Source organism: Rattus norvegicus, chromosome 11, assembly GCF_036323735.1.
Source record: "Rattus norvegicus strain BN/NHsdMcwi chromosome 11, GRCr8, whole genome shotgun sequence".
In the NCBI taxonomy this organism is placed as follows: domain Eukaryota; kingdom Metazoa; phylum Chordata; class Mammalia; order Rodentia; family Muridae; genus Rattus; species Rattus norvegicus.
In genome coordinates, this window is record NC_086029.1 from 77,706,518 (window position 1) to 77,850,696 (window position 144,179).

The 144,179-nt window shown below is 44.6% G+C and overlaps 1 protein-coding gene across 4 annotated transcripts; it reads left to right on the top strand.

The window, feature by feature from the left end:
• Positions 1-31,880: 31,880 nt before the first annotated feature.
• Positions 31,881-107,122, top strand: Casr (calcium-sensing receptor). 4 transcript variants are annotated; one of them, XM_063270272.1, is made up of 7 exons: positions 31,881-33,990; positions 77,972-78,397; positions 81,019-81,325; positions 85,431-86,315; positions 96,689-96,919; positions 99,161-99,284; positions 101,776-107,122. In XM_063270272.1, the coding sequence occupies exons 2-7, from the start codon at positions 78,213-78,215 to the stop codon at positions 103,281-103,283; spliced, it is 3,240 nt and encodes a 1,079-aa protein (XP_063126342.1). In that variant the 5' UTR covers positions 31,881-33,990; positions 77,972-78,212; the 3' UTR covers positions 103,284-107,122. The 4 variants fall into 4 exon arrangements, with proteins under 4 accessions (XP_063126342.1, NP_058692.1, NP_001296567.1 ...); NM_016996.2 differs by lacking the exon at positions 31,881-33,990 and adding an exon at positions 34,097-34,428 and having other exon boundaries at positions 101,776-103,650; NM_001309638.1 differs by lacking the exon at positions 31,881-33,990 and adding an exon at positions 56,522-56,852 and having other exon boundaries at positions 101,776-103,650.
• The last annotated feature ends 37,057 nt before the right edge of the window (positions 107,123-144,179 follow it).

Consider the following 144,179-nt stretch of genomic DNA (forward strand, 5'->3'; position numbering starts at 1 on the left):
GTAGCAATGAATATCCTAGTAAGAGCACCAGTGGAAGGAGAAGCCCTGGGTCCTGCTAAGACTGAACCCCCAGTGAACTAGACTGTTGGGGGGAGGGCGGCAATGGGGGGAGGGTTGGGAGGGGAATACCCATAAGGAAGGGGAGGGGGAAGGGGGGAGGGGGATTTTTGCCCGGAAACCGGGAAAGGGAATAACACTCGAAATGTATATAAGAAATACTCAAGTTAATAAAAAAAAAAGAAAAAAAAAAGAAATGAGGCTTGGGTTTGCATATATAAATATATTATTGATATACATATCAATAATGAGACGTCTCTAAGAGTTGGGTAAAATTTATTTTCTGAGTGCTAGTAGGAACCCTCAGAATAGAGAAGCAACACTTTTCGGATTGTTACCTTTCAAGTTGAGCAATTTTTAAATAATGTGCATATATGTATGAGTAGCAAAAGCTTAATGTAACATGATCACCTGAAAACACACATTCTTGATGAGTTAATAATATAAAAATATATGTCACGGGAAAATAATGTGAGAGAAGCCAACAATATTCTAGAACAGGGAACCTGTCTAGACTGTGGGGGACAGGGCTGTGCCTAAGTTCTCCAGAGAAACTCAGGTATTGAAGACAGTGCCTCAAAACACATTTGTTTGAAGATCGGATGAAGCATTAACATGCCCTTTAGTGAAAACATCTCTCCTTTGCATATTAAATTTTCTAGACTTCTTGTGCTCCAAGTCTGAGGGCTAAAGAAAGCAAAAGAGAGTTGCAGCAGGCCCTCAGGTAGCTCACTGGCTAACCCTGCCTGTTTGTCATGGGGTTGGCTCTTTGATGTTCCTGTTCCATCCAGTCCTCGCAATCACTGAGTCTACTCATTCCCACTGATCAGTCTGTCTCACTGTATTCTAACCAAAATGCCTAAAGAAATGGAGTTATCCCTTTCATTCCCTTTTCCCTAGACATGCCACTCTGGTGTCACAAACCTTTCCATAGACACACTCAGTTTTTATCCATCCATCCATCCAACCATCCATCCAACCATCCACCCATCCATCCATATCTATCTATCTATCTATCTATCTATCTATCTATCTATCTATCTATCTATCGACCTAGCTATGTATGCATGTATTTACGTATCATCTATCTATCTATCTATCTATCTATCTATCTATCTATCTATCTATCTATCTATCTATCTACCTATCTATCTACTTACATATCTATGTATCTATCTACTTACCTATGTATCTATGTATCTATGTATCTATCTATGTATCTATGTATCTATCTATGTATCTATGTATCTATGTATCTATGTACATACCTACCCATCTATGTATCTATATATCTATGTATCTATGTATCTATGTATCTATGTATCTATGTATCTATGTATCTATGTATCTATGTATCTATGTATCTATCTATGTATCTATCTATCTATCCATCCATCCATCCATCTATCTATCTATCTATCTATCTATCTATCTATCTATCTATCTATCTCTGTGTTTGTATGTGTCCATATACACGTGTAGCCTTTATTTAGGCAGATCACTCTTGCTAAGATGATTAAGAAAAGGACTGGTCTCACATGTGATCTGACAGCAGTTTTGGTGCAGTTACCTGCATAAAATTTCAGCAGTTTGAGGAGGCCCCACTGAGGCCCCACCCCTAGTTGAGGACCTATTGGCTGTTGGTGGTTGCTAGAGGAGGAAAAGTTGCTTTTCTTTGTGGAGGTTGGCCATTGGTAGGTTTCCCATGTCCCAGTGGATGATTTCATACCCATGTGTATATAAGGAGCATTAGACTCGGTGTGTTAAAAATAAATGCATAAGCAAATAAAATCAAAGGACAAACGACAACAAAAAATACCAAGATAATATAATTTCCTGTTTCAAACAGATCTGGGTTTGAATCTAAATCACCTCGGATAAATTGCTTAACTTACTCATCTAGAAAATGGAGTAATGGCGAAGCCCTGTACATCTTTATTGTATCCATGTTCAATTTTACCAGTGTGACGCTTAGCTTTAGCTAACTTAATGTGACCTAGAGTCACCTGGGAAGAGTCTGAATAAGAGATTGTCCTCGTTGTTGGGGTGGCCTATGAGTGTGTCTGTGGAAGACTGTCTTAAGTTAATTGATACGTGATGACACATCCCACTGTGGGCGGCACTGGTCCCTATGCAGAGGCTCCTGAACTATGTAAGAGTGGAGAACCTCGTTGAGGGAAAGCAAACAACCCAGCAGGTAAGCATGCCCTGCTCTTGACTGTGAGTAGGATCTGACTGTTTTAAGCCTCAACCTTGACTTCCCTACGGTGATGAACTGTAACCTAGAATTGTAAGCAAAAATAATCCCCTTCTTCCATGATTCTCTTTGTGTCAGAGTATTTTATCACAGCAACACAAATAGAAAAGTTAGAACTTAAAGTGAAGCTTCATGGGTTTTTCTCAACGTTGACCTATTCACCCCATTAAAAATATGGAGTCGCATGCTGTCCCTAGACATATTTCTAAGCCTTCAGTTGAATATCCAATGTCATCGACAATTTGATTTTAAATCTGATTTTTTTATCAACCTTATTTTTCCCTCTCATTCTATGAGGAAACCATGATGCTACTAGATGTAATTGGCTTATATTATCTGAGCTGTCAACCACTCCTGTTATCCTTTCATTTTGAAATACTTCTCACCATTTGTCTCTGTTCATCATAGTCTTAGTCATTTGTGGGGTGTGTGCGTGTGTGTGTATCTCTCTCTGTGTGTGTGTGTGTGTGTGTGTGTGTGTGTGTGTGTGTGTGTGTGAATTAAGATTCATTCATTTGGCTAAGCTGGATGTCCAGAGAGCCCCAAGAACCTCCTGTCTCCACCTTGTCCGTACTGAGATTGTACACATCTAGCTGCTGGGACTGACTGTCCTACCATTTTTGTACATAGGTTCTGGGGATCCAATCTCAGGCCCTCAGCCTACACAGCACACACTTCACTTTACCTACTGACCTATCTTTCCGGCCTTCCATTTTGTTCATTTTAAAACAAAGCTTACACACAACAAATATTATCAGACCACATACTACACTACCAGTAGGACTGCATATGGTTGATACTGTGTCTTTGGATCACAGACGGTGGTCCACCAAGAGTGTCCAGTTTCTGTCTTCAGACTTCTGAGGGAGCACAAGGACCCGGAACAAGTGAGCAAATTGTGTACGGCACAGAAGCTACCCTGAAGCTCTTGATCTGAGTAGCTTCATCTTCCACATTCCAACCTTTCTCCCATCATCTTGGCTTCTGACCTCTGCTTTCTGTATCACTGGAACCTGATCCCTGGCCCCTCCTTGATCTCTGTCCTCCTTTGCTTTCTGAGACTATGGTGAAACTCTGACCAAAAGAGTTTATTTGGCTTACAGGTTTGCCAACAAGAGAAGTGAAGGTAAGAACTCAACACAGGAACCTGGAGGTAAGAACTAAAGCAGAGAGCACAGAGAGATGCTGCTTACGTCCAGCCATCTTTCCTCCATAGCCCAGGGCCATCTAAATATGACCTGGATTTATAACCCTGGAAAAACTGCTCTGGTTAAACAGGACAGTCATCTCCGGGGCGGGGGGGGGGTGAGTATTCACACCAGTCCTATTCTTCCCAGCTAGTAGTACCATCAGGATAATAGAGTAGATAACCCTCTACTCAGGAGGAAAAACTGTACTGTGTATCTACCACTCCATTTTGGTAAAATATTAACTAAAAAAAAAAAGACTTCCATATCATGGTAGCATATAGTTTTTAGGAGTCAAAAGGAGAGTCCAATTGTGCTTTCTCCTCTCAGGAGATATAGGCTAGCTAATCCAGGGTCTGGGAAGCAGGGTCCAGAGAGAAAAGATACAAAAAACAAATAACCAGAGATAGGCATGCACAGGGTATGTATAGTCTGGCAAGGGTGGAACAGAAAAGAAAAACCACCCATTTATAGCAAGATTTCTGGACCTGACTGTACTGGTTTGCAGCTCCTTCAAAGGACAGTCATTTCTAAATGCTCCCTGTGAATTTTTCAGAAGGCATTTTCTTGTGACCAGTGCATTAAAGAGAAAAGGTGCGAATGATGAAGAAGACAGCAAAGAGAGCCAAATCAGTAGGTTTCGCATATTATGAATCAGCACTTACGAGTTCCCAGTTTTCAAAGGCCTTCCTATTCATCTACAGTTCAATCACAGTAATCGATAGACTCTTACTAGGTCACACCTTACACACCTTCTAGTAGTCTTAAGACTATACACAAACTGTCCAATTCAGAATGGTAAGTCTGAGGCAACCATAGACACTGGTGTCTTCTAATGATGTTTCCAGGACAAACAAAATTCCCCCAAATTCCCCATTCTAGAACCACCCCACCCCCATTTTCCCTACTTGTATATACACAAACACAATGGAGTAATTTATAAACCAGTGTTACATGATAAAAATTTTTGTTATTATTATGAAAACATTCCTTTGAAAACATAGACATGATCTTGGCTTAGAGCACAGCCCTCTACCTTAGCCATGCTGCTGGCTCGAATGTAGCCGTGGTTTCTCTCCTTGAGGTTTGATTGTGTGTATACCATTAATCCCACAATTACACACTGTGAGTTCATGGTGTTCCTAAATGCCAGAATTGAGAGCAAAAAGGGAAAAGCATTAAGTTGTTCCTACAGTCTATCACAAATGGAAGAAACGTGCAGAACATCTGGACAGCCATTTTAAGAAACAGCCATCCTATTTAAGAAACAAAGAATACTGTGATAACCAGATTGCAGAGAAGGACATGAGCTCCATTTTTATCTTTGTAGGGCACTCGACGCCCTACTATGTTTGTCCCTCCACTCTTCCTAATATCCAGGAGTGCAGAAAATGGACACCGCGGCATGTATACATCTAATCTAGCCAGGGCACGGCCTTTCAGTCAGACATGACAGTGTCCTGTGACCTGGCTGTGAACTTCACCTCTCTGACTCTGGTTCCTTGTTTGCAAAACAGAGTTAATCATGCCTGCTTACCTCATGAGATCAAAGGGAATCCTAAAGATGTAATGGTCAGGTCATTAGGTAGCAGAGTGGTTTCCCAGCATGTGCAAGGAAGGCCCTGGGTTCGATCTCCAGGACTGCTAAGGAACAACAATGTAAAAAATAAAAAGTGACGACTATAATTCAAACAGGGAGAAAAGAAAGCAAAAGGAGAACAGAGAAAATGAAACAGAAAGAGCTTTATCCAAGGAGCAGTTCATTTCCCCTCCCCCACAGGGTGGTACTTGGGCGTGGCGGATGAGCATCAGTACAGTGAAAGGAGGAGAGCCCAGCCCACACGGCAGATTCATTCATATTACTCGAAACCCAGAAGGTCTAAACACCCTTTCAAAAGCCAGAAACAGTTCCACAGTCCCTCCCACGTCAGTCTCAAGAGAGGTCTGTCTCTCAGCCCCTCAACCAGATATGATCACGCACTCCGAACAGAGCACTCCGGACTTCCCTATCCCCTCTGACTGAGGCCACCTTCCCGGAATCTTTTTATTTCCCTTTTGTCATTTCCCCCCTCACCTCCAAGACTACCTACTTCTCTGTCAAAGTAACAAGAGGCTCTGTCCATACCGAAGGGAACACATATTTATATTTAGTGACTAAGTGGCTGAAGCAAAAGGAGAAGGGTCCAAAATACAGAAGCTCCCAGTCAAGATTTTAGAAGACCATTGTCTAGAGCAGCGGTTCTCAACCTTCCTAATGCCGGGACCCTTTAACACAGTTCCTCCTGTTGTGGTAACACCTCCCCTCCCCCATCATAAAATTACTTCTGTTGCTGCATCATCTGTAATTGTTCTACTGCTGTGAATTTTTATGTAAATATCTGTGCTTTCCTATGGTTTTAGACGTCTCTTGAGAAAGGACCAACTCATGGGCTGAGAAACACTGGCTTCAGAATTCCTGCTAATGAACTAGACAAGCCACCTTAACCTTACACATGGATCTGGGTATTCATGTTTGCCAGGCCAGAGAAGGGACCAGATGGACTTCGAAACAGATGTAAACAGAGGGCAGTGGAAACTGGGGGCCACAAAGCTTTCTCTATGAAATCAGAGCAGAAAGGATGAAACCCTAAAACCTGACACTGGAAAGTCTGGGTAATCCAGGCGCAGTCGGCAAACTGGAGATAAAGTTAGAAACCATACTCTTTGGTTTAGTCACAAGGTGAAAAGACCTTTTGTCACTCACAGATCCAGCCCAGGTCTAGGGCAGGGGTTAACATCAAGGCATGGACCATCAAACACGCAGCACAGAGCAGGGCACAGAGCCCAACTTCTTCAGATCACTGCCAACCACGCACACACACCTGAAACTTATTATCAGAACATGCCAGGCTATGCCCCGGTGTTGACTATTATACAAACTAGTTCCATGCTGTTCCCACCAGTCCACCTGCCACTTTTTAACCACACACTTCAAATATTCACCCCGGGGCTTCAGACCTTCCAACCTCATCAAGAATACTCAAGCTGTGTCCATTTAATGGGAAAACATCAAGTCTGTCCTACTGGAAGAAAAGTGGGAAGAGGGACCTGAACAAACGAGCTCACACACTTCATAGTGGGCTACTTACTCAGTTTTTTCCCCCCCTGCAGTCTTCAATGTAGTTGTTGGACTCCAAGACCCTTACTGTAAGGGTTATATTTAAGATTCTTGCTGGTAATTACGAAGAAAAAGAGGAAAAGGAATGCCACCTTTAATGTTAAAAATAATCCCCGTCCAACCTGGCCATGCATATTAACAGACACGAATGTCCTCGAGGCTTAAGGAGTTCTGGTTGGCAAGAATCGTCGGGGAGGGAGCGTTGTAAGAATTATTAAACAGAGGGCAGATCCGTGAGTCTTGGGAATTTTCAATCTCCCCAAGGAAGCACTCATATGTAGAAAGTATTAACATGGTTTCTTTGCAGCAGGAAATATACCTAAGAGATACTGAAAATCTTGATCTTTGGGAGGAAGCATTGGAAATGGTTGTCACATCTTTCTAAATCTGGGTTGAGCAGAGAGTCATTGTCTCTGTCACCATCAATACCAGCAGCAGCGCTGATCTCAGAGTTGGGCACTGTGTGTGGAAACATCTTTATGGGAAGCTAAAGAAGTAGCGGTTTCTTAGCCTTAACCACACTTACAGCTTTTGCAGAGGACCTGGGTTTGTTTCATGTACCCACATAGCAGCTTATAACCACCTGTAACTCCAATTCCTAGGGATCCAATGTCCTCTTCTGGTCTCCATGGGCATTCACATGGTGCGCGTGGGCGCACACACACACACACACACACACACACACACATACAGATAAAATTACATACATGTTAAACAAATCGGTAGATATTATCTTGGTGAGTAAACAAGGAAGCCTGAGCAGGTCTTTTAGAATCTTCAAAGTTATTTAAGAAGAGTAGATGACTTGGCCAGAGTTCTGCTGCTGTGACCAAAAGCAATGGCGTGGAAAGGGTTTATTTCACTTCACGACTCTCTGGTCACAGTCCGTCACTGAAGGAAGTCAGAGCAGGAGCTGATGCAGAGGCCACAAAAGAATGCTGCTTATTGGCTTGCTCCTCAGAGCGTGCTAAGCCTGCTTTTACATGTCATCTGACCACTGCTGGTGGCACCACCCACAGTGAGTTAGATCCTCAGTCTTCAATTGAGAAAATGCACCCCAGACTTGCCTACAGGCTAATCTGAAGGGGGGCATTTTCTCAATTGAGATTTCATCTTCCCAAATGTGCACAAGCAAGGGAAGCAAAAGGAAACAAGGGACGTCAGATAGGAGAAAACTTAAGGAAAGCTGGGTGTGGTTCAATGATATCAATGATACCTCATTTGCCTGGCTTGTATGAACTCCTAAATCTGACGTTACCCTGAAAGGGCTTTCCTTTAAACTAAGAGCAGAAGAAAACTTCTGGGTGTGTTAGAACACAGGGGCAATTTGTTGTTTTTGCTGCCTGGGTGGGATGAGGAAGGCCAAATGGTTCTACATTAAGAGAGTTGTAAGTGATTATGATCGGAGAAGTTGTCCTGGTAAGTAAGTAAGTAACTTGGGGTAAAGAGGGTTTAGTTAGCTCACAGTTCCATATAACAGTTAATCATCAAAAGCAGTGAGAGCAGGGACCTGGAGGCAGGAGCTGATTCAGAGACCATGGAGGAATGCTGCTTACTGGCTTGCTTGGCCTGCTTTCTTATAGAACCCAGGACCAGCAGCCCAGGAGTGACCTCCCCCATCAATCACTACTTGGGAAAATTCCCTATAGTGGGATCTTATGGAGTTTTTCTTAGTCAAGGTTCCTTCCTTTTAGATGACTCTAGCTTGTGGAAAGTTGACATAAAACTAGCCAGCCTAGAGGTGGTGTCAGAAGAATGTAGAGTCAGGAGAGGCCTTGGAAAGAATTCATCCTAAAAGAAGGGAGAATTGTGTATAGTGTTTCACTTTATGAAATCAGGAGCTGTTGTCGAGGATTGGACTTTTAGGAAACTAACAGCTGTCATTCAGCTGGGAAAGATGATCCCAGAACCCTGGCATCTGTTTCTCTGAGCATTTGTGTGTGTGTGTGTGTGTGTGTGTGTGTGTGTGTGTGTGTGTGTGTATGTGTATGTGTATGTGTGTGTTTGCTCCAACACAGCTCTTCTTAAAAGAGAGCTGTTTGAGACTGGTTGGATTACAAGTTCTAGAAGCAGTCTCCAAATCCAGAGATTTTTACATTATTAAATGTAAAATCATCTGGAGTGTCATTCTTCCTAGCCCTCTTCAAAAAATCCTGGGGGAATGGGGCCAAACCAGACTTATATGGAATTGGGGGACAGTAGTAAAATGAATTATTGCTGGTTCTCACTCAGACTCAGTTCACTGGGCCAATGCAGCCTGATGCTGAGAGTGATAACCCACAACTCCCTCCTCTCTGAGAACTGGCCTTGGCCAGACAGGAAGCTTCTCCCTTCTCCCTTTCTTTAGTCCAGCTTTAAAATTTGATTTTACTCATCACAATTATTTTTGGATCTATTTGATTTATTCAAAATATTGCTTTAAAATAACATCATCTTCATTTCTGAGATTTGGAGAACTCACTCAAATTGTATGCTGTTCTCCTCAGCTTAGGCCCAGGCCTGGTTAAGGAGCTGTGCTCCCAGCTCCTATTACACCTCTAAGGGAAGACCACAGACAATGACTGACTAATGTAGTAATCAATGACAGTAATGTAGTAACTGATGACAAAACGTTACCCCCTCTGCCTCAAGGTAGGGCCAACTCTGGTAGAATTGCTGAGCCGTAGCTCCCCCCCCCCCCCAAATGAAGCTCTAACGCTGGTTTCTAGCTTGGGATCACATTCTTGATGAGTTTTATCCCTGCATTATGGCTGGCTCTATTACTCCCTCTTCCTTAGATCACTCTGCAGAAATCATTGGAATAACATCCCCATAGGATTTTCATCTAGGAGAGCCTACCTAAGGAAGTTGGTGCCAGGAGGATTTCTACAAAAGAGATGCTAAGGGTTGGAATCTATCATTGGCAAAAAAACCAGTTGTTGTTCCCTGGATGCTATGTGCCTTGAACATATGTGTTCTCTCAAAACACATATGTTGAAACCTACCATCTGTAGTAACTCTGAGGTGGGGATTTGGGAAACAGGATCACACCATGTTCTCCTATCAGGTACAGGGTTGGTGCTCTAGAAGGAGGTTGAAGGTGGTGCCACACTTCCTTTGTCTTTCTGCCTTCTCCCATGTGGGGACATAACCAGAAATCCCTGGATTAGGAAAAAGAGAGCAAGCTTTCACCAGACCTGCAATTTTCTTGCACCTTGAACTGTAAGCAATGAATCTTTATCAGTACTGTTCTAACATGTTTCATTATAGGAGCAAGAAGAGACTGAGACATTTACCTGAGCTGTTACGGGATGCAGTATAATGAGATGCAGTGTGATGGGATGCAGTGTAATGAGATGCAGTGTGATGAGATGCAATGTGGTGGGATGTTGTGTGATGGGATGCAGTGTAATGAGATGCACTGTGATGGATGCAGTGTATGAGATGCAGTGTGGTGGATGCACTGTGATGGATGCAGTGTATGAGATACAGTGTGATGGATGCAGTGTGATGGGATGCAGTGTGATGGATGCAGTGTGATGAGATGCAGTGTGATGGGATGTTGTGTGATGGGATGCAGTGTAATGAGATGCAGTGTGATGGATGCACTGTGATGGATGCAGTGTGATGGGATACAGTGTGATGGATGCAGTGTGATGGATGCAGTGTGATGGGATGCAGTGTGATGGGATGCAGTGTGATGGATGCAGTGTGATGGATGCACTGTGATGGATGCAGTGTGATGGATGCAGTGTGATGGGATGCAGTGTGATGGATGCAGTGTGATGGATGCAGTGTGATGGGATGTTGTGTAATGGGATGCAGTGTGATGGATGCAGTGTGATGGGATGCAGTGTGATGGATGCAGTGTGATGGGATGCAGTGTGATGGGATGTTGTGTAATGGGATGCAGTGTAATAGGATGCAGTGAAATGAGATGTAGTGTAATGGGATGCTGTAATTGGTGCAGGACCCTGGGTCTATGGCCCAAATGACTCCCATTAAAGTCAACTGAGAAACTGCTGTTAAAACTTCCTAAGCCCAGCCACATCTATGGACAGTTATGTCAACTTTCCTGGAGCAGGACTAGGCTCTGAGCATTGTAGGAGGTCCTGGGTGGCTACTCTGCACTGATAGGTTTAGGAGGTATGGTCTAGTCAATGTGTATTTGGGGAGTTGGAGGGAAAGTGTCTAAGGGAGAACTGTGGAATTGGGTAGCTGTCAGTAATTACCACTGACTCTTTGTAGACAGAAAAAGTAATCACAGAAGACAGATGTGAGAATCTGAACACCTTCACAGTGTTAAGGACACTGCTTTCCTGCAGTGGGAGAGCAGGCACCCTCAAACACGGGGCTGAGAAGCCGATGGTCATTTCTAGTTTCCTCAGCCTCTGAGTTTGCCGAAGAGACAAACTTCCTCTTATTGGAAATGGAATCTTTCCACTGTTTGAAGGCTCTGAGGAAGTGTTAAGTGATCCTCTGCTCTGCCAGTATATTAGCCAGATGGAATACAGAACACCCTGTTACATTTTAATTCTAGATAAATAATAAGCAACTAATAAATTTTAGTGCCCTAGTCTTTTATATACTGTATTTTTATTTGCTGGATGTGGCAACTTCATATGCTTACTCTCTTCAGGGACTTCCCTGATTAAGGGTGCTTTGTTGAGGTCACTGTCAGAAGAATCTGACAATGGGGAAATATGAGGCTTGGTAAGGAAATATGTCGAAGGAGTTATAGGCTCTGGCTCACACTCACAGGTAGGGACTAGAGAAGCATGTCTGGAAGGGAATCCTGAGGCTGCTGGATCAGAAGCAGGATGGGGAATGTCTGAATGAGGAATTTGCCCTGGCAAATCGACCTAAGGAACAAGTCCAGTGCACAACTGGCATAACTCCAGGAGGCCTAGAATAGAAGACTGGCCATAGTAAGTGAATTAAAGGAGCCAGAGTGGTACTGTGAACTCAGCAACATAGATGAGAGGGATTGGAATTCGGGGACACCACAATGACCCATTTTTCTCTAGAGGAAAGATACGTCACTAACCAAACTGGCAAGGGGAATGGAATAAGCACTGTTGAGACTCCGGGATTTCTCTTCTCTTTAGGCATGGATGATAGATGGCTCTTTCTGATGTCAATGGGAATAACAAGATCCTGGGATACCAGGGGCAGAAGCAGCGACTGAGCACCAGAAATGGCAGAGTCCTTGGATGGGCAGCAGCTTTGAACAGCAGTCAGGAAGCTTTAGTCCCACAGAGCATCGTGTTTCTGTGGGCAAGGAAATGGGCAGCTATCAGGGTCCTGCTTACAACATACAATCATGAGGGTTGGCAGCAAGAAGGGGGTAAGGAGAACCAAGGTGGCTTGTAGGAAGCCCTTCAGGTTACCTCATCTTGTTTTGTGATGCTCCTTGTTTTGTCTTAAAGCCTTATGCATCCACCCTGAACAGTAGCTTAAGCTGCCCAGTTCCCAGTTTTATATAAACAGAATCACGTCATACGTCCTCCTGTTTCCTCACGGACTGAAGATGATGATTGATGCTATGAGCTACATTCATTTCACGGCACCTTCAGAATGTCTCCATGCACACCATACCCTGTAAGACACACTTGCCAATGGCCCCATACTAAGAAAGGTCTGCTTCTGCTTTAACTATTTTTTTTAAATTTGTGTTTCATTTTCACTTTACGTTATTAGCATGTGGGTGAGAGAGGTCTGTGTATGCATGGCTGTGCTGTGTGTGTGTGTGTGCGCGCGTACACCTGTGCATGTGTATGTGTATGTATGTATGTGTGTGTGTATGTGTGTGTACGTGTGTGTGTATGTGTATGTGTGTGTATGTGTATGTACATGTGTGTGTATGTGTGTGTATGTGTGTGTATATGTGTGTATGTGTGTGTATGTGTGTGTATATGTGTGTGTGTATGTGTGTGTATATGTGTGTATGTGTGTATGTGTATATGTGTGTGTATGTGTGTGTGTATGTGTGTGTATATGTGTGTATGTGTGTATGTGTATATGTGTGTATGTGTGTCTGTATGTGTGTGTGTATATGTGTGTGTATGTGTGTGTGTGCGCGCCTGTGCATGTGTATGTGTATGTAGGTGTGTGTGTGCGTGTGTGTGTATATGTGTGTATGTGTGTATGTGTGTGTGCATGTGTATGTGTGTATGTGTGTGTGCATGTGTGTGTATATGTGTGTATATGTGTGTATGTGTGTGTATGTGTGTGTGTCCTCTGTGTGTATGTATGTGTATGTATGTGTGTGTGCATGTGTGTGTGTCCTCTGTGTGTGTGTATGTGTATGTATGTGTGTGTATATGTGTGTATGTGTGTGTATGTGTGTGTATATGTGTGTGTATGTGTGTATGTGTGTGTATGTGTGTGTATGTGTATATGTGTATGTATGTGTGTATGTGTGTGTGTACGTGTGTGTATGTACATGTCACTGAAGATAGTGATTGCTTTACTTCTTCTTTCCCAATCCTTGCTTACTGCATTTTCTAGGCTTTCCACTACAGTGCTGATCAGACCCAACTGGAATCATTAGTTTCTCTTTGTTTCTAAAGAAATGCCTACAACCTTCATCATCATGTATGGGGTAGCGGTCCTTAACATGTTATTTATCACATCCATATCATAGTATTCTAGTTTTTTGCATGGTTACTATAAATGGATGTTAAATGTGAACATAGGTCTTTTTGTATTTCTAAATATGATTTTTCTATATTATTCTGAAAACGTGATAAATTATACGGTGTTCCTGAAGCTCCTCAGTTTCATGAGACAGAGTCAACTTGGTCTTCATTCTTTTTCTATGTTTTTGGGCTTGGTCTCTGGTTTTTGCATCCATTTCAAGAAACATTACTTGGTATTTCCCCCTTTTCTGTACTGTTTTAGTCCAGTTTTTATATCAATGGTGCATGTGCTTCTGGTAGTGAGCTGTGGGCACTGACATCTCCTTGCACTTTCAGAAAAAGTTTGAGTCATTCTGGGTTCTGCGTTGAACAGTTGCTGTGCCTCTGATGAAGCTCCCTCCACTTGGGTTTTCTTGTGAAGTGAGTTTTTGAATATTAATTCAATTCCTTCTATAGCATCAGCTTGTTCAGATTTTTCCTCTCTTTGAATCATATTTTAGTTGTTGCGGCTTTCTAAGAATGCTTCTATTTTATCTGAATTTTCAATCATATTGACTTAAACTTTTTCCTACAGTCTTGCTATCATGTCAGTGTGTGCAGGACATGTTGCAATAGCTCCCTTTTTCATGCATGACAGTAGTTATATTTTACCCTCCTTTCCTCACTCCCTAATCTTTCTCTTATGTGTGTCCTTAATCCCAACAAAACTTTCTCAATTTATTGGTCTTTTCAAAATATGGACCTTCAGTTTTGTTGCTCTCTCTCTATCTCTCTTTCTCTCTCTCTATCACATATGTGTTTTTCACTTTATTGATATCTGCATGTGTGTTTATGATTTCTTTCTGTATTATTTACTTTCTCATCATTGTAGAAAAATTCCTCACAAGGCAACTCAAGGAAGGACAGGAAGAAAGAATGAATGAGGAAGGAAGGGAGGGAGGAAGAAAAGAGGGAAAGAAGAAAAGAAGGAAAGAAGAAAAGAAGGAAAGAAGAAAAGAAGGGAAGAAGAAAAGAAGGAAGGAAGAGAAGAAGGGAAGAAGAAAAGAAGGAAGGAAGAGAAGAAGGAAGGAAGAGAAGAAGGAAGGAAGAGAAGAAGGAAGGAAGGGTCTGCTCATAGCTTGAGGGCACCGTCCATAGCTATAGAAAAGTCATAGCAGCAGGAACATGGAGCAACTGGTTGCATTGTGTTTGTAGTCAAGAAGCAGAGAGTGATGGGCTCTGGCGCTCGCCTTCTCTTCCTTACTCAGTTAGGAACCATGGGATGGTGCCACCCATTTAGGATGGGTTGATTAATCCAATTTAGAAACTCTTTCATGGATGTGCGTAGAAATTCATCCCCTAAGTGACGCTAGACCTTGTCATGCTGACAATCAACACTAGGCATCACAGATGGCTCACCTACCTGATGCTCAAACAGATCACTTTTAAACCATGGCCGTCCACATCTTTTCCCCACAGGCTTAATATGGCCATCGCATAATCCAAAAATGTATTCAAGTCCAATTTCAAAAGTTCCAGTAACCCTCACCATATCCAACAATGTTTAACAGTCCAAAGTCCAAGTCTTGTCTGAGACTCGAGCCAACCCCTTAACTAGGATCTCCTATGAAATAAAAACCCAGCATGACAAACACCAAAGCTTCCGTGTTTGTCATCTGGGGCTTGTGACGGTCTGGAATCCAAAGGGTTTGGGGAACCCTACCTTTCTAGCTCTGACTCCTGAAACACACATGACCTCTCTCTTGGGCTAGCTCCACTCCCTGCTTACAGCAGATGTCCCATGGCCCTGGCATCTCCGACATCCTGGGGTCTCTATTTAAACTTAGACCCCATCTTCCCAACTTTATACAATATCCCTTCAGAGCCTCCTTATAGCGACTCTGAACCCAACAGACAAACATTGCCTGACCTCAGTGACCTTCAGAAACATTGGTATAAATTCCTTGACCCTTCATTCTTAACTCTTTTGGGCCTATGAAACTAGGACTATGTGTACAATATTTTCAGATTTTGCTGCCAGTTTGAGATGTAGTCTGACCTCTTTGGATTATATGGCCTTTGTGTGCTGGTCCCCCACAGAATATTTACCAAGTTTGTTGTTTCTCAGAGAGTTTTGGTGAAAGCCCCTCCAGGAGCACTGTTCCCTTACACTCTTCCTTTCAAATGCATTTGCAGCTTCACAAGATGGAAACTTCAATGGGTGGGATCTTGCCCTCAAGGCCCCTTTTCTATTGCTCCAGTTCGAAGTGAGACCTTTCTGTTCCCGGGGCCCATTTCTTGAGCAATTGCAACTTCTCTCTCAGTTCCTATATAATCTGGACCTTTAAACTCACGACCCCTCGGCCCACAAACTATTTTTCCTCTTTCTGCTCCATCCATTGCTCCTCTCAATATAAACTAAGAGCCGTAAGCAGAAACCATGACACAACCTTAGTGTCGTTCTGTCTAGATAGTTCCTCTTCCAAACAAATCAGCCCTCTCCTGTCCTTAGGAAACAGGCAGAATGCAAGCCAGAGTCTCTGCCATAGCATACCATGAATTTTCTCAATGGGCCCTTTGTTCTTCTCTGAAACCTCAGGAGCTGGGCTTCTCTTTTAAGCATTTTCTCTCCAAACTAGTCTTTTCTAACTGAAGTTCCAAGCCGTTCCATTTCCAAAGGCCTAAGATCCACAAGTCTACTACAGCAACAAGCAACAAGTGACCTCTTTAGTAACAATTCTATTACCTTCTGCTTCTCTTGCTTACATAGTTACTCTCTTTCTAAAAACTTTTATTTGTTTTGGTTTTTGAGACAGGGTTTCTCTGTGTAGCCCTGGAATTTACTTTGTAGTCAAGGCTAGCCTTAAACTCAGTGATCCACCTGCCTCTGCCTCCTGAGTTCTGGGATTAAAAGTGTGCACCACCACCATCTGTTTTCAGACATTCTTTACTGCTCTATGTAAGGTCATCATTTCCCCACCTAAAACCTGCCTTAACTGTATCTAAAAGGTATGCCTCACGGCACTTTCAGTATTATTTACTTCAGAATATTTTCTAAAGTTCCTTGTGATTTCTTGTATAAGCCATGGGATTTTTAGAATTATATTTTGTGTCAAGTCAACATTTAGAGATCTGAGACTGTGGTGTTTAGTTTTGCAAGGCGTAGCTTAACTGTGCTGTGATCAGAGACGCAATTTGCATGAGATCCAGCCTTTGGTTTTGTTCTGACTTCTTTGTGGTTCAACATATGATCAAAAGTTTTCATGTGTTCTTTATGGGCTTGAAAGGGAAATGCACACTACAGTCACTAAAAAGCGTGTTCTCTGTGTGTCCATATGGTAGTACTACATGTGCCATATCATAATCATGTCAGTCAAGTGTCTGTATTATTACTGGGTTTCCATATTGTTGTTCTTCACACACACACACACACACACACACACACACACACACACACACACACACATTTATTCCTGAATATATAAATATAATTTGTTCCAACCACATAATGTTACATATGTATGTACACACACACACACACACACACACACACACACACACACACACACGTATATATGTGATTTCAGGGCTGAGCATTTGGTATTAGTAACCAATCTGAGGGCTCTTCCCTGGGGAAGACTATTTTTCCCACTTTCAATATTCCCTAGCTTTGTGTAGTTCTTTTTCTATAAACAGGGCTCCATGAGATGTCTCCCTTCCGTGTTAACATGTTTACTGGTGTTGAGCCTCTTCAGGTCTTGCTTAGGCAGCCATATTGTTAAGGCACCACGGGGACTATTTCCCAGTCATTTCTAGGACATAGAATCTCACAGCAGACTTCCTGTTCCCGTGGTTGTTAGTCTCCACCCTCTTCCTCTCTGATTCCTGAGCCTTGGATACAGGAACCATTTCGCATACGTCAGTGGGGGCCCGCTCACCACAAGATCACCCGTTTGCTTCAATTTGATCCACTGTGGTTTTCTCTTCATGGTCTCTGTCTGTTACAAAGGGGCATTTCTTCTATCTGTAGGCATAAGAGTACATATTTAGGCGACTGAGGGATGGCTCAGCGGTTAAGAGCACTTGAGTGCTCTTTCCAGAGGCCCTGAGTTTAATTCACAGCAAGCACATGGTGGCCCCAAATCCTCTATAATGACACCTGATTCCTCCTCCTGATGTGTATGAAGACAAAGTACTCATATACATAAAATCCATGGATAAATAGATCTTTTAAAAAAAAGGGCAGTCTCTAACGCTCTGAAACTGTAACTTCAAAGAAAATATACATTTAGATTGTAGTTGGGAACCATGCTGTTTTAGTTAAGTAACGTGTGTATGTATTCCTCCAAGATCCATGAATTCACTAGCCAAAAATACTTGGCTAAGTTTTCTGGTAACAACCAGTAATTCTTGTGCCCTTAATCCTGCTTTGTGACATTAATTAATGCACATCTTTAATTGGATAGCGTTTGTATGCTGTACATAAAAATGCCAGTACCAAGCAGGGGAAGTGGACAAAAAATTCCACCATTTATCAAGAAGCTATTTGCAATAGATTCCTTCTGAGAAAAGGAAAATTAGTTTTCTTCAATGGAGTATCTCTGAGCATGTCTACCACACGCCGGGGCAGTCCCCTGCCCAGGGGCACTTGACCAACACAAAAGGACTCCATGTTTCATGAACTTTATTTGTTTGTTTGTTTATTTGTTTTATTGAGTTTTTGTTCTTTGTTTTGATTTTTAATTCTTTTTTTTTGGTGGTGGTGGTGGGTTTTTGGTTTGTGTTTCACTGTTTCCCAGCGGGGAGACAGTGAAAGAACATGAAGTTGGGTGGATCCTGAGGTAGAGAGGGTGATCAAAATAAATTAGGTGAAAAAATTTTAATTAGAAAGCATTTGGATTCTGTGTCCTTTTTATTTTTTAGATTTTTACTTTAACTTACCAGTGTCTTTATGTTTTAGATATGGCTAATATGTAGTCTTGGTTTTTATAAATCGAATGATCATTTTTACTATTACTCATTGTAAGTACTAGTGTATTTCTATTTGAATCTATCATTTTAATTAGAACTTATTTGTCCTACCTGTTATATGCATATTTTTCTCTTTCTTCTTCCCTTCTTTTGGATTGTTTTTCCGGGCTTCCAGATTTTTTTGGTCATTTATTATGTGTAATACAAAACATCCTGTCTCTATTAATGACAGCTGTGCACATTAAAGCATGCAAAGTTAAACTTTAAATATCTTCAGTTAATGACTATGTCTTTTTGTAAAGTACACAGCCCAAAGAACAGTTTAATATTACTTATACCCTACCTCGCATATTCTTTTGCCATCTATTTCGCTGTTTACCATGTGCGTGTTACTATTTCAGATGGCCTTTGGACTGAGCCGCCCTGTCTCTTTCTACAACATAAGCCTTTCTCCGGCATTGCTTCTGCTGAAACATATGAGGAGAATTCCATCTGATGAAGCCCAGCTCTGCTCTCTATTTTAACACATTTAACCTTGTCTGCAGATAATAAAAGTTCTTGTTGGCAATTATTTCCCCTGTATTAAAAATATTGCACTGTCCTCTAGCTTCCCATGATATCTGGAACTCATTCTGATATTATTGCTGTTTCTCTCTGGCTTCTTTTCAAATCTTTTCTTTGTCTTTAAAGTCCTAAACTACACACACACACACACACACATTTGTGTTGTGTAGATTTCTCTTGGTTTATGATATACAGAGTTCACTCACTTTCTTGAGTCACTATATTGGGGTATCTTTTCCATTGACAGTAAAGGATTTTCACTGTGTCTTAGATATTCCCTTCTACTAAAACAGTTTCAAATGATTTAGAACTTCCCATGTCATCTTCTTTTATACTTGTAAAGATTCATCTTCTGTGTATGTATGTATGCACACGTGTGCATGCTCCTTGTCCCTGTTGATGTTTCTTAGCCCATTAGATGTACTACTAAATAATGCCATTGTGGTGGTTTGAATAGGTTTGGCCCCCATAGACTCACGTGTTTGAATGCTTGGCCCATAGGAAGTAGTACTATTAGGAATTGTTGTAGTGGACTTGTTGGAGTAGGTTTGGCCTTGTTGGAGAAGGATATTTCTGTGGAGAGGGCTTTGAGGTCTCCTATGCTCAAGCTATGCCCACTGTGGCACACAGTCTCCTTCTGCTGCCTTCAGATCAAGACGTAGACCTCTCAGCTCCTTCTCCAGCACCATGTCTGTCATGCTCCCCACCAAGATGATCATGGACTAAACCTCTGAAACTCTAAGTCAGCCGTAATTCAATATTAGCCTTTATAAGAGTTGCCTTGGTCATGGCGTCTCTTCAGAGCCGTTGAAATCCTAACTAAGACAGATATAAACTACACGGCTTACAAACAACAGAAATATACCCTTCACATTTCTTGAAGCTAGGACACCCAAGAGCAAGGTTTCATTCAACATTTGTTGTCAGCTTCCTCCGTTTCATAGATGACCAACTTCTCTGTCCCCACATGGGGCAACAAGTGCTTTCTCTAAGCTTCCATTGGTAAGGGCGTAGAATCTTCCTCATGTGAGCTCTTTTTTCATAACAAAGTCACCGTCCAAAGTCCCCTTTAAATGTTGCTGCTCTAGCAATAAATTCTCAACTTATGAATGGGAGTGGCACAAAAGTCAAGGTGTAGAGACATAGCTGCTTTAAAGGCAGTGGCAGATGTCCAAAATCCAGGTAAATATGTCTGTGAATCTTGCTTCCTCTTTGCACATGCCTGTCTTTGTGTGGGCTCATAGCTCTTGACATACTTATAGTTTAGAATAGAAATTTCTTCTTCTGGAGTGGAGAGGGTCCACACACGGACTGAGATTATGGATAGAGGTACATGGCTGGAATGGAAAGCCCAGCTGTGGCTCCACTGGGCTTTGTTTCTGGGTCTTCTCTTCCCCATGGAGATAATACTCAACTTTTCACATATTTTCCCCTGTGCTATTGTTTGTCTTTCTGTTAAAATTTAAGTAAACTGAAGAAGTAACCAGGTATTTTCGTCCACCATCCTATCTGTCTCTTAAAAGGCAATGTCTCTGGGACAGTGTTTGACAAAGAACGTAGCATCTAGGAACATATAACTCAGTCCTGTGGCTCCTGAAAGTCTTAACTCACTATTGACCCATACAAGGATAATCTTGTCAGGGTTCCAGAGGAAAAAGATGAATCAGCCTCTACAAGGCCAATGCCTTTACTTAAAAATAAAGGCAAGTTTGTCCTTCATTAAATACAAATGCTGAGGCTTTTTTGGTGTCAACTATTGTATTGATTTCCACAATTAATGGTAGCTTAATACAACAGAAATTTATTTTCTGACATTTATTAAGGATAGAAGTCCCTTTAAATTTTTTAAAAGATGTATTTGGTGTGTGTGTGTGTGTGTGTGTGTGTGTGTGTGTGTGTGTGTGTGTTCGTGTGCCATAGCATTGAGTGTGGAGGTCAGGAGATAACTGTGGCAGCAGGCCTGTGCTCCTGGTGAGGCTCTCAAAGACAATTCCCCTTTGTCCTGTCAAGCTTCTTGGTGGCTCCAGACATTCACTGATTTGTGACTGCTTCAGTCAGCATCTTCAATCACCCCTTGTCCTTTTTGTTATTTCTGATTGCTGGGGGAAATGTGTGTGTGTGTATGTGTGTGTGTGTGTTTGTATATATATATATATATATATATATATATATATATATATGGTGTGTGTGTGTGTGTGTGTGTGTGTGTGTGTTCTTATACCTCCACTTCCCTTCCAACACTTATTTCACCCTAATCCCTTCCAACTGCCAACACTAGGTAGGAGAGAAAGAAGGTTAGAGGGGAAAGGGGCATAGACCTCTATAGGCTACTTCCTGCTGATTAGAAATGTGTTTCTCAAGGCAAGTCTGGTCTTCGTTGTCAGAATGCCTAGCAAACCAGCAAGAGCAACTACAGCAGCAAGATGGACCACCAGTAGGAGGGGGAGCAGCAGCCACCACAGGCCCTCCCGGAAGTCCCCAAAACTAAACTATCTGCAGCTGGCAAAAAGTCATGTCCCTGCTAGTGCATGAGGCAAATCACAGTCACCTTCTGTGAAGCAGCCTCTTATCCCACACCTGGGATTAAAACATATTCACTTAACATAACTGGGTTTTAAAAGAAACCAAAACCCTTACTACACCTGACTTCTTCCCTTCTGTCGCTTGCGAGGACTCTTGTTGTTGGTCTTATGTTGCCCACAATAATGCAGAACTATCTCTTCTCCTGAGGATTTCATCCATTAATTATGCTCACAAATGTTATTTTCTGGATCGGGCCAAGTCCACATGTTTTGGGGATTAGACTGTCCTACATAGTTTTAGAAGTCACTTCAACCTACCTTTTAAAGTTTGTTTTTGAGGAATTGAAACACACCTGTTGAAAACTGGCCGTTTCCATAGAGGTCAAGCGTGCCTTAGGCGTTGACAGTGTTCTTTGGTCTACAGAAGCATGCCTTTTTTCTAGTGTCTGGTCCAAACGATGAGATAAATTTGATTTTATTATTCATTTCATCTTTCCATGTAAGAAATACACAAGGAGTTGAGATAACTTAGTAGAACACACTGAACTGCTAACAGCTGCCCTGTGTACGCCTCTCTGGCACACAAACAAGTTTTTCTCTAGGCTGTTGACAAGGAGAATTACTAGATGAGACTCAACAGGGTTTTTAATGAGCACTGCCGAATTGCCTTCTATGTTAGTCGGCTGTATACACCTCTAACCAAATACCTGAACTAATCCACCTAAGGACAAGAAGTGTTTACTCCAGGATCACGTTTTCAGAGCTTCAGTGCACAGCTGCTTGTCCCTACGGCTCTGGGTCGGTGCTGACGCAGGCGAGCATGAGAAAATGTGGTGAGCCACACTGCTCACCTCATGGCCAGGAACCGAAAGAGAGGCGGAGGAGGGCATGGAGTCCCACTATCGCCTTAAGAGCATCCCTACCATGACCACAAGTCTCCAACTATGCCTCATCTCTCAAAGCCTCCAGCTCCCCACGTAGGCCTTTGGGGGTCCAAATAACACTTCTCTGAGTAGCATATGGCAGCCCCTCTCCTCTCAGGCCCCCAGCAGCTGGACATTAGCCATCGTTTACAATGCACGGGGTGGAAATGGATGTCGTCTGACCGAGACTGTTCCTGATAGCCGGTGAATTCCAGCTCCATTTTCATGTTGGGAAACCCAGATGTTTTGTCTACCTCCCATTTTCCCCAGTCAATTCTCTCTTACTGACTTGTGAGAATTATTCTTACTTTTAGATGCTGTAAGTCATCTGCCTGTTACACGTGCTTTACCATTGCTGCCTTTTAGCTCTGTATACGGAACTGTATAACATTCTCATTTTTTAAATTTTTAATGAAATGTAGAGATTTCGTCTACAATAGCATGATGTAGACCAAAGGACAGTGTCAACGCTGATGGCCTGGTCTCTGCCTCTGTTGGCCTAGTCTCGGTTGGCATGGTCTCTGCCTCTATGGAAACGGCTTGTATTCAACTGCTCTGTATTCCACTCCTAAAAACAAAACAAACAAACAAACTTAAAAAAAAAAAGAGCAACTACTGGAGAAGAAAGAAGGTATGTGGAGATTTTAAGTCTTCATTTTCAATGTTGTCGAATGTATCAATGTTTCTTTTACCTAGTGTGGTGGTTTGAAGGAAAATGGCTCATATGCTTGAACACTTACTTGGTCCCTAGTTAGTAGAACTGTTTAGGAAGGATTAAAGGGTATGGTATTAGGGGAACCCCTCAAAAGAGGGGGAGGAAAGATTGTAGGACCGAGAGGGTAGAGGACACCATGAGAACATGGGTCACAGGATCAACTAAGCAGGGCTCCTAGGGTCTCACAGAGACTGAATCAGCAAACACAGTGGCCCGTGTATGGGTCTGAGCTAGGTCCTCTGCATATGCATATGGTTTTGTAGCTTGGTGTTTTTGTGCGACTCCTGACAACGGGAGTGGGGGATGTTTCTGATTCTTTTGCCTGTGCTTGGGACCCTTTTTCTCCTACTGGGTTGCCGTGTTCAGCTGTGATATGAGGGTTTGTGCCTAGTGTTATTGTGTTTTGTTATGCTGTGTTTGGTGAGCTTTATTGTCTCTCCTTTTCCTCCTCCTTCTCCTCCTCCTCCTCTTCTTCCTCTTCTTCTTCCTCTTCCTCCTTCTCCTCCTCTTTCTCTCCCTCTCCCTCCCTCCCTCTCTCTTTCTCTCATTCTCTTTGTGTCTCTGTCTTTCTCTTTCTTTCTGCTTCACGGCTGTGTCTCAAGATGTGAATCTTCAGCTCCTGCTCCAGTGCCATACCCTTCTGGCCTGCTGCCATTGTGGTCATGGACTCTAACGCTCTGAAACCATTGCCCCAATAAACTCTTCCTTCTGTAAGTTGCCTTGCTCATTATATCTTATGACTGGAACAGAAAAGTAATCAAGATACTTTATTTCAGTATCTTATTGGAAAAGTATCATCTTATAAAAACATGAGTACGCTGTACGAAGTTCGTAAGTCACCCAAGGCCTTTGCCTATAATTCTCTTACTGAATCCCTCTCCCCTCCATATTGCTATCCACCCCACAGCAGACTGAGCACAACCTGTGAGATGCAATTCTTGGTTCCTTCTAGGAAGAAACAGTTGGCATTTGTTTATTTATACAATTAACGTTTCCTGCACACTTCTCTGTGAGACCCAGTACTGTGTGCATCTGTGGAGATGCAGTAGCCTGTGAAGGAAACCAGGCCATGTGTTCCTGGACTCATGGAGCCAATTGGAACGAGCGAATATCAAACATGCATAGTCCTGACACAGGCATGGTTACTCCTGACAGAGCAACAAGCATGCGGCCAGAGTACCGTCTGAGAGACTGATGCCTAGCTACCTCTGGGACAACCCTCTCAGTTCTACATTCTACTCCCTGACTGACCTCTCTTGCTTTGAAACGGCAGACACCAACACTGTCTTCAGAGCCATCTTACCTGACAGGATCAGCTCCAGGCTTGACTGCACCCCTCTTTCCCTGGGTGGTGCTGACTAAGCACAGTGCGAGTCACTTTCGCAGACAGAAACCAAGTTCTGAGAAATTAAGACAGAACGGATGACAGAGGCGGCAAACTCCTGGCGTAAGGGATTTGGAGCACGTAGGGGTGGAAACAGAAGCACTCTGGGCTTGTCAGCTGAACCTGATCCAGATAAAACACTGGGCGCCAGATGAACCAACGGATAACGAAGTAAATAAAAGTGCATTTTGAGTGCAGCAAGGAGCAGTGACAAGCAGATGCCTTCAGAGACCCCTTCCAGTAGTAATGGTGACCTTGCTACAAAACAAAACCTAAGTATCTGAGTTCTCAGTGAAACCAGACACAAAATCTCTGAACCCACACTTTCCCTTCTGTGTCATGAAGGGCAAGTGATTATCTTCTACAAGATGCATGGCCCTAGAAGAAAGTCTAAACTTCTAAACTGGCAAGTGCAGGGTCTCCCATATCTTCCTCATGCTCCCTTGAGAGGCTGTTTAACGTCACTTGCTCTGCCTGTTTCTCCACATGGGACAGAGAAATAGCAATGGTCTCCTTGACTCTTTTGACTGCTTAACACATTCTCTCTCTCTCTCTCTCTCTCTCTCTCTCTCTCTCTCTCTCTCTCTCCAAACTTTCAGCACTTGACTTATTTACACAGGACAAGTGTAAATGGCCAATAGGGGCTTGATTCTTTGATTAGCTATGCTTTCATTATTAGAGCCTTCCTCAAATACTAAGGGTCCAATTCCCCAGTGCATGTGTAGCTGGTCTCTGCAACTTCACCAAGGCTCCCAGAAACCTAGGTATGTTCTGTAGTCTGCAGTTCTGAGCTTGCAGGAACTTGAGTGGAAAGATCTCTGACTCAGCTGGCCCTATCAATCTTCTACTTTCTAAGTAATGAGCAAATATTGATTATTAAACGAAATACAAAGCAAGGGTAAGACTTGGACATATGCCTCCTCAATCAAGCTTAGGAAAAAGAGAAGAAAGCTCAATCCAGCCACAGATATTTCATCACCTGATCTTGACATGGCAGAGTGTCTGGTACAGGTTTTCCCCAACATGGTGCCAGGCCTCATACCCAAACCCAGGGCTCTGTTCTGCAACCTGGAGGGCTTGAGTCCACTCTAACATTTTGACTCTTCTATTTGTCAGTCTGCTTTCTCCTCCTTAGGTACAAAACACCTAGTTTGGAACTGTCTGATGATGTGTGGCACCACCTCTCTCTGAACCCTTCCTTGGGTACTCAGTGGTGACCTTACCTTCGCTGTTAAAGGGACATAGCACCCTGTTATGGAAGACTGGCACCCGCGGTAGAGAAGGACTCTGCCTGAACTATACCCAGCCCTCAACTAGCCAAGGCATGGAATACTAAGGGATTCTTAGACAAGTAAACCCTGCAAGTTTTCCTACCCGAAGGAATTCTGAAGTTCATTCTAGAAAAAAGTTTATGTTTTGGTGGCTCCAATTAACAGCTCATCTATAAGACCCAAGGAGGGTTGCTCCGACAGGAGTGTAAACTTGGAATGTTTCTTCTCCAAAGTACCTTGGCGGTTGTTTGGGAAGAGTGTTTGTTATTTCCAGTTACAGTTTTCTTAGCCACCATTCAGAAACAACTTTAAAAACCAAGGGCTGGGTCAAATGCCCACCCGGATATGAGCTTACTGCTCACAGTTAAGGTCAGACCTGTGACAGTAAGGTGGTTAATCCTGGGTTCACAGCTGTGGGACCAGATGGAAAAAACATAGTCTATAAAAATAGTCCTGGAAAATAAAAGCTACTTTCTCTCTCTGAACCAAGAATACATTTTTCTGATTAATAAGGAAGCTGTGCTTATTAACAGAGGCTTAATAAGATTGCACCCTCACATACCCTGGAGACACTGCCGCTCTCTTCCTCTGAAACCAGCGGTGGTGGGCAGCTTGGGGTCACTTCCTGCCTTCTCCTGAGTGCTGGCCACAGCCTGTGGATATGATTGACCAGGGCACAGAGCCACATGACTCATCTTTCTTCCACCATTTGGATGTGAGGGAACACTACATCTCATGAGGGCACAGTTCTATTTCATTTCTCCTAATGCGGCCCTGGACTACAAGAAGGTTGAGGCTGGGGGCTCTGATTTCCTGTCTTACACAGCCCCAAATCAGTCTCAGAATGTTATCTCTGATCTGACCGAGATGGTTCAACCTGAGACCCTCCTGGACATAGTCGACAACAGAAATCTATCCCCTAAAACCGGGCCAGACCTCAGAGAGCAAAGCTCTTGGCAGTACCACCCATGATGGCAGACAGAGACTTAAATGAATGTTCATTCCTCCAGTCTGAAGATGGATGTGTTTTTCTTCACTGAACGGGGAAGGCCACCTTACTTTCTTCACAGTTGGCACCAGCATCCCACTGCGGGAAGGCGGCAGCTAGTTTGATGAACAGTAGCATACCTTCATTTCAACGCTCTTTTCAATCCTCCACTCTCCTGTGCCCTGCCCCCTCCTAAATGTGCTGTAAGAATTTAGTAGAGTCATGTGATTAATGATGGTCGATAGACGGAGAACCATGTGGGCGGATGATTTTGTCGATGTATAAGTAAAGCAGAGTATATTGTGTTTACACAAACCTAGACAGTATAGCCTGCTACACCCCTAGGCTCATCACCTGTTGCTCCAGGCTGCAAATCTGTGTAGATGATTCTGTACTGGGCATTGTAGAGCAGTAATAACTGTCTGTGTATCTGAACATAAGAGGCACAGTAAAAACCACGGGCGACAGGAATTTTTCAGCTCTGTTATAAGTTTATGGGTTCACAGACACATAGGTGTATTCTTCAGTAAAATGTTGCTATGCCTCAAATAACTATGGGCACGACCATCTTGTGCTCCTTAAGTCTTAGAGAAGAGGCAAGAATGATGGTCCCTGTGAAGATGGAGAAGAAGGCAGAGCCATCTGCAGATGCTGAGAGAAACAGCAGAAGCCAGGGACGAGCTGAGAGGGAGTCTGCAGCACAGGCAGGCTGAGGGGAGCTGAGCAGTGAGCAGGGTGGCCCCCACACCCTACAGCAGGAGACAGAGAGTGGGGAAACAAGCAGCTCTGAGTAGGTGGTGCTGTATAGGTGGTCTCTGAATAGCCTTGGTGTCTTTATGGACAGGGGCTTTCCAAGTGGTGGCCTCTTTAGTTAAACAAGTATTTTCTCATTATATCTGTGACAATAACCCATGGATAATCCACTCGGTGACTTTTCAAAGTATGATCCCCAAAGAATGATGCATTATCCCCCTAAATATCAACCTCCATGTTACGGTGACAGTCTATTGGACAGATTTTCAATTGTTTAGTAGACATTTCCATTAGACTCTTTGAGAAATTTGTGTTTTGCTAATAAGAAGAATGACCTCAGAACGTTTCTAGATAAGAAGCTTCTAAAAAACAAATCATTATTAGGGTAATTTTATCACCATAAATTGGAAGTAAGGAATTTACCACGTCAAAAGGTATGGGAGTTTTGAATCTTTGATGTATATTAATAAATGAGTTTCTACTGCTATGGGCAGGAGTAGGAACCCCATTTTTCTGCCCAAGGAAAGTTCTCTATTAAAAAGACTCACAGAAATATGTTCCAATGGTTGAAGTATTTTAGACATTCTTAAAGGTCAAATTATTAAATCAAAAAATATGCAAATGTAGGCTTTGGGATGATTACGTCACCGTGGCAGTTACTCTTGATTGTCAACTTGATAAGATCAAGAGTTACCCGGGAGAAGAACCTCGAGCATGCCCGTGGGGGATGATCTTGGCCAAGGGAATCCAAGATGTTCCCAGAGAAGAGTAAACTAAGAAAAGTTGGTACACTAGATTTCTTTTTTTTTTTTTTTTCCAGAGCTGAGGACCGAACCCAGGGCCTTGTGCTTGCTAGGCAAGCACTCTACCACTGAGCTAAATCCCCAACTCCTTGGTACACTAGATTTCAAGATCCACTATAAAGCCATAAAAAAAGAGAAGAGTGTGATATTGTTGTTTAAAAAAAAACAAAACCAGGCAATAGACCAATGAAAAACAATAGAAAACCTGTGGATATGGGTGTTTCATAGCAGAGGTGACACAGAACAGCAAAAGGACAGCATCCTCTGTAACTGGCACTGAGTCCATTGGATGTTCATTTGAGGAAAACAAATGAAAGTTGCCCCTACAAAACTCAATTCCAGGTGTATCTTAAAGGCAAAGCAACAGGTTCCTGGTGTATAATAGAAGAGAAAATATTCCTGACATGTGAAGGCAAAGGTTTCTTTAAGCAGAAAAACAGAGAGAGTATCAAGGGAAAGACAGATAAATTGAGCTACAGTAAAAATGGTAACTTCTGCTCATGAGAGAATACCAAGAGTGTGCCCAGGTCTGAGGGTGTTGGGCCCAAGGCATGAAGACAATGTTTGAGTCTGAGGCTAACCTACTGAGGGGGGACCTTGTGGTCTAAGAGAGGCTACTGGTACCATTGCCTTTCGGGTAAAATGAGCAAAATGGCAAAGCTTTTTGTGGAAAAATTTAGGGTCTGATTACAGTAAGTTCCAACATTCTTGAGGCCTGAGCTCTCAAAGATGAACAAAGATGACATCTAATTTAACTATTCACTGGGTGATTCAGGAAATAAAGGAAGGGCCATTACTGCCTTAAAAAGATCTTGGGAAGCCAAATCCAGGAATGATTTTAATGACCAAGACTGAGGTATTGCAAGGTGACAGCAAGGAATTAAAAATCCCATTAATGAAGAATTTACTGATTCGGGACTACAGGCTCTCTGAGGCAAAATCTTGTTCGTGGTTAGGAAAGTCCTTTAACCTGATTGTAGCCAGACCAGCTAAGACTGGCCTACCTGGCAAGTCAGGTAATGGAGATTAGTAGGGATACATATGAGAATTGAACCACTTTGTCCTTTTTAAAAAATCATAGTCCAGCCATTTTGTTGTGTTTTGTTCTGTTACTACCAAGTCCTCTATGCTGTACTTTCCTGCTGGGTGTTAAAGACCATGTAGGTGGCCAAAATCTAACCTTATAGTCTTTACTGTTAAGGTCAGTTGAGACACACGTTAGGGAGACTTACAGACTTGGGAGGCCCAAGCCCATGGTGCCTTTGGGTTTTCCTTTACCAGTTGAGCCATCTGTGGGGATGGGTCAGTATCTTGCAAATTCGTGGCTTCCTTTGCAGAGCTGAGGGCATTTTCCTCTTTGAAGAATGCACACTGGTTAGATGGTGGCTTCTTAGGTTGCATAGCCTCTCTAATCAAGAGAATGGGGGGGCAGGTGGACTTCAGGATCCATTTAGAAGTCCCATCATCCTCTGGGACCTGGGTACACTGGGATAGAGGATAAAATATTGACTGTTTCTTACCTTTATACTCATTGGCACTGGCCTCCAAGTAGGCTTGTGGAGCAACCAGGAAGTCAGTTATGCCAGTCTTAAGGAAGAAATAACAAACCTGGTATATGAGGAGTGTGTGTGTGTGTGTGTGTGTGTGTGTGTGTGTGTGTGTGTGCGTGTTCATGTATGAGTGTGCCAAGGTCTGTGGGGAGTCAGAGACAACTTCTGGTGTTGGCCCACATCCTCCACCTTGGTTGAGATGGGGTCTCTTGCTTTTCCACCTCACACAACCAGGTTGACTGACCTACCGGCTTCTGGGAATTCTCCTGTCTCACATCCTATCTCGCAGTAGGAGCACTGGGGTTCCAGACGTGTGCAACTACGCTTAGTTTTACGTGGGTTCCAGAGATTTAAACTCAGATTGTCATGCTTGTTGTGCCAAGCAACTTTGCCCACTGAGTCACCTCCACAGTCTGACTCTGGAAAGATGTTTCTAACCCAGAGAGTTTCCTGACAGCTGGGCACACTTCCCCTGGATGCGGCTAAGCCTGCCAGGGGAAGGCAGCTGCAAGCCCTTCCATGGGGTTGTGAAAATGTTCTGTCCATTCGCCCGCCAAATAAGCTCTTTCGGGGCCAAATTTTGGCAGCTGGTAGCTGTGTTTAGCAAAAATAAAGTCTATTTCTCTTTTGCCCTCATACAATAATCCACAAAGAAAATTTCTCTGACCCCCAAAGGTGCCAAGATCTCTCTCCTCATTGAGCAAACATTCTTTGGCAGATTCTAGCTGGGTGTCCTCTAACTCGATGAGGTTCTGATACTGTTCTAGTTCGCTTTCTTTTGTGATAAAACCCTGACAAAAAAGCAGCTTGAGGAGGAAAGAGTTAATTTGGCTTAAAAGTTACCACTATCACTGAGGGAAATTGAGGCAGGAACTGAAGCAAGGTTATGGAGAAACACCATTTACTGGTTCTCTGCTTTCTCATCAAGGCCCTTAGAATCCGCTCATTTCATTTAACTTGCCAGAGCAGCTCATGAACTCAAAGAAGAATTAGGTTTACCAGTGTGTAACAAAGGCCTTACAGATTCCAGACAAAGAGATACATGGGTACGCTGTGGGAGGTGTGTGGGTGAACTGTGGGAGAAGGACCACTTTATTACCATGTCCTTTCTAGGTACACAGCCTCTTCCATTGAGGAACCTTTACCCAGAGGACCTCTGAAACCCTGACCTTTCAGCTTTCCACGGAGACCTCATTACATAGCAGGATTGCTAACGGACTGGGTGGGGACCAGCAAGTCCTGTCCAGATTCTTAAGACGTATTTTCAGATGCAAGAAGTTAGAAAGTTTCCTTGTAGTCAACTAAAGCTAGGAAAATATTAGAAATTTTTTATGACCTGCCTTGAGGAGGGAGTTACAAGCCAGAAATTGTGGTTGCAAAGTAAAATGTATCATGAGTAAGAGCCCAGGTGATGTTCGGGCTGCCCTAAGCATCAAAGCAAACAGAACCAGTGGGCAATTGCAGTGTACCTCCTGGGTTTTCAAACCAGTCAGCTGCACCAGAAATGTCTTATACCTGTTTAGAGTGTTGAGAATCCTGTGTACCTTTTTTATTTTATAAATCGCACAGAGGGATTCAAAGGATTAAAGGAACAGCAGAGGCAGCTGCCTTGGAGACAACAGAAGCCTCCTAAAGTGTAGCCTGAAGACCAGAGACATGGATATGTGGAAGGAAGGAGACTCCGGTCCTGGGTGTCCCATGAGGTGGCTGTAAATAGGGATGAACCAGAACAAGTATAATTGGGGGCTAAATGATTGGAATACAACCAAGCACCCTAAGCTTTCTAAATCCTATCAAGTGTTTCTTTCCAAACAGTTACCTCGGGAACCAACTGCAGGCACTCTGTTAACTATGCAGTGGTCATTGTGCTACCACAGCTGCTGGCACTAAGGTTTCTGGGAACTTTCGGTCCAGCTTTGTCCTCAGTGGGAGCTAACCTAAGGCACTCTAAAGTCTGTCTTTCTGTTGCCAAGACTCAGATCCTCCTGGCTGTCAGGAACTTAAATCCTCTACCTATCATGTAAATTCTCCCCACAGAGCATTATAGGCATCCGAACTCTCTGCTTCAGCTCTTCTGCAGTAAAGAGTATGTGGTACAGCCAGGCAGTGGTGGTGCGTCCCTTTGATCCCAGCATCTCAGGAGACAGAGGCAGATGGGTCTCTGTGAGTTCGAGGCCAGCCTGGTCTACAGAGTGAGTTAAATTCCAGGACAGCCAGGGAAACTCTGTCTCAGAAAAACAAAACAAAGAAACAAACAAACAAACAAACAAAAAACTGGAGAGAGAGAGAGAGAGAGAGAATCTGCAGAACACACATATGTGCACAGCAGCCCTTCAGCATCTACCCAGCAAGAAAATCCCATTCATCACAGCCACTCCAGTCATGGCTTCTGTATACCGGGCTTAGTGGAATGTAGGACAGTGTTTTCCAAATTTCAGGTATCGGTGGTCTTTCCATCGGTCATTTCAAGGACTCCCTTCTCCTGCTTACGTAAATTTAGCCCAACATTAACCACGTCATAGATAATGGGAGATTGAAGAAAGAGTGATGATATTAAATTCTACTTAGGAACTGTTGCCCAGCTCTGAGGGAGAGTCAGGCTCTGTTGTTAAAACAAAAGATTAGCAAAGGTTAGGGAGACGCAAAGATTAAATAGCACAAAAATCATCCTTCCTCCTTGACCTAGTCCACAGGAACAGGAGAATTAGAAAAGACGCAGCTTCTTCAACTGGTAAGCCACTGTTCTTAGCACCACTGTCCGTACTCAAAACCAAGCCCTGTGGAAGATGCTTATTTATGCGCACTGGCCACGCCCTGCCCACCTCAACTCTATAGCTTCCCAGCTGTTCCATCCCCGGTACAGACATCTCCACATGCTCCAGTCTCATCCGTAAATTGGGAATAGCAAATGCTCCTGGGAGTGACACTTGAAGTCCAAATCCTAATTCAAACATCATAAAGAGTATTAGTACAACCTGATTGAGAACCTGATTGAGGACTCTCTCTCTCTCTCTCTCTCTCTCTCTCTCTCTCTCTCTCTCTCTCGGCTGCTAGGTTGAATTGTGCTGTCTGGCCCAAGCAACCATATTATTGAGATTCGCTGGGTGATTTCTCCCTTTATGTCTGGTAAACACTATCTCATATCAAGCATCATGGGCCTCTGACTCTTACAATCTTCCTTCCCCATCCTTCATGATTTCCCATGAGCCTTCGGTGCAGTGCTTGTGTTGCTGATGCGTCAGTTGGCGGTAGGGTGTCCCACAGTCCCTTGTTTTTCTGTATCTTGTAACAAATTGTCTCTATCTGTTGAAAAAAAAAAGAAACCTGCCTTTTTAAAGAAGAACTACATTTATCTGTAGAAACATGGCAGCCATGAGTTCTCCTCTCAAGTCTATGACTTCTCTAAACACAAGTAGTTAGGCTTACAGTACCAGGCGTGGATTCATCCCTATTGAGGGAGTCTTAAGTTTACTTAGACAATTGGTGTTTATCCCCATGATAAATGTACCCTTATTGCACCACTGTGGATGCCTTGCTGAAACACTCATTGTTGCGGTTCATAGGAATAAACACAATCTGTTCTAAGAAAACTGGGAGGCACTGAAGTTTCCATGTCTGCGTTATAACGGCGTAGTATACCATTAAGCCACACTACCTTAACTTCTTTAACCTTTTTCCTATTGGTAGGTTTGGTGTTATTTGCTTCTTGCTTTTATCTTGGTGTGTGTGTGTGTGTGTGTGTGTGTGTGTGTGTGTGTGTGTGTGTGTGTGTGTTGGCTATCAAATTGCTTACACAAAGGAATTAGTAGGCTTTAAGGCTGAAAAGCAAATGTTGGGCTTCTACCAAATAAATTGATTTTCCACTTCACTCAAGTATCATGATGAGTGGCAGGTGCTGTGCCAGAGCCCGAGAACAACTATGAGCCAAGCTGGGCTCTCCTGCCTTCAAGAAACACACCCTGATGCTGGGGCATGGCTTACCAGATCTCTGGGACAGTGGAGGGAGGGAGCTGTTTGTGCACAGACCGCAGACACAACGCTGGAGTCCAGCAGAACGCCTGAGAGTGTTTATTATACTGTGAGTTCTGGATCTTCATTAGGAAAAAAGTGCCCCATCCTCTGGCACGGTTGCCTTGTGATCCCCTTTTCATCTCCAGGGAGGAGCGGGAAGTGTGAGTGTATGGGGAGGTATCCTCCCGACCAACAGCAGGAGCAGGAGCGGGAGCCTGGGAATGGCTAGAGCCTCATCGCAGGCAGGAGGACTCCAGCGCTGGACCTTTGTCTCCCAGGTACCAAACCCGACCCGGCAGGTGGCCTGGGGGAGGGACGTCGCGCCCGCAGCGCCCGGCTCCGAAGCGCACAGCTCAAAGGCTGACCTGAGAGATCTAGGGAGCCCGGGACTCTCCAGGCCGGCTCAGGCACCGGACTGTAGGTGTATTTGGAGGGATTTGGAGGCTGGAGACCCCAGGAAGCACGCAGGCGGGAGCAGGCAAGGGGCGGAGCCCCGGGCCCGGCCAAGGTGGCCGTCAGAGGGTCTGCGGGGAGGCAGTAGCTTGACCCAAGGCGACCAGGGAACTTCAGACGGTAGCACGCCACTCAAACAAATTAACTTGACATCGCAAGCTGGGCGGGCTGGTACGACATCCTGACTTCAGCATCCAGCTGTTCCTGGGCAGACAGAGGGCCAACAGGTGTTCCTGTGGAAGAAGCCAGGACAAGGACTCCAGGTAGGGCTTGGGGACACCAGAAGGGCGGGCACAATGAACCCTAGTAGAAGTAGCAAGAGGGGGCAGAGGTCTGGGGGCAGGGAGCAGTAGCAGCTCAGACCTGGGATTCCTGAATATTGGCTTCAGGGACAGCGGGGTCGGATGCTTACGAGGATGAATAGAGTTCACGCTAAAACAAGGCTGTGGGATGTGTCTTGTGCCTGTGACACAGTCAAAGAGAACATTTCCCAGTGTGAAGGAGAAAGGTAGATGATTTCTGGAGCGTGGTGTGTGTGTGTGTGTGTGTGTGTGTGTGTGTGTGTGTGTGTGTTACCAGCTGCCTGCCTACCCAAGGTGCTTGCCTCAGTGGCACCAAATTAGGGTGTGTGGTTACCAGCCTCCATATTCCTTGAAGGTTAAAAAAAAAGTACGTTGATGGAGTTATTGTTTCGACATTGTAGTTTTCAGTCGATGATATGCACTTTAAACTAGGAAACGACACCAATGCATGTCTGGAGACCAGCTTCATTTCTAACACGAGTTTACTCATTGTGCTAGCTCTCTTCTGTCCTGATTCTTTCACCTCCCACCTTCCTGCTCAAGGAACATACCAGAAAAGTATGATGTCCCCCTCACTCTCCTCATTACCCGCCTCGCTCCATCTCTAGTATTCTTCCTCAGAATACTGGGGCAAAGGGAGCCAGCTCAGGGGAAGACTGAAGGCCTTGCCTTCCAGAGACTGGCAAAGAGGCATGTTGGGGTAGCGCCCCTGACAAGTTCCCACCTGTTCTCGGGGATGTCTCAGCACAGTAAAGTGATGCAGTACACTGTTGAGGGAGGATGAGGAGGGCTGTCTCCCCAAACTCTCTGCCACCCCAGAATTCATTCCCTCTCCCATCTGAACTCCAGGTCCCCAAAGTGGCATGCTTGGGGTTTTCCCCCTAGAGGACCTGGAAAAGTGAGTTTTAAATTGGCCCTGTGATAGGCAGAGGGAAGAGAAGACACAAAGGAAGACATGGAGGAGATCGGAAAACAGTGAGGGAGCAGCAGACCAACATCTTTGAGAGGAGAGGAATCCTAGGCCAGGCCCTGTCATTCAGGAGCTGACCCTGAGTTCTTCTTAGGGAAGACACATGTGGTGTTCATGCCGACAACTCACGTCACTCACTCTTTTCCAGGATCAACAAATCAAACCATGTTTGTAGGTCAAGACCGAGCAATTGGTCGTGTTTTTCATTGAATGAGAGGTTCTTTAGAAGCTGTATGAACTGTTTAGAGTAACCTCAATCTACATATACCAGTGTCCCTTATTTTCTTCATTTTTCCTTCATATGCTGCCATTCTGAACTGGATCCTGCCAAGTTCAGGCACCAGCTGCTCCCTCTTCTGCAGATCTAAGGATGATATTGTAACTAGAGAATGAATCGGGATGGGTGCAAGTGCGGGTGGGTTGATGCGTATGACTTATAAACAGAGGAATGGTTGGATAAAATGTGAAAAACATCAGTATTCACTTAACGTGTTTGTAGAGCCTAGCTACACACGAGTTCCTGGGAACAAGATGGTAAATAAGACAAGGTTCCCCCTTCCCTGTGCTTACAGATGCTTGGGGGAGGGCAGCTGTCAGTAAAATGATTATCGACTATGTGATTGCAAGCTAAAATAAACCTTCTAAGGGAAAGACACTAAGTCCTCCACGGGTGTACATAGATGAGACTGTGAGACCGGGAAAGTCTTTCTCAAACAGTCCACTGCTAGGGTTCTAGGCTAATCAGGATGTTAAAGAAATCTGATTTTTGAGGTGAGGTCAGACTGTTTCAGTTAGGAATAGTATTTGGCTGCTGGTCACCTAACAGACCTGGTGCTACGGAGGGCCCCTTGACGTGTGCCCACGTGCAGTTGGTGTTACTGGCTTGAGGGGAAAGAGTGTCTTGTCATCATAGGCTGGGTGTGTTGTCCATTGGCCGTGGTTTTCCATTGCTATAATTCTTGCTTTTAAATTAAATGTCCAGATTAACTTAATTCCTATGATTTCATTTTATTGTGTACCATAAAATGTATACTGCGGTATAAATGTGAATCATCCACTTTCCCTCTGAGAAGGTAAATACGGAGATAAGGCTCACGCTGCCTATGTGGTGACAGTTCAGTGCTATCACTGAACAGCGTCCCAGGTAAAATAGCTGTGGCAGGTGGACTGCAAAGATTGCCCCTCTATCCCTGGCTGCTGCTCTCATTGGAAGGATGTGTCTCCTCTACACACACACACACACACACACACACACACACACACACACACAGGAAACTAATTCCTAGCCTTGTACACTCAAAGCTCCAACTCTGTCCTGAGCCACAAGCCCAGCTTGTATTGTTCAGAAGAGAGCGGTATTTAAAGATTTAGTGTTTTAGATACTATAAATTTTCATAATTGGCTTCTTAGTACGGACAGGTATATTATATCGACAATTGCAGTGATGCTGTAAAATGAATAAAAATCTCACAACATAAGGTCACAGCACAGAGCCTCTAGAAAACAATGTGCTTCACATTCATCCAGCACAAACTTTCATTCATTGAGCATTGCTTGCAGTAAACTTTCTATGTGCATGGAACTCTGCTAACCATTGTGGGTAAGATGGATTAGAAAGCCACAGTCCCAGCATTTAAGGAGCCCATCCCTCCTCTCAGGGATAGAACTTAGGTACACAGAGAGTATTTTGTTTGCCAGGTGGAGGTATCATGAGCAGACACAAGGGAAGAGAGTGGTCAGTTCTCCCGACCAAGGAAGAAGGTTCAGTTCATAAAGAGTCACCACTTGAGTTGAATCTTGAAGAATGAGGTACGCAACCAATTAAAGAAAGAGGAGAGAGTGTTAGAGGGGTGAGAGTTTTTCAGGAAAACAGCGTTGTTAACAAAACCTGAGGTCTGCAATATCGTGTTAAATTCTTGGATTTGTAAGTAGTTCTAAGTGAGGTACAAAGAATAAGGGGTACTTACATAGGGATTTAGATGATTTCATTTAAAGATATCAAAACCACTCTGATTATGATGACCGTGTCCCAAACTATGGGGGCCGTGGCAGTGTCACTGAAAAAGAAGTAGTCAAATCCTTCTTCCACACAGATTGAGACAAAGCACTCAGCGACTTGTTACGCAGGGGAGCTGAGGGAGAGGGAGTGGAGACAGGATGACCCCTACTCTGCTCTGCCATCCAAGTCATTGTACCTTAAACAATGGGAATGTAGACACCAGCCAGGACCAGGAAACAGGAATCTGGGCAGAGCTTATATGCAGAGAACTCCTTGACTGTGCCCTCCAAAACTGTCCTTCTAACTCAGAAGACCTGGCAACTCCTATGCCAATGGATAATACAGTATCAAGGGGCTAGAGAGATGGCTCGGTAGTTAAGAACGCTTGCTGCTCTTGCAGAGGACCAGAATTCCATTCCTGGCATTCAAATGGAGGCTCACAACTGCCTTCCAGGGCATCCAGTGCTCTCTCCTGTCCCCTGAGGACATGCACATGATACATATACAGACACTCATACATATACAGAAAGTGAAAGTGAATCTTAAATAATTCTAGCTCCTGAGGCACCAGACATGCACACACACACACACACACACACACACACACACACACACACACTGACAGTGAATCTTAAATAAAATAAGATCAAGAAGCCTACTGATCCCCAATAAATATAATCTCCTGCCCTCTCCCACCCCTGGCTTTAGCTCAGGTGAGTGAATATTGAGTTTTCCCACTGCTCATTGCCATGAAGCACAGATAGCCCTGTCATGCCTGGACTGTTCTCACACTTACACACCAATCTGATGGACTTTTCTTCTCCCCTTTGACTTTTCTTATTTTTTTTAACTAATTTTTTTATCTTAATGAGACAGGGTCTCTTTACATAACTCTAATTATCCTGGAACTCACTGTTCAGACCAGGCTGGCCCCAGACTCCCTGAGCTGAGCTGTAACTACTTCTGCCTCCTGAGTACTGGGATTAAAGGTGTGCTCCACGACACCCAGTCCCACCCCCCACTCTTTAAGTGACTCCACAATCTAACAAGCACTGACTGAGACACTGACAGGAACTCATGAAACCAGTGAGAAGCTGGGTGTGGCACTCACATCTGTAATCCCAGCACTTGGGAAGCTGCAACAAAAGGATTGTCACGTGTCAGAAGCCAGCTTGGGCTTCAGTGAAAGATGACAGACAGACAAACAGACAGACAGACAGACAGACAGATGATAAATAGGTAGATGATAGATAGATGGATGGATGGATAGATAGATGGATGGATGGATAGAGAGAGAGATAGAGAGATAGATAGATAGATAGATAGATAGATAGATAGATAGATAGATAGATTATAGACAGATGGACAGACAGACAGATGTGTTGTTGGATTGAGTTGCTCAAACAGCTGTATTACTGCTTGAGTCACAGAAATGAGTAAACATTGCAACCAGGCAGAGCAGACTGAGGGAAAAGGTCAAATGGAAATAAGAAAAAACAGCCAGGCCCTGCTATGGATGGTCCTAGGATAAAAGCAGACTTTCCAGGCTGGAGGTGGGGCTCAGTAGTAGAGCTCTCGCTTATCATGTATGGGGTGCTAGGTTCTACTCCCAGTGTAGCACCACTCCCCACAAAATCTTTCTTATTGGATGTAATGGATCACGAGTTCAAGGCCAGCCTGGTCTGTGTAGTGACATGCTTTTACTTGTTAAAATATTGACCTAACTGACCCTGTTAGTATTGGTGACAGATCCCTTTGGTATCTGAAATGCCAGGATAATGTCTTCAGGCTGGATACATGGTTCTATAAATTCTTAAAAATATGTATTTTGGTATGTGTGTGTATGTGTGTGTGCACGTGCCCGTGTACATGAGGGGGTGGATGGGAGAGAGGGAGGGAGGGAGGGATGGAACACGAGAGAGAGAGAGAGAGAGAGAGAGAGAGAGAGAGAGAGAGTGAGAGAGAGAGAGGTTGGTCATATGTGTGTCCCAGCACATGGGGTTCGATCTCAGCTTCTGCATAGCTATAGCAGGGTCTGTCTCAGATGCTGCTTTCTCTGCTTCAGGTCAGCTGTTCTGCTAACTTAAGGCAATTCCTTTGCTTCTGCTTCTGACTCCCATCTTACTATAGAAACGCTGGAGTAAAGGAAGTACCCCCACTACAACACCCAGTTTTGAAGTGCATTCTGGGATGGAAGTTGGGTCCTCAGGTTTATGCTGTAAGCGCTTTCACCATGAAGTGGTCTTCCTGGCCCTGGGCCTGTAGTAAGCTATATATACAGAAAGGGCTCAGAGCCACGCCGGTGACTAAGTGCTTTCGCCTCATTCATGACTTTCCTTTCATTAAAAAAAGCAGAAAAAGTGAAGGTTTCTTAAGTTAAATAACCTGAATTAATTTTCTCTTACGAGTCTCAAATCTACCATTGATTTCCCCCAGACCTCCCCATCCCCCGCCCACACACACACACCCTCCCTGAACCTGGGTAGAAACCTGTTTTCTTCCAGTGTTTATCAGGGATGATGGAAGCAAAGGTAATCCGATGCCTGCGGAGAGGAGACTAATTTTAGCTACTCTTCTGTCAACACGTCTTTCACTCGTTAAGCAAAATCGCCACCAAAGAGGAAAATAAAGTCATTTGACTTCTTGCTTCCATGTTGCCTGCTGGTAACTCTTGTCGCGACCCACGTTCCCAGTACTTTTTGTGTTCCTCACACAAAAAGAAAAAGCACTCAGGTGCAAGGGGACCTAGTGCTCCACCCCCGTGTCGCGGTGACCTTTTTGTCCTTAGGAGAGCATTCGGTTTTCCTCTTCTTACCGCATTCTGGTGGATGGAAGGATTTTGACTCATCACATGGTCTTCCCTATCTGTAGCATAAGCTCTTAGCTTAGTTCATCTTTTCTGTGTGTCAGACGCAGAGTTGGCGCTGGCTGCGCAGAGGCAGAGACTCACGACTCTGGAAAAGCAAGGGCAGGGGAAGGAAGCCCTGTTCTGTGGTCCAGAGACACAGCATTGGACTCCCCCAACCCGGAATCCACAAAACTGAGATTTCTTCCCAATCAGTATCTGGGATTGGGGCTGCTTATGCCCCAAACCACTGCCGGGGAAGCCCTTTGGTGCCGTTTGTGGATGAGAGAAAAAGTAAGGACAAGCAGACCAGGTGATTTTTTTCTATAATCCTAAAAGTCACTTGTATTCCAAAACTCTTCTGTTCCATGCAACCAGCCAGTTTTCACCGCCCTCTTTTAAAAGGCTGTGTCCTACAGCAGGTAAAAAACCTGGACTCTGGAACTAGACTGCCTGGGCTCCTAGCCAAGCGTCACAGTACTTGTTTATCTCTGTGCCCATTTTCCTTCCCTCTGAACAAAGTTTATTAGTTTTTACCCAGGACATTGGTTCTTAAGACTCTTCCTCAGCACCGAGGCTCTAATATCCCACGTGGTGTCCGGAACCTTGGAGGATTCAGTTAAAACCAGAGAGCAAGTGAATGTCTGACTTGCAAATACTTGGATCTCAATGTATAGACTTTTATGTTGAGATGTCAGGATGGGGACAGAGAGGACCCTGTCAACTCACTGAGCAGCAGAACATCAGTGTCCCATGACATTGACAAAAGCCAATACCATTATGTTCATTTTACACACTAGGACACCCGGGCTCTGGAAGGTAGGATAGCTTACCAAAACCTGGCTGATGCAGCTGACTCCATGCAGTCCGAAATGTCTACCCCTTCACCTGGCTGCCTCCTCATCTTAGACAAAGTTGGTGGAACAGAAAGAATATTCAAATTCAAAAAGGGTATTTCTATAGCGTTGAAGACCTGAGCTTCTTGCTATAAATATACTCAAGTTGCTGATCCAACTTAGAAATAGAATTTGAATGTTTGAAAAGTTACTACCTTATAGAGAGAAGAGCAACAGACACTGTATAAAGATAAAGAAGTTCCAAGAATGAAAGTTATGGAATTTTGAAGGCAAATATTGATATGTTTTATTAAATAAATACTTTATCTACTTACAAATAATAAATTGTATTTTTTAAAAAAAAAAGAAAAAGAAGGTTAAGCTTTTGGAATATGTGGGCTGAGGCTATAACTCAGCTGACAAAGGGCTTGCCTCCTTTACACAAAGCCCTGATAACACATGAACCAGACACGGTAAGGCACACACACAAGCCCATGAGTCTGAGACAGAGACAGGAGGATCAAGAGTTCGAGATGATTCTTGACTCTATCACAAGTTCAAGACCAGCCTGTGGTGTGAGACTGCTCAAAAATAATTAATGAGTAAGGAACATATAGAATTTAACCAAAAAAAAAAAAAAACCCATTTAAGAACATAATTTTTTAAAGGTAAACAAAGGACATAACAGTTTTCAGATGAAGGAACACTGAGTAGCAGAATATAAAACATATGTTAACTAAGAAGGGAAATAGGAAAAGGGAGAGAGTAATCAGAATAAAATATATAATATATGGGCTAATAGAATTACAAAAGTAATTCATTTTAAAAGTCCAGTAAGTAAAACTAATAAATATATTAAGACTATATCTAATCATTAAACATTCTTACTTAAACAAAATACAGTTTTGGAAGTTTTTTAGGTGTGTTAACTTTATTTGAATGAAAATAGTAACTGTTTTTAACATTTATTTTTATTTTATGTGTATGGGTGTGTTGCCTGCACCTTGTGCCTGCAGTGCCGTCTGAAACCAGAAGAGGGCACCCAATCCTCTGAAACTGGAGTTGCCATCAGTTGTATGCCACTGTGTGGGTGCTGGGAACCCAACCCAGGCTCCCCTGGAAGAGCATCAAGAACCCCTAACAGCTGAGCCATCCCCCCAGCCCCAGAAATAAGTGAACATTTTTAGGTGAAGATACCAATCAGCTTATCAAGGAAGCTGAGATGATAAAGATAATGCTATTCAAATTAATTAACCTCAGAATAGACTATAAAGGAAGCACCTGCGTCGGACATTCTCGTAGTTTCTGATCTCACCCCAAAGGCTTGGGGCTCTCTCAAGGAAGGAGGGACAGAGTTATAGAGTGAAGGCAGGTAGAAGGGGCCACGGTGGACTGCTGCCTTCTCAGTATAATATCGCTGTTAGTCACGCAGCAGCCGTGCTTGTCTGTATAAAATGTAGCTCAGCAAAGTCCTCACTAATGAAGGAGGCAGGGGATCATGGGATCCTAGCGCTCCCCGAGGATTTGAAAGAGGGACATGTTTGAGCGACGCTGTAGGCACTGGAAATTACCCATGCTCCTGTAAGCAGGCCTAATGAAACTCACTGAATAATGAGAAAGTAAAAAAAAAAAAAATAAATAAATAAAGGATACAAAAGGAGGAGGAGGAGAGGTGTGAAGAGTTGTTTGCTCGATGGCTGCTCTTACAGAGGGCCCGGATTTGGTTCCCAGCACCCACTTGGTAATTCACCACTGTCTACAATTCCACTTCTAGAGATCTGATGCCTTCGTCTGACCTGCATGGCACGGATGCACATGGTGCTCAGGCATACATGCAGGTAAACCCCCGCTCATACGCATACGATAAAAATAAATAACTTTTAAAAAAATTAGCAGAAAGGAGCTATTTGGAAAGGGATCAGTAACAGTGGGAGGGTAGCAAAAAAAGAGGAGTAAGGGGTGGTTATAATCAAAATACACGATGCACGTGTATGGAAATATAATGAAATCCATCATATATACAAGATAAAGTAACAAAAATACCTCAAAACTATTCATCACTTTTGACCAAGGCTTCTATTTCTGAGCCACTATCATAGAGAAATCATCAGAATTTTCCTTAGACTTATGACCAGAGAGGTCCTCTCCACAGGGTGTTATCTGAAAGGGGAACACGGCCTGTGCTCCCAGAGTTGATGTGATGGCTATTATAGTGGGTGCAAAAGAGCATTAGCTAGCAGCTAAAGTCATGGATTCTAGTGTCAGCCTCTGACTCTCATTAGCCTGTAACTATAGCGATCTCTCTATGCGGACTCTACTCTCCTTATAAGCTTGGGCTTGCCAAGCATCTTCATTGTGTGGGATTGATATGTAAGTTTAATGGATCAACGTAAGTGTCCAACTTCAAGTTCTCAAAGTGTAAAGAATGTAAAGAATGTTTTGCAACTTAACCCCCAGATAGGACTCGCACAAATGTACTCCACTCCCTGTGGCTAGACTCAGGGTCTGGAATCAACGGTGATTCTTTCTCGTGCCATTGCATGGAGAACATCCAAAGCTTCTTTTGTAAACCGATGAGTCTTCTCGTACAGGTGCAGTTACTGATCAGTGGAGAGTATCTGTTTAGGATTAATCTCTTTTCCAAGAAACTTTCTAAATCCCCCCTCCCCCATCCCCCGTGCTTTCTAATTTTAAGGTGGCATGGGCGGAGTTATTATAACAAGTAGATTGCTGGTCTCCGTCCCTAGAAATGCTGATTGAGGTAGCTTGGAGTGGGGCCAAATGTCTGTTTCTCCTACCGCTCACAGGAGAAACTGGTGTTTCGGGTCCACGGACCACCGGCTCACAGTCCTGCTCTACCGGTCTCGTCTTTTAGAGGCTCTAACATTGTCCCTTGTTTATTTCAACATTATCATCCCTGAAATTTTTAATTTTTCACAGGAAGTTGTCATTTCCTGTCCTCCAGTTTCTAGCCAGTGCCTTTACAGCTAAGAGTAGTGCTATAATAATGTGGATTCGGGGCTTTTATTATATATTAGGTACTTTATCAGTTTATTTTGTTCTACCCCTTAACTGTCTTGAAGGGGAGGAGTTAAGATGAGAGACCGGGATTCCGGTGCTTCCGATGTGCAGGTGACGACCAACACATGTCCTCCTGGCCCCAGAGCCCAAGCTCCTGCTCTTCTGTCCTTTCGGTTTCAGTGGTGGCTATGACTCCACATCTGCACCCTGCATGCCTTCCCAGCCTGGCTCCTCCCCTCCTGCCTCATTCACAATCTGGAACCTCCGCCCACAGCACCATTTGTCCAGAGGCCTCACAACCATCTTTAACCAGGAAGCTATTCCGAGAAACACCTGCTCTCCCTGCGCTCCAGCTGCACTGTTTTTCCTACATGGCAATTCATCGCGTGTGTGTTTTTCATGATGGGGGACCCTGTTTTCATAATTGGATTCGAGCTGCTCCAATGCAGTGCCCATCTCCGGTGCCTGCAGGTCCCCTTGGAGGAGACAGAGGGGGCCCCTCGATGTTCCCTTCACCCTCAGCCCTTACTTCCTCTTCTCTCTCCTTTCCTCCCATCCACCCCCATCTTGGTTCAATCAAGAACACACAGAAAAAGAGACCAGGTTTCTCCTTGTTTAGCTTCTCCCTGCGTCCAGCCATGTTTTGTTTGTTGGTTTGTGCCCTGTTGTTCCACAGTGTCATGGGTAGAATGCTTCCCTTCGATCCCCAGAACTTAACCGTCTGACACAGGAAGCGTGTAACGCAGCACCCTTCCTTCTGGATATGGCGTCTTTGGAACTCCATCTTGATCGTTCTCGAAGTCTTTTGCAATAGTAATCCCACCATAGTAATTGCACCATCTTGTAGATTCTCCTAGCCACTGCCCTGGCAGGTAGAGATTGGGAAATAATAATTTATGCTGAAAATCTTTACACAAAACTAAGCTCTGGTCTGGCTGGCAGTGTGCCCTTGCGTGAGTCCTCACTGGTTAGATCAAAATCCTTTTCATGATCTAAACCATCCTCTCTACTTCCTCCCCGTAACATGATATGGCCCAGCAGGCCTTGTCTTTTCCTTGAATAGTACCTATTTTTCTAATCCTAGTTGGGGAAAAAAATCCTGTGCTCTTAATTACAAATTTGAAAACAGTCATGAGGCTGAAGTAAGGCCCAGGCTGGATGAAAGTAAGCTTCGGGCCAGCCCAGGATACACATCAAGAGCTTGTAACAATAAACAATAGACAACGGGAGGAAGGAAGGAAGGAAGGAAGGAAGGAAGGAAGGAAGGAAGGAAGGAGAGAGGAAGGAGGGAGGGAGGAAGAGAAGAGAGAGAGAGAGAGGGAGAGAGAGAGAGAAAGGAAGCGCATAGCTAGTGTAGGTCTTTGTACACTGTTCCTATTCACCCGGTCCCCCATTTTACAAACTCATGATGCTCTCACAACCAACCAAGCTCATATTTAAATATCGAATGCCAGTTCCTCTGTGTCTTTAGGGTCCTTCTGTTTTCCTAATACAACCTTGCATTAGTTTTGTCCTGTTGTCCCTGTGTTCTGTCATTCCCCAACCACCTCATCTCCTTGACTCAGGATCTCCACCTACACTCCAGCTCCCTTTCCTCCAATTCTAATGAGGTCTTTGGAAAGTATCCCTCCTCCTCCTCCTCCTCCTCCTCCTCCTCCTCATCCTCCTCCTCCTCCTCCTCCTCCTCATCCTCCTCTTCACTCTGAGTCTGTCTCTGATGGCTTCCTTCATGGTCTCACTTCTCCCATTTCTGTATCTAGAAAGCCCACTCCTGAGCCTCCTCTCTGATAGATTCCTCTGTGGCTGTTTCCCTCAGTAATCCTTTGCCCAGCTGTTTAAGCCTTTGATTCAGACTTCCCTAAAATGCCCCCCCCCCATCTCTTTATAACAAGCCTCACCACTCAGCCCCCTGAGGGTGGGGTGGAATGTTTGAGGCCACAGGAGGGGCAAGCTTACCTCAGGAGGAGTGGGCTAACCTCAGAAGATAAGGCAGGACAAACAAATCAGTAGTCCTTCTTCACAAAACAAAGTGTTGGTTTAAAAGAAACACTGTTTTTATGAGCCTCCAGTGAATTTATAACCCGTTTTTTTCCAAATCTTTTGAAACCTAGCATTAGAGAACTATTTGAAGCCAGAATTGTAGTGTGTGCCTGTAATCCCAGCACTTGAGGGGCTGATGCAGGAGGATCAGGAGTTTGAGATCCTCCTGAGATGCACAGTGATAGTCTCAAGTCAAATTTGAAAATAGGCTAACTGAAATGTTATGTATAACAGTAGCAATAAAAATTTAAATTTCCCAAGTAGACAGATGGCTTGCTGTGATTTCCAGTCATGTCTCTTGGGACCCTCTGTGAAGTCATTAGATATGACCATTATACAGATAATAAATACACATTGATTGTGAAATGAAAAACTTTTATAAGCCAGGAGGCATAACATGATCCAAGCTCTGTACAATCATGTGTGTAAGCAGAGTCATCAAAATAAGGTCTCTTCAAGACAGTCTTTTAAGACGATTCAACCTTCCTCCCTCCCCTTTTCTTCACTGTTGTATGTTTTTCTCTTTAAGAGATTATTTTTAATCCAAAATATCCAATTTTTCTTTCTCAGTAATTTACTTAGCTAAGTTTAATTTTCGATCACTGTTTTATATCTTAACTTTTCACTGTGAAAATATTCACTTTGCCTTAGTTTTTACCATGAGATAAGATGTTCATGTCTGTCTGTCTGTCTGACTGACTGTCCTAAAGGAAAACAACAAAAATAGATACTTGGGTTTCCCAATCAAGTCTCTCCTCTTTCTTCCTAGAAAGAGGTAGCTAGCCCCTCCTGAATGTCTCGCTTTCCCTTTCTTTGCAGTCATGTGACATCCATGTGTTCAGTCCCTTGAGCCGAAGCTTGTGTGTGTTATTCACTTTAATTCATGTGCACTGGGCAAAGGAGGGACTTGGTCAGCACATCAGCAGCCACTGCCTGTTAGAGATGTTTTCCAGCCCATAAATGGGCTAAGCCACCACAGCCGTGCAGCTGGACTGGCAAGTCCTTCGACCTCTCAGTAGGGAAGCCCATCCCTTAGCTTCCTGGGCTCTGTTCTGAAGGTGCTTTCTCTTCAAGACTGAAGGTCTTGATCTGCAGCTGCTTGATCCTAAGGCAGCATCCTCAGCCTTCTAGGAACTTCTAAGACGTTATCTTTTGAGATGCAAATATAGCTCTTGGGAAAATGCTTTGTTTTGCATGTGCATGTGTATGCCCTTGGGTTCAGTTCTCAGCAACTCTCTCTCTCTCTCTCTCTCTCTCTCTCTCTCTCTCTCTCTCTCTCTCTCGGTGGAGGGAGGTATATTTTTCCCTTTTCTAAAAGACAATGTTTTATGTTGTCAGAAATTGAGGCTGGGGGTGTATGTAGCTCAGTTGGTAGGAAACTCATGTAGTATGAACAAAGCCTGAGGTTCAAGATCATTCAAGACTACACAGAGAAGGTTCTGAAATCACAGCACTCAGGAGGCAGAGGAGGGAGGAGCAGAAATTCAAGGTTATCTTGGCTACATCGAAAGTTCAAGGTCTGCCTAGATGAAATTTAATGTCATGAATTATGGTTTATAAGGAGGACTGTTATTGGTTTTATTAATATTCTAGTAGAAAAATTACATAGAATTTTTTTCCTTTTTATCGTAGAAAACAATATAATCTTGGTTATTTTATTTGTGTATTATTTTGCCTGTGTATATGTATGTACACTATGTGCATTGCTTGGTGCCCATGAAGCCCAGAAAATGGCATTGGATCCCCCAGAACTGGAGTTACATACAGTATGGCTAGCCACTTTGTGGGTTCTGGGAATCGAACCTAAGTCCTCTGGAATAGCAGCCAAGCTTAACTGTTGAGCTATCTGTCCATCCCCAGTTTCAGCTGTTTTTATTACTTCCGTTGTTGTTTTGAGATTATAATTCTAGGGGAGAGTTTGGAGGGAGGAAAGGGAAAGCAGCAACAATGTATCTTTCACATCTGTCAATTATAGTTTCCTCCCAGCACTGGCCCTCCCAGCTCCCTCACAGCTCATCCTCCTAACTTTGGAGTGACAGCAACTCCATGCCCAGAAGGTCGTAGTTTAGTTCAGCTGAGTTCATTGTTCCTTATGTTATAATATTTACCTTTTCCTCTTAAAAATAGTATAAACAATTGTATATAACTACATTCTGCATTTTCTTCTAAAGCATTACAAATCTTGCCTGTCACATTCCATGTTTGAGCTCCGGGATATTTGTGTATAATGTGCTCAGGGGGCACCAGTACTCAGCAACATCTGTCAAGTGCTGAGATTCTGTGTATGTAAACACCTGTCCGTGCTGTCTGCCTGTCTGTCTGTGCTGACTGTCAGTCTGTGCTGTCTGCCTATCTGTGCTGTCTACCTGTCTATGCTGTTTGTCTGTGCTGTCTGCCTGTCTGTGCTGTCTGCCTATCTGAGCTGTCTACTTGTCTGTGCTGTCTGTCTGTGCTGTCTGCCTGTCTGTGCTGTCTACCTGTCTGTGCTGTCTGTTTGTCTGTGCTGTCTGCCTGTCTGTGCTGTCTACCTGTCTGTGCTGTCTGTCTGTGCTGTCTGCCTGTCTGTGCTGTATGCCTGTCTGTCTGTGTTGTCTGCCAGTCTGTGCTGTCTGTCTGTGCTGTCCACCTGTCTGTGTTGTCTGCTTGTCTGTGCTGTCTGTCTGTCTGTGCTGTCCACCTGTCTGTGCTGTATGCCTGTCTGTCTGTGCTGTCTACCTGTCTATGCTGTTTGTCTGTGCTGTCTGCCTGTCTGTGCTGTATACCTGTCTGTCTGTGCTGTCTGCCTGTCTGTCTGTGCTGTCTACCTGTCTGTGCTGTCTGTTTGTCTGTGCTGTCTGCCTGTCTGTGCTGTCTGCCTGTCTGTGCTGTCTGCCTGTCTGTGCTGTCTGTCTGTGCTGTCTGCCTGTCTGTGCTGTCTGCCTGTCTGTGCTGTCTACCTGTCTGTGCTGTCCACCTGTCTGTGTTGTCTGCTTCTGTGCTGTCTGTCTGTCTGTGCTGTCCACCTGTCTGTGCTGTCTGCCTGTCTGTGCTGTCTGCCTGTCTGTGCTGTCTGTCTGTGCTGTCTGCCTGTCTGTGCTGTCTGTCTGTGCTGTCTGCCTGTCTGTGCTGTCTGCCTGTCTGTGCTGTCTGCCTGTCTGTGCTGTCTACCTGTCTGTGCTGTCTGTCTTGCTGTCCACCTGTCTGTGTTGTCTGCTTGTCTGTGCTGTCTGTCTGTCCTGTCCACCTGTCTGTGCTGTCCGCCTGTCTGTGCTGTCTACCTGTCTGTGCTGTCTGTCTGTGCTGTCTGCCTGTCTGTGCTGTCTGCCTGTCTGTCTGTGTTGTCTGCCAGTCTGTGCTGTCTGTCTGTGCTGTCCACCTGTCTGTGTTGTCTGCTTGTCTGTGCTGTCTGTCTGTCTGTGCTGTCCACCTGTCTGTGCTGTCTGCCTGTCTGCGCTGTCTCCCTGTGCTGTCTACCTGTCTGGGCTGTTTCTCTCCCCTGTCATTATTACCATCTCAGTTATTCCACCAAAGAGTTAAATTTTGGAAGCAGGGATAGTAAGCCATTTCTCCAGGAATATTGACTATTCTCAGTCCTTTGCTCGTTCATATAGCTTTTAAAAATCAAGTAGTTGGGTCTGTGGAGTTGGCTGAGCAGTTAAGAGCACTTTCTCTTCTTGCAGAGGATCCAAGTTTGGTTCCCAGCACCCACACTGGTGGCTCACAGTTGACTGACTCCAGCTTAAGGAGAACCAATACCTCCGGCCTTTGAGGTCACCTGTATTTTCCTAACATGGATGCACACACCATAATTTTAAAAATAAATTTTAAAATTCAAGTAGTTAAGTTGTGCATATGTACACTTACAGAGGGACACACACATATACCTGGCAAGATTTCTTATTAGAAATTAGATAAATTGTAGTTGAACTGGAGGGGGAGGACTGGAACCCTAACCATGTTGATTCTAGTGGTTCCTCAACCCAGGCGACCACTCCATTTATTTAGACTTTTGCCCCATCTGCCCACACCTCCTGAATTTTTCTTCATTAAGTTCTACATTTCTTTCCTTTCTCTCATATGCAGGGATATTTACTTTTGTTACTATTATACACAGTATCTTTTCGAAGGATATATTTTTATACTGATGATTAATTAAAATTCAGGTGATTTTTTTTTAATATACTATATACCTGGCAACTCGGCTGAATTCTCTTATTAATTCTACTTACTTACTTCTAAGACTATCTTGCCTATAATAGTGATCACTCTTTTTTCCTACATGGCACTTCTGAGATCACTAGTATATTACTAAACTGACTAAAACCTCAGAGGGCAAATATTAAAGAAGCATGAGAATGCTGAGGCTTTGCTTGTCCCTGATCTTAAAGGGAAGGCTTTGAAAGTTCAACATTGTTTAGCATAGATACTTTGTAGCTGTTAAAGTAGCCTGTTAAGCTCCCAGCTTGCAAAGGTGCTATTGTTCTGCCCTGGCAGCAGGTGTCCTAGACAGAAGGGCCTAGAACACTACAGAGTTCATTCTCTCTGCTCCTCTGCCTCTAGTGCTGAAAGACAGGAAGCTGGGATCATACCTTTCTCATGTTTGACTGGAAAGAGGGAACCTCAAATCAACCTTGGGAAAGAGCGATGACATTACGTATGAGCTCTAAACTAACTAGGCTAAAACAGTGGAGAGGAAGGGATTTCTGTGTGGGCCTTCCTTGGTCACTAGAGTTTGGCGTTGTGGTTTGGAAGCCACTAAATATTCTCAGTAAATGCATTTTCCTCAAAACCTCTAAGAGCAGGACTTGGTAGTTCTCAGTAGCTCCAAACTACCCCTAACAATGTAGTTCTTCAGTTCAGGGGGTTACCAAAGTCTGCGTTGTCAAGCCTTGCCCTAGTTTGTGGTTCAGAAAATCTGAAGAAAACTTATTTCTAGAGAGTTCCAGGAGCTAGATAGGTTAATAGTTAAATCACCGGCAGTTCTTCTAGAAGTCCCAGGTTCACGGTGCACAGACATACACTCAAATAAATAAATATTTTCAAAGAGAAGTTTCAGATGACTCCCATGCTGTGGGACTTTGATATCACCCTTTGAAAGACATTGTCCAGTTGGTATCTCCTTGGATGATCACCATGGTGTGCAGTTCAGTGTCAAGGAACCATAATGATTCCATGGACTGAGAAAAGGGGGAGGGTTACAGAGAGTGAGCATAAGCCCCACCCTCACAGGATGACAGGTAGCTAGCATGGTAGAGGTAAGAGAGGGAGTCAAGAAACCCCAGAAGAAGAAGGTAGGATAATGTAATAAACACACGAGAAAGTATAAAGGCAACCAGAGAGAAGCCAAGGCATCAGAAGGGCCGACTATTGAGTCTACACTCCACCACAGTTGGCAAGAGAAGAATGCCAGGGAGATCTGTGTGACCCCTGGGAAGGGGAGGGTGGTCTGACCCCTGAGGAAGCAATCCTGTGAGGATTCCTCCCACACAGAGATGGTCCTCTATCAAGAAAGACACTAAGTGCTGGACGTGCCAGAGACCCACAGCCCAGAAGGTAAAAGACAAGTTCCTCCCTTAAGTGGATCAACCAGATTTGTTCTTAAAGTTCTTAAAGAGAGGTGCTGTGAGCTGGAGGGGCCTAAAGTCACATATTCCAGAAACCACAGTGCTTGCCAGAGACGTTGATTTGGAGTCAGGGAGTTGGGGTAAGGCATGGGGAAGGCATGCTGCCACAGCACATGGAGAATAGCACCCCATGTGCCTAGGAGAGCCAAAACCTGACTCCACACATGGGATGAGCGTCTTTCATCCAGCAGCCGAGTGAGCAAACAGTAGATGGAAATAGGACGGGTGTGCTCTTCTCCACTCTCCCTTCACACCTACTGTGGGCCACTCACTGACAAGGTCTGCCTTACTCTCGGAGACCGTATACCGCAATGCTACCTCTGGCTTTGGTAGTTACCACACCTGCCAGAGCTGGAGCAAACTATCCAGGTAACCTGCACAGGTCCAGCTGAGCAAAGACATCAGCAGTGACTTGACAAAGTAATGATGCTCATTTACTGTGTGTGTGTGTGTGTGTGTGTGTGTGTGTGTGTGTGTGTGTGTGTGTAATGTATTTGTCATTAGGACAACTTGGGTTTATGATCTTATATTAAAACATTTAAATCTGCCCATTTAGAAAATGTGAGGCATTTGCCCTGGATTTAGGTTGGGCTTATCTCTGGAAAGATTCAAGTGTCTTCATACATATATAGAAACCAGTTATAATCCCAGCCGTAAGAAGACCCTGACCCCATATTTAATACAGACAGTTCTTAAATAAGTTGTTTCATTGTTCCCCGATGCACTGACCTACTTGAGGTAAAATTGCTTTAAGTTCAATTTAAAAAAAATGTAATGCAGGTTCAGTAGAGTTCTTGAAACTGCAGATTCTCCTCCAGGACAGGTAAATTCATACTTTACCCAGGCAGTTGCCTCTGGCCGCCCTCACACCTGATCATCCAGCCTCCTTGTGAACATGACTAAACCCCCACATGTATCTCCACTATAGCCTGTTCTTAATTATTGTCCTGGGAATTTTTCTCATGCTATATTTGAAGCCTGGTGCATTAGTGGACATTTAAAACAATGCGTTTAATTTGATCATGGCTCCTGTATTTATATCACTCCCACCCCTCAGTTTCCCTGCTTCAGCTTCTCCCATGATCCCAACTCCCTTTCGAACTCACGACCTCTCCCATAATTATTATTGTTGCATATGTACATATACATATAGGCACAGTCTTGATGGTTAGAAGAGTCCTCTTCACACCACAACAGAATCTATCATCCTGAAAGTTCTGCCTTTTGTTTCTGTTGCTGTTTTTGAGAGAGTCTTACTATGCAGACCCCTGGAGCCTGAAATGGTCTCAAATTCTCAGTCCTTGTGAGCCCTCCTGTAGGGAGCCATGATTCCAGGTCTGTGTCATCACAGCCAGCTTCCAGTTGGCAACGCTGTCCACACTCACCTAGAAAAAAGAATCAAAAACTCCTCCAGTGTTCTGAAGCGTCCAAAGATGCACCAAGACAGCTCTTTTCTCCTGGCCAATGGCCAGGTTGGCTCTACAATGGATCCCTTCTGCTGACTTCATTTCTAAGCTTTCACTGTTCTGTTTGCCTGGATCCCCAATCAAAGACAATACTGGGGTGCTATAATATCCCACATGCAATCTGGGCCAAGCCTGACCATGCCGCAGATCTTGGTCCTCCTGGTCTTTTGGAATAGCACACTTCTGTGGTCCCCTGACCCAGTGACTCACAGCAGCGGAGACTTGACAAAGTAATGAAGTTCATTTATCTTTTTAAAATGTATTTGTCATTAGGACAGCTTGGGTTTATGACTGTATACATCATCTACAAGCAATCTAGACCTTACTATCTGTTTTTTTTTTGTTTGTTTGTTTAATTTAGCTACAGTCGATTAAACGCATGTTTGATATGCTGAATTAAGAGCTCATTTCTATCACACATTTTTTGCGATCACAGCAGGAAGGAGCGCTGGGTAACCTGGGGTAACTGCTCAGATGCAGGCTGGCTCCAGCCTAGTGTTCTAAGAAGCGAAGTCCTTGCTTCTTCCCTACGTTCATGTGTCCTGACCAGGTTTGGCCAATTTCTCCTGTCAATGCCTTGTTCCAAACCATTAGCTCAACACTTGATCCTGGGGCCTGTTTTCTTGGAAAGGGTTGGGAATTTTTTTATTCCTTTATACTGTTTCCCCGGCCCCTCTAATGCTCTGTCCACTTAGGTTTGATTGTACTTTATGACTCCGTTTTCCATGTCCACTTAAAGATTTGTTAATGGGCCCTGTTAATTTATCACTAAGGCCTCTTATGTGTGATAGCTTCCAACAGCAAGAAGTGAAGGGCTGGGGTTGGGGATTTAGCTCAGTGGTAGAGCACTTGCCTAGGAAGCGCAAGGCCCTGGGTTCGGTCCCCAGCTCCGAAAAAAAGAACAAAAAAAAAAAAAAAAAAAAAAAAAAAAGAAGTGAAGGGCTGTCAGAAGAAGCACACAGATGAGCTAGATTGATAGATAGATAATGGACATCATAGACATATTCATATACATCATAAGCATAACATGTACACATATACAAACATTTATTTGTATGGCTCAAGGCTTAGACAAGAGGATAAAGACCAACAGAATCACGGACTCTCTTAATGCAAGTGTTAACAAGGCTCAGGGAGCTGGTGGGATCTGTGGCGGATCTGTGGCAGATCTGTGGTGGATCTGTGGTGGATCTGTGGCGGAGGGCAGATCCCACTCCACTGCAGACCTCCACTGGAGGTCATGCAGCATCCCAGATTGAATAGAACCGAGTCCCAACTCTGACCCCAGGGAAAAGTATCACTGCCATACAGATGGATTCCGTAGCCACGCACTCTATGCACAGCCTATATAGGAACTCTAATAACTAGAATTTAGTCAAGTAAACCTTGAGTTTCTGCAGAGAAGACCATGGGATAAAGCTACTAAGAATCGTTCGTGTCCTCTGACTGGATGCATGGCAGGGTAGTAGAGAGGCAGATTCCTGTTTGAAAGCTCACAGAGCACAGTATCGCTTTTCATTGACTGCACTAAGGCTCACACAAAACCCACGACGGATAAATGACTTGCTGTCCCTGGTCATTTATTAACTTTGAGAGTGTGAAATGGCTCACCCAGAGACCAGCCCAAGCCACACACTAGAAAGCTAGACTTTTCTGGACTGGTATTTCAGGGGATGGAAAAAAAAAAAAACAACAACGAAGTAGGCCTAAGCTATAACTAGAGTTTTCTGGACTGTTATGTGAGAGAATAAGTTTATCTTTGTCTTTGTTGCTATTAAAAACATGGCCTCCTCAAGCATCTTGGGTGGTCTGTGAATCAGCTTTCTGTAACTAATCCAACACACAGCTTATGAAGACGTGGAGTTTATGTCTATATCAGGTGGTAACATTTATTATTTTTAATTAGTCATAGAAAAGAATGAGCCTCCTTAGCATCCCTTGTATTTGTCCCCGTGACCCTCCCAAATAATGCCCTTTCTGGGGTCTACCATAACTCCCCTCAAATAGGCTTCCATCTGCTTCCTTGGTGCAGGCATATCCAACCTATGGCCTGTGGGCCTCAAGCATCTGAGGAGAGGTAAGTGTGGCCCAATGCAGCATCACAAACTTACCTAAAACACAATGTATTCTTTCACAACATTCATTACATTCATTTAATGTACTTTGATGACATCTTCCTTGTTAAGTATCTTATTCTGTTTCCCCTCCTGCAAAATCTTTCTCTTTCCTAACAAGTGTGTGTGTGTGTGTGTGTGTGTGTCTGTGTGTGTGTGTGTCTGTGTGTCTGTGTGTGTAAGAGTGTATTGCCTGAGTAGGAGTGTCTGTGTGTATGTGTGTATGTGTGAGACTGTGTATGAGTGTGTGTGCATGTGTGAGTATATGTGTGAATATACGTGTGTGGGTTTGTATGTGAACGTGTGAGTGTGTGTATGCATATGCATGTGTGACTGTATGTGTGAGTTTGTATATGAATGTGTGTGTGTGTGTGTGTGTGTGTGTGTGTGTGTGTATGTGTTTGTAACCTGATTGCATGGTATAAATTGAGTATAAACTTTATACATGTCATAACATGGCATGTCTCAATGTCAAAAGAATGATGTGCCTAGTTGCAGTTTTGTTTTTTTGCTGATGACTTTGGAGGTTCCCACTCATAATAAATTGACCCTGTCACTTTAGACCCACTGAGAGGCAGCACATCATGGTGGGGGTGTGTGTGAGAGCAAACCATTAGGAAGCAATAAAGAGGAAGAAAGGCTGCCAGGGTAAGATATACCTCCAATGACCTAAAGATATCTTCTTGCTCCACCATTTCCTGATAGTGTCACAGTGACAGTCTTTTCCTATGGGCCTTGGGAGACACTCAGGATGTAAACTACAGCAGGTTAATAATGAAACATCACCTCCACAGTTGGGGAAGTGATGCCCTATGTGCACTCTCTGACTTCAGGAGTGAGCCAGGAGCATGGCTGGGTCGCTGGTCCTGGGTGAGAGCTGCCTTATCTTAAACCAACATGACAAATGAGTGCAGCTTCCTTTCCAGAGAGAGCCCTTGAGTTTCTCCCTTAACCCTTGATGAATGGACAGAACTCAAAAGATGGTCAGGTGGTCAAGGGAAGAAAAATGTAAGAAGAAAGCGAGTGTCATCTATATCCTCAACTCAGAATCATCTGCTCCTAATAGTCTGCTGCTTCTGGTTTCAAAGTCTTTCTTTAAGTAATCGTTCTGCCGGGTGTGGTGGGGCACGCCTTTCATCCCAGCACTCAGAAGGCAGAGACAGACGGATCTTGATGTGTTAGAGGCCAGTCTGGTCTACATAGTGAATTCTAGGCTAGCCAGTGCTACAAAGTGAGACCTTGTCTCAAAAAGAAAATCAAAAATCTTTCTATTGCTTCTCATTTAAACAACTCAGGATGGGGTTGGGGATTTAGCTCAGTGGTAGAGGGCTTGCCTAGCAAGCGCAAGGCCCTGGGTTCGGTCCCCAACTCCGAAAAAAAGAAACAAAACAAAACAAAACAAAACAAAACAAAACAAAACAACTCAGGATGGATAAGGCATACAATCGGGAAGAAAAGAACAAAACTCAAAAGGCTTTGCCATTGAAGCAGGTAAGAACCTATCACTAATATTTGCTGGACGTTGTTATTCTATACATCCTGTTCTTTTCAAATTATTGCTTTGGGCAGAGCTTTTACTCTGTGGAGAGGATTTGAATTTTCTGAAATAGTGCAGGGTTGCCGGGAGGCATTTAGGTCTGGTGAATGGGTAATGATTAAGTTGAGCCACAAGATTCTGGTGCCAAGTCAGGTATAATTGGTTTTCTTGGACAGCTCAGAGAATGTCATGAGGGGACCCCATGTCGGAAGTGGCCAGCGAGCACTGCCCTCAGAGAGACGCTTTGTGAAGGACATGTGTTAGAAGCCTTGGTGACCACAACCTCTGGAATAGAGCCAAAGCCAAGTTACTTGAGGGCCAGGGCATCTGTCAGGCCCCTCCCCTGACAGATCCCCTGCTGTTTACTCATCTCTAATGGGATGTTCATAATGTCCGCTTTTCATAACCTGTTATGAGAGTCAAATTAGGTCAGGGCATGAAAGCTCTTTTGCAAGCTGTCAAGCACTATACAAATGTCAGACTCTATTCTTTAAGCATATTTGTCAAATTAATCTTGTTTCTTGATGGGCACACAGTCCACAGACACAATCAGTCAGGCAGGTCATTGAGGTCTCGATGGGTGGGGCTGTCCTCCTCTCCCTCTCTGTTCTGTGCAGGTCGCTTTGCCCTTGACCTGTCAGTTTACCCAGTCTATTCCTAGTACTGAGGTGTGAAGGGGGTTGTGGGGTGGTGGGGAGGCGGTGAGAATAGGCTGATGAGGATGCATTGTCAGTTATGATGTCTACCTACCATTTCTGGCTTCCTGCAGCCTGGGAAGTGAATGAATTCTACCTGGAACGTCTGCTTTGCCATGTTAGAAGGCCTGAGTCGGTCTCCTGTTCTCCTGGGAGTTCTTTGAGGATTAGACATTCATGTAGACATTGATCATGAGCCTGGCTTGGTGGCATGTTCCCATACCAGCACTCAGGAGGCAACAGCAGTCAGGTCAGGGCTCTAAGTTTCACTTGGGCTATGTAGGAAGAACTGATTTGCTTGCTTGAGTTTTTGTCTTCAATTTTTGAAATTATATATGCTTAATTCAATTTTAAAGTGTATATATATATTAATATATATTAGAATTATATATAACTATAGATATCACAGGAGAGTAGGATCTCACACGTTGAAAGTTGTGATATTTCTGTAGTGTGTAATAAAGCATGAAAGATCAACAGTTCTGGGCCTGAGGCGACAGTTCAATTGGTAAAGCGCTTGCCCTGAAAACCTGAGGAACCGAACTTAGATCCCCAGCATTCCCATTGTAAAAAAGCCAGGCGCTGCAGTGTGTAGCTGTAGTCCTAGTGCTTAGGAAGCAGAGACAGGAGGAGCCATGGATTTGCTGGCCAGCCAGTGCAACTTAGCCCCGTGGTTCTCAACCTTCCTGATGCTGCAAATGTCAATACAGTTCCTCATGTGGTGCTGGCCCCAACCATAAAATTATTTTTGTTGCTTCTTCACAATTGTAATTTTGCTATTGTTTTCTGAAAGTCTTAGATGACCCCTGTGACAGACTCATTCAACCCCAAAGGGGTCCTGACCCACAGGTTAAGAATTTTGTCTAGTAAAATCAGTAAGCTTCAGTTTATGTGTCTTGATGATGATGATGATGATGATGATGATGATGATGATGATGATGATGTATAGAGCATTTGAGGAAGGTACCTACAATGACCTCTTGCTTTATGTATGTATGTACACATGTGCACTGATACATATATGCAACACATCTACACACACAGAGTTATTTAAAATGGATGTAGAAACAGAACCTCTCTAATGAGTAATGATTGTTGAAGAAATTAAGTTTCAGGGAATTGGTACAACCTGGCACATCAAAAGAACGCAGTGGGTTCTAGCTGTTCTAGAACTTGCAGATTCCTCATGTTAGGAGGATGTCATCGAGTAAGCCATTGGAGGCGTTGGACACACGGAATCATGCCTCATCAGCAAGGAACCATAATCACTCAGATGTAAGCTTTAGGAATAATTATGCCATTTAGAATATTCATTTTTCAAAAATCCATTTGTTAGCCATGTATTTATTGAGCAATTGATATATGCCAAGTATTCTGTTATGTATTATAAACAGAACAGCCGAAAAGACTATCTCATCCTGTGGAGAATTCCATCTAGTGAAGGATATAGGGCCATAAAGAAAACATTCTGTCTACAAGCACAACTTCTTCTGAGCTGATGAAGGATATTACTGTCCTGTAAGGTTGTGTAGCTGTGCAGACCAATTTTGTATGGGTGGATGGAGAAAAGACACGGAGGGTTCAGGCAGATTTTCTTGGTTCACTGACATGTACGTTGAGATTCAAAAAACAAGCAAAGAGTGAGGTGAAGCAGATTCTAGATAGAAGGAATGTGGATGAAGCCCTTGCTACATAGTAACAGAAGCAAGGCATAGTAACATCTGAAGCAGAATGGGCTGGAGAACAAAGAAAGGAGGCTGAGGGTGGGGGGAACTCAGCCAACCAGAACTGTAAAGATCGCTATGAGTGGTGTGCTCTGAACCTTTAGAGCAGAGGGAAACCATTGAGGTGATTTGAATACAGCTGTCTGTATTCAAAAGCCATGCCACCTTGAGAAGAATGGGTTGAGGGGAACTGAAGAAGGGAGCAGGCAGTGGCTGTAAGAGGCTATCAGTGCCAATGCGGGACTCGAGGGCTGATGGTGCTTTAACCTAGAGTGCTATGGTGAAACTAGAAAGAAGTGAAAGGCTCACTGGTTACTTAAGAGACACCACCTACAGGATCTGTCAGAAGTGGAGCCAGGAGCGTGGCTCCACAGAAAGAGACACTTGCAGCCAAGACTGATGACCTCAGTTCAACCCCCAGGACTTGTGCAGTAGAAGAATAACTCTAGCAAGTCGTCCTCTGACATCTACATGTACTCTGTAGCACATACACCCATGTGTGGGCACACAATAAATAAATGTAATTTTAAAAAACTTTTTTAAAAGACCTGGAAATGTGAAGAATAGGATTATTCACTTAGTGACTGTTTATTGACCATCTACTAAACTCTAGACCTATAATGGGGATTCAGATGCAGACAAGATGGACAATCCTCCCCACCCCGGACTCCATTACATTAATAGTTTGGGTTTGGAACTGAAAATTTGATAATTAAACTACTAAATAGAGAAATTAGTTGTCTTAGTTATAAATTACATATTGCAGAGCATGTGATTACAGTGTTATAAAAAAGAAGTAAAAGGAGTTATACCCAAAATACTGTCTTGAGGAAAGATGGCAGTTCATGAAAAACATGAAGGTGAGGGGAACAGCCAGAAAAGCCAGTGGGAGAGCCTTCCAGATAGGAGAAAGAACAAGGTTAAAGAGGCCAGTGTGTTTCAGTAGTGGGTGGTGGACATAGTGACACAGGAGCAAAAAAGAGTTGTTCCAACCTGGCCTGGTGGTCATTTGGGTCATTTCACAACCTTTGGAAACTTCCCTCTTCATACAGCCCCTCGAGTGATCTGACTGACATCTCAGAGACTGATCTGTTACATGGCAAGCGAGGGGAATGGATTATTTCAGAGCAAGGACAAAAGCAGAGACCAGTTAAGAGCTAGCCATTCAAGATAGGATAGCCGAGGATAGCTCAGTGCTATGGCAGAGAATCAGGGGTGGGCCGATATCAGGTGTGCTTTGTAGATAAAGTCAAGTATTCTCCAGAAAGGTCAAGGCTGGAAAATGGTGGCATGATTCATTTTTAGAGGTTGAGAGCCTGTGTAGCCTGTCTGGAGAAACAGAATCTCATATGGTGTATCTCATGAGCCCAGGTCAGGGCGTGGCTGTGACTTTCTGAAGATCCAGAAGATCCGACCTTTAATATTAACGAGATGCAACCCACTCAGGAATCAGTAGCCCTCTTGATGCCTTCAGTACTAGATTAGATCATGGGTCACCAAGATGGGGGTCATTAAGGTCACGTGAGGAAAGGGAAGGATCTGTGGAGCCAGCAGAAACTGGTTTAAAGCCTGGGTCAGGGAAGGGCTGGGCCGTTGGAGAGTCAAAGTGGCAAATGTTAGTGTAGAAGGGTGCAGGCCTGCAACCTGGGACACTGGTTGGAAGAGATGTTTCCATAGACAGAACACAGGGAGAGCTCAGTGGTTTTTAGCATTTTGCAGGCTAGGACGAAGGAATCCTTGCCTTGCTGTTTGGCTTGAGTAGCACATTTGGAGGAAATCTTTTTAGAACCTTACTGGTTCTTATTCTCATTGTTCCTCTACCAGCCCCAGGTTATCCTGCACATAAGGTCAGGCACGTAGTATCCCGTGGTATCAGGCTACTGGGGAGCTCCTGGGGTGCTGGAAATGTTCACAGTCTCAGTCTGGATCGTTGTAACCTGGATCCACTTTTGACAACAACAACAACAACAACAATAAAAGAGTTGTAACCTTAAGAACTACAAACTTGATTGAAGTACGTTATTGGTTAATACAAATCATCTTCAGGAAGGCTATAAACAGACAGAATGAAGAAAGGATTGTCCTCTGAGAATCTGTCCATATCTAACCACTCCTTGCTGCTCTTTCTCCAACCTCCATCCCCAGTGCTGTATTCCACCCAGTGGCATCTACAGGATGTTAACTGTTCATGACAGCAAGGAGCCAGCGAAGGGTCAATGGGCACTGATTCTTTTGGGAACCCAGTGTGGCCTGAACTGAAATTTTCTAGAAAAAAAAAAAAGAGCAATTGTGTATCATCGGCATCCTTGGTGATCAGAACTAGCCACAAATGAGTCAATCAGGCCACAAAATTCAATGGGCTTAACGCTTTGAAGAAAAAAAATGAAAAAACAGTGTTGGGGGTGGGTCATAACAGAATGGCACTTGCTTTTCTTGTTAATTCTTTGTTTGACTTGTTACAGTCTCCTCTTGGAGATTTTACAATCTAGACCGTTAAAGACTCTGATAAAGAGGCTGGGGATACTAGGTAGAGTTACCTAGTATATATGACTGAAGGCCTGGCTTCCATCCCCAACCTGCGTATATCAAGCATGTTGCCACGTGACTGTAATCCTGGCGTTTGAGAGACGGAGAATGAAGATCAGAAGTTCAGGGCTGTCTTCAGCTGCAGCGTGAATCTGAGGCCACACTGGGCTGCAAGAAACCCTGTCTCAAAGAAAGAGAAAATCTGATAAGTTTAGACTATTTAATACCTGTTGGTATATGTGCTCAACCAAGGTTGTCACTCACGTTCTTTCCACTTGCCCTGCCTCGTTGAGCCATCAGTTCCCAGCCTTCTAGCTAGCTCGAAGCTATCCTCTCTCATCTCAGTCCAGGCCCCCACAGTCCAACTCCCAACCCTCACTGTGCACAGTCTTCACCTGGATGGGCCACAGTGGGGCCAAGTGGACATCTACCAAGGTTCAGAAGTTCTGAATCCTTCAGACCTAAAAGACCAAACTCAATGGTCTTTGAGCATTAGAGATGCAGAATCTTTAGGGATCTATTGTCAGAAAGGAAAGTGATAAAACGGATACACACAAAACTCTCTAGTGTGCCTGCCAGGTCTTCTGGAAGCATCTGGTTTAAAACCCTTTCTCCAGGGCTATTAGTGTGCCCTGCTCAAGTCTCTTCACCTTTCTGAGTCTCCCCCAGTTCATCCACTTAAAACTAGGGACAGGGAACCTGTGAGCTCACTGGAGTCCTCAACCAACAACACTAGCAAATATACAGTGCCTTTTAGCTACTGCTTACACTCTCTGCTTTATTTATCTATTAAACACCCATCTTATCCCACTTACATCCATTAAGCTTGCACAGTCTCCATGCAAACACCTGAATCCACATCTACTGGCTCTGCTCCCTCCCACCTAAACCCATTCACAGAGAACTCTCCAGAAAGGGAGAGCTGGAGCCCAGCTCTCTTCTGTTTGTGGGGTAGCTTTTCCAAAAACAATAGCCTTATCTCAAAGGAGAGTACGTTAGCAAACTGACTTCTAGTTCCTCTTCTAATTTAACGTTCTCTCATCTGGGCACATCTTAACATCCCCGGAGTGGGCATTTTCCACTGTGGCTCGTTTCCTTCTGGGTACAGTTTGCACCCTGATAATTCGTAATAAGACGGTTTCTATCTGCTACCACTCATTCTACTCAGAACGCTGCCCCCACCCCCACCCTTCCCCCTATTATCACCACACGTCTCCTCCCTCTTGGAACCTCAGTCCCCTTGTAAAATGGGACAGCGACACTGAACTGTTCTGAGACAGCTTCCGGACCGTAAGCATTCATTCTGTGCAGAGGTGCCTTCCTGTTCTTGAGGTGTCCAGGAAACAAACACTGAAGTCCCGCCTCTGTGGGCTGAAGGAGCCGCAGGTGAGGGACTGTAAAGTGTAGAGGTGGTGTCCGCTAGCCAGAGGGCCACAGTTCCAGAAAGGTGCCTTACAAACCAAACGGAGCTCTCCTGCTGAAGCCGGGCAAAACTGCAAACTGAGCTGAGATCTTTCTGCTCTGGCGAGGCAGGTGCAGGCGGATGCGGGCTGCTGACATGGGGAAAGGAGCTACCGGGAGAGGAACTGCTGGCTCCGGGGCGAGTGCAGCCCGGGGTGGGCGCTGGGAAGCACGCAGAAGGAAGACCCTCACAACAGGCCATCTGAGGGGACAGAAGGCAGTCTCCAACTCAGCCTCTACTGAGGCTCCACGCATAGAGCCTAGACAAATTATCATCCTACCGAGAGACCCAGAGCCCAGAGCCGGACACTATCTCCTGACCCTTTCCCTTCTGGGACTGTAATATCCTCCAGGCCTTTTCAGCCAAAGGCTCTCTTCTTCAGAAGGGCATGCTTCCAAGATGTTCCACAGTTCCGTTGAATGGAGAATCATCAAAGGATGGCACGACCTATCTTTGGAACCTGGAATTCGCCTCCTGCCGCTGCTCCCATCCATACTTCCACTCCTACTCATCCCTCACCCCTACCCATCTCTACACCTTCAGACTTTCTCTATTGTCCCACTTCCCACAGGTTCGACCTTTCACAGCTCTCTGAGTGGCATCAGTCAGCTGCAGAAATTTTAGTCGTCAGAAAATGTCCCTTTGGATCACGATCCTATGGTAGGGAAGTGTCACATTGCTAGACCCGCCACACATACCTCACAACACTGATGACTCTGGTCCAGTGGGGTGGTTTGCATGGCTTTCTGCCCCTCCTGTCTTGTTACCATGGAAGTTGGCCCTGCTAGGAGGGACCAAGCCAATAGTATTCTGTAGTTAGTGGGGAAATATCGAGTCGCTCTCATGATCAGTTCGCTGAATAAGGACCCTAGGAGCCCCTGGGGAAGGTCATTGTCACATTCTTATACTAAAAACTACTGTTTACTGAGTACTTCCTATGTGCTGGGTTCCCTGCTAAATGCTCACATGTATTATTTTAATACAACCCGCCACTACTACGTCTTTGTTACAGAACGGGAAAGCAGAGGTACAAAGACTGAACAATTAGACCCATGATCCCAGCGAATCGTTGCTAAAACAGAGTTGAACCCTATCACTGTGCTTTGTGCTCTGCTGTCCCTCAGGGTGGAAGTGACATTTGGTATAAGAGATAAGGAGAATGTCTTCCATTCTCTATTATTTATTTATGTGTATAAATGTTTTGCCTGCACATACATCTGTGCACCATGTGAATGCAATGTCCATGAAAGCAAGAAGAGAGAGGGCATCGGATCCCCTGGAACTGGAGTTACAGACTGTTGTGCGCTATCATGCGGTGATGGGAATTGAACCCAGTTCCTCTGGAAGAAGAGTCCATGATATTCACCAGCAAACACCCACTCCCACTGTTGCTCTGCCTGTGTGACTTTGGGCAAGTCACTTCATCTTGTTTTTCAAATACAAGAAACACCCCAATTGGATCAACTATGCATGAAAGCATGTTTTTGGTAAGAGCAGACTTAGTTTTCATTAACACTGAAGAGACCACTGCCTGCTTCCACAAACAGAAACACCTAGTCAGGGCTGTATCATACTTACACCCTGTTCTGCTGCACAGCCAACCCTAGGCTCTCTTCTAACAGGAGCTTGAACATACCAGCTGCAGGCTGCTGCTACCTGAGCCAGAATCCCCTAGTCGTGGCCAGTTCTCCCTGCATGCCCGTATGTCCAGATAGCCATCGCAGGAAGGGTGGCCTGGAGATTATCAGATTCACCCTGCACCTGTAACACTCAGCATTTTTTACTGGGCCTTTTGTGTTCTTAACTCTGTCTACATTCATATATTTTTCAGGGGATACTAGGAAAAAACGGATGGTCACAGAGCCTCCCTCAGTCTTGGGGTGAAGCAGATTGCTAGGAGGACATTGTATAGATCTAAAACAGACCAGGGTCCTGACTGCAAGGCAAAGATGAGAGACTCTGAAATAGAAATGCCAGGCAGAGGCACAGAGTGCTGAGAATTGGGAAGGGTTTCATGGAGATGTGGACTCTGAGCCCTTCCTGAAGGGTGAGGAGGAAGGCATGGTGTGGGTCAGCGGGTCAGCAGGTCAGCGGGTCAGGGGGCTGAAAGGGCATTCTGAACTACAGACAGAGCCTTGAGCAGGCCCTTGTTTGTGTATCTCTCCACTTGCTGCTCTCCTGTGCTTTGTTCTGAATAAAGTATCTTGTTACTATTAAAAAACAAAAAACAAAAAACTAAGGGCTATGTGGGTTGGAGAAAAGAGATAGGAGAGGAGCCCTGATGGAGTCAGACTCATGCTGGTGAGGGTTCAGGATTACCAGTTGTGACACTTGCTGGCTGCGTGACACTGAAAGTCACATAATAACTCTGACCTTCCATTTCCTTGAACCTGGAGAGTTTGAACTAGATGCTTTGCAAGTCTTTCCTGCTCCATTATTCTGGTATTTTGTGGTGTTGGAGAAAGAGAAGCAGTCAGAGCCATAAAGGAAAGTTTGGGCAACTTTCTGCCATCTATCAGTTAGGCCTTCGAACTCTCCTGTTGAACACCCATGGCCTTGTAGGACAGGAGTGTGAAGCAAGGCGACCCTGTGTCTGTGATAAAGACAGAGCCACTCTGCAATCGTGTCTGAGTGCACGCAAAAGCATTACCTCATTCAATCAGTAGAAATCATTTCCTCGGCCTGGTTTCCAGTCAGTTCCAGCCCCAGCCTCACTCTTGCTTGCCTTCCATCAAGACAAGAGCTATCAAGATTGATTGACAGCTGCTTCTGACAGCCTGCAAAGGCCAGCTTCTGTAAACCCTCCCACAAATCCCCTAGCACAAGCCCAGTCCTTTATCCTATGCATCCCGAATGTCTAGGACTCTATTTGTAGAAACAACATATCTCCATTTCAATGAGTTGGACTCCCAGGCAAGCCCTTCTAGAACCTTCTTCATGTGGTCCTCCTCTGCCATGAGTAAGATCCTAAGGTACAGTGCATGGCTGACTGTGCTGGCCGAAGCTGGCTGTGCCAGGCTGTGCATCCCTTCATTTCTCACCTCTCGTCCGATCCTGTTCCCCACCCATCCAGGCAGGGCCATTTGAAGGACACCGATTGCTCTCCCCAGTTCTCTCCAAAGGGACCCTGCTCTGCACCTCAGGGTATTACTAAGAAGAAAACGAGGAAGAGAAACACAGGAGTGAGAGGATTCTCTCCCCTGTCTGTAGTCACGGCTTATTTCTTATGTGTTTACTCTCCTTCCCCTGCCACTACCCAGTTTTAGGTCATGCCTGGGCTGCTTGATAAGTAGCATTTCTACTTACCAGTCAAGCCACAGCAAACAAACTATCCCTTTAGGTCATTTCACTGGAAGGCAACCGGTATACTACAGAACTGGCTCTCTGGGCAATCTCTAAGGGGTAAGCTCTGTGCTGTGCTGGTGAGTCAGAACCACAGCTTGATTTCCCTCTTCTAGCTGAAGGTTTTCCAGTGATAGGGTCGGGGAGGTCCCATCTCAGGCCTCTACTCTGTTCTGTTCCTGTCAATAGCTCAGCTCCCGGTACCTGGAGTCAGATGACAGCCAGCAGAAAGAGCTGATGTCTATCCCTAACCACAGTCAGACCCTCACATTCATTCCTCCTACTGAGAATCCTGGTAAGCTCCTTTTAAGTGGCACAAGGCGCAGCCATTGACAGAACTGGGTTGTCTGGGGAATGGAAAGAGTAAAGAGTTTGTGCCCAGCTGCATGCAGGTCTCCTCAGACTTTCCTGTAAGGTGCCAAATTGTAAACATTTTAGACTTGGTGGACAAATCAGCCTTTGCTGTAACTAGTCAAACTACCCTTGCGAAACAAAAACAACACCATAGGCGTCATGTTCAGAAGCTGGGCAGCATGCTTGTATCTCAATGGAAAGTGCATTTACACAAACAAGCCACCCGTGAGCCAAACCGAGTCCTGGTCTAATGAAATCAACATAAAGTGACCCAAAACTAGGAAAGGACACACTGACCTTTGTACTGGACTTTTAGACAACCTACAGAGAGATTAGAAGACTTAGAATCCATTTGGAAACTTCTGGAAGAAAAGAGGGATGGGGAAAGCAAGATCGAGACGATCAAATCTTATTTTAAAGGGGAGGGGAATCAAACAGCTGTCGGCAAGGCTTCTAAGTAACAAGGCCACCTTGTGACTCAGGAAGGCTGGTCATCTGTACTGAAGCTGGGCCAGTTGTGACCAGAAACTGTGCCTCACAGAGGCCAGGTGCAGGCAAGGCAGAGAGACAGAGAGCACTAGGTAAACACAGACCACAGACTGCTAGCAGGTAGCCCTGGAAGGGCCCTAAGAAGGACTCCTGGGAGACCAGAAAAGGCAGGGAGTGATGGACAGGGCTTTGCAAAAGGGACTTCTAAAAGCCCTACTTAGAGTCTCGGGCCATCCTATTTGGGACCAGTGGATACATTGTGAAGAAAAAAAAATGTAGTCATTTTGCATATCTGAGAAAGGAACTTAATAGTGAGATTCAAGTTACAAGTAGATCTCATGAGACTTCTTCTGGGAAAGGGTGGAGGAACGTGACAACCCCACAGGTAAGTCCCTTCTCTTCTGCTGTAGCTTCCCTTCAGCTGTCTGAGATGGGGGGTGGAGGGGTGGGGAGTTGCCTCTTAGCTCACAGAAATTCATAAGGCTGTAGCGTCATGTTCTCTGAGCGATGCCCTAGAATGCAGTGTCACTGTATTCAGCTGTTTGCCCCATGAGAGAGATTTTAGGGAAAGTCTTTTGTTGCTGTTGCTGTGGATTTTTTTTTTTTATTCATTTGTTTTGTTTTGTTTGCTGGTTACATTAGGAAGTTACAATGCTGGGAGGAAAAGATTCATTTAAAACAAAAAGAACTCATTCTTGGATTCAGGGGGCTCTTAGAACAGAGTATGAGCTGGTGCAAATGCAGAAGAGAAATAGTTTGGCCAAGACGTTCAGACTTGAATGTGCACCCGTAACACAGAGGGCTTGTTAAAGCTGGGGCTTCCGGTTCTGTGGATGGAGGGGGCTGGGGACCCACAGTTCTAACCAGTCTCCGTGCTCATACAGCTGCAGGCCCAGGAACGACATGTTAAGATTCACTGTCCTGCACAGCCTGGTGACCACAGCTCTTTAACATCAGGTTTGTGGAAATGGATGCTGCCCAAGCTGGGGCTCTGGCCTAGCAGCAAACAGCTCTGCCATTATGGCTAACCCCCTAGATTACACTAGTGTTGGGGTGGGGTGAGGGGATGCTTTTCCATTTGCATTAAAGTCGACTTTATCTAGGGAAGGCACAGTCAGTCCTCCCTCAGGACAACTTCAGGTGCCATTGCTAATGGTGACTTCATGGAGGCCTCTGATGTACGCCAGGATTTGGTTTTTCCATTTGGTCTATTTGTTTTAAAGGGTGACTCTGGGTACTCCTGGGAAAATCTGGAGAGGGCAGCTAATAAGTCTATAAATATTTCCTGAGGGGCAGAAATGTTCCTTTAAAACAGGGAACAACAATCAAAATGAATTTAACCAAGAGGCATGCTTCCTCAAACATAAAGCCAAACTCAGTTTTACTGGTTGCAGTGTGGTTATATTTAGAGATGAAAACACCAACAAAGATTCCAAAAGAACTTCTCAAAAAGGCATACAAATGCACGGTGAGGAGGACCTGAGTGACAAGGACTTGGGAAGTGGTTGGCCACATTGCGACATCATCGGGAATAGGTATATGCATGCCCGGAGATTAGCCAGGCTGTTCCTCTCAGACGGAGGTCAGTTAAACACATGACATCCGTGACTGTTAGCATGCCATAAAAGATGGTTGAAAAGCCTATAGGAGAGTAATAGAAATTTCTAGAAAAAATTATGAAATAATTTAAAGTTTCTGGAAATCAAGTCCCTCGAGTTGCTCGGCTTGGAACAAGGAGAATGATTTGATTCTGCCTCTACAAGAAGTGAGCCTTTTGTCTCTGTTGTTTCACTGCAGTGGTGACCAAGCCAGGGAAACAACCTTTAAAAGACACATGGTTTGCAGTTAACTGTTCAGGCAATCTTTTATCTGTTGTTACAAACTTTCAAACACATGTAAGATGTACTTTGAATCTGTTCCTGGAGTCCTTGAAATTTTGCAAAAAAGTTAATAGCGTTTATGTTTCATAGAGGTGGTATGTGGAAGTGATGCTTGAAAAATCTCAAATGCCCTTTAGAAAAAACACGAGTGGGTGGACAGTCACACAGTGGGACATTATACAGCGATCAAAGTCATGTCTTAGAGGGGAAGCTTGCAGGGGAGTCTTATGAAGTGTCAGAAGATGGTGCACAATATGGTTTGATTTTATAAAGTTTAAAATAATTACAATGCTCACATAATCACAATATAGAATATAAAAAGAAGGCGAATAAATTAAAAGGAAATCTAGAGGAAAGTGGGCAGTGAAAGATAATCCGATAGTGTAACCTGCAGTCCAATTAGAATGGAAAGGAATCCCACACTCAGTGAATTTACGCTGCAACTGTAGAGAATTTCTTTTAAGACCCAAACCAACATTTTAAAGAAATTCTGTACTGACAAATTTTGGCCGGGTGGGGATTTCATAGTGACATCCCCATTGACTCAGCAGAAAATGCTCTCTCTTTGATCCCTAAACCTGGGTGTCGTGAGTCCCAACTCCTAATTCGGGTGGGATTGGCCACTGTGATTTTTGACCCCATAAACCAGTTCCCAGAAAGATAGATAAGCTGCCTGTGTCTCTTCTGCCTGTAAACTTTTACATCTTAGATTGACAATGTGACAAGACACTCTGTTTAAATCTGTTCCTTCAGCTGATGAGGCCAGGATGGCTCCTGTGTCCCCTGCCTGCTAATGACACACAGGTTTCACCCGGTGATTCTTCCCCTTGCCCTCGGCAACACGCTCGATTTGCACCGTGATTTGTATTGATGTCTCTATCACTGTGCATAAAAAGGAAAGATTTAATGAGGCATGGAAATGGAGGTCTAATACGGCTGGAAGAGCCATTGGGTTTGTTGTGGTTTTTTTGTTGTTGTTTGGTTGGGTTTGGGTTGGGTTGAGTCCTAGTAAACTCCAGAGTGTACCTTTCAATTTCTGTCTTAATGAGAATTGGGTCAGAAATCCAGTTTGCAACTTCTTAGCAGGCAAAACAAAGAGCAACTGAGGAGTTTGTGGTACCTGTAAAATACTTTGGGCCATTTAAAAAACAAAAACAAAACAAACCCTAGTAACTCCATGAATCACCCAGTTTCTGAAGGCCCTTGCCTGGGTATAAACACAAGGTACAGACAAACTGAACCCAGGACCTCTGTGTGCCCTGCATCCCACACCCCCAAGAGCTAATGATGCAATACCCAGGAATTTTGCAAATTGGTTGTCATTCTATTAGCAGCTTGAAACTGCTCACAATGGGTCTACTGCACACACCACAGGGATCCTGACAGCTGACTACCATGAGGAATATTTAGCTTAAATTGTATTTTTAATTTAATAGGTCTGCAGGATCTTTTATGTCTACCCCCCCTCCCATTTTTTATTTCCTCTCCTTCAGACACCTAGTTGTCTAGGACATTACTCCATGTGGATCCTGCACAAGGTGCAAGTGGGTAGGAGAAGGGCTCCTCGTGCAGGGCCTGTTGAAAGCAACAAAGGCACTCGTGGGGAGGAGGTGGAAGCCAGAATCTACCCTTGAAATGATGGAAGAGTATGCTGAAATATTCACCCATCCCCCTCCCTCCGGGACTGCCCTTTTGGATCTCATAGCTGGCATTCACGGAACATGCGGCACTCACCAAGAGGGAGATGTGTCTCATATAAAATTTGTTCAGAGAGCCCAGGAGGATCTCAGATTCTGGGATTTTAGATTTTCCACCAGGTCAACCCCTCCAAGTCCACGTTTTACAGCATTGTACAGGGAGGCAAATATCTGGGTACAAGAGGTAACAATCTCTTCTGCCAGGGCCTTTTGGAGGTAAATTTACCCAGTAGCAGAGAGCAGGCATCAGTTCCTAGACTTGTTTTACCCAGGTGGTGGCAAGTGTTGGGACAGCAGACTGAATCCATATGCCATCTGGGGTGTCAGGGACCCCTGTGGTTTGGAAAGGCAATCCCATGATGCAATTCCTCAAAGGAATAAGACTGTGTAAGACTGGGAGGTTTGTCATATTTGTGAAGACACATCTTGGGTATCTCTGCAGTCCTGTGGGTGTGCACACAGCCATCGGCAGCTGTCACTTGGGCATGAAGTGAAGCAGGACAAGAGAAAAGACTTCCTAAAGCTTGGCCTATGCCCCCAGTACCTCACCCAGTTCTACCTGGAGACTAGCCAACGGCAGGGTCCATGAAGCAATCCCCCATTACACTGTCTACTCTCAAAATCCAGCGGAGTGTTTTAGCCATGACTTTCCATATCTCTCACCTTCCATTGCTGTCTTTTTCTGTTTCCTCGAGAGCCTCATGAGCTCCTCACATAGCATTTGTGTTTTGGGCACACTAAGTGTGGATGTGCACACAACAGTCATACATGGGCCCCCTGCACCTTGAGCTACCTCTGCCTGTCAGAACTCTCCTACAGTTGAGCCAATGCTTGCCAGCACCCTGGCCTATTCCTCTCCTTCATTGGCTTCATCTGGCTTCTCTCCATGGTGCTCCTCATCCTGGGATGCCCCTCCCCAATCCTGTTCATCCATCTCCCTCCTCATCTCCCTCCAGTCCCCAGCTCAGTTGGTTTTTTATCATGCTCCTGTCCTTGCATTTTTTCCAACTCAATTAAGCCATTACCAGAGCTAAATGAGGCGTGGGCTCTCCAAAAATCACACCTGTTGTCAGGGAGACTTGGGGGAGGGGAGGGCAGAACCTCTACAGCTGGCCAGCGGACAAGCCCGACTGGAGGAGGTGGCAGAGTGTGACCAGGCAGTTTGTGCTGCCTACAGTGCTGAAAGAGGCCCTCATTGTAAACAAGAGATGTCCCACCTTGAAATAAGAAATGGAGCCTGACCTAGGACTGGGGACAGTCGTGTTGATGGGGGATGGTCACATAGATGATGGCAGATAGGCTGTCCTTCCCTGATTCTTAGACAAGTGTGTACAGAACCCCTCACCATGGATGCATCCTCAGCGAGACTGGGGAAAGCTGTAACCAGAGCCAGGTACACGAGTTTGCTGATCATGGCTCAAACTCTCCCAGTTTCTTTTCCCTGTTCATCCTCATTAAAGCATGCACAACTCTCACCTTTCCGCAACAGTGGTTCAAACCCCACAGTCTGTGACAAAGAGGGCAAAGATTACTCTACAATCAACCGAAGAGAAATCTGTGTGCTCAGTCTACCGAGACAGGTGATCTTCATTGGAAATCAATTTGGCTTCGTAAACATTTCTTTTTTCCATTTTCTTTCATGGCCAATCTAGAAATATTGTTCCTACAACGCAGAAATTGAGAGATCATAATTTTTGAGCTTACCATGTCCTGAATATACATTCAGGCTTTGTGTTTGGAAGATCTGTACCTGGGTTGTCTCTAGGTGGACAAAGTCACTTAGCTAGAGAATTACATGGTTCCAAGAATCATTGAAGCCAGAGGCAGATAAGGGAGGATTTTAGTTTAGTGAAAACCGAAAGTCAAAATGTTGATTACTAATCTGTCTTTATCCTCTGGCATATTGATCTGAACTGTGGATCTTAGACCAGACAAAGACCTCCTACATTTTTGCACAAAGACAAGTTCAACTGATAGATTTTTTTCTTTTTTCTTTTTTTTTTTTAAGTATCCATTTAGCTTCAGTTCCTTGTTCAAAGCTGTAGATTCAACTGGGATCATGAAGAAGCCCCACCCACAGGAATCTTGAGGTCAAGTGTGGTGACTATTTCTCTATTCCTTCTGCAAACTGCCCAACCAGACCTGGTCTGTACCAGTCACTCTTTAACAAATATGTGTGTGTTATCTACTAAATTCCAGATGTGATGCTTGGTGGTACTTTGTGGTAGGTTTCAATAATGAGGAAGATACGGGCCCTGCCCCGAGATGCATTCAAAAACGTGACCCAGTTCATCCCCATAGCCCTGTCTGCTCACATCTACTTGGTAATGCTCGAATCTCTTGGGTAAGGAACTCAATGAGAAATCACCTATCTATACCGAAACATCCTTCACAACATCCTCATGATGGCGAAATCCTTCTAACTACGGGACCAGCTGCTTCCGATATGTGTCTGCCAGAATAGAGAAAAAACAAATATTAACATTGGCTTTGTATGTGGTGCTTTTTGGAGGAAGGCAAACAGGATTGATTTAAATGGAATAAACTTAGTGTATGGATCACAAATGAGTTGGTGACTCAGGACAGGTCCTGTTAGGAGTAACTGGTTAAGAAAAAAATACTGGAAAATCCTGGCTTAAACAAGTAGGAAATGTGTTCCCCATGGCATGATGGTTGGGATAGTTCAGTAGTGAGTTTCCAATCCATGAGATTCCTAACCCACAGAACCATAATTCCCTACAGTGTTCCTCCTGGTTCCAGCTGAGCCTCAACTGCCACATACACCTCCATTCAGCAGGGCAAAGGAAGCAGACGCAGGGGTGACAGGCTGGCTCTCCTCAGCAGATTTCTTAGAAGCCGCCATAGGACTCCACCCTAAATCCTGTGGGCTGGGACATAATACATAAATAGATGGCATCAGAAACGAGGGAGGGGGGAGCAAGAGAGACTTTATTTTAGCCACTTTCCAGCTAACAATGTATTTGCTGTGGCGTTAAATGAGGGATGATACAAGATGCAAATACTAAAACTAAAGCCTGAATAGACGGCTGAATGAAGAATGAATAGATGGCTCAGTGGTTAAGGGCACTTCCTACTCTGAGTTCAGTTCCTGGCAGCTACAGTGGGTAACTCATAGCTGTCTGTAATTCTTGCTCCAAGGGATCTGATGCCCTCTTCTGTCCTCCCCAGATCCTCTCCCTCCCTCTCTCTGTCTCTGTCTCTCTGTCTCCCTGTCTCTCTGTCTCTCTCTCTTACACACACACACACACACACACACACACACACACACACACACACACTTTGTCTTTTAAAAATACAAAATGTTGTTATAAATTATTTACAAACTTTTACAGTTTCATTGCTACAAGCCGAATAAGCCAAAGTCACAGCCATGAGTACCCAAAATTAAGCAGATGAACTTGGTCCTGCCCTCATTGTCATGTGGTGTGGGAACAAGGGCTAGAGAGGAAAGAAGGAAGCTCTAGCAGGGAACAGCAGCAGACAGGAGAAGGCAGAGGGAAGGATGAGTTCAGCATTGCAGAGGTGGGGCTCCATGTGAGAGGAGATGGAGGAGAGGATGTAGGACTGAAAGTAAATCAGTCACTCGTCATGACCCATAAGGGCTGCACAGAGCCTACATTAGGCTGGCAGCCTCCACTGCTGCTGCAAACTGACCCCCTGTCTTCCATAACTTCTTGCCACGAGTTTTCTGTGGAGTGGATTATTGAGTTAGTAAACTTCCCTTAGGAGCTAATCTGTCACTGGAAAACCTTAAGAGGTCTTAGTGATTCCAGCCGGCCACAGTGTTCTCACTTCTACCTAATTCAGGGCACAAGACTCCTTATAATTCTGAGTTCTTGAGGCGGTCTTAATTCAAATGCCAGCCTTTTCACTTCAGTGAGCCTCGCATACAGAGAGCCTATTTCTCGCCTACAAAGTGAACTAGGTGTTACCTTCTTTGTCAAATCATTGCCCGGTTTAGAGTTGACTGGAGTTTGCGGGAGCTGATAAAACACCTTATCAACACAGAAGGCTCTGTCTCTTTCCAAACACTCTCTCTTCCTAGGTATCCATTTAACAAATGGTTAGCATTTGCTGTTCTAGACATTGTGCTAAGGACAGAGCCTTAGTTATGGTTAGATTTAGTCTGAAGAAAGAAAGTTCAGTTTTCTGTAAGGCATCTCGTTTGTCTCTACGTTGAGGTAAACGCTGAAGCTCTCTACGGGAACTACTGTTACCACCCACCGGCCTTGGACTCCTAAGGACAGAATTGTATATGATTATTTGTATGCTTGGCCTCTTGATCCTACCAGGCCTCTGTAAACTTTTATATCAAACTGTACAGACAAGCATGAATGTCAGATCCATATGTTGAGGTCAAATATCCAAAACTAAGATTGGAGTCCAAAAACCAGAGTGATCATGAATGTTTGGACATTTCTGGAATGAATTTCATGGAAGTTCGTCATCTCTGATTTCTCTTCCCATGTGAAGTCCAGTGATATTGGCTAAAATGACTGTCGGATTCTCTCAGGAGGCCAGTGAGTGGAAGTTCAGTAGGGCTAAGGACAGAGTTCAAAGCCAACAGCAATCTAGAAAGCAACTAGTCAGAGGTACAGCTAGAAAGGGTTTCTCCACGCCCTAGGCTGCCTCTTCACTCCAGTTCCTTTGCTGTGTAGAGATCCCATTACTCTACTGGTGGTGCTATCTGAGTGACTGGAGTCCCAGTCACAAAGTTCTTGTCTGTGCACGGGGCCTTAACAGTGTTTTCTGGGCCTTTTTCTCTATCAGTTTAAGAGTATTAGGTCCAAGCTTAGGTCTTTGGTCTATTTGCAGTCAAGTTTTGTACAGGGTGAGAAATACTGAAGTAGTTCCGTCTTGTGTGTGGACTATCCAGTTTGGCCAGCACTATGTGATGAAAAAAAAACCCTGTCTTTCCCCCAACATGTACTTTTGACATCATTGTTAAAAAATTAATAACTAGACTTCAAAATATTGGACACCAAAGAATCAATAAGTAGGTTAATGAAGTGAACTGACAGTTCTCAAGGGATGAAATACAAATAGTCAATGATCATATAATAATTTGTCAACATCGCTGGCTATCGGAGAAGTACCTATGAAAGCTACACTGAAGGCCTATCTCGCTCCAGAACAACAGGCATCAAGAAAACAAGGAACAGCAAGTATTAGCAAGGATGTGAAAACAGTGCCTTTGTAGAGGGGGTGGGGCTGCAGAATGGTCCCGCCTCTATGGAAATCAGAGTAAAGTTTCCTCAAAGAACTAAGAATAATTTTGCCATACGGCTCAGCTCTACCACTCCTGGGGATTTACCCCCAAAGACCCCAAACCATCATATCACGCAAGTACCTGCACATCAGCACTGCAGCAGTGTCCCCAAGACTAAGGCATGGGGACAACCTCAGTGTACAACCACAAAGGGGTGGACGTAGAAATGTGGTTCATATAAACAGTGGAATTATCTCAGCCACAAAAAGGATAAAGTGAGGGGTATGTGTGAAGAGATGGCTCAGCAGTTTGGAGTGCCTCCTGATCTTGCAGAGGACCTGAGTTTTTGGTAGCAAGCTCCCTAGTTGGGCAGCTCACGCTGCTTTTTATCCTAGCTCCAGGGAATTCAAAGTCCAATTTCTGGCCTTTTTGGGCACACATTCACACACACACACACACACACACACACACAGACATAGACATACACCACATACACTCACACAGACTCACACAGATACATACACACCACATATACTCACTACACACCACACACAAAAACACACACACAGACACAAACAGACATAAATACCACATACAGTCACACACACACCATATACACTCACACACATATACACCATATACACATATACCACATACATTCACACATACACACAAACACATACCACATATATTCACACACCACAAACACATACCACATACACTCACACACCACAAACACACACCACATATGCACATGCACACACAAACACCACACACACACACACACACACACACACACACACACACGCATGCACACACGCACGCACACCACATACACTCATCAGCTTAAAATTTTAAAATCCTTTTAAAGAAAAGAAAAAAAGAATTGTACAGACAGGTATGCATGACAGATCGGTATGTTGAGGCAGGGGGCAGGGGGCTGTTCAGGGGCAGTGTTTGCCACTGTGCACATATTAAGATCAAAGGACAAGGTCTAAGAGTCCATTCTCTCCTTCAGGAATTGAACTCAGATCCTCAGGTCATCAGCTTGTGTAGCAAGCACTTCTTCTCAAAGAGCCACCTTGTTAGCCCTTGTCAAAATTTCCAAGATCCCTCGAACTCAATTGCATGGCCCACCATTGAAGATGCTACGTTTCCGACGAACTGTTCTAAAAGCCTTGTAGACCGTTACATTACAAACTGGAAATCCAGACCTTCACTAAAAGGGGAGGGGGCTCTCAAAATAAATGAAAAAGGGAGTCATCTTTTCTGACATTTCTGCTTGGTTTGGAGTCAGATTTAAACGTAAATGAAGTTGGTTCTGTGTTTTCTGTAGGAGTATATGGGTAAATCATTTGTATGTTACCTGAAGGGGCTGCTACTTCTAGGACACTTCCATTCACGATCCATGCTATGGGTGGTTTACAGTCAGCAGCGACAGAGAAGGCTGGGCTTATCGATGGCCTCTTTAGAAGGTGGCCTCTCAGGCTTGCATACGGTCCTTCTGCAGTACATGATGTTTTCCATTTCTTACATGTAGTACTGTAAGATTGTGACCTGAAGCCATACTTCTCGATCCTGAGCCTCTCTAAATGGAAACTCCAAGCTACCTCTGTCATCGTACTGAAATGAAACACAGGCTTAGCTGAATCCACTTCCTCTCTTTTCTTTTAGAAAACATCTCGGGCAGCCTCTACATGATGTCACTTCTCAGGACTCGAGGACCAGCCACCCTACACCTCTACTACAGAGAAGGCAGAAATGGAGACCCAAAGGCCATCACTCCTGCTCTGTCACTAACCACTCTGTAATCATGTCTCCCCACCAGAAGGTGTGAACCGCACCAGGGCCGTGGAGTTCTCGGGCTCCCAATCCACTGACACCTTTACCTGTCCCCTGAAGAGAAGGCAACGCTATGGCATCGTACAGCTGCTGTTTGGCCCTCTTGGCTCTTGCCTGGCACTCCTCTGCCTATGGGCCTGACCAGCGAGCCCAAAAGAAGGGGGACATTATCCTAGGAGGTCTCTTTCCTATCCATTTTGGAGTAGCAGCCAAAGATCAAGATCTGAAGTCAAGACCAGAGTCTGTGGAGTGCATTAGGTAAGGCAAGGCTGATTCGAGGGTATCTCTATTTCTGGATGGTAGAGAAAAAGCTGCGTGGGACCCAAAGAGGCACTAAAAACCTTTTCTCTTGTTTTCAAAACAACTGGTTATCGTGCTGAGGATTACTGATGCCTCCTTTCCTTTCCCTGAAGAAAACACCAGGTATAGAAAACACCAGGCCTGTCAAGGGCCAGTAATTTGGTAGCCAGAGCATGGCTGTTCATGTAATATCAGCAACTGGCAGTGGTGTCACTCAATTCAAGACCAAGAGGGAGTCGAGTTGAACAGGGTGGTACATCCTGCAACTGCAACATGGACGCAGGAGGATTGAGAGTTACAGGTTATACACCAAGACCCCGTCTCAGTAGTAGGGCCTTGTCTCAAAACAGAAACAGATAATAAACAAACAAGCAAACAAACAAACAAACAAATAAGGCTGGAAATTTAGCCTAGTGTGCAGCTCTTCCTAGAATGCACGTGTGTTCAATTCTCAATGCTGCAATATTGATTTATTTATCCAGTCACCAATTAATTAATTAAGCAAGTATGGACAGTTCATTTTAGCTCATAAACTTCTGTAGTACATTTATTTCTCTTTGACCTATGTGCTCTAGAGACCCATGGGTCTTGGTTGCTGTGTCCTTTCTACTGTTGTTCATCTTTTATAAAGATATTTAGAGTTGAAAAAAGCAGGATGATGGCCTCTAAGACCCAAGCAAGCACTTTCTAAATGCAGCCCACTTTATTTTGAAACTATTTCTCTTCAATGTCTTTCACATAAGAAGCTAAACCCCTTCCTGTGCCCTACTCCCCGACACTATCCACATCTGACTCTGTCACACACAGAGATCATACCTGGCACAGATGGGACATCACAAAATACTTAGGGATCCAGGGGCCTCTCAGGACATTGGAAGGCGACTAAATGTCCCTCCAAATCTTTTCTTCTCCGAGCCAATAGTCTCAGTTTTCTTATCAGTTCCTGTCCTGTGTGACTTTTAACCCCTCACCATTCTACTAGTCCCCCGCCTGAGGCTCCCTCCTTGATCTTGACCCCTTTAGAACATGGCATCCAGCCACAGGCAGCTCCATAGCAGGATGTGAACAGCCACCTTGCTTAGACAGGAGAGAGCTCAGAGGCCATGCACTCACCTCACATATGGCTCAGTTTCGCAGAGAGTGTCGCTTCCCCGCCGCAGCCCGAAGCTTCTAGAAAGGACCCATCCTTAGCCTTGTTAACTGGAAAGGGAAAAGTGAAGGTCAACATTATCTCAACAAAACTGGATTTCTGTTCATGGCATAAGGACAGCCAGGGATGTTTTTTCTCATGAGTATGGAAAAAAACTATCTGTAGGATTGCATCAAAATGACTGTGTCTTCATATGGTCCACATAGACAAATGCTGCCCATGTTGCTCCTTATGGAACAGCCTTGTGAAGGAACAAAATGCTTGCCCTGAAAATGTGTTAACAATAGCAGAAACAGTTTAGCAGGAGTTTTATAAAAAATAACGTTTGATTAATTTTTTAAAAATAATCTAGCATCTCCTAATAAGGTTACAAGTTTGAAACAAGTGACTAAGTGTTAAAAGAAACATAAGGTGATATGGAAATTTTTACATCCAAGGTTAGACCAAGAACTCTGGAAACCTGACCATACGGTAGAATACAATGTGTCCTGTCACTGAGTTCACTTTGGACTCCGAACCCAGAGGAGGCGAAGGATTTCTGGCGGGGCACTCCGATTTGCTGAGTCAGCAATCTATCCAGGCTTCACCCTCCCAAGCCAGGGAGAAAGGAAACTGACACTATGCTTTTGTTGATTTATTTGATTTCTTTTCTTTTCTTTTACTTAAAATAATGTTCTCTAAAAAATAGCAATGGCCATTTTTTAAAAGCAAAAATTATAAATGAGCCCAACACAGAATTTTAAAGGCATCTCCTACCCCTTCTGTTCGCAGTTCTTTAAATACTTAATATTTATCGACTAAAGGATCATTTCACTTTCTGCTTTAACCTCCAGGAATGTCACAGTGTAAATTTGTGACAAATCTGCACATCTGAGGTTATTTTTAGGTTCCCACATAGTAATATCCTCATCTATTTACAGTCCCCTGGTGCTTTTTTTGGCCGGGGGGAAGGGGGGTGTTAGAGGACTTGCTATGTAGCCCAGGACTGGCCTCAAACTCACAACCTTCCCACTGCAGCCTGACAATTATACAGCACAGAGGCAGGCATCACTGACCCCAGCCATGCCTTACGCCCACACCTTCACACCTTCACACCTTCACAGAATACTTACTACACTTTCACATCAGCTACTGCCATGTTCATGCTAGAGAATGCAGCTATAAATTATTGAACTAAATACCGGTAATAGTCATTTATATTATTGTTCCCTAATACAACGGGAATGCACTGTGCTGGGATTTTACCTGTCTATCTCATAACATCTTTAAAGGCAGCCTAATAGGAGTGTATTGTTCCTGGTACACGGAGGACCTCGGACCTCGGAGGGTACATCCCAAAACTGAAGGGGAACAGAGCCAAGGTTCAAGCCCAACGCTGACAGTCCTTACTCCAACACAGTCTCCCACCATGTCTATGTCTTTCTTCCAGGTATAACTTCCGTGGATTCCGATGGTTACAAGCCATGATATTCGCCATAGAGGAGATAAACAGCAGCCCCTCCCTTCTTCCCAACATGACACTGGGATATAGGATATTTGACACCTGTAACACCGTCTCCAAGGCGCTGGAAGCCACCTTGAGTTTTGTTGCCCAGAACAAAATCGATTCTTTGAACCTGGACGAGTTCTGCAACTGCTCTGAGCACATCCCTTCGACCATTGCCGTGGTGGGAGCCACCGGCTCCGGTGTCTCCACGGCGGTAGCCAACCTGCTGGGACTTTTCTACATCCCCCAGGTAACACTGCTTTCCTTCCTAAGACTTACTTTTATCACTTTAAATTATGTGCACAAATGCAGGTGCCTTCAGAGACCCGACGTGTCAGATCTTCCGGAGCTGGAGTTACAGGTGGTTGTGAGCCACCCAACACGGGTCCTGGGAATCGAACTCAGGTTGTCTGAAAGAACAGCTCAACCATTTAACCTCTGAGCTGTCCCCCCACCTAAGTGGCAGTTCCTTAGATGGGCACCACACTCAGGGAGCAGGAGAAACAGGTTTGAAGAGTTGCAAGCTGGCAGTGTCCCCCGAGGCTTTTCGTAGACGCAAAGGTAGTTGGGCACTGTATCAGGAGCACGGGGGTCTCTGAGACTTAGACCTTTACTGTTCTTCCAATATCCGTTTCGACATAACTCTCATGGATATGATTGGATCTTTTTTTTCTCACTGTTATTTCCCATGTTGCTCCTTTGGTAACTGGACTTCTATTTTTACCAAAAGGAAGACGATTCTGGGGCCATTCAGATAAAAAAAAATACCTGCCCCTAATTCTTTTTCCTCAAAGTTTCTTCTTCCCTATTGTTAGCTTATGTTCAAGGGGAAATAAAGCTTGCTTCCCCATAATGCAGGAGCTTAACCATGGTGTCATGCATTCTGAGATGGAGCATACCCTAATATCCCCCAACAAATATTGACAGAGTGTATATGAACCATCTCCATCCTACAGGGACTCAGCCCAGGCGGGTGCATTTTCAAATACTAATCATTCACCAAACCAAGTCTTTTATAAGCATCGATTCAAAGTTGCGTTCCACTTCCCGGACACCAAACAACAATAAACTCTAAATGCCATTTTATTACCTGATTTCCCCCTTTAGCACTACGGCCTATCAAGTCAACCTTTAATTAATAACTACAGATCCATTATATGTCACTTGTCAGAGTGAAATTTGCAAGTAGATTAATGTCTGTGGATAAGAAAATAGAATCGGCTCGGTTGTGGTATAGCCTTCAGTTGTAAATTAGAGGATCAGATTTCAAAATTTTTCAGTGTTTAATATTTGAAACAATATTCAAAATTCATATGACTGAGTTCCCATGTCTCTTGTTGCAAGGAGTCTGCTTTCTTTGCTGAGAACCTTAATCCTTTTGCAGACTCGTAACATCAGAAGCATTTACACTTCCAGGGAGTAAAGATGTACCACGTAGGAAACCCCTGGCTCTGCCATGTTTGTACCAAAATGCTCTGACCCAGGGAGCATTAGTCAATGTGCTGGGCGTGTCTAAATCTGGCAGACTGTGAAACTATTTTAAAAATCACCATGAAGGTAAGTTCTCAGCCCAGTGGTAGAAGATGGGGATGACGTCAGGTAAAGAACGAGAAGGGAGAGCTTCACTTCTGCATGGCTGAAGGACAAGAAAAATATGATTGATTAAAGTGGTAAGGAGGCTGCAGTTGGCCGGGTGTGGAGGTTGGTACTCACCCCTTTAATCCCGGCAGGTGGAGCTCTACATCATGAGTTCTGGGCTGGCTACCTATAAAGTGATACTTTGTCTCCACTTACCTTCAGATGGTGCATTTAAAATAATGCTGCAGCGTATGCCCACCAGATTTAAACACACAGCAGCGCACATAAAGAAACTCTGTCTCAAATAATAATAATTAAAAATAATAATGATGATGATGGGAGGAGGAGGAGGAAAAGGGGGAGGATGATGGTGATGATTATTAGTCAATTTTCAGCAGGAGTTCTTTTCCGTGGCTTCACGTTAGAATCACGGAGGGAGCTGCTTGGGCCCACCCTGCAGAGCTCATCGCCTAACAGGCTAGGATGCAGCCTATCAGGAACTTCCAACCTTCTCCAGTGAATCGCACTGCAGGGTTGGAAAACACTGCTCTGAGGTTAGGGCCACAGGCCTACCCCCATTACTTATATGTCAATCACGCCCCCAAGTGGATGTAATAGATGGAAGAAACTGGCCAGATGTTGTCTGAATTTTCCATGTGTGTTGCTTTTCCTTCTGTCAGGGAAAGTTTGATGTGTTTTTGAAGGCTTTCTGTTTTGGGAGGACATGGAGTGACATATACTTGACTTTATAGGTTGTCTTTTGAAAACAGGTCAAGTATTACATTACATACATTAATAGACTATACCCAGGAGAGACAGTATGAGCTTTAATTTGTATCCTTTTATGAACATTTTTGGTCCGTTTTTCAACAGTAAATGAAAAAATGAGCAATTATGGGCAAATGTCAGAGAAAATCCCTAACTCTGAAGCTAGTTTCTTTTTCTTCTTCTTTTTTTTCTTTTTTAAAGATCTACAAACAAAACTTTTGAAAATTAATAATATAGATATGGCTAGGACATCTGTCACTCCATTGACCGCCATGGTTGATTGAGTTGATCTGGCCGGCTAGGCAGGTGTCCCCTTCCTCCCCAACCACTCCAGGTACATTTTTCCTGAAGCTGCTCACATGGTCGACTTCCCAGACAGTCGAGTAACTGTGCTCCCCTGCTAGGACCCCCAAACGGGCTCTCAGAAATTAATAACACGTACATAAATCACTTCATCTATTCACCTAGATCCTGGATGTCTATGGAAGCAGGAGGGGATTATTCAGATTAAAAAAAATAGTTGTCACTTTCATATTATGGCTTCTAAGATCAAAGCCCTTATCAGAGTGGTTGCCTTTGGCAAATTTGATTAGTCTTTCATAGCCCAGTGTCTTGGATATTTTTCATGTTAAGACTCTAAATCAATGCAAAGGATGCCTGTTGGAAATGCTTAGTTTAAAAGATTGCCCACACGAAGCTAGTTATTCCCATTAGTAAGAAGTGTACTCAAAGCACCCCTGTTAATCTCTTCAGCTTGTTTTCTGAAGAAGTTCAAGGGTGTCTTGGGGAACTAGAGAACGGCGGCTGTTAAAGGCTACTTCACTTCCCAGAAGGACTCTACTAAGAGTTGTTCATCAGAAGAAATGCTCTGATAACTCGGGACTCCATAGCTGGTGAACTGTGGTGACTCCCGGGGGTGCTATCAGGGGCCCAACCAGGGTGTTGATTCTCTGACCGTTTCAGGCATTAGGTGGGGCTTGGGGAGAAGAGAGCTTGAGCATTCCTGCTAGGGTAGTCAGCTCGCCCATTGCCCATCTCCTGGGCCGTGATATTTCTCTAAACAGTGATCTCTGAACATCAGAAACTTTCTGTCTCTGATGGACACCCATGTGCAAATGTAGAGCTGGTATAGGGCAAAGTGGGTGCCTATCAACAAACACACCTCCTCCAGGCCCCCTTTCCGCCTCTAGCGTATCTCTGAGACTCACATCAGAGTCTGGACAAGTTATCTTAGTCATCATCTGCAAAGAAAGGGGATTTGGGTGATAGTGGAAGCTCTGAGAAGCCGGGAGAAGAAAAGGTGTTTTTTCTGGTGATATTTAGTGAGGATTGTTATTCTTTATTGAACTGTGGGACAGCTGAGTCTACAATGACTTAATTGAGCCTAAAAGCTAAGCCGCTCTGGGGATTTACCGTAATTGGTGTTCTTTTTATGCAAGAGCGGGGAAAGTAGGAGAGGAATGCTGGGAAATGGGAAGAGAAAAATGATCAGAGTTGGAGGAAGGACCTCCTTGGGGATCCCCTGAAGAGCCTGAAGTTTATAACTATAGGAAAACTGACTCTCCCAGACGTTGGATTCTGGACAAAGCATTCATAACAGTAAGCAGGAGACTATAATGTTCAGATCGGAACTTGGGCCCAACAGACAAAACGTTGCGAGCACATGGATCTAGAATAACCAAAGAGGCACTTCAAAGGAAGCTAGCAGGTACAAGACTCCTTTAGAGAGAAGCCTATTCCACTATGAAGGGGTTAAATCTATTGCTAGTAGCACTTTAGAAAGCATGGTCATGAAGAATCATGCACTGGGAATCCGGAAGTTCCCCGAATAAACTAACTGGTGCTTGGGGTTTCGTGTTGGGGTGGAACGGAACTGCCTGATTTTTCTCACACCTCCATCCTGCCCCCATTGAATAAGTGACATTTTATAAGTGACATTACATTAGTCCTTGAGATCGGCCTGTCACATCACTCCCACTCACTCATTCTAAGTTCTTGGTTCTTCCCAGGTGAGCTACGCCTCCTCCAGCAGGCTCCTCAGCAATAAGAACCAGTACAAATCCTTCCTCCGCACCATTCCCAATGACGAACACCAGGCAACCGCGATGGCCGACATCATCGAGTACTTCCGCTGGAACTGGGTGGGCACAATTGCAGCTGATGACGACTATGGCAGACCTGGCATTGAGAAGTTCCGAGAGGAAGCCGAAGAGAGGGATATCTGCATTGATTTTAGCGAGCTCATCTCCCAGTACTCTGACGAGGAAGAGATCCAGCAGGTGGTCGAAGTGATCCAAAACTCTACGGCCAAGGTCATTGTCGTTTTCTCCAGCGGCCCGGACCTAGAACCTCTCATCAAGGAGATTGTGCGGCGTAACATCACAGGCAGGATCTGGCTGGCTAGCGAGGCCTGGGCCAGTTCCTCGCTGATTGCTATGCCTGAGTATTTCCATGTAGTCGGGGGCACCATTGGGTTCGGTCTGAAGGCTGGGCAGATTCCAGGCTTCCGAGAATTCCTACAGAAAGTTCATCCTAGGAAGTCTGTCCACAATGGTTTTGCCAAAGAGTTTTGGGAAGAAACTTTTAATTGCCACCTCCAAGAAGGCGCAAAAGGACCTTTACCTGTGGACACCTTCGTGAGAAGTCACGAAGAAGGTGGCAACAGGTTACTCAATAGCTCTACTGCCTTCCGACCCCTCTGCACAGGGGATGAGAACATCAACAGTGTGGAGACCCCTTACATGGATTACGAACATTTACGGATATCCTACAATGTGTACTTAGCCGTCTACTCCATTGCGCATGCCCTACAAGATATATACACCTGCTTACCCGGAAGAGGGCTTTTCACCAACGGGTCCTGTGCAGACATCAAGAAGGTTGAGGCCTGGCAGGTAAGTCTCTCACTTAGCTAGTAGTTCTCTGTGTAGTAAAGCAGAACCAAGGTGGCAGAGCAAAGAAACATAATGACTACATTATTTACTTTTGTGGCACTGTGACCCAAAGTACCTGAGAGACCAACTGAAAGGAAGATTTATTGAGACTCATTGTTTCCAAGGGTCTAGTCTATGGGACATTTGGTCCCATGTGCTTGGTAATGACATCATTGCCATAACAGTATGTAGCAGGAGAGGACTGTTGTCTTCTTGGCCAACCAGGAAGCAGAGGCAAGGACTAGCTCCTCCTCCTCCCCTTCCTCCTCCTCCCCACCCTCCTCCTCCTCTTTCCTTCCTCCTCCTTTCCCTCTTCCTCCCCTTCTTTTTCCTTTCCCTCCTACCCTTCCTCCTCCTCTTCCTTCTCCTCTCCTCCCTCCTCTCCTTCTTCTTTTCCCTCCTCCCCTTCCTCCTCCTCTTCTTCCCCTCTTCCTCTTAATCCTCTTCCTCCCCTTCCTCCTCCCCTCCCTCCTCCTCCTCCTCCTCCTCCTTCTTTCCCTTCTTCCTTTCTATCAGGGCCCTCAGGCAGGGGGATGGTGCCAGCATCAGTCTTTCTTCCTCAGCTATTTCTCTCTGAAGGCACATTCCTGGTCACACCCTCCATCTCCTGGGTGATCAGTTAAGAAAATGAAGATTAGCCATCCAAGTGATTACAAAAATTGCAGTATCAAAATGATAGCAAAGTAGGACTTTGAATTCATGAAACCTTTTCAAACATCCGAGAAGCCGACTGCCACAAAACTGATGGTGTTTGATTACCTGTCACTGGGAAGCTTCAGCTCAACCATCGATTAGTCCGACGTCCAGAACACCTAATAACGCATTGCTCCTAAAAGTCCTCAGGTGTCTGGGGACCGGTTTAGTGTGGCTTGAGTAACATTCAAGTTAAAGATATTTTCCCTTGTGAATAACCAGCATTTGTCCAATACCTATAGCATTCCGTATGCTTACAGGGAGGAAAGTGGTACTGTGTGCAGACACCAAGTTCGCCATATGTCGTTCTTCCTGTACTGGACTGTCTAGCTAGTCAGCTAAGCACAGACTTGGGACATAAGCATACGAAAGGCATTCCAAGCCAAGACAGTAAATGTTTCAAAGGGAAACACTAGCCATAACTACAAAAAAATAAAATAAAATCAGGACTTAAGAGAAGGTCTTAGTTATTTAGGTGTCCTGGAGTTTTTAATTATACACAGAAGTGACATCACTGTGTTTGTCATCTCATGAATTTCTGAAGGGAACAACCAAGTGTGGATTATATCCTATGTGGCTGCTTGTGTCTTGCATGTCACCTCTGGTTTTTCAATCAGATTCTGTTTTATACCTTTTGTATGTCTTTCTCAGCTCCAGAATGTAGCAGAGAAACTGCATAAAACATGGAATGAGGTTTCCCTTGATTCCGAATCACATGGCCTAGTTTCACTATCCCCTTTCTAAACTGTGACCTTAGGCAAGCCAAGACTCCAAGTGACAGCCTCTTCCCTTGTAACATGGACCTTACGTCTAACTGGCTGTCCACACGAGTTTCTTTTTAAAATGAAACGAGATATGAAAACAAGTTGTGAACTTGCAAGCTATAAACAAATATGTGGCTATCGCGGTGATAATTTGTGTGTGAATATATGTGCATGTATGGGTGTGGGCATATGTGTCACATGCATGCAGACATCAGCAATCAACTCTTGGGTTCCTCCCTCAGTAGCTCTTCACCTAATTTTTGAGATGAGGCTTCTCACTAAACCTGGAGCTTATTGATGGTCAGTGAGCTTCCTGTCTCTGTCTCTTCCTCCTTCCCTCCAATACTATGACCACAGAGATGTACTGTCATGTCTGACCTTTTACGTAAGTGCTGGAAACTGAACCCAGGTCTTCATGCAAGTATTTTAATGGCTGAGCTATTTTTGACAGCCCTTATGGTGTGGTATCCTCCTAATATACTCATAATCAACCAGCAAAACAACTTTGTATACAGTTTCCCATGTCACAAACCTTTCAGGGAAAGATACTAAGAAACAAAAGGCATGTAACTTATGAGTGTTAAAGTAGCAACTCCCATGCACATCTAAGGAGTAACTGTCTGGGCTCATAAAACAAGTCAGGACTCACAGGTTCCCAGCCCTCCTTGAATGAATGGGAAAGTCTTCCTCAGACACCACTGCCAACAGAAGTTTCTAACCTCTGTGGGGTGCCCAAACCTCCTCTTTACATCGAACTGCTACCAAAAGCATTAAGCTACAATGAAGACCTCGGGAGACATGGTCCAGTTGTAAAATTTTAAGTAAGACAAACCAAACAATAATATCTGGGTGGTAAATATGTCTTCATAGCTGTAGCCCATGGAAGGAAGACCTCGGCTCTTGGAAAATGCTATTGGAGCAGGGTAGGGTTAAGGGAAAAGAAGTGTTCCTTGGGAAACTTGGCTTTCCAGTAACTCTTCTCCCAGACTAGGAAGTAAGATGGCCCAGGCTAAGTTTGAGTCAGGGGAGGGACTATAGTTATGATTCAAGCTTATTAGTAATGTAATAGAAAACCCAAGCCAAATTGACTTGTGCAAAGAGGGGGAAAGGAAATTTTGTGGCTAGTGTTCCCACCACAGGTGACTCCATCTCTGTCTTTCTGTTCCTTATTCCCCAGTGTCACTGTTTGCAGCCTCTGCAGTAACTTTAAGTTCAAAAAGTTTAAGAAGGAGAGGTGAGCGGGGACTACAAAATGGCTCTTGGGAGTACTGAGAATTGAATGGCATGGGCACTACCTAACACATCTTCCGTGATTACTACAGTCTCCACTGAGGCCTTGTCCAGCCTCTCTAAGATCTTGACCATGTCTCTCGCTATCCGATGCACCAGCAAGTAGTGACATCATTATGAGAATCTATATGGGCAGAAGCCTGACATCTACATGCAGTCTCATCCAAGAATTAGCTTGCAGCCTGGTGTCTGCCAGCTCAAACTCTGCTTCTAAGCCACTTGCCCGGCACCATCTTTCAAATCATGTATCAATTTTGGGTGTGGAAATCTTGTTAGCTGTCGGCATGGTATCTTTGCCCTTCATCTCTTCGAGTCTATGTACCATCAAAGGAAGACCTGTGTTCCATGAAAGGTACACCTAAGGAACATCATGTTTTACTTCTAAGCACTATCCGCCATGAACTTTTCCTTTCTGTCAAAATTCAGTCTCTCCTGGAAATCTTTTCCAGTCAGACTCTCATGTACTTCCAGCCTCTTAATTTTTCTTCCTCATTTTTGATGGCTCCCTGCCAAGCATAAGCTTCTTTGGTTGATGGAAAGTCCTACCTGTGCGTGGACCATTTTTGGCTTCTTGGCTCTGGCTAAATTCTACTGCCTTTTAGAAGGTATGCAGATAGGGGCTTCCTACTTGTGCCTACAATGCACACATTAGCTCTAGAGTCCTGTGTGGGAATACCCTAAAAGACCACAAGATGGAAATATCGCCACACAAAAGAAAGTGGAATTCTCAGAACTTGCGTGCATTTACCTTTCTCTGAGAAATGCACTGGGGATCCTGCTATGTCTTCATCTCCGCCCTGCCTCCTGATCTAATCATTCTTTTTACTCCCACCACTTCACAAAGAAATCAAAGAAGCAACACATCGTACCAGTGTACCATCTAAAGAAGAACTTCACATGTCCTTTCACAGTGGATTTATCATTTTCTTTTGAGAATTCTGAAAACAGAAGAATGCCTTCTCTGGGAGAAATACTTAAATGCTTTTTTTTGCTGTTTTAATTGCTTTTTATCGACACGCATTCATTGCACATAGCGATGAGCTTCGTAGAGACATTTTCATTCAAGTATGTCATGTATCTTGACCACATTCTCCCTCTCTTACGTTCCCCTTTCTCCCCTCTTCTGATCCCCATTGTTTCCCAGACAGTCTCACTTCTGTTTTCTAGATGAGATTTATATATCTGTATAAAATCTACGATCCACAGAGAAGAAAAAAAAAACATCAAAACATGTGATATTTGTCTGGCTGATTTTGCCTAATACAATCTTCTTTGTTTCTATCCATTTTTTCAGCTAATGACATAATTTCATTCTTAGATATGGCTGATTCAAACTCCACGGCAACCACACCAGGAGTCATATGTGGTTCTTCTTTCAGCTTTCTGGGGAAATCCATACTGGCAGTCATGGTGGCTAGTCTAATTTACATTCTCACCAGGACAGAGGTTCCCTTTTCCCCACATCCTTACTAGTTTATAGCTCAGTGGGAAAGAACTTACCTAGCAGTCATGAGGTTTGTGGATTCAAATCCCAGTGCCATTAAAAAAAATAGATATCTTTGTGTGTGCCAAGAATAATCAATGTAAAGATTCTCTGTCATTTTTTGCTCTTAAGTATGAAATGATTTTCGCCTCTTTTTCCCCATTATGTGACTTAAAGGCAAAGTATTATGAAGAATGTAAAGTGCTCTGATATAAAACTTACAAGCCCACATGCTAAAAGAACCATTAAGGATGCTTAAAGAGATGGGTTTAGGGCTGGAGGGATGGCTCAGTGTTTATAAACACTGGTTGTTCTTCCAGAGAACCAGGGTTCAATTCCCAGAACCCATGTAGCTCTCAACTGTCTCTAATTCCAGTTCCAGAGAATTCAGTGCCCTCTTCTTGCCTCTGCACATGGTGCACAAACATGCATTCAGACAAAACATCCATACACATTAATTTAATCCATTGATTATTTAAAAAGAGAAATGGGGCTTAGAAGGGTGTAGAGATGACTCCCCAATTTATGAGCATTGACTGCTCTTAGAGAGGACTCAGATTCTATCCTAGCGCCCACATGGTGACTAAGAGGAAATACATAAGTGGTTTGACATTTTACTTTAACTCCAGTCCCAGCGGATGCTTCGATGTCTTTTAGCTTCGGCTAACACCAAGCGTGCATGTGGTATAAAAACCATCCATGAAGGCTAAATACCCATAAACATAGAATAAAATAATAATTTCTAAAAATATTTAAAGAATAATATTTAGTAAGCAAAAAACGGGTTGGCACTGGACAAGACACAAATTTTGACTAAAATACATTTCTCACTCACATGACTGAGGAGGAAAGACTGTAATACCATCCAGGTGAGAATTTAAAGGAAGGAAGGAAATGGGAAATGTCGTCCAAGATGGTGCTGAAGAACAGGTAGGGTTTGTGAATATGGAGATATGTCTGTATGGGGAAATGCTGGTGCAAAAGTAAATACAGACTAATGGATGAGTCACAGAAACATTAGCTTTATAAAGGGATGGAGGTGTGGAGGAAGAAGAATACAATCTTCTGGTTCCATTTGCACAGTGTTCTATTCTACCTCTAATGACACATCAGTGGGGTCCTGGCTCTGAGGATCTGAAGGTTGGTTGGTGTCTTAGGTAGGATTTCCATTCTTGTGGAGAGAAACCATGACCAAGGCAACTCTTACAAAGAAAAACATTTAATTAGAGCTTATGTCTTAGTCAGGGTTTCACTACTGTGAACAGACACCATGACCAATGCAACTCATATAAGGACAACATTTAATTGGGGCTGGCTTACAGGTTCAGAGGTTTAGTCCATCGTAATCAAGGTGGAAGCAGGCAGCATCCAGGCAGGCATGAGGCAGGCAGAGCTGAGAGTTCTACATCTTCATCTGAAGATTGCTAGTGAAAGACTGACTTCCAAGCAGCTAGGACTAGGATATTATAGCCCATGCCCATGGTGACACACGTACTCCAACAAGGCCACACCTCCTAATGGTACCACTTCCTGGCTTAAGTATATACAAACCATCACAACTTGCTTACAGTTTCAGAGGTTCAGTCCATTATTATCAGGGTGAGAAGCAAGGCAGCATGCAGGCAGACATGGTGCTGGAGACAGGACTGAGAGTTCTACATCTTGATCTGAAAGTAGAAGAATTAGATTGTGTTTCATACTGGGTGGAGCTTGAGTGTAGAGATCTCAAAGCCCACCCCTACAGCAATATACTTCCTGGAACAAGGCCACACCTTCTCCAACAAAGCCACACCTTCTAATAGCGCTACTCACCATGGGCCAAGCATTCAAACACATGAGAGTCTATTGTGGCCATTCCTATTCAAACCACCATAGCCAGAGAGCAGCAGCAGGAAGCCTCGGGCGTAGGGTGATGGCAGTGAGTGATGTTTAGATAAAACTCAGAGTTTACACTTATGTGGGTGTACTTGTCTTACACAAAGCATTTCTCAGCAAGGTGGACCAAGATTTTTAAATCTTAAAGATAGACAAGTATAAATCACATTTGAAGAGCAAGATATCATTCACTTCAGACTTCTTTTTCCAGCTATGGCCTTCCATAATCCTCCATCCCACTTTTATTTTATCTTATATTTAAAGTTTTTTTTTTAATTTTGTGTGCATGAGTGTTTTGCCTGAACAGCTGTCTATGTACTACATCCATCCCTGGTGCTCAAGGAGGCTGGAAAAGGGCATCAAATTCCCTGGAGTGAAGGAGCCACCACGTGGGTGCTGGGGATTGAACCCAGGTTCTCTGTAAGAGCAACAGGTGTTCTTAATGATTAAGCCATTTCTCTAGGCTCCCACCATCCCATTTTTAAACTTTCTTCTCAGCCTAAGTTTCATACTAGTTAAGCTGTTGAACTAGAGACAGATAGTCTGATGACGTGTCTAATCTGACTTCTACACACAAGCAAGTGGTGATGTAAATTGGCTGATGTAAATCGATAGACTATCCCTCCCGACTGCACCATTCTCAGTCCACCTAATAGTTTTTTGACCTTAGGCAGCCACTTAATGCCCTATTCTCCACTTTCCTGACCTGAGAAACAATCAGGTGATATGCACCGAGATCTCGAGGTGTCTATACCACCAAATCTATACCAAATTAATGTTCAATAAACAGTGTTCTTGAGTACTCTTATCTTGTGGATGGGGAAAAGACCCAAGGTGACTTACTTTCCAAAGTCATGTATCTACCTAGTAAGAAAGTCCATGCCCAGATGATCTGTGCCTTGTCAAGGACAGTGTTACCTCTGAAAGAGCTATGTACGTCCCTCTCTACACACATCTTTTAGATCTTGAGAGGCTGCTGACCCAAAGATGGGTTCCTAGGGAAGACACTAGTGTAATGTTGAACTCAGGTACCTCTTCTCAGAGTTGAGTTCATACATGCACTTTCTACAGGGAGAAAACATGGTGTGGGGGAAGTTGCATGTGAATATGACTGACCACGTAACGTTATAACCAACATCTCTTTATCTGTAGCAAATACTATTATATCTCATCTTCAGAACAGCCTTTGTGTTCCTACTTGTGAAATAAACAAGTAAATAAAGGAAGAGACTTGGCCACAGATATATACTGAAAGAAAACAGAACTTTCATGGATGATAAGACAGTGTATGGATAGATGAGGGAGAAGGCCTGTGGCCTCAGAGAAGTGGTCACGTCCCCACTGTGGTACTGGTATTCTACATGGTAGAGACCATTATGGACCACTGTTGACTGAGCATCTCTTGTGTGTGGGTAGACGAGAAATCTGGGGCTGGTCTTTGGCAGTTTGTATACCCATAGGTATGTGAAGGCAGTCAGTGACAGCACCAGATAGGCAGCAGCTCTTTCTTCCTCATTGTATGTCAGTGAAGCAAAAGGCAGGAATGGGGGGAATATTGTGATACAGATATTGAGAGTACAACAAGGGGCTGAAGAGATGGCACAGTGGAAAGGCACACTTGATATGCAAGTATCAGGACAGGACCTGAGTTTGGCCTACGCAACCCGTGTGCCATCACTCCAGAGCTGAAGCAGAACTAGAGGATTACTAGGGATGGCTGGCCAGCAGCCTAGTTCCACTTTGGTGGGAGATCCTTTCTCCCATTGAAACCAGATGTCCTTTTGGCTCTGGCATGTGTACAGGCATGTGTATATGTACACACACATGCTTATTCATACCAAAAAATTCTCTCTCAAGCCAGGTGTTGGTGGCACTGGCTGCTCTGTTACAGAGGACCTGGGTTCGATTCCCAGCACATGCATAGAAGCTCACAGTAGTCTGTAACTCCAGTTCCAAAGGATCAGGCGTCCTCTTCTGGCCTCCTCGGGAGAACCAGGCATGCACAGACATGGATGCAGGCAAACTACCTGTAAAAATAAAAATAAAAATTGTTAAGAGAATAGTGGTTTCATCCACAGCAGAATGTACCTGATTATCTCAAACTAATTTCAGGTTCATTAGGCATCTGGGTTTAAACTCCATGGTGCACTCTAAAAGTTATTATAATACAATAGAAAACTGTGTGTGTGGGGGCGGGGGAATCAGGATTTCAGGGCAATTGTGGAACAAATGAGAAAACCACAACTCAGCCTAATCCCTAGTATAGAAATCCAGCACCACAAGTTCTTTAGTGGAAACCTGAAAACTTTGATGATATGATTTGGGGGTACATCCCTCTTCCAAGTTAGGAACATGGTTGAAATCTCCAGCCAGAACCAGCAGTGGCAGATGTGAAGCCAGTGATGTTTGCTTTGTTTGTTTGTGTTATCTGCCCGAGTGGAAGATCATCGGCAAATTATGAAATGATATCATTCCAGCTCTTGTCCCCATCTTTCTCTACTCCTGGACACTGTAGAGTGTAGTGGACAGAAGAGAGAAGAGAAGCCATCTGTTGCTTGCTGTGTTTAGAGCCATGAGGAAAGAAATTGATGAGTCTAGCTTTTCTATCACATGTGATATTATTCAGAGTTCTCAAAAAAAAAAAACAGGAAAATAGGCTATGGATATACATGTAGGCATTTATGGAAGATGAGAAGTCCTCAGTCTACAGTCTGGGGACACAGGATGCCAGTAGCATGGCTCTGTTGGAAGACCTTATAACTAGAGAAGCCAAAAGGGCAACTCTCATCTGGAAGATTCAATCCTTAGAACCTGGGAATGCAGCTGTTGGTGAAGCCCTGGGGTCCTGAGCATGAATTTCTGACATCCAATAATAGCTGAGTATAGTGGGAATAATAAAAATGGATTTTCCATCCCATCCTAGTGCTGGCTACTCTCTGGCCCCAGCAGCCTCCTCACTGGGCAGACTCTCTAGCCCAGAGCTCTTGAAATGCCTCCACCTGACTTCGTAAGTTCATTGGAGGGTCGCTACCAAGTCAGCCCCACACAACGACCTCCCATCTCTCGGTTTGCTGCCACAAATCCCTGTATCCTGGTAAAATTAAAACTCTAGAGGCTTGCAATTTATCAATCAGATTTATATCAGTAAATTCTCACCCCACAAAATGTCTACACAATAAACTCAGAGCCAACTGATAGTGACATAAACTGCCCACCTAGATTGGACAGATTGTCCTGTAATAATCCATCCCTTATATGATAGTCATAGCTACCTATGGCTATTTAAAGCCACATGGATCTGGGTCATTCCTCTCTTCTCCCATCTTCCTTCTTCTCAGTACTCTCTGTCCTGTCCCCTCCACTCTCCCCCACACACACCTGGAAGTCCCACCTACTCCTCACCCAGTGATTGGTCCCCTAAAATCTTTATTCATTAGGGGAAGGTCTTTGCCATAGGCAAATGTATCCATTCTTGGGGAGAGAGGCCAGTTTACCATCCGTCCATATTTGTTTTCTATAATCACCATGACGTTACGTGGTGTCCACTGACATTTTCCCACCAGGCCAACTGGACTCACTCACATGCTAGCCCCCTCTGAAGCATATTAGGTGACTCATCCTGATAGCCTTACCAGGTTTGCCCGTAATCTGCAGTCCAGTCAGCCAAGTGTGCAAGGGCTCTGATGACCCCTAAGACCTTAGATACATTCAAGGATATGCCATGACTGTCAACAGTGGTAGCAGGGGCTCCCACCCACAGCATCTCTGTTCCTTCCTTCTACTCTACACTGAATTATAGCAGCAAGACATAAAGACTCAAAGCCATAGGGAAAGAAGGTGCAAAGATCAAGAACTCTCAGTCTTCCCTCCTCTCCTTCCTCAACACCCAGCTCAGGAGATGCCAGGAAGGGCTTTGCCCTGCTGGTCTTGGTTCCACAAGGTCATGATGGATGCACCTAAAGAGGCTTTCATTTGATGTGGTCAGGAAAGATATAGTCTCTTCTCCTCCCCATCTTCAAATAAAGTGTTTCCTACACCACTTACATTGTGGGTAGTCAATGAAGCCGTGGCTTACCAGAGCTACCACAGACACTGTAAGGAAAAGTGGAGGAAGGCCTCTTCTGTTTCATGTTTGTTTCTTCCCTGGAATGAGATATTCACAGTACACTGCCAACAAAGCCACAAGTAGCCATCCATGGCTCCTATAGATTTATCCTTGTCTTCTTCAGGTCTTGAAGCACCTACGGCACCTGAACTTCACCAACAACATGGGGGAGCAGGTGACCTTCGATGAGTGTGGTGATCTGGTGGGGAACTATTCTATCATCAACTGGCACCTCTCCCCAGAGGACGGCTCCATTGTGTTCAAGGAAGTTGGGTACTACAATGTGTATGCCAAGAAGGGAGAAAGACTCTTCATCAATGAGGAGAAGATCTTGTGGAGTGGGTTCTCCAGAGAGGTATGAGCAAAATGTACTACAGACAGGGAACTGCTGGCTTGGGAGGGTCTTGGGATTCATCAAAGGCCTTTAGGATAATGTCTTTTCCTAAGCTCCCCAGCTCTGGGTGTCCAGGGTTCCCATGAACTACAAGAGTGTTTAAGTGATGAGAGGAAGCCCCGGAGGCTAGGCTTCATAACTAACCATGCTTTTGACTCCCTGGCTAGTCATAAAGTTTCCCAGACAATAAACTTCCCCAACCATGGCAAAAATATTTAAGCAAACATCTCTCAAGTCAGTGGCTCTTAAATGACACTGAAGGAGACATTTTACCCACCTTGTATAGGAGATTCAAGTTTGAGATAAAAGGGACTGCTTTTTAGGTTGTCACAATGACCCGGAAGTAATAATGACCTTCATTGCTTGAGGTTCAGGGAGGCTAAATACCCAGCATGCATTAGACAATCTTTTATAGCATTTTCCATCCACCCCAATCTCCATTAGTCATGTAGGGATGTGAGCCCAAAATAGACCTGGATTCAGACCAAGGACATTGAAATAGCTACAGGCTGACCCATATAGAAATCGAAAGGGCCATTCCTTCTACTTTGGGAGCCCCTTAACCAAGGGGAAGATGCTTGTGACTCTGGTCAGGAGGTCCTGCCCATATCTGAAAGCCTGACTAATAACCAGAAGTTCACCACTCAGAGGATGCTCACTGAGAAAGACATAGGGTACGCTGAACTTTCTGGGTGGCTGTATGCTAATATACTGCTTAGGTTTTCTTTTGTCAAGTTGGCCCAGGTAGTATCATCTGGGAAAAAAAGGAACCCTCAATTTGAAAAAAAAAAAAAAAAGCCCCATCAGATTCACTTGCGTTTAAGTCCATGAAGCATTTTTGATTTAATGATTGATGAAGGAATTACCTGCCAATATAGCTGTTGCCACCCTTGGGAAGGTAGACTTGAGTTGCATAAAAAAAGCAAGCTGAGCAAGCCAGGGGGAGCAAGCCAATAAACAGCATCCCTCTATGGCCTCTGCTTCACTTCCTGCCTCAAGTTCCTGCCCTGGCTTTCCCTGGCAATGGACTGCAGCCTAAAGGAAAGGAACCATTTCCTCCTCAGGTTATTTTTGGTTCTGGTGTTTCTCACAGCAACAAAGATAAAATGAGGCTACTAGAATAGAGCAAGATGCGGCACCCTGGCTCCTCTGCAGAAGCAGCCTCGGGACCAGGCATCCTCTACAACATCCTAGGAGTCTGGCTGAGATCCACTACATTACTCTTTGCAGTGCCTTTCTGCTGAGGGTTGTGAACCTCTTTTTATGACAAAAAACCAAAGAGTCAGCTTGTTCTTATTGCCAAATTGCTTAATTTTCCCAGTCTGTGGGATGGCTTCACCATGGGGAGGTCTCCTGTGACAGTGAATCTCATCCACAATGGGCAAGTCCTCACCTCCATTACAACATGTGTCATGACCTTTTCAGAATGGAGGTTTGAGATTCCACAGGTTAAACTCTTACATCCACTAACTACATCTTTGTTTACTTTTCAAATGAATGGAGCCCAAACTGACTGGCGATCCCATCACTGGCACACAGCTATGGTGCTATCAGCTTATCACGTGTCCTCAGTAATGCACGCAATTATCCGTCACTGGGCGTGGCTCATCTCCCTTCCTCCTTGGAAGCTATTTCCTGTACAGTTCCCTGTAATCCTAACGTCCTCTATCAGGCAGTGGGCATGACAGATTAGTAAACGTGTGATAAAGACAGTCCTTACACATGCAGTCATTCATGTCCCTGACTACTTGACAGAATTATAAATTACATTTCAATTCTTGATGGGAACGTGATCTGAAAAGCTAGCACACAAATAGGTATCCAACAAACCCGGGAGTCAAACTGACTTCTGAAAAAGTTGTGGGAGCAACTACAAAAATACCATGTATGTTTATTAATTATATATTAACAATTTATTCACAAATCTCATGAAGTTGCTACTGAGATCAAGTGAAATCTAGGACTTTGCATGGTTTGAGTTTGAACCAAACTGTCAAGTACGTCCACACTTGGCCTTACCACCTTTTGCTTTTAAGGAACAGGACCAAGAAGCCTGGCTCTCTCTATATCTGGACTAGCCCAGAGCTAGCCACACTGATTCTTATACTCAAACTCCTCACTTTGCCTGTGTCAAAGAAGCTGTAAGACTGACTCTTGACACCCCAGTCCCAAACCTCTCATTTCTATGTTCTCTGCCCTCAGGTGCCTTTCTCCAATTGCAGCCGGGACTGTCAGGCAGGGACCAGGAAGGGGATCATCGAGGGAGAGCCCACCTGCTGCTTTGAGTGTGTGGAGTGTCCTGATGGAGAGTACAGTGGAGAGACAGGTAAAGGATCAGCCCCTCACAGTCCCTGTGCAGGACTTGGGCTGCCTTGGAGATCAGCAAAGTCCATGGGAAAGCTGGACAGAGCTGGTACTTAGAACCACTGACCTTCTAGGGAAAGCATGCTTAAGTACTGCATCCACTGAGCAGGAGATGATGAGAAAGGCCTCACCGGATATTGTTTTGATATTCCAGGTGTTTATAGACATTCATGTGATACTCTTTTCTCTGCCTCCAACCCTGCCACCCAATAGTGTGTCCCTATTTTAAAGCTCCATGGCTCTAAGTGGACAGTGTGCCATCTGCTCTGACTTCAGGACTCCAGAGTCAAGGCTGTGACAGATTGCCTGCTGGTGCCTGGTGTTATATGCGCTCTCTCTCTCTCTCTCTCTCTCTCTCTCTCTCTCTCTCTCTCCCTCCCTCCCTCCCTCCCTCTCTCTCTCTCTCTCTCTCTCTCTCCCTTCTTCCTTCCCTCCCTCCCTCCCTCCCCCCTCTCTTTGATGTTTTTCCTGGGTTTCAAGCTCATTTGTTTGTTTGTTGTTTATTCATGTGTGTGAGTGTTTTACTTGCCTGTATGTATGTATGTTGCGTGTAATTTTAAAATCACACTAGGTCCTTCCTCAGGGCCATGCACCTGCGAGCTTCCTAGCCTGCCAGCCCATACTTCACCTGGTTATCTCTTTATCCAGGCTAGCTTGCCAAGCCATTGCTCTGAGATTGCTCTCCCATCAGCCAATCACCCTGTGGCTAGCTCCACCAGTGTCTGTCCTGTCTCATTCAGCTCCAAACTGCCAGCTTGTGTTTTTCCCCGAGAACACTGACCATTCTTCTGGCTGCCCACTTTCTCTTCCAGCCCACTTTAATGCTGTGGATGGAAAAGACAAGACAGCCTTAATATTTAAAACCAGTCAGACAACACAACTTCTGGGTGGAGAATCTATTGCTCTAAACTTATCAGCTATCCTGTATAATTAATTCTACCAGTGTCGCCACAGGTTCTAGGAACCCCATGGTTTGTGGTCATCTCTCCAAACCCTGGAGCCCTTTCTCCATCTCTTTTTCTCCTCTTCCTCCTGGAAATCCTGCCTCTTTACCTTCATTCAGCGATTAGCTTCTGCCGTCTTTCTTGACATAAGAACCAAGAATCAGATTTTAGTGTCAGCTCTCCCTCTACATATGTGCACAGAATGCATTAGTTTGCATTTCACAACTCCCTCCTGAAAACCTCAAACATGAACAGTTTAATTAGGTGTCAGAAGAGAATATTAGTCCTCCAAGAACTGGAGCTACGGATGGCCATGAGCTGCCACGTCAGTGCTGGACTCAAACATGAGTTCTCTGCAAGAGCAGCGAGGTGTTCTTCGCCACTGAGTCCTCTCTCCAGCCCAGGCTCAACTTCTGCTAAAAGAGAAACACAATTAGACCCCTTATGGGGCTGTGATAGTTAAAGAAATTAACATTAAGTTCATATATATATTTGCTTCTGAAATAAAACTTTGTCTTTGCATACTGGAAGGGCTAGATAAATATTGCCTATAATTCTTGTTCTTTCAACCCGCCCACAACAATGGCTCATCTTCCCCTCCTTCTTAGAAATGAGGAAACCGTTGCTTGGAGAATTAACTGTGACCAAAGTTACACAGCCAGCAAATGGCATGGCCAGGATCCCATCCCAATCTCAAAGTGAAAACACCCATGCTGCAAACTGCACCCTGCCTGACAGGCAATAACAACTTAGTAAATAGTCATCATCTAGATCAACAGTTCTCAACCTGGGTGGTGACCCCTTTGGGGTGGAATATCAGACATCCTGCATAACAGTTATTTACATTATGATTCATAACAGTAGCAAAATTACAGATATGAAATAGCAACAAAAATAACTTAATGGTTGAGGGTCACCACAACATGAGGAACTGTATAAAAGGGTTACAGCATCAGGAAGGTTGAAAACCACTGATCTGGATAAACAGATGGTCTCCCTCATTGGAATGTTCAGAACATAGATATGACTGACCACATACATGCAAGGAACACTATGCCTTCATCTAAGAGGACAACCATCACATATCCAAAATAAGCTAGGCTGTGTGGGAGATAGCAGCAGGGTTAATAAACTTAAGTATTGTAGTCATGTTATTATCAGTTTAGTTTGCATTTCACAACTCCCTCCTGAAAACCTCAAACATGAACAGTTTAATTAGGTTGTTTTTGTTTTAAGTATAAGGCAGACATAACTTTAAACAGAGTGTGGGAGCCCTCTTAGACCCCTGGAGTGCAAGGTAGTGTCTGCTACAAACTATTGTAGACAGAATTGAAAGAAATGGACCACCCCACAACTGTCGGGGAAGGGAACAGTTTATTCTTGATAGATAGAAGGCATAGCAATAATATCATCAATAAGTAAAGTACAAAGTGACTACATCTACCCTCCACATGCACACTTACATTGACTGTGCTACTTGGTAACTGAATCCGCACTGGTCATTTTCAGATGCGAGTGCCTGTGACAAGTGCCCGGATGACTTCTGGTCCAATGAGAACCACACTTCTTGCATTGCCAAGGAGATTGAGTTTCTGGCGTGGACCGAGCCCTTTGGAATCGCTCTCACTCTCTTTGCGGTGCTGGGCATTTTCCTGACCGCCTTTGTGCTGGGTGTCTTCATCAAGTTCCGAAACACACCTATCGTCAAGGCCACCAACCGAGAACTGTCCTACCTCCTGCTCTTCTCCCTACTCTGCTGCTTCTCCAGCTCCTTGTTCTTCATTGGGGAGCCCCAGGACTGGACGTGCCGCCTGCGACAGCCTGCTTTCGGCATCAGCTTTGTGCTCTGTATCTCGTGCATCTTGGTGAAGACCAATCGCGTCCTCCTGGTATTTGAAGCCAAGATACCCACCAGCTTCCACCGGAAGTGGTGGGGGCTCAACCTGCAGTTCCTGCTGGTTTTCCTCTGCACCTTCATGCAGATCCTCATCTGCATCATCTGGCTCTACACGGCGCCCCCCTCTAGCTACCGCAACCATGAGCTGGAAGACGAAATCATCTTCATCACGTGCCATGAGGGCTCACTCATGGCACTTGGCTCCCTGATCGGCTATACCTGCCTGCTGGCTGCCATCTGCTTCTTCTTTGCCTTCAAGTCCAGGAAGTTACCAGAGAACTTCAACGAAGCCAAGTTCATTACCTTCAGCATGCTCATCTTCTTCATCGTCTGGATCTCCTTCATTCCAGCCTATGCCAGCACCTACGGCAAGTTTGTCTCTGCCGTAGAGGTGATCGCCATTTTGGCAGCCAGCTTTGGCTTACTAGCCTGCATCTTCTTCAACAAGGTCTACATTATCCTCTTCAAGCCTTCCCGGAACACCATTGAGGAAGTCCGCTCCAGCACCGCAGCACATGCTTTCAAAGTAGCAGCCCGCGCCACTCTACGCCGTCCCAACATCTCCCGGAAGCGGTCCAGCAGCCTTGGAGGCTCCACCGGCTCCATTCCCTCCTCCTCCATCAGCAGCAAAAGCAACAGCGAAGACCGGTTCCCGCAGCCAGAGAGGCAGAAGCAACAGCAACCGCTGTCCCTGACCCAGCAAGAACAGCAGCAGCAGCCCCTGACCCTCCACCCACAGCAACAGCAGCAGCCACAGCAGCCGAGATGCAAACAGAAGGTCATCTTCGGCAGTGGTACGGTCACCTTCTCTCTGAGTTTTGACGAGCCTCAGAAGAATGCCATGGCCCACAGGAACTCCATGCGTCAGAACTCCCTGGAGGCCCAGAGGAGCAACGACACCTTGGGCAGACACCAGGCCCTGCTTCCCCTACAGTGTGCAGATGCGGACTCAGAAATGACCATTCAGGAAACGGGCCTGCAAGGGCCCATGGTGGGGGACCACCAGCCAGAAATGGAAAGCTCAGATGAAATGTCCCCAGCGCTGGTCATGTCCACCTCTCGGAGCTTCGTCATTAGTGGTGGAGGTAGCTCTGTGACGGAAAACGTATTACACTCCTAATGGAGGGAAAGGCTATCCAGTTGAGAGGTTTTCTTAGAGCCCTGAGCAAAAGGATGGGTCCTTCCTTTCTTCCCAGGAAGCCAGGGAGAGTAGGTACGTCAAAGCCTGTACTCAGTTGCACTGCTTTGAATGACAGTGAACTGACTGGTGTGCTCTTTAGAGTTAAAAGAAGAGCCATGTTTTGGGGTCGTTTTCCAGAGCTCAGTATCACACCTGGGTTTGCTGAAGTCTTTTCCTCTGCTCTATCCACCATCAGTTCAGACGAAAGCAAGGCTCTAAGCTACCCATCTGCTTCCCTCAAAAAAAAAAAAAAAAAAAAAAAATGCTTGCATCCAGAAATGCCTGCCCCAAGATACAGAAAACATATCTATGGATAGCATGATCTGAAACACAGTCCAGATACAGACCGATGGGACATCACATCTGCCACCACGAGAGTTGAGTCTGAAAGCCAGATAGTCACCGAGACTGCCTATCACATTGACAGTGGACAGAACTGTACATGTTCAAAGCGTCAGGCAGATGTGTCCTCTCCTATGTATAAAGACCTTAAGAGGTGTGGTCTTTTTTTTATCCTCCCTGCTGCTGCTATTGTGTGACATCTATTCCATCTGCGTCCTTCCTGTGGCATCATGTCTGGATGTGTCCAGAATCTAAAGGCAATGCCACAATTAGGTCTCAGGATCATAGCATCACCTCTAAGCACTAGGAAAGGACTGACTAAATTCAATGAGCTGTAACTAATATTGCTGTACATAGCTTAATCCTTAAGAAAATGCTTTTGTTGCAATGGTCCATGGGCGGTTATAAACTGAAAAATGTCGCAGTCTGGATTCTATAAGGCAGTATTATTGAGTTCTGTTCCCGTTCCCATCCTGTGCCTGGTGAGCCGAGCCCATGCAGTCCCTATCAAGACCCCATAGCTACAATCACGCCCCATGCCCCATCCCTGAACTACGGGCTTTATGAAGCCAAATCCAGACCTGGCTCTTTGGAGAATGAGCTCCCAGAAGAAAGGGTGGTTCCCATTGAATGCCACGGTTCCCTCGGCAGTGAAATTAAACGTGCTCACTGCCCACTGCTAGGAACTCAGACTCCGGACAACAGAGACCAAGGTTCAGGCTCTGGCTTGGTCACTGGCAAGATGGGTGGTTATAAGGTAGAAACCACAGCCTCTTTAAGCCCCAGCTCCCTAGAGTGTAAAGTAGGGAGTTACAGTTCTTTCCCCATGGAGCTCTCAGATGAGTTAAGTAGGCATGCGTGCACAGTGTCTAACACACATTACACATTTAGTGTTAGTAAATATGATTAGTGATATAGTGACTACTAGTTTCCACTTGTTTAGACTATGCCATACCCTGGGCCATGATACCAAAGGGCTTCATGATAAGGGATCTGTCTCTGGGGTGGCCCTCTTTGAAGGTCACGGTACTTCAGGAGGTGGGACTTCGTAGGACATCATTCAGTCATGGGGGGGGTATGCCTTTGAAGGGAGTTATAGGATTCTCGCCCCATTCTCTTTCTCTTCTATTTCCTGGCCACAAGATAAATGGTTTTCTCTGACACAAGTTGACACATCATTGCCGTCTAGCACCCCACCAGAAATGCAAATCAATGGCCCCTCCTGTGCGTAGACCAGAACCTTCAAAAAACAAAGCATCAGGATTAACCTTTCCTCTCTCTAATTATCTGAAGCATTTTATTACAGTGAGAGAAAGCTGACTAATTCAAAATATAAAGCAAAAATCTTATTAAGCATCCAGATTTTAATGTCTAACCCACTGATCACAAGAACTTTCTTCAGACTAAGTCAAGGTGTCCGCAGGGGCCAAATCCTACCCCTGACAAACCCAGGGTTTTGCCTATGGGGAAACCACTTCCAGCACTGTCACTGGTTAACAGTTTCTCAGAGCAGAGCCCACTGAGCCGAACCACCCTGATGCCAAGAGCAAGCCATAAAAGGTAAATTCACCAGTGGTCTAAGATTGACAGTCCATGGTGAGTCTTCCTCTGACCACTTCCTTCTGAGGATTTTTAAGGTAACGGTTGGCATTATGACCATGAAGACGATGATGAACTGCCACAAGACTGTGCAGTAGAGAACAGGTCCTGTCACAGAACACAAAACTGTCCCCATGAGCCACCAACACTCCAGCCTGAAAGGGTGCAGCCTGTCAGAGCCTACTGCCTTCTGTCGTTAGCCTCTGAGCAAGGCACCGTGCTGAATGAGGATTTATTTTTAGCATTTCACTTGGCCCTTAAATAAACAAATAAAGTAACAAAATCGAAGACAGATATTTAATGACTTTTCCAAAAACATGTCACAAAACTGTGTAGAAATAACTTCAGTAAAATGTCACGCATTCATCCTTACTAGTCTGACTTCAGTACACTCCACCCCTTCTTCTGCAAATAATCTCCTCATCCCACAACTTAAAAGAAAAAGAAAAATCAGGATCAGCAAGGAAAACATTGCATTAAGTGTTCATTTTGCCAGAGGCTTGCACATCAAGTAATGTCTTTGAACACCCTCTTCAAAAAGGTAGATAGGAATTCTCATTATGTCTCTATAGCAACCTAACATTTATCTCAAATTCCTATTCCGCCCGCAGCCTAAGCTATAGTTAAGTCAAATTAGGGGATTTCCCTGGAAATCCAGAGTTTTCTGATTCACATTATATTTTTAGGTTATCAGGTCAGTAGCTGTTGGGAGGTTCTCTTAGTGTTACTGAAGCCATCTTGTCTGGCTTTCGGTAATTGTATCTTCATGCTGGCTTTCTGCAACGTATCTGTGGCAGTCTACTTTTTGTTACTGTAACGGGATAACCAAGCAGGCTAACTCTATAGAGAAAAGAGGTTTATTTAACTCACATTTATGCCGGCTCAAGGCCAAGACCATAAATCACCTTTGGTCACCACAATGGCAGGAAAACATTGGAAGGGAGGGAATCACACCTCAAAATAGGAAGTAAGTGGGTGATACAGGAGTCAGCTTTACTCTTAGAGCAGCTTAATCTTGACGTGCTGGGGTCCCCATGATAACTACTTAAATTCCTCTAAAAGCAGATGTCTCATTGACCTAAAGTCCTTCCCCAAGGTTCCAACTCTCGGTATGACCACAGTAGGGTTAAGCTCCTAACACATGGACCCCCTCGGAAATCATATCTAAACTACGAAAACATCATATCCCCATCCTAGTCCCCACAGTGGGATCTGTGGTGGTTTCCATGGATGAATCACTGTCTCAGATGACTGGCCCTTCCTAGGCCTGGAAGCTCTCTCAGCTCCCTCCAAGCCCATCCTAGGGACCAGGAAACTCTATGAGCTCTCTCAGCGGTTACCCCTTACTGCTGCTGCCCAATCACACTTCCTGTACATTAGGGTCTGCAGAGCACATGCGAGTGAGCAAAGGGGTAAAATACCGGCAAACCTGTGTGGACCTGTGCGGTAAACAGAAGAACATTCAGTCAAAGATGCTGACAGTCGTGCCCCCAGAGCCTGTGATTATGTAAGAGTATCGATGGTCCAGGTTGCTTGTTAAATTAAGATTCCTTCCAATCACCCATGAGGTAAGAAACCACAGAAACATCAGTGTCAGGTGGCACAATGTGAGGAGATTCCGCAGACCATCCATCCCCCACTGCTTGGTGTGTGGAAGGAAAGGAGAGGTAAAGGGACGCAGGTTGTGTCTAGAGACTGGACAAAGTAAGAATACTGGTTTTCCCTGGGAGTCTCCAGGAAGGTGTGCAGAGCTAGAGTGCCTCGGTTTCAGCCCGGTGAAACCCTTGGAGGACTTCTGACCTCCAGAACTGTAAGATAATAAATTTGTGTTGTTTTAAGCCACTGAGTTTGTGGTCCTTTGTTTTTAGCAACTACAAGAATCATCTGTCTTTCAGTGCTGGGAATTGAACCCAGGGCGTCCTCCATGAAAATCAGGCATTCTGCCCCTGAGTTATGCTCCGAGCCCAAACGTGTCTTTACAGTCATGACTTTTCTTGAACACTTTTTGCCTTCTCAGACATCCCTTCCCGCTCTCACGGTGACCACCCTTCCTTCCAACCAGCTCACTCTCCCCCAAGAGTAGGTCTTAGTTCAACGTTCTCTCCAGCTCTGTGTGGGAACTGTAAACCCCGTGTTCTGACTCATGTTGCTACAGAAAACAAATAGCTAGGCTGGCCCTACATGTCTGGTAGCAGCAGAAACTTGACAGTAGCTTCAGGACACTGGTGTTCATCTTTCTCTTACATAAAAGATTTTCAGAGATAAATATATGATCACTGTCTTAGTCACTGCTCTTGTGCTGTGAGGAGACACCTTGATCAAGGCAACTCTTCTGAAAGAGTTTAATTGAGGGGCTTGTTTACAGTCTCACAGGCTTAGTCCGTTATCACTCATTAGTGCCTCAAAGTTGGGGAAAGCTGGGCTATCTTGATACTCTCTCTCTAAAAGTCACAGCTTAGGGCAATGTTGTCCGTCTTTTGGCTGTGGGCTGTCTCTGCCTAGAGCCTGAGTTTCTTTTCCCTTGTCATCCATGTTTGAAATCATGAATGCTAAACTGGATGTGGTGGTATGTTGACTGCAGCGCCAATACTCTGAAGGCTGAGGCTGGAAGATTGAGCATTCGTGGCCAGCCTGAGCTACATAGCAATACCCCGAGAAGGGGAAGGGGATGAGGCAGGACAGAAAGGGGGAACATAGAGAATGGAAAAACCATTAGACCTGGAGGTGCAGAACGTCGACAAGGGCTCGGTGCAAATCACAGATGTGACACACATTAGTCACTTCATAATCCATTGATACCAAACGTGTATGGAATCGGGGTGCACAGGAGACAGTCGTAGTGAAATCTCTGGTTTCCAGAAGAGCCTGGATTCCTGACCCAGACAGAGGAAAAACTTGAAGGATTGCCTGAAAACGTCTTGGCTGTTCAGCAGAGTGAGATGGGGCCAGCACAGGATGGGACCAGTCCTGGAATGTGCATGTTCTAAAGATAAAAAAGTATTTCGCTGGACAGCAGGTAGCCTGAGAGCTGGAGAACTCGTAGACAAAGGTCCACAGGGACAGCTGGCCAGACCCAGCCTGAAGACATACCTAGGGACTGAAGGGAAATCCCGCCTCAAATATCAAATGAGTCCGGAATGAATTTCCCTTTGGTCAGGGGCTAAGTATAGCCCTCTCCTCCTCTAAATGCAGAAGGAGTTTGGCATGGGAGAAATCGGGGCCATCTGTTTATATTAAGAGCTCCTGGGGTGGAGAAATGGTTCATTGGTTAAGGTCACTGCCTGGCCTTGCAGAGTAGCACAGTTTGAACCCGGACACACACAAGATGGCTCACAATCTGTAGCTCCACTCCCAAGGGGTTCCAACACCCTCTTTTGACCTCCCAGGGCACCAAGCACCACAGTGTACAGACATTCATGCAGGCGAAACATCCACACACAAAAATAATGAAATAAAATAATATTTAAAAAAAATGAAAGGAGCTCCTAACAGACTAGAAGGTAAGAACTAGAGCGGAGGAAGCAGCGCTAATGACAAATCAGTGGCTGCCCCTGACCACGGGCGAGCCACGTGGGTGACTGACTACACGGAGGGCTGAAGGCTGTAAAAGCCTCTAACTCCAGAACTGAAGTCCTCAAACTTGAAAGACAAACCACCTGTCCGCATAGTTACTGAACACAGAGAAGAGGGGAAATCCCAGGGAAAGCCCTTGGGATGAGTGCAGGGCTTGAAGCCTGACAAAAGCATCAGGAAATGTTGTAGAAAGGAAATGGTCATCCTCCTGCACATCAACCCAAGCCTGCAGTGGTTGATCAAAATGCCCTGATTCTCTTCTCTCTGAATGTTTTCCTTTCCATGACCACTGGCAGCATTCGCATTATACACGAAGTTTGTTGAATGGCTGGTACTGCCTTTGGGATCTTTTGTTGTTGTTGTTGGTGGTGGTGGTGGGTTTTTGTTTGTTTGTTTGTTTGCTTCTTTTATTTCAGGACAAGGTCTCATGTAGCCCAGGCTGGCCACAAACTATATAGCTAAGATGACCTTGACCTTGAACTCTTGGTCCTCATGCTTACTGTTTTGTTTTGTTTTGTTTTTAGAATGCTCTAAGTATTTAGAAAGAAGAATAAGATGACTACGTCTAGAAAGTTATGTCTAGCACCAGCATACCACAATGTCTGGGATTCCTGCTAAGTGTATTTATTTTGGCTGTTCTTGCTAAAATGAGAGGGTAGGGGGAGGGAGAACACCATATCTTAAATATCTCTGCCCGAGTTCACCGGATAAAAATTTACATCCAGATGAAACTGCTTAAGAGGTAGAACCTGTAAGAGGCACTTAAGGCTGGCCGTGGTAGCACACACCTTTAATCCCAACACTCTGAGGCAGAAGTGGGTGGATCTCTGTGAGTTCAAGGCCAGCTTGGTCTAGATCCTGAGCTCCAGCCTCTGGGAGCCACATAACAAAGCCCTTTTTAAAAAAGAAAAAGAAACAGGCACAGCCAGGTAAAGTCAGTTCCCGGTGAGCGCATTAGTGCTGTTCATTACCTTGGAAGTGAGCCAAGTTCCTGTTGAACAGCTGAGTTTTGACGCAATCTTCTCTCTCCCCTCCAACCCCACTCTACTCTCTCACTCACGAGCAAGCATAGACATGATCCCTTATCTGAGCTCTCACCTCCCGCTTCAAGATGACAGCATAAAAAGGCCCTTACCAGGTTCGGGCGGGCCCTTTGACTCTGGACATCTCAGATCCCAGAACTGTAGGAAATAAATCTCAGTTCTTTTAAATCGCCCAGTCCCCAGTGTTCTGTTGCAGTAGCACAGAACAGATCAAGGCAGCCTCAGGAAACAATGGCTCCGTTCATTTGACTCCTGAGCACTTTACTATCGATATTCATCCTACAGCGTCATCCTGCAAACCTGGTATAGACGCAACAGAATCTCTCTAAAAATAAAAAGAATTTAAAGGAAATGTGTAGCTGAATTTTAAATAGATACGCACACTGTTTAAGATGAGAACTCTATTTGGGCAATCATCCCTGGCCCCCTAAAGTTTTTCTGTACCCCGAGTGGTTCATGAGTGGTCTATGGAATCCTCTGATTTACATATTCATGGACACATTAACTGTGTACATTGGTGGAAAGTCTAGAGTAGAATTCCAGAGAGTTTACCAGTCTTTCTTTGTCTCAGTTTCCTGTGTGAAACAGATACAACACCTCCTACTAAAGTTGCAAACTATGGCTACATACCAAATAAAGTAATTGGTGTAAAATTATTTGTATATACAGACCCTAAGTTCAATGCTTAGCACTGAAAAAAAAAAAAAACCCATAGTGACAATTAAACTTCGCAAGGAGGTTATAAGTCCAGGGAGACATCTCCGTGCTTAAGAGCTCTTGCTGCTTTCCTGAGGACTGGAGTTCAGTTCCTAGCAACCATACTGGGAAGCTCATAAGCTGGTAACTCCAGATAGATGGGATTCCATGCCCTCTTCTGGCCTCCTTGGGCACCAACACATGTCTTCATCTCTCTCTCTCTCTCTCTCTCTCTCTCTCTCTCTCTCTCTCCCTCGCCCTCTCTCTCTCTCTCTCTCTCTCTCTCTCTCTCTCACACACACACACACACACACACACACTCACACACATTTTTAAACATAACAAATCTTAAAAATAAGTAAATTAAAGACAGGTATGGTATCACATGCCTATAACCCCAGCATTCAGGGGTGGGGGGGCAGAGAATCATCAAAACTACAGAGGGAAGTCTCTGTCTCAGAAAATAAAGGAAGAAAAAAGAAAAAAAATGAAAGAAAGAAAGAAATCACCTTCAAGAATATATACAAAATATAGATAGTCATTAAAGCCTCAAGGCTTACTCGGCAAGCATGGGATTCTGAATTCTTCTCTCGGCTTTCCTGACTGGTAACAACAGCACCCACTCTTCAGTGCTTACTCAGAATGGCATCCATTCTACGGCATTGGGACACATTTTCTGTTGGGAAGTCAGGGATTCAGGCTTGCATGGGGCCCAACCGTCCCTTCTCGGGCAAAAGCTTCACCACCTCCCCCACCTTCCCTCAGCATCCAGGACCCAGAACCTGTCCTGTAGCTGTCACAGTCAGTCACAGGCAGACTTGCAGCCCACATGATCCGTGGTGAATAGGCCAGGCTGTCACCTGGGCAAGTCAAACCACATCTTTTAAGATCAAACAAAGTGAAACCCATACTTTCTTGATGGGGGTTGGGGGAGGGTCAAAGTATGATTCCCTTTCATGTCAACAGATGTGATGATCAGGTGACCCTGGCAAGGACAGAGATGAGCCAGAGTTTGGCCAGGAGGAGCGACCTGCTGACAGATAAGACAGGGCAGGCAGGGGGAGTTCTGCACAGAGTGTGGGGTCTGGCGGGGTCTGTTACAGCCCATTAGTGGTGGCTTTTAAGTGATGTGTGTGTTTGTGCACGTGCTTCTTCACATGCCTGGCTGTATCTGGTGTATGGAAAAAGTCTTTTAACATGGATCGTGTCTGGATCTTAGAATTGTGGGTGATCTCATTTCCTTTTTTGCAATTTAATTTTATTTTTCACTTATTCACTTTACATTCCACTCACTGCCCCTCCCTCCTCGTCGCCCCTCCCATAATGCTTCCCCCACCCCCCATTCCCCAGTCCCCATCCTCTTCTCCTCTGAGCAGGTGGGGGCCCCTCTGGGTACCCCCACCACGCTGGTACGTCAAGACTCTGTGTGTGAGGCTAGGCACTTTCTCTCCCACTGAGGTCAGACAAGGTGGCCCAGTTAGAAGAACATATCCCACAGACAGGCGACATCTTGGTTAGGACCCACACGATGATAAAACTGCACATCCGCTCTTTATGTGCCAGGGAGTGTAGGCAGGGGGGCTAGGTCCAGCCTGTGTATGCTGAGTTTTAGCTTCTTCCCACAAAGAGAAAACAAAGATGGGTTCCCTGCCCCCACCCAGCTCGTTCTCTCTCTCTCTCTCTCTCTCTCTCTCTCTCTCTCTCTCTCTCTCTCTTCTCTGGAAGAAACCTGTCACCAGGGTTACTAGATACGATGGTGCTGCGGTTTTTCTTTGCTTATTGTTTTTTTATTTAGAAATAAATTCAAAATTACAGGAAATTGGAAAAGCAAAAACAGTGCAAAGAGCTCCCGACCTCCTCTCTGCCTCCGTCACTGATCTTTGAGATCAGTTTTATCCCACTTACTCTACACTTGTGCCGTGGTCACTTAACAATGCATGATAAAGCACGCGCTCATGGGAACTGACCATCTCCGGATTCTCTTTAAAGCCCTGCATCGAGGGGCTGAAGAGAGGACTCGGCAGGCAGGAGTGGGGCTGCTTCCGCAGAGGACCTAAGTTTGCTTCCCACTACCCACCTGGGATGGCTCACCACCACCTGTAACTCCAGCTCCAGGAGATCCAACTCCCTCTTCTGGTCTCCGAGGACATTCACAGGCACATACCCACAAACATAAAGAAAATAAATAAAATTAAAAAATAAATACATAAAATAAATCTAACTAAATACAATACAATCAGCTGAGAGGTGGTGGCGAGAGCCTTGGGAGGCAGAGGCAAGCAGATCTCGTGTGTGTGTGTGTGTGTGTGTGTGTGTGTGTGTGTGTGTGTGTGCGCGTGTGTGTGTGCACGCCATGATTGTGTATATGTATATACCGTGCAGGGATAGATGTGTAGTCAAAGGGAGGAGCCATGGAAGGTCAAGGTTGTTAAACTCATTAAAGACAGGGCTGGAGAGATGGCTCAGAGGTTAAGAGTGCGGGCTCTTTTTCCAGAGCAATTCCCAGCAACCACATGGTGCCTCACAACCATCTATAATAAGATCTGCTGCCCTCTCCTGGCCTGCAATCGTACATGTAGGCAGAACACTGTACACATAATAAAATAAGTCTTTTTTTTTTTTAAGCTCATCAAGGATGTCTGTTTCTTTGCCTCTGCGAGGTTTAAATTCTTTTCTGTAATGAAAAGTTATCACAAAGCAGCCAAAGGATTTTTAAAAAATTCAACAGCCTAAAAGTCACACTGAAGAATTCCCCTGACTCGACTAGAGATTAATCACTGGAGAAATTAGTCAGTCAAATGTACACAGCAAAAAGAACCTGGGAGTCTGCTATGGAGCCAACATTTTAACGAGGTAAGCATGTTCAGATACCAGTGGCAGTGCACATAGCTCGGTGGCTGGGTGCAGCACATGCTGAAGCTCTCTGTGCAATCTCCAAAACCGAAAGGAAGTTAACTAACTTTACTACAAAGCCAAGGTGAGTCTGGAGCAAATCGGGACGTTCTTCCTAGAGCCTGATGAATCCAGTCATGACATTTGATCCATTTTTCACCTTATCTTCACGAACGAGCTGTTAGATGGTTTGATTCTTTTCCTTTTCCTTTTTTTCTTTTTCCTTTGTCTTTCTTTTCTTTGGACTGTCCTCCCACAGAATGCAAAAACAAAAAAAAAAAAAAGAAGAAGAAGAAAGAAAACAAAACAAAATAAAAAAAAATAATCGAAAACCACAAGTCTCTGATTCTTTTGTCCTAGAGTAAGCTTTGCTCAGATAACGCTAAACTCCCCACCCAGAGGCAGTCCTTATTTTTGGGAACACGTGATATATGACGTCAAACTGAGCATGCTCAGTAGCATGTGCACCGCTGTACATCACAGACTCTTCCCTGTGAAGTATGTGTGTTTTCCCAGTACAAGCCCCTTGCCATCCTTGTTTAAGGGAACACCACTTGAAGAATTCTCACCTTACTTGCTATACTGAGCCCTTCTTCATTCTTTGAGCTCCTGGCTTTGCCTATGGGGTTTGTGCTCACCAAGACCGCAAACCTGCTATGCTCAGATATGGAAGCTCTGAGCCTTCCTCCTTCACTACTCTAAAAAACAAAATTACAGCCCAGTAAGATGGCTCAGAGTGTGACGTTAACTCATTGGTAAGCTGAGGACCCCAAAGAGAGCTGACTCCTATGGATTGTGCCCTGGTCTCCCCATGTTCCCTATGACATGTACATTCGTGTGCATGCACGTATAAGAGGGCACACACACACACACACACACACACACACACACACACACCTAAAAATGTGACTCAAAAACATGAACATAGTTACGGTAATTTAAAGATCTAAGCTGGTTTTATTTCATTCTTCTAGAAGCAGGTAACACTCCATTCTGTAGTGGAGAATACCCTGTGGGCTAGCAGAAAATGTTGGTTTTATAGAAGAAAAGGGCTGGAAAAAGAAAAGAAACCAAACCAAACCAAACAAATGGATTGGTTATTTCAATGTTGCTTTCTTTGTACATCTGTGAGAGAGGAGACGCCCGTGGATTGGTTACCAGGTTAGTTCAAGTTGGCCTCTGTGTGTCAAGATTAAGGCAGAGGAAACTGAAATATACCCATGATACTGGCCTGTTTGGGAAATGTGGATGTTTTCTGATATTTCTTTCCCTATCAGTTTGGTTGTTGAAGTAGAACTAAGCACAGGGAAATCTATCCCTACCTCTAGTCTGGTCTGTTGGGACCGAGTGCTGAGGCTTATTCAAATCGAAGCTGTGTTGTTTCTTCAACTCTTCCAAGTGTCCTTCAGTGTCTGGCTTGTTTGCCTCTCCAGACAGTTCTCCCGAACAGGACCTAGGAATAGGAACGTACCAAAGAATAAACTCTAAGTTAGCTTTTCTCAACCTGTGGGTTGTGACTCCTTGGGGGGGGGGGGGAGTGACCCTTTCACAAGGGTTACCTAAGACCATCTGCATATCAGATATTTATATTATGATTCATAGCAGTAGCAAAATTGCAGTTAGAATGGAGCAATGAAAGTAATTTTCCGTCTGGGGGTCATCATCACATGAAGAACTGTATTAAAAAGTCATAGCATTGGGAAGGTTGAGAATCGGTGCTCTAAATCCTCACAACCTGGAGGCCGGCTCTCTCCTAAGTAGCAATAGCTTCCAGATAGGATAAATGACGTAATGTGGGTACACACAGATGCTCAGAGTACTTCCTCTGATACAACCACTTCTATGGGAGACTCAACCCATCAAAAGTGCCCAAGCTATGCTTGCTCTCACAGACTTGAAGAATTACTATGAAAAAGACTGCACTTATATATTTGGTTGTGAGCCTAGCCTTTAACGGCTGAGCCATCTCTCCAGCCCATTTTTTTCCTTTTTTTTTTTTTTTATTAACTTGAGTATTTCTTATATACATTTCGAGTGTTATTCCCTTTCCCGGTTTCCGGGCAAACATCCCCCTCCCCCTCCCCTTCTTTATGGGTGTTCCCCTCCCCATCCTCCCCCCCTTGCCGCCCTCCCCCCAACAATCTAGTTCACTGGGGGTTCAGTCTTAGCAGGACCCAGGGCTTCCCCTTCCACTGGTGCTCTTACTAGGATATTCATTGCTACCTATGAGGTCAGAGTCCAGGGTCAGTCCATGTATAGTCTTTAGGTAGTGTCTCCAGCCCATTTTTAAATGTGTAGCCCAGGCTGGCCTCGAACTTGTGATCCTCCTGCCTCTGCCTCCTTCAGCAAATCCTACCGGTGTGCGCCACCACAAAAAAAAAAAAAAAAAAAAGACTGCACTGTGACCCACATGTTGTCAGATTCTTTCTCTTGACCCCAGCACTAACCTTCATCCTTGCTGGATGAGGTCACTCTAGGAAAATCTTCCTCCCTCACTACTGTGAATGAAAGTCCTCTGAATGACTTCAACATACATGTTGAAGACCTTGAATACCGGCTGGCTAGAACTTTGTGATTGTGGAGATGAGCCGTTGCAGATTAAAAGCCGAAATTCTCACCAGCTGCCTTACGTTCCTTGAATGACCAACCCCTGAAGCTGACCCAATATCCTTGAGGCAATGGGATGTGTTGCTGAACTTAGCTAGCATTCCATTCCAAGCCTAAAACTAAGATAGTTGAGACCCGCTCTACTGTGCCCCCTCTCGTGACGCCCCTCATGTGTTGTTATCAAGTGAACCGCTTTGTAATTTTTATACTAAAAAAAAATTTATGTAAACTATTCCATGGCAGGACATGTCACTGAGAGTCATCTGAACCTGTGTTCCCAGGCCATGATCACTTAGATGGCTCAGAATAAGCCATCCCCTATTCCCTTTGAAACAGGAGCTGTTTTATGTGAACAATATACAGTCACCTTCAGGTGATGACCACCTTGACCTGCCCTGAGCAATGACCCTAAAAACTCACTTTAACCTCGATATTCCCTTTTAGTAATTTTCTACTAATACCACACCCAGTGGTTTAAAATCTCTACTGCTATTTGTTGGAGTTGAGTAGCCTTGAGGCTGTCCCTCTACCTACCGCCATGCCCCCAATACATTAACACTCCACGATGAGAACCTGATATCATCAAGCTTCCTTAGATGTTAACCAGAGAGAAAAGACTGCATAATAGTTTGGTTTTAATTCACTGAGGCTATCATACATAAACGATATAATGGGAACATAATCACCCCCATCACCTACCAACTATCCCTAGATTTCCATCAATGGATTCCCCTCCCAGCACCATGCTCTCTTCCTCTTTTGAGAACGTCGTGCTGGCTAGCTTTATGTCAACTTGACACAAGCTAGAATCATTAAGGAGGAGGGAGCCCCAGTTGAGAAAATGCCTCCATAAGATCCAGTTGTAGGCAAGATGGAGGACATTTTCTTAACTAGTACTTGACGGGGGATGCTCTAATCCATTATAGGCGGGGCCATGCCTGGACTGCTGGTCCTGAGTTCTGTGAGAAAGCAGGTAAGCAAGCCCTGAGGAGCAAGTCAGTAAGCAGCACCCTCCATGGGCCCTGTATCAGCTCCTGCCTCCAGGTTCCTGCCCTACTTGAGTTCCTGTCCTGATTTCTTTGCTGATGAACAGCAAGGTAGAAATATAGTCTGAACAAGCCCTTTCCTCCCCAAGTTGGTCAAGGCGTTTTGTTGCAGCAATAGAAACCCTAACTAAGGTAACTGTCATGCCTGAGTATTGTATTCATATGCTTTTTACCCCTTCCTTCTCTCCTTCTCTCCCTACCTGTGTGTGTGTGTGTGTGTGTGTGTACATTAAAAAAATAACTAATGGACTCACAGCAGCTGTGGTTAACTGCATAAAATCAAATAAAGCCAGCCAAGATTCCAACATGGATAAGGGACTGGAGACCTCACCTGTAACTAAGGAGCAGTTGATGGCTGACATCTGCTGAGGGATTGAGAGCCCTTTTTTCTGTGGGTGTGTGGACACTGTGGTTGCCTATGTTCCAGTGGATGGTTCCACATTCCTGCACACAGATGCATCACTTTGTATCTGTTGTGAAAACATCTAGAGGACTGAAAGGATGGAGTAGGAAATGGAGGTTTGAATCGAGTTGGAAGTGCGCCTGGAGGTGTGATTCCAGTAGGAAGTGCGCCTGGAGGTGTGATTCCAGTTGGAAGTGCGCCTGGGTGTGATTCCAGTAGGAAGTGTGCCTGGAGGTGTGATTCCTGTTGGACGTGTGCCTTCTTACCTTGTGCAAGGGCCCAGGTTGAACTCCAGGATAGCAAAAGAGGGAAGAAAAACAAAAGCTCTATCATGAACCTTTAAAACAAGAAGGCATGAGGTGTTTACATTGACCCTACATTGCAAGCAGGATTATGACACAGGGGAAGCTTTGGGTTAAATGGCAGCCCAGAGGACAAGCATTTATTCCCTCTGGATTGACTAGAGTTGTGAGCAAGATGCTGAGGGTCCTAGATACTTAAGATTTTAACACACACTCAAGAGCATGAATTACATGTGGCCTTATAATCCCAGCACTAAGACGGCTGAAAGGGGAGGATACAAGTTCGAGATCAATAGGGGCTTCAGGGCGAAGCTCTGCCTCAAAACAAGTGGACTGGAAAGATAGCTGATCTTCCAGGGGCCTGGTTCGGTTCCCAGCACCCACATGGTGGCTCAAAACCATCTATAATCCAATTCCATCTATAACTCTGACTCCCTCTTCTAGCCTCTATGGGCCCTAAACACATATGATGCACAGACATACATGCAGGCAAATACTCACACACAAGAAATAAAAATAAATATATTTTTGAAATCCAACTGCCTTCAGGTGTACAAGATACTGCTGTCCTTCAGATGTCTCTACCCAGGCGTCTGAATGTAAAGTTGTCATAATGCCTGTAATACCTCTTTCACTAAGCTCTTGGATAGAACTCAGTTCCTCCTACCCTTTGCTGAATTCCAGTGAGACCACTGTATGCTCAAGAAGCAGTTCTCAGCCTTCCTAACACTATGACCCTTTGATGCAGCCTGTTATGCCGTGCTGACCCCCAGCCATAACACTGTTTTCATTGCTACTTTATAACTGTAGTTTTGCTACTGTTGTGAATCGTAATGTAAATAAATATCTGTGTTTTCTGATGTTCTGAGGCAACTCTTTAAATGGGTCAGTGGATGCCTAAAGATTGAGAGAACCACTGTGTTTAAGTACTGATGAGAAGCTCCTAATTACTGGAGCCATTAACGGCTCCCAACAAGGTCCATGTCCTGGTCCCCAGAGCCTGTGAACCGTTACGTTAGTGGCCAGGAGTGATGAAGTTGCATGCGGAATTTAGTTTGCTAACCAGACAACCCTGAGATCAGAAGAATGTCCTAGATTCTTCAGGTGGGCCCAACATAATCTCCAGAGTCCTTTCATGTCAGGGAAAGGAGGGAGGCAGGATAGACTTTGCAGGTGAAAGTGGCCATAAACCAAGGAAACCAGAAGCTGGGAACCAGGCTGGTTTGCCTGTCTCCAGTCTGCCAGCACTATGATATAATCCAGCAGACCTCCAGATGTGTGAAATGACGCCTCTGGGTCATGTGAAGTCTGGGTCTCTGGGTCTGTGGTAACATACTACAGCAAGAACAGGAAACCATTACACTTACCCTTTCAGGGTCTAAGCTTCCTAATGTGTGGGAGGAGGTTCCCCAATCTGACGGTCTACGGTCACAAGTCTTCCTGAGCCTTAAAAGACTTGTTCAAACCAAAAGACTGTGGGTTCAAACCATGGCCACTTCTGAAAAACCTCACAAGCTGCTCGGAACTGGCAGTCATGACACTAAACACTGCAAAGGTAAATCAGATAAGTCCAAGGTGCCAGCACATTAAAGGGGCCATTTCTCCAGAAGAAATGCATATCCACACAGACATACACAATCGTCTATCCTCTGAGTGCTGGAGTTAGAGGAGTGTGCCACCATGTTCATCTGTGTGTGTGTGTGTGTGTGTGTGTGTGTGTGTGTGTGTGTGTGTGTTTAAGGCTTTCTCAGGGCATCCTTTGAGTGCTGGAGTTAGAGGAGTGTGCCATCATGTTCATCTGTGTGTGTGTGTGTGGGGGCTTTCTCAGATGGCTCAACAATTAAGATCCATTACTGTTCCAGCAGAGCACCCATGTTTAATTCCCAGTCCTCACATCTATATCTTTAGTTAAAGGGAATCTGATGCCCTTTTCTGACCTCCTCAGGTTCCTACACACATCATGCATTCAAGTGCATGCATGCTAGTGCACACACATACACACTCACACACACACACACACATACACAGTATTTCTTAAAGCTTACATGTTAAGGTTGTGACTATTTTAGTGTGGTAGCACACTTGACTATCAAGTGTTATGGGCACACACACACAAATGAATATACAATAAATCTCAGGAAAAAAACAGTGGAATATGAAACATATAACATATACATATATGAAAACTTAAAAAGTTAAATTTTAAAAAAGCTAAGGGAATTTGTTTCTAAAACTATTCATAAGTACTTATTCAACTCTTATTCAAACTCTACATTTTAATTTTGAATTCCTTCTATAGAGTTTTCTTTCTAAAATTAATTGTATCCCCAATCGTGTAAAAATTAGTAAATAAAATTAATAGTAGTGTTGGTAATATAGCTCAGTGGTAGAGCATCTGCCTAGTACATTTAAGGCCCTAAGTTCAAATGCTAGCCCTTCCCCCACAAAAAAAAAGAGAAAAGAAAAAAATTAATGGCAGTAGCTGAAATTTTGGCAAATATGATCGCATGTAAACTAGCTTAGGTACATTTCCAGTTAGAAAGCTTAAGGCATAGGATGATATCATTCTATGAATCAAGGGAAACTGCTTCCCTCAAGATGAAGCCCAATTTGGTAGAGGGGGGATTTTTGGCCTCAGCAACTCATAGATTTCATTTCTTGATTTTTGCCAACAAAACAGATAAAAATGAAACTCTAAAAATGAAAAATGGAAACTTATGGACAAGTGAGAAAGACTATCAGGACCACTATTACCTAGACCTCAGCATCCCATATACCACAGTAGACAGACGGACGCTACAAGAAGATGGCATCAACTCTAAAGGCCCAGGGCTAAGCCACCTCTTTCTTCCTTTTTTTTTAAATTTTATTTCTTGGATATTTTATATGTTTACATTTCAAATGTTATCCCTTTTCCCTCCTCTCCCATGCCCCTCCCCCTCCCCCTGCTTCTATGAGGACGCTCCCACTCCCACCCACGCACACCCACCTCAACGTCTTGGCATCCCCTACATTGGGGAAACGAGCCTTCACAGGACCAAGAGCTTTTTCTCCTATTGATGCTGGACAAGGCCATCCTCTGCTACATATACAGCTGGAGTCATGGGTCCCTCCATGTGTACTCGTTGGTTGGTAGTTTAGTCCCTGGGAGCTCTGGTGGGGTTTGGTTGGTTGATACTGTTGTTCTTCCTATGGGGGTGCAAACCCCTTGAGCTCCTTCACTCTTTTCTCTGACTACTCCATTGGGGTCTCCATGCTCCAATGATTAGCTGCAACCATCCTCATCTGTATCAGTAAGGCTCTGGCAGAGCCTCTCAGGAGAGACCCATATCAGGCTCTCGTCAGCAAGCCCTTCTTGGCATCAGCAATAGTGACTGGGTTTGGTGGCTGCATATGCGATAGATCCCCAGGTGGGGCAGTCTCTTGATGACCTTTTCTTCAGTCCCAGCTCCACTCTTTGTCCCTGTATTTCCTCTCATGAGTATTTTGTTCTCCCTTCTAAGAAGAATTGAAGCATCCACATTTTTGTCTTCCTTCTTCTTGAGCTTCATATGATCTTTGAATTTTTTCTTAGGTATCCAAGCTTTTGGGCTGATATCCACTTATCAGTGAGTACATACCATGTGGGTTCTTTTATGACTGGGTCACCTCACTCAGGCTATTTTCTAGTTCCATCCATTTACCTGGGAATTTCATGAAGTCATTACTTTTTTTTTTTGTCAAAATTGAATATTGTCACTTTATGTGGTGAGTTGTTGAGTTATTGACAGTACCATCAAACATTTCCTCAGGGACAAAATAGAGTAAACATTAATAAATAGAATGATTTACTTTACCACTTCTTGGTTACTCAGTTTCCTCATTTGTAAAGTAGCATAGGATTTGGTAAACTGGAAAACCTTTTGATGTATGTATTAATAGTAATTAAGTTTGAATTTACATTTATTATGTCTAAACTGGATACTAAGTGTGATAAAAAGAGATAAGATGTCAAGATGTTAACTATGTTCAATGGCAATATATATATATATATATATATATTACACAGTACATTGAGATAAACTAAGAATCATAGCAATTTATATTTGGAACTGAAGACTCAATTACAAAAATGCATATGGCATCATGCATTGACTCTGTTTAGCACCACCAAATGTTTGGCAAATTGCTAATGCCAATCAATTAGGGTAAGGCTCAGAAAGGTTATTTTTTTCTTCCAACTTTTCATTAAAATAAATATTAGCTTAGAAACTAGTGTTGTGTAAATCAACATTGTATATACTTTTAATGATATAATTATCTCATGAACTCTTTCCTGTTTGTTGGTATCATACAGTTAATTTGTTCATTTTGAAAATGGAGAAAGAATTGAAATGTATGAAGGACAAAAAGAGGTCTCTGTATGTGAGTGGTGCTTTGTAATCCTTGGAGAATGAGCTGAGGACAGAGGCCAAAAACTAGTTGCTATAGTTTTCCTTTACCCTTTCTGAAATAAAAGTGAGCAGTGTTTTCATTAGCAGTCATAGTGAGCTAGTTGATTCATCACAGAAAGAAGTCATTACTTTTAATAGCTGAGTAGTATTCCACATTTTCTGTATCCATTCCTCTGTTGAAGGACATCTGGGTTCTTTCCAGCTTCTGCCTATTATAAATAAGGCTACAATGGACATAGTGGAGCATGTGTCCTTGTCATATGTTGGAGCATCTTTTGGATATATGCCCAAGAGTGGGTCCTCAGGTAGTACTATGTCCAACTTTCTGAGGAACCTCAAAACTGATCCAGAGTGGTTGTACCAGCTTGCAATCCCACCAACAATGGAGGAGTGTTCCTCTTTCTCCACATCCTCACCAGCATCTACCGTTGCTTGAGTTTTTGATCTTAGCCATTCTGACTGGTGTGAGGTGGAATCTCAGGGTTTGTTGGGATTTGCATTTCCATGATGACTAAAGATGTCGAACATTTCTTTAAAGCCACTAACATATTTCCTTAAGAAACTATAACAAAGAATAAAGGAACAATATCCTAAGTAATCTAAGGATAAGAACTGGCTAAAATAGAATAAAAGACAGATGTACATCAGTTCTTTTTAAGATTTTTTTAAAAATATATGGTTTCTCTTTGTATTAAAACAGCAGCCAGATGTGGTGGCACACAGGGAGTTGGCTCACGTAAGAACATGTATTGTCTGTGCAAACACCCCAGTCCGAACACCTCGTTTGTAACTCCAATTCCAGGAACCCCACCACCTTCTTCTGAGCTCTGCAGAGCAGACACCAGGCATACCTGTAGAGTGCATGCATATGTACAGGCAAAACACATATATACACATAAAATAATAAAATTAATACATCTAAGAAACAAGTTTGAGCTCCCGTGCCTGGGTTTGAATATTAATTAATATTTAATTAATAATTAATGATGTTTAAAATGTTCAAGCAGAGCTTTAAATTAATATACAATTAAAATCTGCACTGTCGCCAGGGGCAAAGACATACCTTGTGGGGAGTGGTGTTCTTACCTCAGTCAGGGCCAGAGCAGATGGCTGTCCGTTGTTCATCCTAGCCTGATGCCTGGCTTGGTGGACAAAGCTGTCTTATGCCTAGGATTCAGAAAATAAAATCCAAGCAGCCCAGTGTGGGGCGAGAAAGGCAGACAGAAACATGTGGACCTCCATGCCACCGGTGGACTTGCCCTCCAGAACTCAGGGGCACATAGACGCCCACTTGCTGCTTCCACAGGCAGCACGGATGGAGAAGTCATCCACAGGCCTCCAAGCCAGTCATCCCAGCCTGCAGAGGGAGCCATCACAGTGTGCAAGTCTGTGGTGGTCAGACAGGAGGGAAAGAGAAGTGGAGCAACTTGAGCATTATGAAGAGAGACGGGACTGGAGACTCAAGGGTGGAGAGGGATAGTAATGAGTGGCCAGTGCTGCCACCTGAGGTCATGGTGAGGTCCCAGCCGGAGCTGCTGCTGAGAGGCCATATCTGAGTCCGTGGTTACACATCAACAGGGTCGGTGTCCATGTCTGTGTGTCTGTGGCTCATACCAACCACTAGAGAACATGGGGATGTTCCTGGTAGGGGCAGCTACCATGGATGTCTGGGGTCTGTGCATAACTGCACCCCCCCCACCACCACCACTGAATGGGGCACTCTAGGGAGCTTGCCCCATCTCTAACTGGGGGCAGCACTCAGGGGGAAGCAGTACCTCACTCACCCAGACAGCACAGAGGAGCTGACCCTGGTAGCTGGGGTGTGGGTGAGCTGGCCTCAAGGGCTTGAGGATGGGAAACTGACTTCACCACCAGCCTGGCACAAGGTGGTGTGGGTCCAGGGTTGATGCCCCCCCACTTGCCCTTCATCGCCTTCCGGCAGTCAGAAGAGCTGGCCCTGGGGTTAGGAGAGCAGGAGAGCAGGAGAGCTGCTCCTGCCCCTCCCTGCCTGCAGCACTTGAGAGAATGGGCTCTCTGCCTTGAGGAGGCAGCACAGCGGAGCTGTCTGTGGAAGCATGAATGAGGGTGGGCCAGCCTCAGGGCACAAGAGCAGGAGAGTTGACCCTGCCTCCTGCTGATGGCACCATTGGGTGGTGTGGGATGATGTCACAGGTGAGGCAGGTACAAGATAGAATGCATTGGAAGAGAAGGAAGGATGGGCAGGAGAAAAGTTTGAAGGAAGAGGAGGAGTTGGGAACAGAGGAGGAGGGGAGAGAAAGCAGCCATGGACAATATGGCAGCTGGTGTTAAGATTCCATGCTGTACCTTTACAGGTTGTTATGAATGTTCTTAAGGGGTGCATGTGTACTGGGCTTTGTATGTTTAGGTGGGCAATTATATCCTATCAATTGGATCTACGGTTATTGTGTTGTGTGGTCTTTCATGTGTAGATTTAAGCGTAATGGAGTGTGGGGGCAGCTGGTCTGGGCTGCCACGGAGCTGGGATGTGTGTTTCTGGCATGGAAACCTGCCCTGGGAACTAGGTAGGTAGAGAGATTGCTGCCAGGCTCAGAGAGAGGCCTTTGGCAGTGTGATAGGGGATGGAACAAAGCGGGTGAGAGGCTTTGCTGATTGAGTTTTAAGATATCTATCAGATATCATGGGGCACAGCAATGCCGGATCTTTTATTTTTTTATATTTTCACAACAACAGGGTGGCCTAGCCACAGCAGTGCTGAGGAACTCACCCCGGTGGTTCAGTAAGGAAGAGCTGGCAGACTGACCAGCTCAGCTGCCCCCCACACCCAGATCCAGGGCTCAGATTTGGGCCACCCCAAAACCTATATTATCTGAGAACACTTGGCACTCATGAAAGGGCCAGTCCTGCTGATTCAAAGTTTCAGGATCTCTATAATACAGGGCAACAACAGAATAACCAGGAGGGGCTGGCGAGGGTTCCATGTTGCTAGTTTCACAGAAGTCAGAGATTTGGAACCAGACCACTGACTCATTGCAATGAGCAATTCCAAGATGTGAGGACAGAGGGATATACTATGGGACACACTGTGACATACCACAGCGACCACGATGAGATGTTTTCTATGCTTTGCTTTTTGTTTTGGTGTGTGTGTGTGTGTGTGTGTGTGTGTGTGTGTGTGTGTGTGTGTGTGTGTGTGTGTAATTGATTGATAGAGAAAATTAAATGGGCGGTAGAAACCATAGACAAGAGCTCTGCTGCCACCTAGTGGAGTGTATCTGAATTGCAGGAAAAGCCTGAGAAGAGTGGAGAAATTCCTTCCAAGTTTTCCTTTCAGAAATCTTTATTTTGTACTAATACGTAAAAATTTTATTTTTCTTGTTAGCATGAGGGTAAAAGTGTAAGGAGAGGAATGGAGTGGTAAAGAAAGTGAATAAAAGGAAAGAAATAAATATAATAAAATTATGCAAAAGGCATGAACAAAGAATTTGCCTTTCCATGAGAGAAGAAAGAAACGTCTGTGTAGTGAGCAGGTTTCTGTCCCAATGAAAGCAGACTTCTGCAATCACTGTGTGTAGAAGAGGCTAGCCCTGAACTCAGAGATCACCCTGCCTCTGCCTCCTGTCTCTGGGATTGAAGGTTTGTGCCACCACTGCCTGACCTCATTATATTACTTTTAACAAAAAAGATTAAAGTGGCTGGGTAGACGGCTCAGTAGATAAAGCAGTTTCTGCACAAGCAGGAAGAAGACTTGCTTTTTAATCTCCAAAACTTTGTAAAGACTAGATATGATAGCACATCGATAATCCCAGTGTTTCTATGGGGAGGTAGGAGCTGGCCAGGCAGCTGGATCCCCAAGCTCAGAGATAAAACAACAGAGACCTGACATGGAACAAAGCGGAAATCAAGGACTAGGGGCTTTCCTCTGACCTCCCCACTCACGCTGCCGGGACTTCTGGAGAGTCAGGGAGTAAAAAGAGAAACAATAGGATCTCCATACTATGGAGACTTCTGATGTAGACTGTTTTAAAACATCCCTGGTAAACATGGACTAGGTAAGAAACTCCAACAGGTTAACAAAGCCTGACTAAAGCTTTCGAAGATAAACAGCAGGGAGAAACCGAGGAGAGGCCTCGCGGCGTTCTTCCAGCTTCCGCCCCTTTGTATCTATCTGGCTTTGTACTTAACAGAGTAAGCGTATGGGCTTGTCTTTGAGGAGAAAAAAATTCTGCTTTTGGATTTTGTGATCCCTTGATAATTCTATGGCACCTCGGCTTGGCAGGGATAAACCATGTGCCAAGTGCCACTTGGCGACAACGCTGTGTATCCAAGCTCCGTGGAAGATTCTCGAGTGGTAAAACCAGTCTATTAATAGATTTGCACATTAATTTCTTATGGCGTTTCTTGAAGATTACAAGATGCTTCTTTAGACAGCCCAGAAAATGACTGAATGGCTGTCGGTGTGTGTCCGCCCACGGCTCAGAACATCAGAACGTAGGGAGTTTGACTGCGTTTATCCCACACTGCTGCCAAACTTCGGGGGTGAGATTATTGTCTGAGATGTGGGAAAGCCGGAACTGGTTCAGGGGACCCTGGTCCTGCGACTAGGCTGAGGCCATGGAGTTCTCTGACTCTTGGACATCCAGTTGCCGCCGGGAGCCACAGAAAAGACAAGAACAGAGTTGAGGGCCTGTGGTCTGGGGACAGCATCTAACCTGAGGCTTGGGGAAAGGGGAGCTCCGGCTCGTCTCAGCCTGGATGATTGTCCTTAGCAGAGGCAGGCTTGGTGGCGGCTGTGGCTGGGAGTGTAAAGAGGCCTTCTACAGGAGAATTAAGTTGCGGCTCTGTAGTCGAATGTCTTCTCCATGACTCCCCATGGAAGATCTTGACGAAAGAGACAGTCCATGGTTCTAAAGAGTTTATCAGTTGTTCATGGAGGAAAATGGATACATAGTGTACCATACTCCCTTCTCAGGAAGCAGACCTGGGATTAAATACCTTTTGCAGGGGGTAATTTCTAGGAAGGGGAGCTTATTGGCTAAGCCCTCCGGGCGTAGTGACTGCAGAACATGTTTCCTTATGTATGTGAGGTGCGTGGCATGTGTTCCAGGCCAGGAATCTGACAGGGGCGGAGAATAGCTTAAGCCTCAGGTGTGTGCCCACTGAGTTGCCACCTGCTCTTCCTTACATCCCACAATTTCTCCTTATTCTTCTTATAAAGAAGAGGTGTCACTGGAGTGACCGTGTCATTTGTAGTGAAAATTTTGAATGGGGTAGAAGCATCAAAATAAAACACAACATAAGCCAGAGGGGTAACCAGGGGTGAGCGTGGTTTGTTTTTTGGCCCCTGGGGGGCCTCGGACTCGACTAGGCAGACTCCTGGCCTGGAACACGTGCCACAAATGGCCTTAAAGGCCTAAACAAACAAAGAAAGAAACAAATAGTATTAGAAGCAAAGTAGAAAGTATCTGGTTTTAGCCAAATCAGTTGTGGGAACAAACTAGAAAGGTCTACTAGGAAAGTTCTTTGGAGCTAGAAAGTGTTTGGAGGATTAGAATTGTTGATATCATAACAAGAACTAATGCTACATCGTCCAGAAAGCATGAAGCACCTTTGACTGTTTAGCCATAGACCAAAAATGTAGCCTTGGAATTTATCTGAAAACACCTCTCACTCTCAGAGCCTGAGCTTCTGTCAGACTTGCAGCCAACTTAATAATGTGGCTTGAGACCACTTAACACTATAGACCTCACCGGTTTCCCTAGTGTAATTGTTTCTACAACCTATGCTAAATGCACAGCTTTAATCTTAAACAATGTGCTCCTCAATGCCCTGACCCACAACGGTGTGTGTGTGTGTGTGTGTGTGTGTGTGTGTGTGTGTGTGTGTGTGTAAGTGGGTGGTGGTAATCATTTGCTGAAAGCAGCCAACAGGTTGATAACAATTTTTTTTATTAACTTGAGTATTTCTTATTTACATTTCGAATGTTATTCCCTTTCCCAGTTTCCGGGCCAACATCCCTCTAACCCCTCCCCCTCCCTTTCTATATGGGTGTTCCCCTCCCCATCCTCCCCCCATTACCGCCCTCCCCCCAACAATCACGTTCACTGGGGGTTCAGTCTTAGCAGGACCAAGGGCTTCCCCTTCCACTGGTGCTCTTACTAGGCTAGGTTGATAACAATCTTAAAGAAAACAAATATCCACCATAACAAGCAACATATGAATACAGGGGATCACATCTGTCTGTGATTTGGGGTACCATTCTGGATCTCTTGGGGTCACCAACGCCTTCGCTTATAAAATCCTGTTAACGTTTTTCTGCCGACAACTCATCTCTTTCCCACATCACATTTTCTGTGCTGTTCAAGAAATACAGAACAAAAAGCCCTTCGTTAAGGGCAGACAGACACCAGACATACACAACAGATGGCCACAGATGGTAGACAGACAGAAGACAGGGGAAGAAATGGAGAGTTTAAATTTAGGCATGCTCTTGGTCTAAACCACTCCAAAAGGAAGAACTGATTTTACTCCTATTGCCACATCAGAGCAAAGTCGTTCTGCCTGGAGGGGTTTTCTTCATCTGAACTTTGAACTACATGGAGATAAGTAAATTTTTTTCTAGAAAGAACCAGATAACATATATATTAAGCTTTACAAATCATACACTGTTCCAGCTACTCAACTTGGCCCAAGAGTACAAAGGCAGTGGCTGCCAACACAGAAGCAAACTGTGTGGCTCCTTCCGTGAAACTGTATCTGTGAACACTGAGGTTGAAAGTTTGTATCTTCTCCATGTTTCATAAAACACTATTCTTCTTTGTATCTCCCCCTCCCCCTGCATTTAAAAATGCCAAACTGGGGACGGGAGACACTGATTTATGGTTAAGTATCCGATGCTCTTGCAGAGGACCGAGGCTCACTTGCCAGAACCCTACCAAGTTGTTCACGACTGCCTAACCCCTTCTCCAAGAAGCCCAAACGCCCTCTTCTGGACTCTGCATGTACTGTACACACACACACACACACACACACACACACACACACACACACGCACACACACACACACACACTTATTGAAAATAATCCTAGCCAGTTGAAGCACATGCCTTTAATCCCAGCACTCAGGAGTCAAAAATAGGTGAGTCTGTGAGATTGAGGCTAGCCTGGTCTACAGAGTGAGTTCCAGGGCAGCCAGGGTTACATTAGAGAAACTCTGTCTCAAAAAAAATTAAATTTAAAAGTCTTTTAAATACAAGCCTATTTTTTAGCTCAAAGGTATTGAAAAAATAAAAAGTCGGGACTAGGTTTAGCTTGTGGTGCAGTAGTTAAGCCCTAGGGGTGGCAGTTCTCTCTTCTCTGCACCATTTTGCTTTCTCTGGACTTAATTGCTACCATTTCCGCTGTTTACGAACATGGGAATTGGACTCCTTTCACTGTATCTTGCATATTAGATACGAATTAGAAAGCCATCACATCCTGTACATGGCTGCTGTTATTCTTAAAGGGTTGTCTTCATTCTCCCCAGGACTGCCCACACACACATCTGACCATCCGAACATCTTGCAGGTGTTTAGCATTGAAAATCCCCAGTGGTAAAACCCTTCTTTGTACTGCTGAAGAATACAGGCTTTCTAAGAACGCCGCAGATGAGAATAACTAGTTAACAGACTTCTCAGAACAACAAGTTCCAGGTAAGACCTCTGGGTGACTTCCCCTTGGGTCTGTCCTTCTATGGCAGTGGCTCTCAACCTGTGGTTTGCAACTGCTCTGGAGGTCAAGGGATCCTTTCACAGGGTCGCCTGTGACCATCTATGTATCAGATATGGCCTACAATGTATTATGATTTAGAACAGTAGCAAAAATACAATCATGAAGTAGCAGTAAAGATAATTTTATGATGGGGGGGTCACTGCACCATGAGGAACTGTATTAAAGGGCTGCAGCATTAGGAAGGTTGAGAACCACCATTCTGTATGATCAAAGTGCGAAGTATGAAAATGACCATAGCCCATATCACTCCTCTTTGCCAGAGACTGCAGGAGCGCCACCTTCCAACAGATACCTGAGCTGTTACACAGCACATGTGGTTAGAACAGACACAATATTGGTGGGAACGTACACATCCCATGACAGTGTGCAAAATGTCTAAATTATAGGCGGGTGAAAGCCAGCAGTGAGCAGAGACCTAGCACGATTCCTAAGTAGATGCTCCATCTCCATGGAGCATCTTTCATTGTTAAGGGACCCTCAGTAGGAAAGAGGAGTCCTGGGGTTGTGAGCACTGAATTCCCCAATGAGATAGGGCCTTGACGCTTCTGGTCACAATGCCTCTCCCCTGGACCCAGCTGATGCAGACCCTCTGGTTTTGCTAGAACCTTTGTTCCCTTCAGCCCTCAGAGATTTTTGTACATTTGGCCATTTCTCCTAAGCTGAGGGAAACATTTTCAAATTATTGATTGATTGATTGATTGATTGGACATTTCTTTATTTACATTTCAAATGTTATTTCCTTTCCCAGTTTCCTGTCCATAGCCTCCTATCCCCTCTTCCTCCCTTCTTCTATAAAGGTGTTTGCCTCCTCATTCACCCCCTTCCTGACCTCCCTGACATTCCCCTACACTGGGGGGTCCAACCTTGGCAGGATCAAGGGCTTCTCCTTCCTTCGGAGCCCAACAAGGCCATCCTCTGCTACATATGCAGCTGGAGCCCTGGGTCAGTCCATGTGTACTCTTTGGGCAGTGGTTTAGTCCCTGGAAGCTCTGGTTGGTTGGTATGGTTGTGCTTATGGGGTTGCAAGCCCCTTCAGCTCTTTCAATTCTTTCTCTAATTCCTCCAGTGGGGACCCCTTTCTCAGTTCTCATTTCGATGGTTTTCTGTTAACACTCACCTCTGTATTTGACATGCTCTGGCTGTGTCTTTCACGAGACATCTATATCCAGCTCCTGTCAGCATGCACTTCTTTGCTTCATCCATCTTATCTAGTTTTGGTGGCTGTGCATATATGGTCCATATGTGGGCCAGGCTCTGAATGGCCGTTTCTTCAGTTTCTGCTCCAAACTTTGCCTCCATATCCCCTTCTATGAATATTTTTCTTCCCCCTTTTGAGAAGGAGTGAAGCATACACACTTTGGTGGTCCTTCTTCTTGAGCTGCATGTGGTCTGTGGATTGTATCTTGGGTAATCCAAGCTTTTGAGCTAATATCCACTTATCAGTGAGTGCATACCATGTGTGTTTTTCTGCGATTGGGTTACCTCACTCAGGATGATATTTTCTAGTTCAATCCATTTGCCTATGAATTTCATAAAGTCATTGTTTTTGATAGCTGAGTAGTATTCCATTGTGTAGATGTACCACATTTCCTGTATCCATTCCTCTGTTGAAGGGCGTCTGGGTTCTTCAGCTTCTGGCTATTATAAATAAGGCTGCTATGAACATAGTGGAGCACGTGTCTTTGTTATTTGTTGGAGCATCTTTTGGGTATATGTACAGAAGAGGTATAGCTGGGTCTTCAGATAGTGCAATGTCCAATTTTCTGAGGAACCTCCAGACTGATTTCCAGAGTGGTTGTACCAGTTTGCAATCCCTTCAACAATGGAGGAATGTTCCTCTTTCTCCACATCCTCGCCAGCATCTGTTGTCACCTGAGTGTTTGATTTTATCCACTCTGACTGGTACCATTTCAAATTCTACTGTCATTTTAATCAGATCCCTTGATTTAGGCTTCTTCTCCATTCTAGATTTAATCTCTCTCTTTTGCAATTTTTTTTAATGTGCATTGGTGTTTATCTGCATGTATGTCTTTGTGAGGATATTTTATACTGGAGTTACAGACAGTAGTGAGCTACCACGTGGGTGCTGGGAATTGAACCCATGTCCTCTGGTAGAGCAGTCAGTGCTCTTAACCATTGAGCCAGTTCTCCAGCCCCTAGATTCTTAAGTAGACCCAGAATCTCTTTCTTAAACAGAGTCTCTTAAGCAGTTATCAGAACATCTGTCTAACTGTTGTCCGATACACATACCCCTCTTCTCAAACAATCAGGACAAGCTGACCACAGGTGTGAAAAGAGAAAAGGCCACAGAGACGTCAAAGGATAAAACGTCAAGTTGTAAAAGAATATATTAAGAGCACTGGCAATCAAAACAATAAAGACAATACGAACCATGCAATTATAATCTTATGCTAGCCAGACACCATTCCCTCAGTGTCTAAAGGGGATCGACCTCAAGACTTCTGAGCATTCCCCAATCTTTGGCTGCTCAAGGCATTTATAGGAAATGACATAGTTTTTATATATAACTTGCATAGTCCTTCCATAGACATTTAATCTTCTCCAGAGTATGTTAATATATAATACAGTATAAATGTTATGCAAATTATTTTTTAAAAGCCTCTGCATGTTCAGTACAGGGCTACTTTTCCAAAATTGTATTTTATTTTTATTTGTGTCTCTATGCACCAAATTCATGCAATACCCAAAGAGGCCAGAAGAGGGTGTCAAATCTGCTCAATTTGCCATGACAGGTTTTGTTTTGTTTCTTAATTTATTTATGGGATTACACTGTAGCTGTCTTCAGACACCCCTGAAGACTGCATACAATCCCATTACAGATGGTTGTGAGCCACCATGTGGTTGCTGGGAATTGAACTCAGGACCTCTTGAAGAAGAGTCAGCGCTCTTAACCACTAAGCCCCCACTCCAGCCCCCGTGACAGGTTTTTGTGTGATACCCAATGTGGGTTCTAGAATTCAAACCCAGATTCTCTGCGAGAGCAGCAAGTGCTCGGAACCACAGAGCCCTCTCTCTGGACCTATTTCCCAAATCTTTTTGACCTAAAGTTTGTTGAATCTGCACACGTAGAACCTGAAGACAGGAAGGGTCAGTGGTACCTGGATACATTTAAGAAACAAAACGTAACAAAAAATCCACTAAAATTTAGAAAGTATGGTTCTTTCTTTCTTTTTTTTATATGTCTGCACTATTCATGATATCTTTATAGTCTGAGAAATAAAGTAATTGGGGGAGTTGTTATTATTGCTGTTGTTTTTGTTTCAAGACATTTCATGTAGCCCAGGCTGGCCTTGAATTCACTCTGTAGTGATCTTGAACTTTTGGTCCTCCTGACTATTTCCCAAGTAGCAGGATTACAGGTCCTGGTTTTGTGCTGGGCTGGAGATCAGACCTTTGGCTTTAGGCACGCCAAGCAAGCACTCTGCCAACTGGGCCACAGCACTAGTCCCTAAACGATTGCCATTTCATATCTTAATTTTACTTGCTGGGGGAAGACATTCCTGCATCATGACACATGTATGGAGCAAGGCAAACTCTTTCACCTGCTAAGCCATGGCTCTGACCCAAAAGTGCTGTTATTTAAACAGCTGACATGAATCAGCAGAGAAAGGCCCTTGCAGCCAAGCCTGATAACCTCAGTGACCTGGACCCACATGGTGGAAAGGGAGAACTGAACCATTAAAGGTGTCCTCTGCCCTCTACATGGATGCCATGGCGTGTTAGTGTGGGCATACTTGCTTGCACGTACACACAAATACAGATAAATAAGTATACATTTAAAAATAAATACAAGGCTAATCAGAGTTGGCCAAGGTGGCTCCTGCCTACAATTCCAGCCCCTGGGAAGCTGAAAGAGGAGAATCATGAGTTTGAGACCAGGCTATGTAGCAAGTTTCGAGTAGCCTGTGCTACATAGCCATGACTGTCTCAAAGTAAACAAATGGGGGCTGGAGAGGTGTGGCAGCCGTTAAGAGCTCTTGCAGAAGACCCAGGGTTCAGTTCCCAGAACCCACCTGGAAACTCATTAACGGTAACTCCAATTCCAAGGAATCTGATGCCCTCCTGTGGCCACCACAGGCATCACACATGTGCTATACATACATGCAGGCAAAAGACTCATGCATATAAAATATAAATGAAGAAATCTTTACAAATAAATAACAAATAAGTAGCCAGCCAAAAGCACTTACTGAGGTTCTGAGCTGTGCACTGTGTGTGCTCTATAATTTAATAAAGGTTCTAAAGCACAGACCAAGGATCCACACAAACATCGTTAGGAACAGCAGCCACATTGGAGACCATCTCCAACCATGGCTGGACATCCTTGTTCATCAAATACACCTTCATCGTAGTTCAATTTCCTGGCTGTCCCACAGGAAATTAACCTAAGTTGTAAGTCACTGACATATTAATTTCACACCCAAAGGACACTATTGTTTTCTCTTCGCCCACAAAACAACAGACTAACTATGATCTTACGGCTGGGTTGGCAGGGGCGTGTTGGTTTGGTGTCTTGGGTTTGTTGCTATTGTTTCTTTGTTTTCCTTTGGTTTGTGTTGTTTAGTTTTAAGGCAGGCTCTTACTACACACCCAGACTAATCTCACTATATGCCCAGGCTGGCCTTAAACTCAAGGGCTAGTATTACAGAATGTGCCACCATGACCGAGCTCTGAATTTGTCATGCAGGCTGGCTTACTGAGTGTCTGAGTCATCAATCAACTGCCTGGAAATCTGGTGTGTCTACTTATGGATTTTATACTGCCTGGCTCCACCCTACACCTCCGGACTTTGCTCACACTCCCCACCCTGAACCCCGTGGAGAGTCAACAGATGTCCTGTCTTGATCAAGCTTGCCAATAAGATAAAGTGCTGTCATGGTACCCAGAGGGAGACTAGGTGGCGACTGACTCCCAACTGAACCAGAAAAGGGTTGTGAGAACTCCCGGGTCACTGCTGAATCTTGCCGTTGACCGCTTGCTATTTATCTGCATATGTCAGCATTTTTTACTGGCTTTGGAGTTAAAGTGTGATCTTCAACAGCCATTGCTCTCTGTCTCTGTCTCTGTCTCTGTCTCTGTGTCTCTGTCTCTGTGTCTCTGTCTCTCTCTCTGTCTCTCTCTGTGTCTCTCTCTCTCTGTCTCTCTCTCTCTGTCTCTCTCTCCCTCTGTCTCTCTCTCTCTGTCTCTCTCTGTCTCTCTCTGCCTGCTGCATGGTTGCTCTATGATTTAACCAAGAACTGTAACTTGGCTGAGGTTCTTTTTAGACAGACCCCTTCTCACTCTGAATCGTCCTCAAATCTTCAGTGTTGCTCGTGGGGTCTCTAGTTCCAACTGACTCTTGGTTTACCTTAACTTAACCTCCCAGACTTTAACCACTCATGTCTTATCCATTCATTCAACTATTGACAGTCTGCAATATGTGAGATGGTTTCTGAACCCTGGGTATGAAATGTGAACAAAACATGCATTCTAGCCGTAGGTTAGACAAAAGGAAAGCCAAAGGTGTGTGTGGTTGGGGGTGGGGAGTGTTAGGATGGCAAAGAGCTATTTCAGTGGACTGTGGAAAGAATTGCTAAATACCAGCAACCACAGGAATCTACTTCAGAGGCACACAGAAGGTGGAGGCAAGGGAATGTGACCCGGGGAAATAGCATTTCAACCTAAATGGGGGTCGCCAGAACAGAGAGCCACAGACCAGTGCCTAAGCCGCCAAAGCACTCCACCCGGAAGTTCTGGAATCTGAAATCAGGGTGTCTCTTCTCTGGCTGCTTTCCTCTTAGGGTTAGCTCATCTGTTTCCTGATAACTTCATGGAGTTTCCCCTTCCCTGTATATATGAAAGTGCAGGCGAAATTGGATGAGGACTCACCCTAATGACTTCATTTTAATTTAATTGCCTCTGGTGGTCCCTTTGCAAGGACTCAATTCAGGCCATAACAGACGAGAAGGATCAAAAGGTATCAGCCAGGTGTACAGAAGTACAGGCAAGGGGGTCCGGCATGAGGAGAAGGCAAGAAAAAAGCCCCCAGGAAGCTGCACAGATGTTGAAGCAGCTTTAACTGGTTGCCAATCTGGACCATTAGATGAGATCCGTTCCCAGGCCAGTGCCAGCAGCTCAGCCACTGATGCAGCACCTGCTCTTAGCTTGCCTGCTGCTTGCCTGCTGCTTGCCTGCTGCTATGCCCCAGCAGGCAGTCACCCGTATGGCTATGAACTCCAAGGAGGGGCACACCCTGGGTCACACCATCGCTAGGGGCTTCAGGGAAGCCCACAAAGCTGGACACCACTTCCCAGGAGACATAGGGAGCCCAGCTGGTGGAGAGGCCCGCTGACAGCCCTGCCTTTCTTGAGATCAAAGCGTTTCTGGAGTGTGTCCAGAACTGGGGTGCTGTTAGGCTCTTGGAGGGTTTTAATGAACTGCTGAATCGGTACAGACTCAGAAATGGAGTAACCTCATAGGGAAATTGGCTCTGACAGCCAGGTTAGTTTATCATAAAATCATAACCGAATACATGAGAATCCTCAGGAAATCTCTTATTAGCAGCTGTCTATCAGTGCCCAGGGAAGAGCCTGTTCTCGCTGGGTAGTTTAGAAATGTGTGGAGTTTAGGGTTAGCCAGTGTTTATTTAGTCTCCTTAAATTAGCTGCACAGTGTTTTTGTTTGTGAGTGATTTTATTCTTCGGGGGGCAGGAGGGGCACAATTTGCTAGGAGAATCGTCTTGACTATGAGTCCAGTCCAGGTTGCTCAGCGAGTCCCCAAGCTAAAGTGTGACCTTGTCGCAAAAAAGATGAGAATCTCATCTTAAGAGTAATGGAAGCCTATCGAAGACTGTTAGTTTAGAAAACGATATGACAAGATTTGCTTTCTCTTATGTATTTACTACAGTGTTAGGGAACAAACCCTGGGCTTCATTCACGCCAGGCAAATGTTCTACCAACAGCAGTATCTTGCCAGTCCCCAGAATTGCATTTAAAAAGGTAACCCTTGGGGGTTGTAAGAAGAATGCACTAAAGAGAGTGGATGAGGAGAAATGTGGCATGTGCCTGGGGTAGGGTGGGGGTGAGGTGGGGGGCTGGGGGTAGGGGTAGGGTAGGGGTGGGGGCGATGGTAGCCGGTGTACCGCTGCCCTTCAAGGGAGAGAGACGGGGCGGAATCCGTGTAACAGGAAAGGAGCAAAGGGTGCAGGATAGCATGTGCCTGCCAAGGACCAAGGCATGGACCACAACAGGAAAAGGACCAGACGCTCAGAGGAAAAACAGGCCTTGCCACAGAGCGAGCGCTCAACGTTATCCACAGAGCACCATTTCTACGGACCACATCTTACAATTGGGGAAGGAAGGGAGAAAAAAGCTAGGAGTTCGGCCTGCTCCCGCTACATTTTATATCATGTACTTCAAATATTTAAAAACAATCAAAAATTGACCTCAAAAAGCACCAAGGCTGTCCTGCTTTACTCCCTTCATTTCTCCTTGCACTCCAGGCCTCTCAAGAGGCAATGAACATGCAGGATGCAAGAATCGCTGTTCTTTGAAGATGTCCTAAAGAAAGCCAGGCCTGGCCGTGCACGCCTGTGATCCTAACCCTCGAGGCATAAATGCCGAGAAGATCAGGAGTTCAAAGCCAGCATCAGCTACTTAGCAAGTCTGATGCCAACCTGGGCTATATGAAAATCCATCAATGTCAAGACAAAGCCATATATGGAAATAAAAACATGTTACTTTCCACATATGTAGTGGTGCCTGTATGAATGGTATGCACCAAACTCCTCGCTACTCTACATAAATCCACATATTTCTTACACCCTGTTTTTCTCTATTTTATAGACATAGAAATGTATGATCAGAAGGTAAAGATGCTTCCTAAGGGTTGCAAAGTTGCACAGAGCCATGAACTCAGCTGTTCCTGTCTTGAACTCATGCCTTTGACTACAGTGCTAGCCACCCTCCGGCAAGCCTTTCCTTTGACAATGGAAATAAACGTACACCCATCCAACACAAGCCTTCTTACCCCCTCTCACCTGTTTTTACTGAAAAATAATTAAATATCCATAATTTTTTTAAAATCTCACAAACTTAGGCTCCATGTTTGAAAACTATTTTTGATCGCAATAATCTTCTGAGGGTATTTACTTGAACCAAATTGCCAAACCCCTATCTTAAAGTGAGAACTTGTACACAGATATTGGAGACACAAATATCCTCGAGCCCACAGAGCCCCCAGGGAACCAGGAATGTTAAAGACACAGGGTCTCTCCAAAGTGAAGGAGATAAAATTCCTGTTTCTGTCCAAAAAGCTGGGAGTGGATTTTGCTTAAGACCTGGTAGTCTTAAGCTATCTGTGGAAGCAGACCTCTCCTACCTTTGCTATAGAGGCAGACCTCACCCAAATCCCCCAGAATTATTTTTCCAGACTTTCTCCTCCCTAGGCCATTACCCATCCTTAGTGAAGATGTCGCATGTACTCTATGACCTGTTGACCTCTATACTGTGGATCAGAGACCACACTGGATTCTAGACCTTTCAGCTATAGAACTCACCATCATGGTCTCATAAGAGTTTCTATGTAATAGCACCTTAAGCTTTATTGTGCACTCAGAATTGGACGGATTGGCTTGTTGCCTAGAAACCTTTTCCCGTGTTGTACTGTGTTTTAAATGCGTCGACAATGGCATTAGACGCCCTGAAGTCTGATCCAGATTGACCAAGTCAGCCTGCACTCGGTTCTCATTCCTATCTCTTTGCAAGGTTCTTCCCCCTGCCTGGAGACCTGCAGGGACACACACACACACACACACACACACACACACACACACACACACAAAACACACAAAGAGGCACATCATTAGCACACAGACAACCAAACTTCCACTTACAAGAACAGACAACACATGACTATAATCTCAGCATTTGACACTGAGGCAGGAGGATTGTTTCAAGTTCAGCTTGGGCTGCATAATGAGTACCAAGCCAGCTATAGCTACGTAACAAGATTCCGTCTCAGACAGTAACTGGTTAAGGAATTAACTGGCAGCTGCATCTCCAACTAACAAGTTTTATGAACTCTGATTCTAGTTTTTTCTCAACCGCAAAATGGAAAACTTGACTAAAACATGTTTATCCAGTAGCCTTCGAGAGCTCCAAATATGCACGTGGGCCAACTTCTCCCATAAGACGGTGGTGGATCTGTGAACTTGCCCATATGTTTGTTAAGCAACTGCGATGTTGATAGTCTAGGAAGTTGGCTGGAGTAAGAGTCCAGACAGAATTCTTCATGAGAGAATTATAGTCAGTTCCTAGAGAGGAGACGCAGGTGATAGACAGAAAATTACAGGGTATGAATGAGGTAATAGGTCACGCATAGTGTGAGCCAAGATTTAGGGAAACCAGAGAATGTATGGGAAGTGTTGGATTGGAAAGCAAGCAGAATGGGATGTAAATTGATGGAAGAGGAAAGATGCTATCCTTAGAGAGGGGGTGGGGCTGGGGAGATGCTGTGGTGGGGGTGAGGTGTTGGAGGAAAAGGTGGAACCAAGGCAGAGGTATTACGTGAGCCAGGAAGGATTTCTGAGGGATCATTGGTTTCAAAACAAAAATGACCCTTGAGTCCTTGAACCGTATTCTCAGAATTTAAAATGCATTTGATGGGTAGCTGTTTTTAGGTCTATGAGAAAGTGTGGGTTTTAGGGGGAGTCCGACAAATGGGATGCAGCCAGGAGGTGTGAGTAAGGATGAGTAGGGAGTGGCGAATGCTTTGATGAAGAAAGCAGCAGGGAGAGGAGACCGGTGAAGTGGAAAGACCTTGTGAAACCAGAGTGAGTTTGAGCGGTTCCTGACAACCCTGCCCCGGGGTATCTGTGCAACCGCTTAGAAGTTGGAAGTTTCTAGGCTTTCCACAGAAACGTTGTGCAAGCTTCCATCCGCTGTGAGGGCGAGGCGAAGATTGCCCACTCTCTCTAAGGATGCAGTATGAGTACAAGAAGAGAGAAGCTTGAATATTTAACTCTTCCCGGTGCCTGGGTCAGGGTAAGAGGAAAGGACCATTCAAGGAATTAGGATGGAAATGACATGGACCTATACTTGATCTTAGCAAAAAGGTCAAAAAGCGATTAGAAAGGTCCCAGAAGGTAAGGACAGTCATGGGTTATGGAACTGTATTGAGTAGATTGGCTGTTTGAATTATTTTATTTTATTTTTAACTGACACACCCCATTGCACACACTCATAGAAATAGATTAGCTTCTGGATGACAGCATGGCGATCCTTACATCTAATTTACGCCCTGTTGATTGCAGACGTCTACCTGTGTAGGCACAGAATGCTCACTTGGAACTGGTCCCATGGCACTGGGCTAGGACAAACACTGGAAGGACTGACTAGCCCATGACACGAACCCAGAACTGCCTATGTCCTCTTGGCATAACCCGCACACACTGCCAACATCTGTTTTAGCTCATCCCTTGGGCCACTTCCCTGTGTTTTCTCTTTTTAGGAACTGTGTCTGTGTAGTAATAGACCATTCCTAGTCTATTACTATTACTATTACTATATTACTATATTACTATATTACTATATTACTATTACTATTACTATTACTATTGCTATTACTAGTCTATTACACACACAGACACACCCTCCACCTACCACCATAGGCTTAGGCTACCAAACTGTGAGTTGCTGTGTTTCAAAGACTAATGCACGGGAGAATCACAAGGCCGCATGTTTGGAATACACACTCTGAAGACCATAGCATAGCACCTTAGGCGTCCTCTGCCTTGCGGCAGCATCTCCCCTCACTCTAATGCAGGTAGTCCCCACCCAGGAACCATCTGAACCCAAACTCATTGACATTTATCGAGAAACCTTTGGGCTGGTGAGATGGCTCAGCGGGTATAGGGTATTTGCCCGAAAGTGTGGTGAACTGAGTTCGATCCCTGGGAACCGCACACTGGGAGGAGAGAACTGGCTTCTGTAGTTGTCCTCTGACCTCCGTGTGCGCTTGGTGGCACACATGCACACACATACACAAAACAAAATACTTTAAAACGTAAGAAGCCTTTTGAGACTGTCTTCTCTATATTCATGTATGAATCTTTAGGCCCGTTTTCCCCGAGGTATAAACTGACGTGGTTATTGTGGGAAGTGCCTACATCTGGAAGATTTACAATTTTCTTCCAGCGATGGATCCAGCAATATTGGTTACATAACTCCACTCCACCCTGGCATTTCCAGCGAGTCATAAAAAATAGCTAAGTCGACTTCAGTATGCCAGGGCACTTGATGAATTATGGATTAGCTCACTTCCTTTCCTCATCCACTGGCCAAAGCACAACTCAACTCATAGGTCAGGCTGCTGCCAAAGTCCGAGTGATCCCTACCTCATAGACGCTTCTGGGGATTACTTGGGATGCCTTCAGCAATCACTGGGATCATTGGAAATACTGGCCACACCGCCCCATGGAAAAGGAGAAAGAAGATAATTTCTATTCCACTCACATCAACCTAAGTCACAAACAGGGAGATTATCTGATGATTGCTAAGGGTGGAGTACGGCAGTGGACAGACCAGGCCAGAGAGTAAACCCCACGTATTCAAAGTGGAGGCAAGAGGGAGTTTTTTAAAAGACAGGATTGCACAAGTTATTTTGAAATGATAATTCTTGGCTATGAGAATCAATCACCTGGACGGTGTCAGTCTGTCTTAGGGTTTTTAATGAAACAGCATGGCTGAAAGAGCAAGTTGGGGTAGAAAGGGTTTATTCAGTTTACACGTCCACATCACTGTCTATCACTGAAGAAAGTCAGGACAGGAATTCAAACATAGAGCAGGATCCTGGAGACAGGAGCTGATGCAGAGGCCATGGAGGGATGTTACTTACCGGCTTGCTTCACCTGGCTTGTTCAGCCTGCTTTCATCTAGAACCCAGGACCACCAGCCCAGGGATGACCCCAGCCACAATGACCCTACTTATCAATCACTACTTAAGAAAATGCCTTACAGCCAGATTTATGGAGACATTTTCTCGATTGAGGTTCCCTCCTTTCAGATAACTCTAGTTTGCGTGTCAGGTTGACATAAGACCAGCCAGAACACAGTCCAAGGGTCTGAAGGGCAGTTAATAGATACTCCTTATAGAAGGAAGCTTTGTGGGAGCCTCTGTACAAGGTTATGGTTCTAGCTCATGGAATTGTAAGCTTAGATTCCTTCTTCCAGCGCCTCCCAGATTCCATTACTTATTTATCTGTTTAGGATTTAACCAAAGTGGCTCCAGTTTGATTTTTACCATTTTTGCACTCTGAATTAAGAAAAGGTAGGAGTTGCTGGAAATTTGATGATTGGAAAGGGTTTAGATGATGAGAGGACTCACCTGCAACCAAGCCAGAGGACCTGAGTTCAATCACTGAACCCACATGGTGGAAAGAAAGAACCAATTCCCAGGAATTATCCTTTGACCTACACACACACACACACACACACACACACACACACACACACACACACCATACTACATACCACACACACACACACACACCACACCACACACGGACACATACACACATACCACACACACACATACACACACACCACACACACCACACACATATGCACACACCACACATACACACACACACACACACACCACACCGCACACATACAAACACATCTCATACCACACACACATATCATACCACTCATACACACACACACTGTGCCACACGCATGTATGTACAAGAACAACAAATACATGTAAGAATATGTACTTAAAAAACAAAATGCTTGACACCATAATGCAAATGGCATACCTGCAGGCAGAATCATAGATTTATTGACTTTGGCTGCCTCATCTACAAGCTCCTTAGTTTTGGTAGCCAGTTCAGAGCCTAGCACATTCTAGGCCCTTCTTGCCTCAGTGCTAACCCTTGCAAACTCTGAACCTCTTTGGTCTTTTTGTTTGCTTTGTTTATTTAAGAATTATTTATTTTATTATATATAAGTACAATGTTGCTGTCTTCAGTCAGACACAACAGAAGAGGGCATTGGATCCGATTACAGATGGTTGTGAGCCACCATGTGGTGGCTGGGAATTGAACTCAGGAATTGTCTCTTCTAGAGAGAAGAGCAGTCAGGGCTTTCACCTGCCAAGCCGTCTCTCCTGCCCAAGCTTTAGGTTTGCTAACCCAGCCTTCCATGGAGCTCCTTTGAGTCTCGCCTCTCACCCGTCACAGGTGATGAGTCCCAAGAAAAAGCCGGAACCCTCTGTAGAAGATTTGTGCCTCACCTTGCCTAGAATCTTTGTTACTTCTTGCAATACAAGAGAAGTTTTCTTACAGTTTCAGGAATTTTTGGTGGCCAAAGAAGTCAGGAAAAGGGGTTGGGGATTTAGCTCAGTGGTAGAGCGCTTGCCTAGGAAGCGCAAGGCCCTGGATTCGGTCCCCAGCTCCGATAAAAAGAAAAGAAAAAAAAAAAAGAAGTCAGGAGAAAAAAAATTTTTTTCAAGGAAATTCTAAGTGCAAAAAATGTCGTGATGCTAGTTATGGAGCTATAAATTCCATCCATACTTTATTGTGTGTGTGTGTGGGGGGGGGTGTCTTCAGCAAATATCAGTCTCTAAACTGAGCATAGTCTAGAGACATTTTAATATAAATACGTGAAATAATTTCACCTTTTAGATTTTCAACTCTTCTGTAGAATTAATTAACCCAACCCTGTTTTCTCCATATTATAAATCTCCTTCCTTTTCCTGTACAGCAAGTCATCATCCTTGCCAATCTCAGACTTTGGGAATGGGTAGGGCTGGATGCCTGGAGACACGTAGGAAGAGTGATGCTTGTGGTTTAACAAGTTTTCGAATGGAGAAAATACTGGCTCTCCGTACGTGCGAAAAGAAGCAGCGGTTGCCTACGTGCTGAGAGTTGCCGATGCCTAGGGCTCAGTTATCAAATCACACAGGGTGCCTCTACATTTCTGCATCCCTCAGCACTTACCCAAGCCAAGTCACCCAAATCCCGGAGGGTTTTTTCCCCACCTGTATCTGATGTTGAGGGTGTGTGGTGGGTTCTCCCCTCCACCACAGTCTAGCAGCTGGGCTGGGTCGGGAAAGCAGGTGAGCACCAACACTCCCACGGAAGTGGG

Bases quoted from the DNA above. Each gene is read 5' to 3' on its own strand.
- Casr (XM_063270272.1), top strand. From the start codon at position 78,213: ATGGCATCGTACAGCTGCTGTTTGGCCCTCTTGGCTCTTGCCTGGCAC. The intron at 96,920-99,160 runs GTATGAGCAAAA...CTCTGCCCTCAG, and splicing joins GGAGTGGGTTCTCCAGAGAG to GTGCCTTTCTCCAATTGCAG. The intron at 99,285-101,775 runs GTAAAGGATCAG...GGTCATTTTCAG, and splicing joins AGAGTACAGTGGAGAGACAG to ATGCGAGTGCCTGTGACAAG.